The sequence below is a fragment of the Dromaius novaehollandiae genome, chromosome 28 (assembly GCF_036370855.1).
Source record: "Dromaius novaehollandiae isolate bDroNov1 chromosome 28, bDroNov1.hap1, whole genome shotgun sequence".
Taxonomy (NCBI): domain Eukaryota; kingdom Metazoa; phylum Chordata; class Aves; order Casuariiformes; family Dromaiidae; genus Dromaius; species Dromaius novaehollandiae.
Genome location: NC_088125.1, coordinates 2,963,164 through 3,086,704, shown reverse-complemented (window position 1 = coordinate 3,086,704; position 123,541 = coordinate 2,963,164). Strand labels below are relative to the sequence as shown.

The following is a 123,541-nucleotide window of genomic DNA, read 5'->3' as shown; positions in this document are numbered from 1 at the left end:
ATGCAAGTTTAAAAAAGGGAAAGGAAAGGGGGGGAAAGGGAGAAACTCATTCACGATACTGTAAATTAATATTTGAACAGCGACGATGTTGATTACTGCTACTTTTAACCGTAATTATTTGATATTAGTGCTGTGATAATTGAATGATCTAAGGGATTCATTATAAATATGATCAATTTGCCTTCTCTGTATTAACTATCTGCAGATTTCTTTCCCTTTCTTCTAACAGCATGTGTAAGACAAAACAATATCTGCTCTGTGTATATTAAGATTGATTTTATTTCTAAGCGACCACCCCCCTGGAGAGAAAGCGAAGAATCTAAAGTTAATATATGTTTAGCAGCCCAACTCCAGAAACGCAATAAAAGTTAAAATCTCCCCTACTGTTTTTTAATTATGATATTAGATCGGGAAGAAGGACGGTGGGAATTTATTGCTTTAAGTATTTTGTATATGTATGTGCCTGCTTCTTATGTAAAAACATGGGTAGTCAAAAAGACACCATGCTGTTCGCCTGCATCTTCCTCCGCATAATATTGCTGGCTTTGTTGCTCGTGTTCACGCATTTTCTGATGCTGCTCTCAGAGTAAAATATTAGCGATATTACGCTACGCTGGATTGCATAATTTTTCCTTGCGGCTGTTCGTATAATGCTCCTCTCCCAGCAGGTGTAATTTAAAAACCTGGAGGCTTTTGCCTGTGTGTGCGAGCGCATTGCTTGGGTCTGAACTTTATCCTCTGCTTCTAGCAGGGATTTGGGGGCTGTTTCGTAACTCCCCCCCCCCCAGCAAAATAAATGGGGCTGAGGAGCTGAGTGGGAGGCTGTGGGAAGATGGGGCTGATAAACTCTCCCATTTCGTGGCGTGGGAAGGGCTCTGCTTCAGTCTGTGGGGTGCTTTTTGTTGCTGCTGTTGCTCCTTAGCTGGGTTCACGCAGACTTGCTCTTCGCTTGACTTTGGGGAAGGCTCCCGGCGCCTTGGCTCGCCCCTCCGCGCACGTTGCCCGCTATAAGGCTGGAAAACAAACCGCCGGAGAGGGGTGTATGGACAGGCAGCCAGTGTCCCTGCCCAAGGTTGTTATCTTTAGGTGTCTGCCTGGGCGGCTGACTCAGGCACCAACTATTTCCATAGGTACCGGACTCCACAGATGATCTTTACAAATGACTCTTGGTGACGGGCGGGGGGGGGATGCAGGGAGATAAAGCCAGCGGAGGGGAATTTGCTGCAATATTCCCTACTTTCCGCCAGCTCCGCCGTAGCTCCAGGTTTTGGGCTGCTCTTGCAGGATCCGCTTGCACCAGGCCGGAGGCAGCGAGCTGGAGATGGGGCCGGAATCCCCCGCCCGCAGCAGCCCCCGGCCCCGCCGCCTCCCCGGGCATTTCGGGGGGGGGGGGTATCGCCTCCCTTGGAGGGCACCAGGCTCTTCCCAACACCTTGGGCTTGCTTGCAAGCAGCGGCAGCAGCCCAAACAATAGGCTTTGCAGACACAACTTGCAGCTCGCAACTGTAGTTATCTATGCTAATTACAGGGTGTCTGACAGAAACATAACAAATGTAAAGGCAGAAGTATAGAAATATGTTTCTCCAGGCGGTGTACAGCTCGCCGCTCTGGGTTCAGGCTTGTTTTCTCGCTCTGCTTTTAATTTGCTTCTCTGGGAAAGACATTTTTTGCTCCCCTGCTGCTGACCTGCGTTTCGCATCGCACCCCGAAGCGAGCCAACCTGGCTCGCCGCGGAGAAGGGCACCGAGCCGGGCTCGGCTCTGCTGCTTCCCCGGCTTGTTTCGGCCCAGCTGCTGCTCGCGAACATCTGCAGCAGCGGTTCGGCTGGTGGAGACCTGAAATTTTGGGACGGACACCATAACCCGCTCAAATAAATGGTTCTGCGCTTTAATTGCACCTCGGAATTTATTGTCTATTACCCGTACCTCCAACACTGGCGAGACAGGAATTCTTAGCAACAAGCAGAGGGGAAGGGGGGGGGGGGGAAAGCACTTAAGCAGGTAAAAAACTCCTGCAGGGTCATTTTTAACTAATGCTGATTTTTTTTGCCTTGGCTATCACTCGCATATTGGGTTGAATTTAAGTTTCACGTCGATACAAAGCAATGTGCGTGCCAGTTCCACCAGTCAGCTGGTGTCCAGGGCACCATTTTCTATATGAGAACTTTGAAGAAACCCAGAAGAAATATGATTTTCAGGTACCCAAAGAATTTAGCAAGGGGAAAAAATAAAAAGCCAAGTGTATAGGCTGCGATCGCCCTGCTGCCAGATTCGCGGATGGCGTTTGGCCTGAGATTAATCTTTCCCCATACTTATTGACTTTAAGAGATAATCCTGGACTAAATAGAGGCATCTGGGGGCATCAGGAAATATTTCCCGGCCTCGTCACAGAGTCTGCTTTAGATTCATTCAACCTATTGTGTGCAGTTTTCCCCCCTCTTTTTTTTTTTTTACTAATAGGAGGAGTGAAGAAAGAACAAAAGCACGAGAGAAAGAATTTGGGCAGGCGAAAAGAGGAGAGGAAGGGAAGGAGAAAGGGCAAAGAAAGAGGCGGTTTGGGGGGGGGAAGGCAACTTCATTCCCTTGCAGGGCTGCAGGGCGAGCGCTGCCGGGTGGGAGCGGGATCCGGCCGCGGCTTAGTTTCGTTTCGCTTATGGAGAGAGATGAACCAGCACCGCCCTTAATTGCTCCTCCACGGCGCGGGGTGGAGGTGTGCGAAGGAGCCGGGCTGCAGCCCGCTTCTTTTGCCTTTTTTTTTTTTTTTTTAATCCGAACTTGACAGTGTTGATTGAACCGAGGGGGAGGTGGGGGGGGGGGGAACAGTGCGGGGGGCTGCGGCGGGGGCAGAGGCTCCGCTCGGCCGTCTGTCAAGGGAGGCTGCCCGGGCGGCTCCGGGGTGCTCGGCGCTGCCCCTCCGGGGGTGGCGGGGGTGGGTGGGGGGGGGGGGAAGCATACAGGCCTGGTGCTGCAGCAGATCCCCCCTCCCTTTCCCCCCCAAAGGGACTGCGGGCTAGCTTCCTCTTTTTGCACTAAAAACAAAAAAAAAGGGGGGGGGGTCAGCAAAAAGCAGCGTCACCTAATCGCGCGGGGTCCCCCATAGATTCCCCCCCAACCATATATAAATTTTTATTATTATTGGGATTATTTTTATCTGCGCTCCTTCCAACCGAGGAAGCGCAAAGCGAAAGCAAAAGGCTGCGAAGCGAAGCGCGGGGCGCGCAGGGCAGCGGAGGGCTGCGCGGCCGAGCACACGCGGCCCCTGCGAGCAGCGGGGCACCCAGCACCCAGCTCCTAAAGGTGCCCGGAGTCGCCTGGCCAGGACAGGGCTCAGGCAATGCCGTTGTCTTTCCTAATTTACCAATCGACTTTTTTTTTCCCTCACCACAAAAAAAATTATATATATATATATATATTTTTTTCATATCGCTTGTGGGCTGCTCGTGTTAGTTCTGCTCCGTGCAATTAAGTTTCTTCCCCCTGCCGAGGGCGAAGGGGAGGTGAGGGGAGAAGATATTCGCCTGCCTGGAAGGGATGTGGTAGTTCCCCATCATTTCAGAAGAAATAATCTCCCATGGAGCAAGTCCCGGAGCTTTTGTGGAAGCCTTGGGCTCTGGCTGGAGCGGGCATAAAAGCTGCAAGATAACCTTGTAGCTGCTGACTTAACAGCAAGGCGTGCTTTAATTCCAGGGTGGATATTTGCTTGGAGACACTGCTGCTTAAAAGAAGAATAATTCAGGATATGGCTGTGTTTGCCCTGCACTCTGCCTGGACTTTATTCATCCAACTTTGCGTTCGTCCGTGGGGATGGTTTCACGTTGGGAGAAATGTGGAAGGACAATATTTTACGCGGGTTTATGTTGCATGGGAGAAGTGTGTGGCTAAATGTGGAGAAAATGTTGTCTTGAGCCATGCCTGTAGCTTGCTTTAAGGTGAACTGGCTCCATCTCTGCTTTGTGCTGCTTAATTCTCAGGGAGAAGCGAGCCCTGCGTGAAAGGGGCTCGTATTATCAACGCGATTATCTCTTTTTTTTGGTTGGTCCTACCACAATATGGAGAGTGAATAATTCTATGTGACGAAGGTTTCCGGGTGGAATAAAAGAAATCTTTGCGAGATATGTTTTCCTTTGTGTACCGCCAAAATGCACCATTCACGACTAATTTAGTGACCTTGTCTGCTTGCATTAAGGTTACAAAAACTGCTGCTACTTATTAAAACTGTGCTGGTTGGGTAATTTCTCCTCGTTTTGCATTTCATAAGTGGTGCATTTGGACACTTTTTCCCTTGCAAAACATCCCCACTGACTCTGCTTTTCAGGGTTTCTCCCTCTCTGCAGGCTCAGTCCTTCCTTTCTCTCTCTCTTTCTCTCCCTGCCTCTCTCTTTTTCTTTCTCTCTCCCCCCTTCTGCATATATGTCTGCAGACAACCACTCTTCTGTAAGGATCCTCTTTAAAATAGTCCATCAAAGTGTGTAAAAGCCAAGCTGCTTTTTCCCCTTCACATGTCACACCCCAGTATATTAGCAGCCTTGCACCGTAAGTATTTTTTAAATGGGAATAGATAAAAGAACGATGAGTATATCTATATATTTTTGCTCTCGTGCACATAAAAATAACCGTCATTGGAGACTTGTGATTGACAGATAAATTGGTCTCGATAAAGGCCAAAGAAGACATTCTGCTCCTGCAGGAATATTTCCCTTTAAGGGCTCACATAAAGCACAGGACTTAAACCGGAGCGAGAAATAAATTCTGTGGGTGAGCGAGTTGAGGACTTTTCTCTGCGATTTTGGAAAATCTCCGATCCCTCCACGGGCAGCCCCCACCACACATCTTTTTATTGTCGAGTCTTTTTCTGTTTTCCGAGAGGAAAATCCTATTTTTAAAAGGCAGACGTGCCCCTTTGCTAAAGCTCTGTGAATTAAGGTGCAGGCTTTCTCCCTGCTCAGCTGAGACACATAACTTTCTAGGGTCTGGGGGCTCCTTTCCCAGCATCAAATCTTCTCTCCTATTTACTCCCGGGTCCGTTTTTTCTCTCCTTTCTCCCCAGTGCTCGAATTTCCCATGCAACTTACTGCAAAAAAAATACACGGCTATTCTGTCATGTGTGTTGCTGGGACTTGCACACGCTGTCCCTAATGTCACTGGTGAATGCTGCATCACTGGAGACACACTGCCACCCCCCCTTTGCCTCCTTGGCTGCCTCTTTCCCTAGGAGGAACCACCACAGCTTTGCGAGCCCACACTTTTGCCCGGGCTTGCAAAATTTGTGACCAGCTCCCTCTCTCCCCTCCAAGTCACCGTAGCCCTGTAACACCCGAGGTGATGAACTGCCCTGCAGAGCCTAAAAAAAATCCATATTTTGGGGGGGGTTTTGCTGCTTGGAAAAAAAATAGGTTATTTTTGATTAGGTATCTTTTTTTCCCCCTTCTTCCGGAGAAATCGCCTAACTCCCTGCTTTCAGACTCCAATGGGCGTGAGCTATTTACCTACCTGTCTTTCCTTATAAAGGAAAGGTTATTCTTTCCAAAAAGCAGGCAGTATAGCAAAGATTTTTTTTTTAACACACCCAACTTCTTCCATCGGTTAAAAGAAAAGTTTCCGCACGTTCAAGGCAAAAAAAAAAAAAAAAAAAGAACAATAATGTGTCAAGCGCACAGTGTTGCTCGCTCCTAATACGCAAAATCTTGCTCCTTCCCAGCTACGCCTTATAGCTGAAACTCAGTCTTACAGTTTTATTTAATGAACGACACATTTATGAACAATCAAATGATCCTCGTAAAAATTTTATTGAAGGACATAAAAACATCCACGACTACTTGCCGAATAATGCAGCCTTTCACTGCAAAAGCTCGGAAAGCTCAGTCCTTTTTTTTTTTTTTTTTTTTTTTGTGGGTGGCGGCGGCGTTATTATTTTCCCCTCGTGTTTTATAAGGTGATCCTCTGATTTTTTTTTTTATTTTCCGCCAGAAGACACTAATTTCTAGAGCAGAAATAGAGGTGCCTGTGCCCCACGCGTTTCCTAGCTGCTGAGCAGGCTGACGATCAGACACCGCTGCAAAAGATGCCAAAAAGCTCCAGCTGTGCCCAGGCTCCGAGCCCCCAAACCCAGCTCCTTCGCCGAGGTGGGGTGGGAAGCGCAACTCTACTACACTTTGCGCCGCTGCCTTCCCCCCGATATTCCGCTTAATGTATCCATTATAGCCCACGAGCTGCAGAAGCGAAGGACAGAGACAAATTACGTCAAGAAATAGTTCCTGTGCTACCTTCCCCAATTACCTTCCACCTCCCTCGGCGGCGGGGAAAATCTCCCCCAGCCCGCAGAGCAGAGCAGCCCGGGGCTAATGAAATGCAAGCCTCCCGCCTCCCAACACCCGCATTATTTCCCCGAGTTTTAGCAAAAGCCAGGTCGCATAGGCGCTATTAAAAAAAGACCTGCGGATTGATCCACGCTATATTTTTGGGTAAATACAATCACGTGAGGGCGGGCAGCCAATGGCACACTGGGAAAGGCTGAAAAAATAATTACCTGCCCTGATTGTTCTATGAGAAGATAAAAAGTACACATACAGTTCATACAATAATCTTATGAATGTAAAAGAGGGGGAAACCATGTCGGCTTCGGGCCCCATAAGCAACTATTATGTTGACTCCTTGATAAGCCACGAGAACGAAGAGCTCTTGGCCTCCAGGTTCCCCAGCACTGCCTCCCACCCGGCTGCTGCCAGACCGTCAGGATTAGTGCCGGACTGTGCCGACTTTCCATCGTGCAGTTTCGCCCCCAAGCCGGCCGTGTTCACCGCCTCCTGGGCTCCCGTGCCCTCGCAGGCGGCCGTGGGCTACCACCACGCGTACGGCCCGCAGGCGCCCGTCGGGGCCGAGCCCAGGTACATGCGGACTTGGCTGGAGCCCCTCGCCGGGGCCGTCTCCTTCCCGGCCTTCGCGCCCGGCGGCCGCCCCTACGGCCTCAAACCCGACGCCTTCGGCGGGCGCCGCGCCGAGTGCGGCCCCGCGGACGGCCGCGGCTACGCGGATTACATGTACGCGGCTCCCGGGGAGCTGAGGGACAGAGCCGCGCAGACCCTGCCGTCCCCGGAGGCCGAAGCCATCGCTGCCAGCAAACACAAAGAAGAAAAGCACGAATTAGACCCTAGTAAGTCGAAGTCATTCTTGTTTACGACCGGGGAGGCATTACAGCTTTCCAGTACCGTACTCAATAAAATGGAATTACCTTTAGAGAGCCCCTGCCCTAAAACGCCAGATATGCAGGAAGATCGGTGTTGCTGTTGTTGGTTTTTATTTTTTGTTTTTGTCTTTAAATCCGCCCGGCAGGACCGCAGGACGAATATCTGTACTTTGTTTTGGGCTGTTTAGTCTATTTTTTTTTCTGAGGGGGTCTGTTGGCTTCTTTGATCAAATATTCACCACCTTCCTTAAAAACAAAAAGCAGACTGTGAGGCAGAGGGGGTTAGACAGAGCGAGGAGCCTCTTTGCTTTCAAATATTCCCACTTTCAAAGAACAAGGAAGAGTTGTAGTTATCTCCCTGCTGGCTGGAAGTGAGTGTGTTGATGTGGGTTTTTGGGGAGGGGAAGAGACTATCTCTGCATAAATACAGAGGTATCTCTTTATCTATTTAAAAAAAAAATCAATACAAGCTCCCCTGGTGTAATTATTGCTGAAATATCCCAGCACGTGGGAGTAAATGAAAAGGTGGGTGCCCTGGGGAGAAAAAGGGGGGGAAAGAAAAATCAGGATTGTAAAGGCATAAAGTGAGGGTGTGGAGGGAGCTGAAGGCAGCGAGCGCAGGACATTGGACCATACACTTGAAGAAACCCCTTCTTCAGCCCCAAGTGAGAGAGAGGGAGGGAAAAAGAAAGGGGAAAAGAAAAAAAAAAACAACCCCCAAAGCAACCACCACAAAACCTTGAACACTGCAGCCGAGGCAGCAGGTATCCACCAGCCTAACCGACCCCCCCGCAACCGCTGCAGCTCAGCTGAGCGCGCACCCCCAAACCCTGCAGGCAGCGAAAAGCCCCTCAGCGAGCAGAGAGCAGGGGGAAAAAAAAGAATAATTAAAAAAAAAAATGTCCGTGCAAGGCTCGGGGGGAGCTGGGGGGTGCGGGCTGCGGGTGCAGCCCCGCGCACAGGCGCGCACCCAGGCGCAGGGGGGGCCATGTGTTGATCGCACCCCCTTGGCCTAACTCGCTGCTGAAATGCCGATTTCCAAGCGATAAGCTCCGTGTCAGCAGATGCAACCACCTTCGTGCCTCTCTCTCTCTCGCTACCTAAAAATATATGTATATAAATATATATATATTATTCCACGGCGGCTGGTGCCAGGCACGCGTGCGAGCGAAACGAGTTTGAAGGAGCAGGGGCGGATGGGTGCTCGGCTGGCAGAGAGCTCCCTAAAACGCGGAAAAGGCAAATATTATTCCAAGGAGGAAAAAACACCCTATGTTATCCCGTGGCATTTTCGTCCTGGCCAAGTGGGGTAGTGGCAGTAACGTGAAAGGTCCTTTTAGGCTAGAAAAACCTATTTCTGGCAGCCAGTGGGACATCTTACGTGTCATCCTGAAGATATTGAAAAAATAAACTCCACTTTCCAGGTCTGTGAGAGCTTCTAGGGAAAGTATTGGAGAGCAGAGGTTGTAAAAAGAGTTTATGGGCCTATGAAATGGTGGGAATTTTGACTTTTTATGACTATGTTCTTAGATTACTGCTAGTAGCAGTCATGTGGATAATTATTATTTTAAACCCATTGCTACAGTTTTATTTACTGAAACTTTTATGTGAGAACAGCAGCAAAAGAAAAGGAAATGACCCCCTCCAAAATAAACATATTAAACTCTTCTGAAGGTCACTTAAAATATTTAGGTAAGATCTGCTAATTAAACAGGTTTCTTTCTAGAGATATATCTGGGCGTGGAGGGGGAAGGGAAAAAAGGCAGATGCATACATTGATTTTTTTTTTCCAACAAAAAAAAATCTTCTTTCCCAGACAATCCCGTCGCAAATTGGATTCATGCGCGCTCCACGAGGAAGAAAAGATGCCCTTACACAAAGTATCAGACCCTGGAACTGGAAAAAGAGTTTTTATTCAATATGTACCTTACACGGGACCGAAGGTACGAAGTAGCCAGAGTCCTTAATCTCACTGAACGCCAAGTCAAAATCTGGTTTCAGAACAGGCGAATGAAAATGAAGAAAATGAATAAAGAAAAAAACGATAAAGAACAGCAATAAAGTTGGCAAAGTCCAGTCAATGAGAAACGAGGGCGGAAAAAGCAAAGAGGCTGGTTCGGGGGTTTGAAATGTTTCTGACTTTGAATGTGCGGATGAATGTTTAGCATTATAGTCAAACACAGCAGGCGTTTTGGAACACGAGTCTTTTCTAAAATGCAACTAAATAAAATAAAGATGTTTGGGGGGTTTGTTTTCTTTTCCTTTCTTCTTCCTTTTTTTTTTCCTGTGTTGTCCTCCTCAGAAAACAAACACGCAAAGTACTTGAATTTTGGTTTTTTTAGTATTTTATTTCCTAAGTTAAACTTCTCCAGTATTTTTATTTTTGAATTTCGTGAGCTCGTGAGTTGACTATTTTGTAAAAAAAAAAAAAAAGAAAAAGCGAGGCAAAAAAAAAAGATAAAAAAGACAGAAGGGAATATGGCTCCATGATGTCCTGTCATAGTGTTGAACGTTTCTGCTGTACCGATTTCGTGTATTTTATTCTTGTCTCAGAACCGTTCTGTAATATTGTTATGTTCGCTATTGTAGAGCAGCTCTGTGTAAATATACCTAACGTCACGGGGAAGGAAAAAAAAATAAGAAAAGAAAGAGAAAAAGAACAAAACTCTCAGCATGTAGGTGTGTTTTTCTTTGCAGCGGAGGAGCAGCCCCGGCTGCGGCGGCGCGGGGAGCCCGGGGCCGGTGGCCGCAGCCCGGGCAGAGGCGGCACCGGGCACCGGCGCAGCGGAGCTTTCCGCTTCCTCCCCGGCGCTTCTCTATTCCGCATAATAAAAGGCGCTGAGATAAGGGTTTTATACGTGCCATCCTTTTTTTTTTTTTTTTTAAGGTTGGGATAATTAATTGTACTAATTTATGGCCCCGGGCGATCGAAGTATATGTAAAAAGGCTAAATATGGATGCTGGGAATAGAGGAGTTGGCAAAGGCAGCGCTGCCTGCCAGCCACTCCCGGGTAGCTCCTGCCTCATCGATGGCTTGCCAAAAACTGGGAGCGTGGCTGGAAGTGCTGCTTCTCGCCAGACAGGCTGAGCTGCCCAGGAAAAAAAAAAAAAAAAAGGCATCGGGGGGAGAAAAGGCTGGGGGAAAAAAAGAGCAGGGGGCTAAACGTGTGCTGGCGGTGCAAATTTGGGGGTAAAAAGCAGGTTTCCCCCCACCTCCACCTCCCTTTCGCCCTCCATGGGGTAAAAAATAATAAAAAAAGGCAGTTTTGCTGCGGAAAGGTCAAACCCCACCATCCTGCCAGGGCGAAATGGGGGTTTCTGGCGCTCCAGCGGTTTGTGCAGAGGCGAGAAAACACGCTGCCCCCAGCGCGTTTGAGCCGGGATTTATCAATGGCTTCTTCTCTGGGCGCTTTCCAGGCTGCTGAATGAGGAACCAGAGGCAGGAGATTGTATAAAAAATGAGCAGCGAGGGATGTTTAATCATAAAAACTTGTTATAGGGCCCTTTCTTTAATGAAATGAGCGGAGCGGCGTTTTAATCTTTCTAATCAAAACCAGATCAGGCGAGCGAGATACGTTTGTCGCCCTCGTCCCGGTTCCTCCGAAATCAAAAAATCTGGAAGCGATTACTTCTGCTGATCTCATAAAATATTGCTCTTTAATATTTCTTGCTTGAACATTTGGAGGGTTTCTTTCCCGTGCCTGATTTGTATCCTCGCTTTTCAAGCGCAGGGTCTATTTTTGTCGCTGGAGAGGGACACGGTCTATCAGTGGAAACATCCCTGGAGCAGGGGAAGCTAAAAGCCTTTTTACAATCCCAGTTTTGTGCCGGCTCTGTTTGGAAAACCTTAACAAGCGCAATGAAATGGTTAGGTTAGAAAACATTTTAGCAGAGCGAAGATTTATGGATCCAAAAAAAAAAAAAAAAAAAAGCCCGGAGAGAGAGAAAGGGAAATCTTTCTGCCTCAGTCATGTCAATTCATTTATTTATTTTTATCTTTGCCCCCTCCCTTCCCTCTATCAGCTTATCCCGACTTTATTAAAAAATATATATATATAACCTGCAGGGTTGGAAAAAGGCTCGCCCACGTCTCCTCTGTGCAAGGGCGGAGGGAAATGGACCCGTTTTCTTATTAATTAAGAGCGACTCATAGCCGTCATTTGGACAGGGCTTTGGGAAGGCACTTTGGGGCGGCGGGGGGGGGGGGGGGGAGCCGGGGGGAGCTGTCAGGCGATGTTTAGCGATGTTGAAAAGCCATGATGTATGGAAGTTCATTTTGGCCCCCTTCCATTCAGGCGGATCCCATTTCCAGTGCGACCACGGGCTGCTCCCTCCCCCCCCCCCCCTTAACCCCCCCCCCGCAGCCGTCGCTCAGGCGAGCGGCCCATTAGAGCCGACGCGCAGCCCGGAGATGCCCCTTTGTCTCCATAGAGCCCGGAGCGGGGGGGGGGGGGGGGGATTTTTTTGTGTTTTTTCCCTTTTTCTTTTGTTGCTGGTGGGTCGGGGGGGGGCGTTAAAAATCCTGCCGCAGTTTTAGTTCATGTGCAAGGCTCCCGGGATCCTCGGGGCAGGGTTACACCCGTTATAAAACGCCATTTGGCCCTGCTGGGAGGCTGCTCGGCCATTGAATTTCTCGCTTTTCCGGCGGGGGGACAGACACAGCGTGGCGAAAAAAAAAAGAAATAAATAACAATAATAAAAAAAAAGCGGCCAGCGCAGAGCAGCACGCCCTGTGGCCAGCCTTTCTGGGGGATTAATGTATCAAAATGCTCCAATTTCGGCATCCTTTGACATATGGCGCGTGTGTGCGTGTGCATACTGATACAGCTATTGTGTGTCGGCGCGGCTGGACACGCACATGGGGTTTCTGGCTGCCGAGCTGCCCCTATAGCTCGGCGTGTGCTCACGTACGTGGCAATATATATATATTTTGGGGGTATATATGGGAATAACCTTTGTGCGTGTTTATGCCACCGCGCCTCTGCGCGCATCGCCGCCGCGTTGAAAATCCCTTTTGTGCAGCGCACAAAACCTACAGCTGTCCATAGGTGCATTTCCGCAGCGGCAAAAAAAGGGGAAAAAAAAGGGAAAAGAAAAAAAAAAAAGCGCCGGTTTTACAGCTCTGTTTGTCTCCCTGCTATGCGGCGCTGAATAGGGCCGAACAAAACAGGACCCTCGCTCTGGCTAGACGTCTGGCTTTAATTGTTTTATGGTTTAAATAAGGTGGGTGCTCTTCCCTTTGAAACGGCCTGAGTGGAATGTTTTGTCTACAAGCTACAAACAACAGACCCCCTCGGCCGAGGGGAGGTTGGGGGGGAGGGAAAAAAAAGGGAAGAAGAAAAAAAAGGAAGGAAAAAAAGAAAAAAAAAAAAAGAAAAGAAGAAAATCAACCCCCCGACTCGGAGTGAAAACTGATAAAAGCGCTGGAGTTGCGAGGAGAGGTGGCACAGCTGGCGGGGGGGTGTTTGTCTCCGTGTATACACATTCTGCTGGCTTTTTTTTTTTAATTTATGTGGTTTTTTTAATTTATGTCTTTTTTTCCGCGTAGGAGGAGGGGGGATAAAAAAAAAAGGGGGGGGGGGAAACAGTGTTTTTCCCCCAAAATGCTGCTCCCCTATTTATTGTGGATGTATTAGCGGCCGCGGGGCAGCGCGGACGCTCCGCGGGGCGGCGGCACGGGGGGGCCGGGGCTGCGCGGCCCCCCGCGGGTCCCCACGCGCGGCTCCGCGCCGCGGCCGCGAGATGGCGCCCTTGCCCAATGTTGGCGCCGCGCGCGGCCCGCAGCGCTCGCGGCTCCCCCGCGCCCGCGCAGCCCCGCGCAGCGCCCCTCCGCCCCCCCCCGTGCCAAAAAACAACCCCCCCAAAAAAATCCCTTTTTATCCCGTTACAAATTTTGCAGATCAACTCGCTGCTTGGATTTCTTTTTTTTTTTTTTTGCTTTATTTCTGAAAATTTCCTCCATGCTGCGAGGGTGCGGAAATGTGTCGTCCCCCCCCCCCCCCCCCCGGGAAGGTCACGAAAAGGAGAAGAATAAAATCACGCACCGCCTCGAAGTGCAATGCGGGGGTAAAGCCGCGCTCACGAAACGCCCCCGAAAAACCCAGCGACCCACACCCAGAAACACAGCCGAAACAGGGCAGACAAAGGACAGCAGTTTCCCCAGGCAGCAAATGTCAAGATACTTTCCTTAAGGAAAAAAAATAGAGAATTGCATATATCCTATTTAATGAAAATGGTGAGTGGGCTTTCTTTCTTCCATCGACACTGACAGCAAATATTGATTTTTCCGCCGAGGTACAATTCCGGTTATTCTGCTGAAATACTCCCTGCACCTTCGGCTATTGCGTACAGGGACAATAATTCGAAAAATGCGGCAGCTATGCCCCATCTTCGCCCCACTGCCCAGATTTGACAACTTTTTTTTTTTTTTTTTTTTTTTGCAATCCCACAGCAGCATTTATTGGATTGGCAAGCAATTTAAGGCGCTGCGATTTTAAAAATAGGAGTGCTATTGATTAGACCGGGAAAATGGTCATCTCGCCTATTAGCTGTTAATTAAAGAGCCTCTCCCCTAGCTGCTCTTTTCTTCATTTTTTTTTGGCTGGGTTTCTTTAGGGATGGGGTTACCTGGGCAGGGGGGGATCGGAGTGGTGATTTCTGCTGTAAAAATGAATATATTCACTGTGCTGCGCTGGGAATTATTCGCAAATCGTGCAGGCTGTTTCTTCAGAGCACATGTGGCTTTATTTTTTAATATTTTCACAATAGGCGGTGCGAAAATTGCCATTCTTCTGCACAGTTCATTGTCTGCTTACGGGGGGGGGGGGACACTAACATCTGTAGCCTTTCTGAAAGGAATAACACATCCTCCGCTTTTATTTGTGAAAATCTAATAAAGATGGGCTGGAAGGCTACTGTGTCTTTTTTTGTTTCTCTTATTGGGAAAGTGTCTACGAAAAATACAGTCGCAATCTCACGAGAGGTCGGAGTCGCTCCGTGCCTAAAAAATCAAGAATGTGACCTTTGCTGGGGAGAAAAACACACCTAAAAACCATCGTCGCGAATGTAGCCGAGACCGCATTTTCGCCCTGCACACTGCAAATCAATCAGAGCTACCTAGGTCTCTTCTGAAAATAATGAGGCTGCTTTTTTGGGGGGGGGTGTGTGTGAAGGAACATGAGGGAAACATCTGAAGCTCTGTAGACTTTTGAGGGAAACACGCTGACTGTTAATAACACTATGTAATTTATAGCAGTGGGTTTGGGGGTTTGTTTGCTTTTTTTTTCGGTGCAGCACTCTACAGAACAGCAGGGAAAATATGAACACGACAAGTTCCCCCCCCCCCCCCGAAAAATTAACACGAATCGTGGTGATTTTATGCTATGTTTTAATGAGCTGAGTTCCTTAATGCAGTCGTAAAATGAAGTGTCCGAAGTGAAGGGTTTCAGTGAGCGGTCACATAAGGTACAAAAAGTCTGCGAGAGGGAAGGGGCGCGCTGATATCGCGTAGCGGATTTAAAAAAATGGGAATAACTGTGCTTAATGGCGAAAAAAATGTCGATGGCTATTTTTTACAGGCAAAGCCGCATGCTACCCGCACAAAAGGGAGTACATACTTTCTGCCTCACTTTTCCTCTCTTTCTTCCAAAGTAGCTCTCTTGAAGCCATCGTCTACTTTATCCCCCTTGGAAGGACGCTTTGCCTGCGATTTTCAGCCGTGGGTTTCCAGTGGCTGCTTCGAAAGGAAGCAAGACAAAAAAGAGAGAAATAAATAATGATAATTTTTAAAAAAACGCAGTTTTCTCCCTTTATTTTCTTACAAGAAGGACAGCAAGGAGCGACCAAGAGGCTCCCCCCGGCTCGCTCGCTTTTTGCTTTTGTTTGCTTGTCTGGTCCCAATCTGCCCCCCACCATCCCCACCACAACAACACACACGCAGAGAAACACCCCCAAAACACCCCCCCAGGAAAAAAAAGAAATCTGGGCTCCCAAAAAGCCACCACACCCCCCCCATCCTTTCCGAGGTGGGACCAGCCCCCCCCCACCCCCCCCACCAAGGGGGATCCCTCCCTCCTGCCCCCCCCAAGCCCCAACACAATGACAACAACAACAACAACAACAACAACACTGGAGGAGGGGGGGGTGTTTTGCCTCTCTGGCTGCAAAAAGGGGCAAAACCCCCCAAAATGGGTTTGGGGGGGGGAGCGGGGGCTCCCTTTACCTGTTGAGGTTACCTAGGCTGACCTCCCAGCGCATGTATTTGCTGCCAGCAGTGAAGAGGCTGGGAAAAGAGGAGGAGGAGGAGGAGGAAGGCGGGGGGGGGGGTTGGGTATTAATGCGCACCTTTCTCCCCCTCCTCCCCTCGGTAGGTGCGGGTGTCCCCCCCCCCCGGAGGGTGCTGCCCCCCCTCCCCATGCCCGCACCCCCTCGCCTTCACCCCCTTTGCCCAGCGCCCCCCAAATCGCTGTCATTTCCCTCGCAGCCTGGCTCGGGGTGGCGGAGTGATGTGTACACATCGCGTGTGAGCGAGAGAGAGAGCGAGCGAGAGGGGAGGAAGGAGGAAAGGAGAAGAAAAAAAAAAAAAAAAAAAAAAAAAAGGAGCCACACCGCCGGGATTTTGAGGAATTTGCCTGTGGTGTTAAAGGGAAGGAGCAGAGTTACAGAGAAATTGCGAGAGAGAGCTCTACCTACCGACAGATTACAAGAGAAGTCAAGAGCACCGAGGACCAACCGTGCGGGCACACAGAGGCACCATGAAACGCCTTTGAGATCGCCTTTTAAAAAAAAAACCCAAACAAACAAACAAAAAAAAAAGCCAAAAAAAAAGGCCACTCCAAAAAAAAGCAGGACTCGAGACAGTCCAGGGACACTAATCTAGAATTAAAGCTTGTTTTTTTAAATTTTTTTTTAATTTTTTTTTTTTTTGCATGCGAGGGTCATGAGCTCCTACTTTGTAAATCCGCTCTTTTCCAAGTACAAAGGCGGGGAAGCGCTGGAACCAACTTACTACGACTGCCGATTTCCACAAAGTGTCAGCAGGAGCCATGCTCTCGTGTATGGTCCGGGCACTACCGCTCCCACCTTCCAGCACCCTTCACACCACGTCCAAGAGTTTTTCCACCACGGAACCTCCAGCATCTCCAACTCGGGATACCAGCAAAACCCGTGCGCCTTGGCGTGCCACGGAGATGCTTCTAAATTCTATGGATATGAAGCTCTGCCGAGGCAATCGCTTTATGGTGCTCAGCAAGAGACGACTGTTGTACAATATCCTGACTGTAAATCGTCTTCCAACAGTAACTCTAGCGAGGGACAAGGGCATTTAAATCAAAATTCGTCTCCCAGTCTCATGTTCCCATGGATGAGACCTCACGGTTAGGACCTTTTTTTTTCCTCCTCCTTAAATGTTTTCCTTTGTTTTTTTTTTTCTCGCTTTTTCTCGCTCTCTATGCTCTCTCTGTCTATCTCTCTATCTCTATATATGTATGTATGCATATACAGGCACACACATATGTATATACACACACGTAAACATATATGCATACATAGATATATACAAATATAAGAGGCGTAGCTGTAAAATATGCAAGGAATGGGCAGTTTTGTGTTAATGTTTCTTCTTTTTAGGAAGACCTTTGAAAGCAAACAAGGCAGCAGTTACTAGAGAGCCAGCAAGGTGATTCCCTGCAAAAGGCTTAAATCACAATAAAGTAAAACTTGTTTTTTATTGCTTGCCTTGAGGATAGGCAATAAGATACAGCTCCCACGAGGTTATTTGCATGTTGATAATACACTGCTCTTTAAAATGTCATATAGCCTTTCATAACCGCTGGGAGACGAAGTCTGAAAGGTGGGAACTTGTATAAGTATTACTAATACTTTACATCTGTTTCTTAAAGCCTAGAGATAAAAGTTTAAGCAGAAAGGGAAACTTAGCTCAGAGCTACGGGGTGGGGTGGCAGGCAACATTATGCTGTCCTGGGTTAAAAAAATATAAAGAGGGGTGGGTGGGAAATTCAAAATAATTTGGGCTGAACGGAACTTTGCTCGTGTGAAGTGCAGATAATCGCACAGAAACCGAAATACTTCAAAGTACAAGTTTCCCCCACCGAAGTCCCAAGGTTGTCTAGAAGCCTTGCTAATGCAAAACATGTGAAGGTTAGTGCTAATTTTTAAGGACAATCCGAGCAACAAAGTTCCCCCCCTTCCACCCACCCCCATCAAAAATTAAAAAGAAAAAAAAGGAATAGAAAGAAGCTGTGGTGAGGTAGAGAGGATGTGGCCCAGAGAGGCTGGGAGATAGACGCAAAGGAAAACACGTTATTTATCTAAGCTTTGACCTAGAGGTAGTCTCAAGGATGCAATCATTTCGAGCTGGAGGATATTTTAGCAAATACATTGTTTTTTTCTCATTGAGAAAGTACTGTGCAGAAGGAAGGGCTCAGCTGCACATTCCTACGTCCTCTTTCTTTCTTTTTTTTTGGCTATTGCTGCAAATGTCCATCTCTCTGCTGCTTTCAATTGCAATCTCTGTGTTTGCACAGGCACATCTCCATCTCTCTGGATGCGTGGGCTTTGCACACCTCCATCCCTACCCGAAAGGACGGGCAGGGGGAATTCCGTGGCAAATTCAAATGCTCAGGCTTTCAATATTAAATATAAATATAAATAATACCCTGAGCCTGGGTTTGGGGAGCCACGCTTGGAAAAGGGAAGCAGAGCTGGGCATTTTGCAAAAACAAACAAACAGAGAAACACGGAAAAAGGCTGGGGAGGGGAAGGAGAAAAGCTGGAGAGGATTTAATGAGGGCTGATGCAGCTCTCGTCAAAAAAGGGGAGAAATAACTTGAAAATCTCTGAATTGCCCTGCGCTCCTTCAGCATCTCCGCACCTTGGAGCAGCCTGGGCACCTCTGGTGCAGGAGCTTGCCACACATCCGTGCCCCTCTACGAAAGGGCTCAGAGCTGCCTCTTTTCCAAAAAAATTCCCCCTTAAGGCATCATGCCATTGCTAATAATCGCCCTATCAGGGCTATGATTATTATTAATAACACCCCTTCCAGCCAGGCTTTTATTATAAGGGGCGAGGGGGGTTTGGGGGGGGGGGCACCACTTTCTCCAGGAAAACGAGGCAAAAGGGAGGCAAGAGCCTGCAAGGAGGGAGAGCGAGGAAGGCATTGCTATTAGATATATATATTTTTGTGGTTGTTTGTGTCCCACAGCTCCCGGAAGACGCAGTGGCAGGCAAACTTACAGCCGGTACCAGACCCTGGAGTTAGAAAAGGAGTTCCTCTTCAACCCGTATTTGACACGGAAGCGGCGGATTGAGGTCTCTCACGCCCTGGGACTGACCGAGAGACAAGTGAAGATCTGGTTCCAGAACCGGCGAATGAAGTGGAAAAAAGAAAACAACAAAGATAAGCTGCCGGGGGCCAGGGACGAGGAGAAAACGGAAGAAGAAGGGAACGAAGAAGAGGAAAAAGAAGAGGAGGAAAAAGAAGAAAGCAAGGACTGAGCTCTCAGCCCCTTGAAGTCTCGTTTTATGGCAGATGATAAATCGAGATGTTTACGACGGTCATTTGCTTTTATAGAGTATAGAATGGAGAGGCTCACACAGCAGTAACTACCTGTCAAACAGTTGTAGCCTTTTTTATTGTAATAGAAACTTCCCCTAGTTTTTTTTTTTCCTTTTTTGATAGCTGCGTTTTTAGTTCCATAAATACATAGCTGGCTTGGCTGCAACAGCAAGGGGGGAAAATAATAATAATAATAATAATTAATAAAGAGCCAGCAAAAGCAGAACCACCACCATCACCACCCCAGCACAAACCCAAGCCTGGCAGCAAATGCTCCTCCACCACCTCTGCGCCCATGCACATGTGGATGGTTGCAGAATATATCTGAATTTTCCCTGGCTGGACTTTGCTCCTTGGCTTGGTGGTGTTTGGGGGTTTTTTGGGTTTTTTTTCCCTCTCCTGGGGGGGAGCGGGGTGTTGCTCGCAGCCCCCTTAGCTGGTTGGGGCAGCATCTCCCTTGCTACGAGCCATTTATCAGCCCCCGGGTAGGGGCCACTCTGCGAGAGAAGAGGCGCTGGGAGGGTGAACATACCTGCTAGAGCCGGCCAACCCCCCCCCCCTCGCCCCCCCATTTCCATAGGACTGTGGCTGTATGTAGAAAATACCTATTTGCCTGAGACTTGATAGGCCAAAAGCAGGGAGGCTGGCAGCCTCCTCTCCATAGGCGCTGTTTACCATTTGACTGTGTGAGCACTCGAAATTCTTCATGTACTACCTAAAGGGAAAACCTGCAATAATTATCCAGTGTATTGTCAGCAAGGGGCTTACATATCCTAAATTTTACTTGGAATTTATTTAAGCGAGAGCGAGCTGCGTTGTTGCCCTGATGCAAGCTACTAAGTAGCAGAATAAAAAAAAATCAATAATAAAAATGAAATAAACCACCAACCTTGTATTGTACTTTATCACTACCTATAGAAGGAGTCATGCTTTGAAAGTATTTGTAATGCGGTTTTATTGTCGTTTGTTGCTGCTTATTTTCTTGGAAAAAAAATAAAAAAAAAAAATCCCAACAACTGAAACTGCCTAGTTGAGAACGCACAGTATTGTATTATTTTATTGTGCTTATAAAGTAGTGTAGAACTAAATTGCACTGAATGTATAGTTATCTATTTGTCTTGACTTATCTGTTAATGCAACATGCTCGAAACGAAAAAAAAATCGTCATTTGTTTTATGTAAAAGCATAGTTCTGCGTGTTCAAACTCTGAATGTAGCAATTTCCGCCAGAAAATAATAAAAAAAAAATTCTGGGCACCGTGGATTTGTATTGTATACGTGAGACATTACGTAAATAATAATATTAATAATAATAATAAAAAATAAAAGATTTTAAAAGGACTGCGTTGCCTGAAGTGCTCTGTCTTTATTTAAAAGCACCCACACGTACGCATCCCGGCTGTCGGGCCAGGAGTGGGCTCTGACTAATATTTCATACTTCAAATCCTCTTGGCACACTGCGAAACCAAGACTCATCTTTAATTTGCAAGGAAATCAGGAAAATCTTGGCTCTGCCGCAAGAAGTGGAGGTGAATAACGCGGAGGGGGGGGAGTGGGGGGAAATTCAACCTCCTGCCACCTTGGCCAAAGCAGTTTCGTCTGAACGTGGGTATTTCACTGCTGGCTTCATTTCAAAAAAATAAAGAAAAATTAAAGAAAAAAAAGAAAAAGGCAATTTTTCTAATGATGACAAGCTCGTGGAAGCTGCAGATCTGCAAAAAAAAAAAAAAATGTTGCAATGCCTCGACCACTGCTAAGAGCCTTCTCTTGCCCTGGGAAACGCTCCTGGCTCCTCTTCATCCTAGGGCGAGAAGGGGAAAAGTGCATAAAACATATGCAGCTGGATTTGACTTCCCCCAGCTGGGAAGGGCTATTCGAAACAGCTCGAAAGTGCAATATCCTGGTCTTCCCTGGCTATAAGGTACTATATGTATATTAAAAAAAATATATAAAGATATATAAGCTTTTTTCCTTCCTCTCTTCGCCCAGGCTGGGGTGACAAGACCCCCGAAGCCGCATTTTTGCTCCCCTACTCGTGTGCAACTCGGGGGCTGCCGGCGGTGCTGGAAAGCCATGGAGGGGCTGCAAAGAGATGAGGGGTGCGTTAAAATGGGCTTTAGCCCCCTGGTAGAGCTCTGATCCCCAGGCACGGAAGGGATGGCAACGCGTCTCCCTGCGTGAAAAGCTCACGAAACACATAAAAATGCAGGAAGCAATAGGTGAATAATGATTTTTTTATTGTTTGGAGATGCAAAATCCGAGTCCCTTTCACCCCCCCCCCCCAATATCACATCTTCTTATCCACCAACTAACTTAACACATGACCTTTTTTAAGCTTTTTTTGCAGCAAAACCTGTCGGTGAGGTCTCCAGGTCTCCCTGACAGTTCTTTGGTAGGGGGTGAACTTTATAAATATTTCTCTTGCCACCATCCTCATTTCATTGAACGGGGTCTATTGATCTGTAGGAAGAAAACCATGGGGCTATCTGCTTTTTTTTTCCCTGTTGATAAATGGGCTCCATCATATAGAGCCCAGGGATGCAGAAGTAGACGGGATGTTTACGCAGATAGCGCAGATAAGGCAGCACAAGGCTCCTCGGATACAGCCTGCTTCCCCGAGCTATGTCTGGAGGATCGTCTATGGGCTTGAGACATTCTTCCCCCAAACCCACCCAGCTTAAAGGATTTAAATGCCTCCGTGGCTGGAATCGCTGGACTCTGCCCAGGAGGGCTGGGAAAAAAAAGCGAAAAAAAAAAAAAGGAGATATAACGCAGTCGTGCAGCTCGGACCCAAGAAGGACACGACTTTCGTGGGTGTTCCCACAGCCAATTTATTCTTTTTTGGTTTTTTCCTCCCTTTCTGCCCCCAATTTCCCCTCCTTGGCCGCCCCCGGCGAATCGGGGCGCGGATCGAGGCGGGAGCGGCCGGATCCTGCCGCAGCCCCCGCGGGCGACTGTGAGTGTGAGTGTGAGTGTGAGTGTGAGTGTGAGTGTGAGTGCGAGTGTGAGTGCGAGGCACTGCCTCCCCCGTGGGTACCCACGCCCGAACCGCACCAAACACCAATATACCCCATTTCCCCGTCCCTGGCAGAGCCCCTAATAGCCTCGTTAACGGGCGTTAATCTCCCCAAAATACATAAAAACCACCAATAAGGTTTATTTTATTCTAGACTTTTCCGCGGCGAGGGTAGGCGCGGAAGGTAAGCTGTTTTATTAGTCATCAGAGCGGTTTATTCTAGCAGAGCTTTTTTTTCTTGGGGATATTTATCCATTTTTTACGACGAGGGATTTTTCCTCCGCTTGCTGTCACAGGAGGGATGCGGGCTCATTCCTCCTCGGCTCAAACTGCGCAAAAAAAATCAGTTAATACATATTTTCTGCTATGATACCTGAAAAAAATCGCCATAAAGCCGTTGCATAGAAAATTATCCACATGGTTTCCGAAGAGGGGGAAAGAAGGGAGAACTTATCCAAGTGTCGTGCTTAAAAGGAATAATAATTTTTAAAAAAAGGAGCTGCATTCGCACCCTATCCATCATATTTAAACCCGCAAATCTAAGTAGTTTTACACGAACGAAAACTGCAGAATGACATTTATGTATCAAAAGGGTCTGGAGTTAAATTATGGAAACTACAACCGCAGCAGTTACTTTGGGGGTAAATGTTTATGCTCCGTAGTCAACACAACAGCGTCGCGTCTTCAGATGACATCCAGTTATTTCTGTAATCACTCCATCATTTCGGGAGAAAAAAAGAGAAGAGACCATTTTATGGGGGAAAGTAATTTGAGAGAAGATTCGCTCTCCACAAAGTGGCTTATTCGGAAATGATCATAGCTTCGGTATTACTGAAATTAGACTCATCTACCCGCCTGAAGTAAGAAATATCGTCCTATTCCACGCTTTTTATTAGCCAATCAAATTTCCTTCGGATCTCCATTTGTGATTTGTGAAAAATATAATTCCTCGAAAAGCCGAGTTTGAGCATATTGCTTATTTTGCCTTAATTTATTATTCTAATCACAGCCGCCGCTGTGTGATAATGCATCCATTAGGCGAAAAAATTCGTTTAGGTTTTATACTCCAAAATGGGCAGAGATTCTATTTTAGAGGCAACGAATTTCTCGGGCATTAAATTTTTTTTTGCGCCGAGCGCAGGGAGGAAGGCGGGCGGCGAGGGGGGGAGCGGGGGCGGAGGTGGGCGAAAGTTTGAGAGCCAGACCTGCAAAAAAAAAAGGGATTTCTAGCCCATTTTGAGCCTTTTTTCTTTTTTTTTTTTTTTTTTGGCCTCTCACATTTTCTCCCCCCCCAAATCGGTAGCTCTTTTATCCTCCACCCCCCCCCTCCGAAAATAGCCTCGGTAATATTGAACTCAAGAAAAGGAGGCGGTTTTATAGACAGCCCAGATGCAAACAGCCGCCCCGACGGTCCGAAATGCTCCTTCAGCAAATGTCTGCGCACAGGTTACTTCTTGCCTGCCAGGATAAAATTTCCTGCTCCCTTTATGGATTCTTATTATCTTGTCTACCCGCTGGAAAATGGGATCTCCATTGTGCTCTGGAAGCTGTTGTGCCAGTAGTTTCCCCCCTCGTAACTTTTAACTACCTGTTATAAAATTTATTGGTGGTTTGTAAAGTGAATAAAGTAATTTCCCTTCCATCCGGTTGTATTGCAACCTTTGTGCTGTTTGGGCAGACAGACACGCATCCAGCCAGGAAAAAAATAAATAAAAGGGGGAAAGGGAGACGGAGAGGGCGCACCCCCCCCCCCCCGCAAAACACACACACATAGACACCCTTAAAATTAAAGAAAAATACATCAATTAAGGAGAAATACCTGAAGATTGGAGGAAATCTGGAAATGGGCGAGCACAGAGGGGAGGAAAGGCTGGATAAAATGTGTTTTACCTTCCTAAAAGGTTTGTGGTCATGGGAGTCCCGTACCAGAGCGGTGTGTGCACGGCCCAGATTTGGGACTGGGATTTTTTGGGGGGCTTTTTTGCCCCCCTGGGACCAACAGCAGCGTGAAGCCCTCGCAGGATTTCATGGGGGGGGAAGGGGGGGGGCACAGCTGAGCTTTGCAGTTGCCGCTTTGCACAACTTGTGGTTCGCGTCCTGCCTCCGGAGCAGGCCTCGACACGACCCAAAAATGCCGCTCGCCCTTTCCGGATGGATATTTCCAGGCCGTTACGCCGACCCCCTTCAAAATCAAAGGCAAAATATATTAATAATTGCGCCTTTTTTAAAAGCGTCGCCTCGCCGGGCACCGTGGCGTGATAAAACAAAAGGCTGCAGAGCTGCCTGGGGGCGAAACATGGGCAAAGATTTCCAGGCGCATATTTAAATATATATATATTGACATATATATATGTATCCCTTCAGGAAATCAGAAAACTGGGTGGTTTTGGTAAATTTAGGAAAAGAGCAGCCAAGAACTGTGATGTCCATACCGCACCCGGGGCTCAATTTTGGGGCGAATTCGGGCAGCTCCGGGGTTTTCCCTAGGTCTCAGGGTCCCCGACGTGGCTGCGCGGGGTGCCTGGGGCAGAGAGGCAAAACGAGGAGGTTGAGGAAGGAAGAAGGTGGGGAAGGACATTTTTTTTTGTCCTGTGGAGGTTTCTTTTCCAGCGGACACACCCTTTGCTGAAAGAGCAGGGCTGGTTCTGCAGGGAAAGCCGTGGGAATGTCAGGAATATGATTTTATTTATTTATTTATTTTTTACTTGAGCCTTTAAAACATATTGCTCTTGATTATTTAATCCATGCCCTTAAAATAAACACGCCCTTATAATTTAATTTTATTTTTTTGAGTTCAGTCCGCTCCATTTCCATGGCCAGTGCCCTTCTTCCTCGTTTTTTTCCTATCAAGAACCCCCATTAATTACCAAAATTAAGGGTAATACCGCTTTATGTTGAAGGCCAAATCCCCTTAGCTAAAAAAGCCTGAGAAATAACCCGAGCGGCTAATAATCAGGAAATAAAACCGAGTCTATGTTTAAAATTAAAAAAAACCCTCCCCGATATTAACGCGGTTGCTTAAAAAAAAAAGGGGGGGGGCGCAGTGAGGGAGGGGGCCGAAGAGCAACAAAAATTACTAATATTAAGGCAAGAATTGTATAAACATGGCGACAGACGAGCGCATTTGCACTCGTCACAAAAATGCAACGCATTCCTGGTTGTTTGCAGAAAATTTACAGCTAAGCAATAAAAGTTTACGACTGAATCACAAGTTGGATTGGCCACAGGAAGTCATGTGGACTCCATCCATGAACGTGAACTTTTTATTGTGGTTTCTCTTATGACTCTTTCGCAGTAGTCTTTCCTTTAACAGTCCAAGCAGTGCCAGGGGTAGGATGGTATTTTTCCCCCCCTTAATTATTAGCGTGATGATGGGGCTTTTTAAACAAAGCAAACAAAAAATAGATCGCCCGATTTTTTTTTCTTCCGCCCCCCCTCCGCTCCTTGGGGTTGGAATTCGCGGTTGCTTTGGGCATTTTGGCATTAATGAGTTTACTGCTGCGTCTGGTTGCCGCCTCCTCTTCCCCACCCCTAGGGGCAAAACGCAATGCATTTCCTTTGCAGCATGCGATGCTGAGGGGGCACGAGGAGTTGTAAATACCTTTTTTTTTTTTTTTTTAGGCAAAAAAAAAAAAAGAGGGAGAGAGGGAGAGAGAGAGAGAGAGGGATTCCTTCTTAAGCTTCCCCCCATCCCTTGTCCAACCAGAGAAGAACTGTTTTGCTTTTGTTTCCATCTTTTTTTTTTCTTCTTCTTCTTTTTTTTTTTTTAATGTTTCTGTGGAGCTGAGCTGCAGCGTCAGTGGAACAGAAAGAGAGACAGAGAAAGAGAAAGAGAGAGAGAGAGAGAGAGGGAGAGGGGGAGACAGGAGCCTCTGGTAAGTGTTCCCTTATTGGTTAAAATGTGTAACTAATGATCCATAGCCTGGGTGTTAAGGATAATGATGCATCGTTGTGCGAGCGAGGGGTGTAGCTTGGAGATGGAGGGAAATCTGCCGCGGCTCGGCAGAAATGCGGTTAATTCGGGCAAAAAAGGGTTTGCTGATGTCATATCGGTGCCGCGCCGGGGTGCGGAGGCAGGTCGGGGCTGCGGGGCTGGGGGCGGCTGGGGGGGGGGGGGGGGGGATGTGTGCGCGGGTACCCGCGGATGCCGGTGCGCAGCGTTGCAGCGAGGGGGGGGGTGTCGCTATGAGTGTTCAAAAAATAATAATCCTCCCAACTTTTTTTTTTCTTTTCCTTAAAAAAAAACAAAAAAAAAGAGGGGGGCGCATGCGCAGAGCGGCGGGCCCGGCGCATCCCGGGTGGGTAGTCCAAGGCTGCGCTCTCCGTGCCAGATTTAATGAGCTGCGCTCCTAATTGCGTGCGCAAGGCCTGGGCTTTGCACGCCCATTTCCCCCCCCCGGGGTGCATTTCCCCCCCCCGCCATCCCCTCCCCGAGTCCCGGGCCTGAGCTGGGCCGCCGGGGCCTGCTCCGCTGCGAGGGGGCTGCGCTGCTAATTGCTATAATGAACGCGCAGCGCACGGCTTGGGGCGGGGGGGGGGGGGGGGGGCTGATAATTAAGAATAAAATCTCTGCCAGCCGAAGCTTCTCCTTTTTGGCCGCTCTTTGCAAAACTGGCGACTTGCGGGGGTGAAAACGCCGCGGCGGGATTTATTTCATTGCGTTTTGGGCCCTGCGGAAGGAGGGGTGGAAACGCGCTCGCCCTCTCCCCGGGGCGAGAAGGGCTGCGAGGAGCCCTGTCCTGCTACGTGCTACCCACAGCCATTCCTTAAACCGCTTTCAGCTCGGATTGGCGTGGAAATCCCTGCCTTCTTCCTCATATTTTGCCGTTTTCCTGTTTTTTCCCCCCACCCCACAACCTGAATCCAGGTTTAACGTGCGCTATTTAAAGGACCCTTCCCCCTTCCCTGCTACCTATCCGCCCACCTATCTGCCCACCTCCCCATCCATCACCTAATCTTATCTATCTGCGTGTATATATCGGTTCCGTGTAAGAAGATATATAACGTAGTGACTTCATTTCCTCTCAAGGTTGTAGCTTTTTTTTTTTCTCCCCCCGGATAATTTTTTTCGTGGAAAAAAAAAAAAAAAAAAAGGAGCGGGTGTGTTAGCAGAGATTGGTGGTGAACTCAGCGTTGTCTGTGCGGATATACAGGGCTAGAAGAACAGATAGACACATATATATATATATATATTTATGGATGAACATCACATAAACCAGACATTGCTGTGGCCCCGGCGTGGGGGAGGGGTGACAAAGCGAATCGCATTTTCCTTCCTTATTATAGGCGATTTTGGGGTTTCCCTGCTCTTAATGTGGCCAGCGGGCCCGAGGCAGACAGGGTGATTTCTGGAGCTGATGAGAGGAATGGGGAAATGGTGACACTGGAGGAATCTGGAGTTCCTCACTTGCCTGGATGTTGTTGTTGTGTGTGTGGGTTTTTTTCCTACTTTCTGGTGTTTTTTAAGTAAAAAAATGGCCTGCTCTGATTTAATTTCCAGCTAGCGTTCTCAGAGGGAAAGTGGTTTTTGCTCTTTGTGAAGTTCTCGGGCGGTTTCTGGTGGTGGTGCGAGGAACCATTATTAAAAAAAAATTATTAAAAAAAATAAAGTGGGGGCGGAAGGGAAAAAAAAGCACAACTTGCAAAGGTTCTGGATCAGCCTTGCTGGTTTTCTGCCCTTTCTTGGGAGAAATCCGGGGAATCCGCTCTGCCTTTGGGCTGGAAATTATCGGCTTCTCTCGCTCGGTCTAAACAAAACGGCCAAACTGCAGCGATTCTGCTCCCTCCGTGCAGAAGGGCAGAGCTGTGGTTCAGCTCTGCAGCGAGAAAACCTCCATTTCTCCATTTTATTTTTATTTTTTAAAGGGGGGAAACAAATAAACGGTTTGGGGATGCGACTCTTAAAAAAAAAATAAGGGAGATTTCTGATCCGGAGAGTCGTAAAGACGTTTTGCGAGCAAACCGCGCGTGTTCATTGGAAGCACACGATTACAGAAATGGGATCTTGTATTGTTTTGAGGCGAAACCCGGCTGCCTGCTCTCGGGAATGCCCCTGTCCTGCATCCTCGGTCTGGCTCGCATTAGCGGGCCGGTTGCTTAAACGCAGCGCTTAAACGATCCTCGCGGCTTCCGCGGGGCCTGGCAGCCTCTTTACAAACCGATTTTTTTACCGCATCGATTTTCGACTTGCCCCCCGTCCTGTCATCCCTCACACCCCCGCGATGCTGAGCAGCATTTCAGGACGCAGGGCTGGAATAACGCGATGATTTATATGCTCCGATTTTTTTTTTCTCTCCCCCCCCCCCGCTTTCTCTCCAGACTAAACCAGAGGAAATAAATCGCTTCTTGTATCTACAACATCAGGGCTCGGGAGGGATTCTAGTAAAATTGCCACGTGTTTTTGACATGGGCTTCCAGGGAAATACTAGCTTTTCGGCAGATGTAGACGGCGGGGGGAACGAGGGAGCCTCCAGAAATTTGAAAATGTAAATTCTGCTGTCCCGAACGCTTCCTAATTTATATATATATTTATATTTAAAAATTTACTTATCAAAAAAATATTGAATACGGACCTATTCGCGCACTGAGTATACAAATATATTCCACGTAGCAACGGGAATTTACGCTTTCTTTGAAAGAATCAACATTTCGCACTCTCTGGTAGATATAAGCGATCAGAAACCTATTTGATATAATCTCACCAGCGCCTGGGCGTTTATCTAAGGTTGTATAAAAGAGGGATCAAATATATAAATGAAGAGCGTGAGCGAGCGGGTGTTTTTTCACGCCAAATCCGCGCTCGGCTAAAGAGGCTCGACGACATGTAGCTACAAAGAGACCACGATAACGCGGCGATTCCCCAAATTTGCCGCGCGAAGGAGTTCGCTTTGGGGAACGAATCCAAGAAATGATGTGTGATACAGTGTTAAAGCTGTAGGTGTGAGCGGTGAACGTGGCAATGTCCGCATCGATTTTCAATGGGCTCCGTCTCCCGGTCGCTATTGTAGGAAGAAATGTTATTTTTGGCTGTCTTTCTGCCCGAAGCTTTGCGCGGCAGAGGTCTGCGAGATTTGTGGAGCTCGTCGGCTGAATTCTCTTAAAAAGGGATAAAAAAAAAAAAAAGTGAGGCCGGGTCAGGGTAGGGAGATAAAAAATTAGTCATAGAGGGGAAAAGAGACTTTGGGAACAGATCAGGCGTAACATTGGGGATCAAGGATTTGCTTTTTCGGGGATAGTTGGAGATCTTGTTACTATTGTTAGTCGCGTCGTAATCCCGGCAGCTCGCCGTCTCCGAAAAAAAAAAGAGGGTGAAAAAGGAGAAAAAAAAGAGAGAGAGAAAAAGGAAAAAAAAACACTCGCAAATCTGAATACGTTTCTAATGTTTGAGGTCAGGGCTATAAAAAATAAATAAAAATAAAATAAAGGGGCCTTTCCCGCTCGCATTTGGGCTGGCAGCGTGGGCCGCAGCGGGCTGGCCCGGCGCTGGGGCGAAAAGGGAGGAAATCGGGGCAGGACGCCCCAAAGTTGCTGCGCAGGAATGGAGATTTTTGGCAGAAGGGCGCTGTGACCTCCAGCCTGAATCGCGTCTGGGGCGAAATTAGGCGGGGGGGAGGAAGGAGATCGCGGAAGGGGACAAATAAGTTGTCAGCCGAAAATCAGCCGGGCTTTTCCCTCCCCCTGGCCAGACACAAACACAATAAAAGCCAGAAGTCCCCGAAATTGCGGGTGTCTGGCCGCAGTCTGCCCAGGCCCCGCTGCCTTTGTCGCATGGGGACACACCTTGCTGTAAAAACCTTTGTCCCCGCACTTAAAAAAAGACCCAGCGTTTCAATAAGGGGGGCGGGGAGGAAACCCAGAACACCAGAAAAAAAAAAGGGGGGGGGGAACCCGACCAAAAGCAATGCAAGAAAAAAAATATTAAAAATAATAATAAATAAAATAAACGGCACCGCGGGCCCTCGGCGGTGCGGACGGCGGCACCGCGCTATTGTTGCACAGGTAGCGCCCCCCCCTCGTCCCCCCCCCTTTTTTTTTTAATTTCCTCACGTTTTTGTTTACTTGTTTTGTATACTGCCACCAAGTGACAGAAACTTGCAATCCAGCAATTTTGCAATTTGGTGCCTTTTTTTTTTCCCCCCCTTCTGCTCCGTGTGTCTTAAGGGGGGGGGGGACACGGTGGGGGGTGGGCGACTAGGGGGTCGCATGGGGAGGAAGGAGGAAAAAAATAACCTTCCTCGACTCGGAGAATGGGGCAAATAAGCGCAAAAAAAAAGAAGAAAAAAAGGGGAAAAAAGTTGGCCCGCCGCAAAACCCCAATTCGCAAAGTTTTTGGATCGGTAACATTGAGACGTGTGTGTGTCCCCCCCCTGCAGCCCCCTCCCGCCGGCAGCTCTTCCTAAAACCCTCTTATTAAAGCGCCAAGCGAACAAAACTTCCCAAAGTTTCTCAAAGCCGTTTGAAACTCCTTGGTTGTACTTGATACTACTTCAGGAGAAGGGATATTTATTTTTTTTCCTCTCTTTTTTTTTTCCTAAGCGCCTTTCGTTCCGTGTTACCGTGTTTTAAATCATTCCAATGTACGTGAACTCATAAAAATAGATAAGGCATGTCAACTCGGGAACGGTATTTTCCCCCTGAAAATATGAGTGTATTTAAGCAAATCCTGAAATACTAAATTGTTGCTCGATTAAAGACGATGTAAATGTATAAATTCAACAAAGTGCACAAGAGGTTGTCTCCAAATATATAGTTTAATTCTGTCTAAGTGATCGCCTCTAAAAAAACCCGTCATTAAGGCAACTATTATTGTTTCCTGAATTATTATTTTTTTTCTTGCGACCTATGATTAAATTTCTGCCTTCGTATCTGCAAATAATAAAGTAGAAAAGTGCCTATAGTTAATGACAACAATTCTTCACTGCTGAGTTATCCTTGCAGAACGTAATAACACAATCCTCCTTTTTATTTTTAATCTACACACCGAGCATAAGTAATGGTATTTATACATATATACACACATATATACATATAGATACGCACATGGATGTATGAAAATATCGCCTTTACTAATTTTACGCCGGTGGCCCTTCTCCGTGACGCATGTGACGTCATGAATGTGACTGTCCTTTTTTGGGCCTTTTTGTCTTTTTTTTTTTAGACAGATTTGGGGGAATCGTCCCATTCCATCATAGAGGGGACCCAAAATAAAAGCAAAGCCAAGGGTTTTGCGCTGCCTCCGTATCCTGCTCCGGGACGTCGCTACCTGCTCCCCTGGGCAGGACCTGAGGCGCACGCACATATATTCCCCTTTTGCACCCCAGACGGGGGGGATTAAAAAAAAAAACCAACATTTTCCTGCCTCTGGCCGGATAGAAAACACCGGTCCCCACTTTTCGCGAAGGAGAGGCGAGGGATGTTTCCGCAGCGGCCAGACACTTCCCATGTAAACAATGCAACACTCAGCGAGCTCACATTTCCTAAAACATTGGCTTTTCGCGCTGGTTTTGGCTCCGCTTCCCAGCGCCGAAGATGTTTATTCATAAGTGCATTTAATTAGCAAAGGCTGGACGTGGAGTTGCGTTGAGCTGGGGGTTTCTGCCCCGGCCCTAGTGCTGCACCGCGGTTTGCAGCGTGGGTGCTTGGTGCTCTAAGACACAGCGAAGCCCCGTTTTTTGGGGGGAGAGATTTCGATGCTGGCTTCTTTTGTTGGGCTGCGATCCGCCAATAAATCTGGGAAGGAGACAAAAAAAAAATAATGAAGTAAATCAATCCCACATATTGGAGTATTTCAGAAAGAAGAGCCTCCTCCTCCTCCAGTTGCAAAACCAAGGCAGAGAAAATATAAATAAACGCTTTAGAGTGTCAGAAAACGCTTTAGACCTCGGCAGAAAAAAGAGGGATGGATACATTTCCAAAGGAGGACTAGATTAATTTCTCTTCGCCACACACCTCCCAGCTTCCTGTTGAGCAGACATGTGTTTAGACAATTTCCAGAATTCTGCCTTTTTTTTCCCCACCCCCTGTCCCCTTCCCTGCAAATATGTGCAGCGCCCGAGTCTTTGCGAGAGAGGAGAAAAGCGAGTTTGCAGCGGTTTACCACGATTATGATGATTTTATTATTATTATTTTTATTTCTTTGCTCGCTCTGAGCGTTGCAACTTGAGCGGAGTCGCCCTGAACTTTGGTGCGCGCCCGAAGGGCACGTTGGCTCAAACAACTCTAGGCATAAAATAAAGACGGCAATCATGCTTTTAAGGCCATTTCCCTCAGACCCGCAGCAGAAATCAATAGGAAAGGGCCAAGGCAAAGAAATGCCTCGCCTGGGCAACTCTGCGTGCAATGCACGGTATGGGAAATACTGTCTGCATCAGCTACCTAGGGCGAAAAAAGGGGTGTTGCGGTTTGCATAAAGATTGCAGAAATGGCGCTTTGCTTTTGGTTTGTTTTCTTTTTTTTAAGTCCGTCTTCTTGGAAAGAGATGGGGGACCAAAAAAAAAAAAAAAAAGTGGGGTGTTTTCGCTAATTAGGGCTTGCCGCATCTTTGTCAAGAAGATGCCTTTAATTGACAAATAAACCTCGCAAACAGGCCGCCCTATTCAAAGCGCGGCGTCTGCAGCGCCGGAATAAAGTTTAACCAGTCTATCAAGCGCTGAATGGAAGTATTCAGAGGAAGCAGAGATTTCATCTTCCTCCTTTACCCCCCCCCCCTTTTTTTTTTTTAATCGAGAGCTGCCCAGCCCCTGACTCCGAGGTTGTAATTACAGGGAGCAGAGAATAGACACGGCTTCAAAACAATGCGAGCCGTTTCAGGCTGCGGGAGAGGTAGCCCGTGGCGAATATGCTCCACATAAACCTCCAAGAGTTTGTTGTTGCTGTCGCTTTCCTTCCCCCCCCCGCCCTTTTTTGTTCTTTTCCCTTTTTGTCTTTTGAGCGTTATTTACAGCAAAAGCAATATTTGACTAGGAAAGCCCTTGTTGCGAAAGAGCGGAGATAAATTCCCGGCGAAAAGCCCCAAATAAATAATTAGGGCTCACGTGCGCCATAAATGTCAAGTTAAAAAAAAAAAAAAAAGAAAAAGGCGAGGGGGAAAAAAAGACAGAAAAAAAGGCAGAGAGAACATACCCAAGGTGAAATCGCTTTCAATAAAATGGCTTTTAATGGCCTCGCTTGTATTTACCTCGAGCAGCTCCGGGTATTTAATCAGATGGGCGCACGCAGCCCCTATGGCCATATGTCAGTGGGGTGCGCGCGCGTGGGAATTTCGCCTATGCAGCTCGGCCCCTCGCGGCCCCCCCCTCGGCTCCCCCCAGAAACGAGGCTTTAGGGGAAAATTCATTCGCCCCCCCAGGAAGATAGTATTAATTTTTTATTATTATTTTTTTCCGGGGGGGGAAGCGGGGCCCGGCGCTTCCCCCGAGCGCGGCCCGGGCCGGGGGCGAGCAGGTCCCGGGCGCGGCCCCCTCCGCACCGGGCTCCCCCCGCACCCCCGTGGGCACCGGGGGGGGCCCCCCAAATCCAGCCCCTTTGCAAACAAACCGCCCCCGCCTTGGAGGGCTGAGCAGCATGCGAGCCTGACAGTAGCGGTTTATGAAGGCTGTGGGCTGTTTAAGGAAGGCGAGGGGGGGGGACACGCACACCCACCGATTTGGATTTGTTTCCTTTCAGTAATTACTGAGGGATAGAAAACACATGTGTTGCGATTGCTTTTCTTATTCTTTATTTTTTTGAAGCCTCTTTTTTTTTCCTAAATCAGTTCATCAATTCGCTAATTAGCGCTGGGAGGGGGGAGGAAATCACCCGACACATTTTTTTTTCTTTTTTTTTTTCCTCTCCCCTGCCTCTGTGTGAACATCAGAGTGGGGAGTAGGGGGGAGAAAAAAAAAGGGAATATGGCTTATGAGTGGTGAATGTTATTTCAGATTTCTATGGGCGCTTTTCTTTTCTGGGAACAAAGAGCAACTCCTATTAAAGAGCTACTCGAAGACTTGTACATATTTCTACTGCTGTGTAGCACTTTTAATAAAACATCTGTTCTTGCTTCTGCTGATGAGTTTACATAATTGTTTGCAGACCAATTTAACGAGAAAGCGCCCCACATATTCCCTGTACATGCTTTCAGGGGGTGAAAAAAAATAAATACCTTTTTGCTAGTGACATAGCTTGATGAAACACTTTCGAGAAATCCCCAAACTGATAAAAAATATCAATGGGAAAAAAATATATATATATCCAGGGCATGCACAATGTTAGGCTGAAGGATTGCAACGAGTAACACGTACTTTGATGATGCCTCATTTGTATCTGCAGGAGCTTTTGGGGTTGTTGTGGGCGGTTTTGTTCCTGCCTTTTCTCCCCAGAAACCTGATTTTTAAGATGGGGAGAGCACTCTACGCTAAGTTTCTTTACGGCAGCTGGTTTCTGTTCACTATAAATCGACCAGACTTTTAAGACTTGCCCTCTGTTTAGAGAAGTAATAAAACACTTAACTTTCTCGACTCCTAGTCACACGGTTATCACACAGGTCTCCCCTACAACAGCCCCCGAGCACCTATACACACACACAAAAAAAGGGAAAGGGGGGAAGCAAACGCCAAAAAAAAAGGGGCGACACAAAATCAGACAAAAACCCGAGGGAGTCCTTCCAGCACTGGACTTTCCTCCCAAACTTTGGCAAGGTTGGCACGGTTATAAATGCCCTTGCCTAGGTGAAACGCGAATATGTCCTGGGAAAGGTCCAATCCATATCGCTGGAGCTACTTTTAATTCACTCGCCAAATTGCATTGGGCTGCGAGCAATACATAAGGCAAGACAACACGCCAATAACTAAAAAGCCCCCATCCATCCATCCATCCGTCCCATTTGTTGGACCTTGCAACAATTTAATATCTGGAGGCAGCTTTTCCTGGCTGGGGTTGGTTTCCAGAGGAACCAGGCTCTGGAAGGAGTTGGGTGCTTGGGAGATGCAGCCCCAGCTCGTACTATTTGCCCCCCATCCCTGGATTTGCAGCTGAGGGTGCCTGTGGCGGGGGGGCAACGTGTCAGCAGAAGGCGGAAAAAAAAAGGCCAAAGGAATTGCATTTATTTCCTTAATTCTGGTCTTCTTATTTTCTCCTGCTGGTTTGGTTCCCTGAATCCCCGGCTAGACTCTGTCAGATGGTTGAGGGGGGGGAAGGGGGGGATGGAGAAAAAGGAAACGAAACCAAACCAAAGTTGGCTGTTTTTTTTGGAAAATGTCAGTAAATCTGTCCCCTGTACATCAGTCTTATACCTGTACTGGGCTGGGTGCAAGTTGGGCAGCCTGGGGTGGGAGTCAGGCTGCTTCGCTGCAAGGTACACGCGCTAAATAACACGGTGCACCCTTCCAGCTAGCTTCTTTTTTGGGGTTAGAAACTTTATTTTTCCCCCTAGTGACACTCAAGAGAAGCCTTAGCGTTATAGAAGATGAATACACGAGGGTTTTTTTTTCACTTGTAGTCTCGTTTATGGTTTTATTGCTACCATTGATGACTTTGCTTTGTTACCCAGAGGAAAAAGAGCATAAAATCCGTTGGCATCCGGGTTCCTGTTATAGCTGGGGAAAAAATATAGAGCCCCCCCCCAGCCCTTCTTTGTCAGCCAAAATCTCTTAGAGATACATCGCTAAAAATAAAAGGGAATTAAGTCTATTGATTAAGAGCAAGACAAGCAAATACCCTCAGTTTCGTATTTGAGTGTGCACCTATAAACCTTGCTCTCACCAGCCCTTACACACCCTCACATTTAAAGTAAAAATGTGGACACGAAGGAAGGGGGGGAGGGAAAAAAAAAGGGAGGCCAGGGTTTCCCTGCCATAACTGAATTTTTAAACAGCAAACCACCAGAATGATAGAGATACCTCGCAATATTTACAGATCAGCAGGTATGTTTTACATTTAAGGGGCAATTTATGGCTCTAGATTGAAATTAAAATTAGATTAGCTGTCTTCATTTCAATTAGGTCTAGGTGCAAGCTACCCAGAGAAGATCTAATATAATCCCCTCTTTCGTCTAACTAAATATTTGCCATGGAAGTTTCCCAATCAGCTGCAAATATCTGAAACTATAAATTGCTGCAAACCCAAACACGAGGGAGCGTCCCCAGCCCAGGCTCCCAATTGCCCTCAATCACAGATAGAAGTGCTCTTTTGGGGGGGTTGTAGTTGCTGTTGAAAATGTAAATATCCCCTAGCATCGCCACACATCGCAAAAAATTAGGAGGGGGAAACGTGCAGGAGAGAAATGTCAAACTGCCCTGAAGGAGAAATGCAACTTCCCAGCTAACGTGAGTTCGCAGTGTTACGCTTCTTTGAATTCTTCCTCTATTTTTTCTCTCTTTCTCACAGACACACTTTAGGAATGCTCTAAAACACGTTATCAATTCAGAAGTCGCCATGTTTCCCCCCCCTCTCTTTAGGCAATATTTTCTCATCAGGAGCCCAACCATTTGATTCCATAATATTGACCAATGCTACAGGAGAACAAGAAAAAAAGGGAAAAAAAATCGGGATAATTTATGGCTTAATATTCTGTGGACATCTGAGATTTATGGCTGTGAATTCTGAGCTATTTTATTACAAGATATTAAGCAAACATTTCTTAAGGAAAAAGGAAATAATAATAAAAAAAAATCACTGGGCTTCCAAACCTCGGTGTGCATTAGCAGAGTGGGGAAAGGCGGAGGAAAGAGGCGGGGGGGGGAGAAAAAAAGTTGAGGTTGGCTGGGGAAATTTGTGAAATTTCCAGTCCCCTCCAGCTGCTCCTGCAAAGAAATGAAGCCCAGCGACGGCTCCGCGGCTGCTGCCTCCCCCCGGCCTGCGCCCCCCCGACCCTCTTTCAAGCTTTGGGGCTGCTTGGGGGGGTTTTGGGGGTGCGGGACTCACTTTGCATGCCCACTTAGTTGCAACTGGGGAATCAACAGAAGCAAAAGCAATTTTTTCCCTTTTTGACACCCGCCTCGCCATTGGCTCCCCCCGGGTCAGCTGACTTTGTCATTTTGTCTGTCCTGGAGCAGAGCCTTCCCTATAACAATCTAGTTCAGACTACAAACTGGAGACAGAAATAAATATTAAAGAAATCCCACAGCCAGGTGTAGAGGACGCTATGAATTCCTATTTTACAAACCCGTCTCTATCCTGCCATCTCACCGGTGGCCAAGAGGTGCTTCCCAACGTAGCCCTCAATTCCACTGCCTATGACCCTGTCAGGCATTTTTCTACTTATGGAGCAGCCGTTGCTCAAAACCGGATTTATTCTTCTCCGTTTTATTCACCGCAAGATAATGTTGTGTTTAGCTCCAGCCGAGGACCTTATGACTATGGATCTAATGCTTTTTACCAAGAAAAAGACATGCTTTCTAGCTGCAGGCAAAATTCTATGGGACATAATACACAGACATCAATCGCACAGGATTTTACCAGTGACCAAAACAGGAACACTTCGCAAGAACAAAAAACTAGCATTCAAATATACCCATGGATGCAGCGTATGAACTCCCACAGTGGTAAGTTTTACGGCTTGGAGATATAAATTAAATAAACTGAACCATCTTTACGACCTTCTCCCTAGCAGAACAGGCTGAGCGACTTTTTATGGCCCCATAAAAACAATAATATAGCTCCTTCACAGTTGCAGCTACAGGCCTTTTATTTGTTAAGTTGTTGCAAGCAAATATGGCTTGTTATGCTCTTTCTAATTAAAAGACTTCGAGAGTGTAAAATATCGATAATAAAGTGCAGCGAGCTCTGCTCGGGAGTTAAGCACCAAAATATTGCTGGGGGTGAGATAAGTTTCGAGGCTAGGGGAGAAAGTGCGGTTGCATGGGGTCGGGTTCCTCGCCCCCCCCCCCCAAAAAAAAAAAAAAAAAAGGAAATAAATTAATTAATTAAATGAAGCGGGGGGAGGACCCCCCCCTGCTTTTCCACGAGGGCTCCGATTGTGAGGTTGGGTTAGCCTGGAAAACCAGTGCTGATGGGAAAGGGGGATTTTTGCAAAGAAACGGCGGGGAAAGGGTGTAAAGGAGCGGGGGGAGGCGGGGGGGGGGTCGGCGGGGGGGTGTCAGGGTGGTGGGCTTTCTCTTGCCGTGGGGGGGTGGCGGCGGGGGGGCAGCGGGGCGGGGGCGGAGGGGGCGCGGGCGCTCGCCGCCGCTCCATCCCCCCCCCGCCGCCCCCCTCCCCTTCCTGCCGGGTGCCAGGCCGTTCCGTCTCGCCCTCCCCAGGAGTGGGCTACGGGGCCGACCGCCGGCGGGGCCGCCAGATCTACTCCCGCTACCAGACGCTGGAGCTGGAGAAGGAGTTCCACTTCAACCGCTACCTGACGCGCCGGCGCCGCATCGAGATCGCCAACGCGCTCTGCCTCACCGAGCGCCAGATCAAGATCTGGTTCCAGAACCGGCGCATGAAGTGGAAAAAAGAGAGTAACTTGAGCTCCACCCTGGCCGGAGCCGGCAGCGGGGCCGCGGCCGCCGCCGAGAGCTTGGCCAAGGAGGAGAAGCGGGAAGAGACAGAGGAGGAGAAGCAGAAGGAGTGAAAAGAAAACATCAATAAATAAATTATCCAAAAAAAAAAAAAAGTGACAGCTCCGCAACCCCCCCAAGTCATGTTTCTCTCACTGGCACAATTGAGATGTTTGGCTACGTTAAAAAAAAAAAATCAAATGTGGACCCCCCCCCCTCCCAGCCCCATCATAACTCTCCCCGTGCCCCCCCCCCCCCACGTTTCCCCCGGCCTATTTATCTAACTCGGAATAAGACTGTGTTTAAAGCCGCACGCTTCTCCTCCTATTACGAAAAAAATAACATAAAATAAGGGGGGGGGGGCTCGCCAGGGGTGCACCCACCCGCCCAGCGGTGCTGCCCCGACGGGTCGGGTCCCCCCCTTATCGTGGACTCTACCCCGGGGTTTCCCTCTTCCTCCAAGACGAGGGAGTTTTTCCTCCCCGTGGTGCAAATCTCATTCCCCGAGAAAAGCTCCTTCCACGTAAATATAGCATTTTGGGTTGTTTTTTTTAATTTTTATTTTATTTTTTTTTTCCTCGAGAGCATCCTCCTCGTATTTAAACCTGGGCTCATCGCTGCATACAACAAACTGTGACAGTTTCTGTGTGGATATTTTTAACTGTGTTCGTGGTACCTGTATTTATATTTATGTTTAGCACTGTAATGTTCCACGGTATAAAGTGAATGGAGTTCTATAGCAGTAGGAAAAAAGCAAAAAAATAAAAAAATCTTGTGTTACACCCTCTCATGTATAAAGGTCATGTCCAGAGGACTATGTTGAGTATTTAATAAAAACTGAATATTATTTTTAAAGTTTATAGAATGGCCTCTGAGCTTCAGTCGAAACCTTTCGTGTTGGTAACAGCCTGTTAGAAAAGTTCACTTAGCTTCTGTGTGTTGTTCCGAAAAAAAATCAGCTCCCTCTCGCCTTTTTCTCCCTGCTTCGTACCTCTCTCATTCGAGAGTACTCCAAAAAAAAAAAAAAAGGGGGGGGGGGAATACATTTTGCTTTGTCTCCTTGACTTAGTCTTGTTACTGTATTGTTCGGTGGCATCAGGAATCTATGCCATACCTCTCGCTTCGTGATTAAAATGGATTTCCAAAGTTCAAAACAGTATATATTTCTTATTGCAATCCTCCTCAGTCAAATACCAGGTCAAAGGTTCCGCATTTTTCCCCCCCCTTAATTCTGATTTAATTCGAGATGGCCAAAGCTGCGGAGCAGCCAGCTCTACGGAAGGACCCACTTCTCCCCAGACTTCTTCCAAGCTCGGAAACCTTTCCAGGGCGGGGGGAGCCTCTTCTCTCCAGAAAGCGAGACTCAGGAGGGCGGAAATTCTCGCTATAGCGCCCTGAAATCAGCGCTGCTCGGAGCATCTCTCCGCAAGGCTGGAGCAGAAACTGCGTTTTCTCGCCTCTTTGTCAGGGCTCTGATATCTGCTCGGCTCTTCAGGAGGTTGCGCTTAGGGCTGATGCTTCCCTGGAAGCAGCTCAGTCCCCTTAAAGTTCTTTTTACGAAACAAGCAGGATTCAGTGTTAAGTGGCCATAACCAGGAAAAAAAAAGAGGAAGGAACAAAAAAAACAACAACAAAAAAAAGCCTAGGGAGAATTTTTCAGACCATCCTTTGCTCCTTCCCAGCCTGGAATGTGCAGGCGATTTTTTGAAAGGCGCAGGAAAGACGACAAAAAAAAAAATCTGCCTTAAAACGAAACGACCCAAGCAAAAGCCACCAGCGACCCGAACCCAGGAGGGTTTTGCACGCAGCGAGACCTGGAGAGAAAGCAGGAGGCTTCCCGGGCAAAACGCTGTTTATCCGCGTTGAAATGAAGAAAAAAAAAGACGAAGAAGGAGGAAAAAACCGCCTACCCCCGCCGCCACACATGTATAATTCAGTGTACACATAGAGAGGATGAAGGCAGTCTGCAATGTGCGATGCGTTCAATATATTGCCTGGCTATTGAAGGAATATCGGCTCTAAAGAAACGGGCTCGAATCGGCGGTTTAAAGCCCCAAAGCGGAGCAGACCGGGGGGCTGCTCTCCCCCTGCTCCCCCCCCCCGCTCTAAAGCACCAGGGCGAAAGGGAGGGGTAAAAACCTCAGCGCGGGGGTGCGTTTATTTAATCCGCGATGCCCTTTGAAGGGAGAGGGCTGATTTCTCCGAAAGCAGCAGGCGAGGATCTCCGGGCTTCTCCGAGCAATAAATTGTGGTGGTAAAGGTAAAAAAAAAAAACACAAAAAAAGCAAAAAAATTTGGAAACTTGGGGGCCTTGGAGATGGAAACGGCCCGCGCAAAGCGCTCCGCGCTCCCCCACCGCCCCCCAGACCCGCGGGGGGACAACGCGGCGCTGCGCTTCCCCCCTCGGCCCGGCGCTATGTTGGGGCGAGGCGACTGCGCAGGGTGCGCGGCGCTGCGCGGACCCGCCCCGCCCCCGCGCAGAAAACCGGGAAAGCCGGAGAAAATTGGGAAAGCTAGGAAAAAATGATAATAATAATAAAAAAAAAACCCTGCGCGCTTCCCCCCCCGCTCTTTCCGCCTTGCATTGCGGGGGGGGGGGGAACCGCGCAGCTTGCGCGGCGCTGCGCGGAGGGGAGCTGCTGGGGTGGCCGGGGGCTGCGCGCTGCGCTCGGCCCCCAAACCCCCTTTTGGAGGCGCGGGGCGGGGGGGGGGGGGGGGGGGAAGGGAGGGCGGTGCGCGGGGGCTGCGCGGGGGGGCGCGGAGCGGCGCTGCGGTGCCGCGGCGCGGCGCTAGGTGCCGCTGCCGTCCCGCGGCGCGGCGGGGCGGCGGCTGCGCGCTCCCCCGCGCCGGTGCGCGGCGCTTGGCGGGCGCCCGCCGAGAAAGCGGCGCGGGGTCGACGCAGCCCGCGGATCGACGACTGGCCGCCGCCGCCCACGTGACGCCCCCTCGAAGCGGCCCATATTTGGGCAGCGCGAATTGGGGGCAAAGCGAGCAGAATCCCCACCTATAAATTCTGCGCTTTCCGAGGGACAGAACGGCGCCCCCCCCCCCCCACCCCCCCCCGCCGCCGCCCTCCCCACGCCGAACTTCAAAGGGCCACAAATCAAGCGAATCAAAGAGGTGCCAAAAAAAAGAAAAAACCTAAAAAAAAAAAAAAAAAATAGGGGGGGGAGCGAGAGAAAGGAGCCCCCTCTAAAAAAAAAAAAAAAGAGAGAGAGAGAGAGAGAAAATATATTTTTTTGATGCCTTCCGACATGAGTTCTTACGTAGCCAATTCGTTTTATAAGCAAAATCCCACTGTTCCTGCGTATGCCATGCAAAGTTATGGAAATTATGGAAGTGTGGCGGAGGTGCCGTCCGCCAGGTACTGCTACGGGGGGCTGGACCTGAGCATCCCCTTCCCACCCGCGGGGGCTTCCAGCTCTCTGCACGCTCTGGACATGGCTTCAGCCCCCCGAGCGACCCCCGAGCGACCTGCTTGCACAGTCACGGGCTCTCCGGGGCATCCTGTAGCCCCAGACGACCAGGCACCTCTAAACGCAGGGATTTACACCCAGAAGAGCGGTAACACGGCGCTGGAGGAGCGATCTAAGAGCTCCGGCGAAATCAAAGCCGAGCCCGTGCAAACAGCACAGCCGGGAGGACCACAACTGCCGCGGCAACAACCTCCACAAATTTATCCGTGGATGACCAAACTACACATGAGCCATGGTAAAACTTTCACTTCTTGATTTTGTTTCACAGGATTTGCCTTGGTTTTATAGGCCATACGGGGCAAATAATAAAAAACCTGAGGTCGTAAATTTTACGACTAAGGCATCAATTGCTCGTAAAACTGTCCACTAAAAGGCTTAGAGGCTATATACGCCCAAATTTATGACAGCATAATTGGATCATAGAAACAAAACGTGTATAAAAGGCAATATTCCATTTTTTTGGGGAAGGGGGGGTTAAAAATAACTCGAAATACACATGTTCTTTTAGGGTGAGCTTTAAAAAAAATTACTCCAAAGGAGAAGGTGGAGGGAGAGAAGCGTGGGCATGGTTTTTCCCCCCTCCACCTTCCCAGGGCTGAGGGGGAAAAAAAATAAATGATCCCCCAGAAAAGATATTTCCCTCCTTTGTACAATTCCTTATTGTTTGAGGGGAAACAGGTTCACTTCTGGCTAAGCTGCCCGCGTTTGATCTTTTCTTTAAAAAGGAAAGGCGGGGTGGGGGGGAACTTTAATCTAAAGGTGTTTGGGAATGAAGGATTTCAGGCGAGCTCCCTCCCAACCTTCCTCTGCGGCCAAAAAAAAAAAAAAAAAAGCGGCTGCCCGGAGTGCCCAGCAAAACTTCTGCCTATTCTCTGCTCGCATCCCGATTTTATCATTTAAAAAAGACAAGCAAAAAAAAAGGAAAACCGCCCATCATTGCTTTGGCTTTTCATGTGGTGTCTCTCGTTTTCCAGAAACAGATGGCAAACGCTCCCGAACCAGCTACACTCGCTACCAAACTCTGGAACTCGAAAAAGAATTTCATTTTAACCGATATCTCACCCGGCGGAGGCGCATTGAGATAGCCAATAACCTGTGCTTAAATGAAAGACAGATCAAAATCTGGTTCCAAAACCGGAGGATGAAGTGGAAGAAAGATTCCAAATTGAAAAGCAAAGAGGCTCTTTAAAGAGGGGGGGCTGCCTCTAGATGAGGGTCGGATTATTTACACCGGTTCTGTTGTATCTACCTTGCGAAAACTTCTCCTTTTCTTTATTTTTTGGGGGTGGGGAGGGCGGGGGTTGCTGGAAGGACTGTGTTACCTACCCTCACACATGCAGCAGACAAAGGAGTTCTCTTATTAGTATGCAAAAGCAAAGAAAATCCCGCTGTTAGCTTCATGCAAAATTTAGTGTATCGCTCTTTAGATTGTTTCTAAGTGTCCTAACCCGTGCGCTCTTTTTTGGGGGGAAATCGCCGTGATATTGCTCAAAAACAAAACAAAAATATGCATATATATATATATATATATCCGCAGGGTGACTGGGTCATAGTCTATCAGCTCTAAAATGGCAATATTCGTAGCAAAGCTGAGCTGCCGAGGAGGAAGGGAAAGAAAGGGGGGAGAAACCCCCCCAAAAAACAAATGCCAAGCAAGTTGTCTGAAGTCACAGACTTTTTACTGTCTGCTGGCCCTGGTGGGAGAAGGAAATTGCTGGTGGCTTTTCCTGCGTGCGAGGCAACATCTGCCTGCCGGGATGGTCCAGGGAAGACGCTCCGACACCTCCGCTTCGCTCTCTGAAGTCGGAAGGAAAATGTTTACCCTCGCTGTGGGATTGGGAAGCCCACGGCTGCTTTCCCAAATGCACTTGTCCTCCGACCTAGCAAAACCTCCGAGAGGGCTTGAAAAGGGAGGGGGGGGGGTTCCGCGGTTCGTCCGCTCGTTTCCTCGGGGGGGCCAAGAGGGCATTATTTTTATTTTTTAATTGCGTATAAAAGCGGTGAATAGACCCCGGCTTGCGCGGATGCTCCGAAATCTCCGTGCAGGGGAGTTGCAGCATGGGAGGCGGGGGAGGGAGAAAGAGCCTCCGCACCTAATATTATTGTGTATTTATTGGTTGCGTCATTAATGTAGAGTCGCTAAATGCTAAAATCCATATTAAAAATAAGACAAAAAGCCAAGATGACCCCCAATCTGTACATCTGTGTTGAAATTCGGCCCCTTGCAGGGATACTTTGGGGTTTTTTCCCTGCACTATTGTACTTGGTATATTTATTGGTTGCCCTTTGCGTGTGCGAAAGGACCAGGCAACTTCTATTTTGTCATATTGAATAAACAGCGAATAATCCAAAAGTTTGCCCGCCGGGCAGATGGTTTTCTGTGCTCCTTCCCCGTCTCGGAGCAGCTTTCGGCTCCTCCTGCTACTTTGGCAAACTATTGATTTTTTTTTCTTTAAAAAAAGCAGCTCTGGGGAGAGAAGGGGGTGGAGGGGGGTCCTTTAGCTTAGAGCATCCCCCCCCCCCCCCCAGAAAAGGTGTGTGCTGCTCGTCCTGTTTCTCAGAGATGCGTTGGGCGGGGGGAGCTTTTTTGTTGTTTGTTTTTAATTTATTTATTAACTCCTGTCTGGGCCTTTTTTTGAGCGCTCCGGTGAGCGGCTCCTTCCAATAAGACTGGTCCTATCTCGGCTAGCGCTTAGGCTTTTCACTCGAGGCCGGGGGTCCTCGCCTGGCAGATGGCATTTTCATAGCAATATCGGGTTAAAATTACCCTCTCTCTCCCTCTTTCTCTCTCTCTTCCCCCCCTCCCTTTACCCCCCCTAAATGTATAGCCGGCAGGAACCGTTTTCTGCCCCAATTCGCAGCCGGAGCCTCTTTCGGCAGGTTGGGCAGCACCTGGACCCGGCCAAGGAGCTCCCGGTGCCGAGGTGACGGGGCTGGGCTGGGGGGGCCGGGGGGGGCCAAGCCCCCTTGCACCCCCCGGAGAGCCGGGGACACCCCGGGGGGGGGGGCTTGCTGCAGGAGGAGGAGGAGGAGGAGGAAGGCAGGGTCTTCCCTTCGGCCTGGGGCCGGTGCCTTGCTCCCTCCTCGCCTTTCTGCGGGGACAATGCCCCGAAACACTATTATTACTACTACTATTACTATTGCTATTACTATTATTATTACTATTACTATTACTATTACTATTGCTGTTGCTATTGCTATTACTATTGCTATTGCTATTGCGATTATTATTGCTATTATTATTATTATTTCTGTCTGTCTTATCATTATTCTCCCCCTTGTCTCCGCAACGCGGAGGGCCTAATTCGGACCCGCTCCGCTCCGGGCGTGCAAAACCGCGTGTGCCCCCCGCTCGCCGCCCCTTCCCGGGCCCTATAGGCGCTGCGCATCGCGGCTCGCGCTGGGGCACATATGGACTTTCCCACGGCTGCGGGCAGCGTGGCATCGGCGCGGGCGTGCAAAAACGTGGGCGTGTGGGCTATAGGCAGACGCACGCGCTGGCTGCAGTTATAGCCCCACTCGCACCCCCCTATAGAGGTGTGTGCCCACGTATATACGTGCGCGGGCATATTTGCATGCATATATATATGTATTTTTTTTCCAGGCGCATGCACACACCGCGGCTCAGCCCTCCTGCGCCTCGCGAGCTATTTACTGCGGAAACAAACTCCCGGCGAAAGCCGAAAAGCTCCATAAAACTTTATAGGATTTCCTTTACACACCGGGAACAAGGGAACAATTTCCTGGAGCGGGGGACAAAAGTTTCTGCTCGCAGCAGCTCCGGGCGTCTTTAGGGGCACAATTAGCCCAGCGTGCTCCAACGGGGGCTTCTCCCTGTTATCCGAGGCGTCCTGCTCTTGGAGGACACTTCTTTTATTTAGTTTTATTTTAGGATGTTGTGTTATGATTATTTAGCGAGCTGCGAGCCGCCAAGAGCGCTTTCGCCCAAACCCAGCGACTTTTAACCCCGCTGTCACTCCAGAGCCACTCGCAAATCCTCATTTCGTTCATTTTTTCCCTTTCCTTTCCGTCTCAGCTGCCAGTTTTGCATCTAGTTGGAGTGAAATACTGCAAAGCCAAGCCACGCTCGCCTTGTACATTTATTTTTTTCCGCTCACCGCTGGGGCTCCGCGACTATTGGGGCCTGGGGTGATTTCAGCGAGGCTCGTAGGACTCGCTAGCGATTCCAATCATCCTCTTTTAAGGGTTTTATTTTTTCCCCATGCTGTGTAAATCTATTGACTGGTTGTTCAGGCACAAAAACCTCTTGGCGTGTACTGGGAAATGCTCGTTATTCCGTTCTGTTTTCTCTTAAACAATGTATTACCCTCACTCTCGCTGTTATCACTGCACCGTCTCTTTATTATTATTATTATTTGCACGTTTTGCGCCTTAACAGCACCTTTGCTTTCCTTTTTAACCGGTAAGCTGTCAAGGCGTATTGGGGTTTATTTTTTTTGGTCCAGGCAAGGGTTAAGCAACTCCGAGACACTCGTGTTTTATCTGAGCGACCAGCAGCAAAACTAACACTTCACATCGCAAACTTTCGCCTTTCCATCGTGCGGAGGGGAGTGGACCTACTTATGATTAATTATTCGCTTATCCTGGGGGAGAGGGGGGTCGTGGGTCTCTTTGAACCCCTTATCCCAGTCTTCTTTAGAGGATATATATATTTTTTCGTCCTCGGGACTGGTTTATGCTTGGTGGGTGTTGGTGCTGGTGCTGTCTTGAAGGAGGTTTGCTTTTTTTTTATTTGATATCCCCTCTCGGCTGCTCAATCCCTTCCCAAAGAGCTCTGCAGAACAAGAAGGAAATAGAAAAGGACTTACCTTGCCCCGTCATCCGTGTCAACCCAGTGAAAACTTAAAATGGCCCAAAAACAACAAACAGACCAAAGTTCCATTTTTTATATAAATCCAGGCCCTTTTTTTTTTTTGTTTGTTAAAAAAAAAAAAACCAAGCAAGGCTCTTTTAGTTTCACCGAGAACATGAGAACATTAGCAGAAATACTCATGGCTTCTACGTGAATTTAGTAGTTTAAAACTTTTGAAGGTTATTTATGTGGATGGCCCGAAGCAGAAGCCCTGAGTGGCTCTCCGCGAGCACGTGATGTCATTAAACTAAGTTTTATGGTTTGGGGGAGCTGACAAACCCACAATATATTTACATCATATATAATCTTAACTGTCCGGCGTCGCAGCTGCTCGCGCTGGCGAGCGGCGGGGCAGCGGGACCGGGCGCGGAGCGCGGAGCGCGGCGGCATCGCGGCTCCCCGGCACCGGCCACCTCCGTAAGTCGGTCCGGCCCCCGCTCCCCCCCGGCTCCCTCCTTTGCTTTATTAACCTGGGACGCGGAACCATCTCTCTCTCTCTCTCTATCCCTCTACCTATAGAGCTATATGTATTTTTATATATGCGGCCCGGCTGTGGAGGCTGGTGGAGATAAGGCGCTGCTGGGTGCGGGAGGGGGGGTCCCAGGGTGCTTTTTTTGCTGGGATAGGAGCAGCTTTGCAAGGCCGGGGCGAGCTGCAGGCGAGCGGCTTATCCGGCACCGGTATCAGCTCCCCCCCTTTGCTTGTATTCCACCCCCCTTGCTTGTACCCCCCCTTGCTTGTACCCCCCCCCTTGCTTGCATCCCCCCCCCCCCGGCTAGCAGCAAAGCAGATAAGGCCAAGGCGGTCTAGATATTACCGGGGCAGCGGACACCCCCCTTCCCGCTGCCTCCGAGCCCCCCCCGTCCATCAGCATCCCCCCCCCCGGCTCTTTTCTCCGGGCAATGCCAACCTGCGCTGCAAGGCGGGCGGCTGCGCTGTGCCCCCCCCCCGCCCCCCCGGTTTTGCTAGGACGGTGGAGAGAAAGTTTCATCGCCTGCTGCAAAAGGGGGGGGGCTGTTTTTGTGTTGCATTTATTTATTTATTTATTTGGGGGGGGGGGGAAAGAGTTCTTCTTTGCAAAGAGAGGAGGGGAAAAAAGCGGCGGCCGCGGTCGGCGGTGCATGCGCGGAGCTGCGCGGAGGCGGAGGGGCGGGAGCGGCGGCAGGTGCGCGCGGCGAGGCGGCGGGACCCCCCCCCCGGACCTGCCCCCCCCCTTCGGGTGGTTTTTGGGGGGCTCCGAAGGGGAGGGCGGGACTGGATAAAGCGCCGCGCTGCAGAGCTGTAGGAAAGACCCCCTGCAAGGAAAGACGACCCCCCCCCAGGGGGGAGGAAGGTTGGGGAAGTAAAGTCTTGCCCCCCCTCCATGGTCGGCAAGGGGGGGGCATGGATGTGTCCCCCCCTCCTTCCAGGGTGACAGTAGGGCTCATCCCCTGCGAGGCATAAATTTGGGGCTGGGCCACCCCTCCTGGGCCTGTTTGGGGGGGGGGTCCTGGGCAGCATCCCCCCCCCAGCCTGTCCCCTAAAGTGACAGCGAGTGAGGGGGGGCCCCTATGGGGCTAAACCTGCGAGGGGACCCCGGGGGGGTGACAGAGAAAACATGCCCCCCCCCCATGCCCCCTACCCCGGGGGTCCCTTTTTCTGCAGAGCGGATCTCATGGAGAACAATGCCCCCCCCGCCCCCTCCCCCACCATGGCGAAGCCCCTATTGTTCTCCACGGGCGCCCTGGGTGCTCGCTCACCGCTTTGGGTGCTGGGGGGGGGGGCTACGCCTTGGGTTTACCTCCCCCCCCCTTTTCCAGGCCTAAATCTGGGTTAGTCCAGGCCTAATGGCCTGGTCCTGTTTAGAGGGGGGGCTAATGCTCCCGGGGGGGGGGGGGTGCAGCTGGGTCAGACATTTATTACCTTTTCTACAGAGGGAGAAAATAGCCCGGGGGGGGGTTGGGGGCCCAGGCTTCAAGGGTTTGGGGGGGGCACTGGAGGGGGGGGGATTGCCACCCTGTGTAGCTCTTGGGGGTACCGGGGTGTGGGGGTGCACAGGCGTGTGGACAGGCACAGGCGTACACACGTACACCCACAGGCACACGCACAGGCGTGCAAACACAGATGCACGCTCATGGGTGTGCACACCTGCACGCACGCAGGCGTGCACAGCCCTGCAAACACAAATGCGTGTGCATAGGCGTGCACAAACGCGGGCGCACAGGCGTGCACACCCGCACAAGCACAGACGCACACCCGCCCATGCACACCCGTGCTAACACACCCGCCCAAGTGCATGCACGTGCGTATTTGCACCCGCGCCGGCACCCACGCACTCACAAACGCGCGCACACACACACACACACACACACACATAGAGCCTCACGTGCAACCCCCCCCCATGTGCTCCCTGTGTCCGTGGCCCCCCCCGGCACGTGCCAAGCTGCTCCCAGCAGGACGAGGACCCTCCAGGCCTGGACCCCCCCCCCTTTCCCACCCCAGCGACCCCCGTTACCAACCTGGGATGTTTCCCCCACTTTCATGCAAGAGTTTGCAGGAGGGAACGGGCTTGTTTGCCCCCCCCCCCCACCTGGTCCCCTCTTGGCTAAGCGGGGGGGGCCCAGGGAAGCTCCGGGAGCAGGGCGACAGCCAGGCCGGACCTTACTTTAAAGCACAAAACTTTGGGAGAGGGGGGGCATGAGCGAGGCCGGGACATAGTGGGACGGCCAGGGACCCCCCAAACTTTCCCTTTTCTCTCTCTTCTGGGGGCTTAGCCCCCCCCCCAAAAAAAATCCGAGGGCTCCCCAGCAGGAGACATAGTGGCAGCCCCCTCGGAGCCTTTCGGGACACGCCGGTGGGCTTTGAGGCCTTCTTCTTGCCCCCAAACTGGGGGTGTCACGGTCGTATCCTGGGGGCTGAGCACCTCGGGGGGGGGCAGCATGGTCTTCCTGCTAAAGGGGGTCGGTGGGATCGTTTTGGGGAGGGGGCTTGCTGGAGAAGGGGGGGGTTGCTCTTTTGCATTGCCTAAATAGCAAGAGAGGCCTTGCAAAAATCCCCCCCCCCCATTCCGACCCCCCCCCCCCACTGCAGGCACCATTGCTTAGAGCAGCCCTGCGGGGGCAAAACGCGCTTTTGGGGCGGTTTGCGGCCATTTTGCTGGCGATTTTCAGAGGCGGCGGCGACGAGGGGGTGGGGGGGAAATGCACCCCCGTTTTTCTCGGCTTTCCACCCATTTCAGCGTCGCTCGGGGCGCGCCGGGGCGGGAAATCAATAAATCCACCGGATCTGGCCGCAGTCCGGAAATCTCCTTCATTACCCTCATTACCATCATTTTCGCTTCCCAAGTGCTCGGCAGGGAAAGCCTTACCCCCCCCGGTCCCCCCCCCCCCCCACAAAAAAAAGCGTCCAGCTCTGATTTCGCTTCCTCCGCAGCTCAATATTCCCGGGGTCTGGCGGTAAATAGCAGGCGGGGGCTGCCAGCTCGGGTCCTATCCTGCACCGGGCCCTTATTCACCCCCCGCACGGTGCCTTGGGGGGAAACCTGCCCCCCCCGTGCGATATCGGTGGCTATAGGGCAGGCTGTCTATAGGGCGGTCTATAGGTTTATATATAGCCCGGCTATAGGGCTGGGCGGCTGGGCACCGAATCTGGGCCGCTTCACCGAATCTGTCCCAAACGAGCAGGAAAAAAGATAAAAGGGGGGGAAAAGATAAATATTTCTGGGGTTATTTTTGCCCCCCCCCCTGCAGTGGGGTGTCCCCAAGGCCGCTGTCCGCAAGCCGGGCCGGGTGCTCGGCGCTGGTCCTGCTGCTGCCCCCCCCGGGGTGGGGGGTGCCCAGGGCTGGGGCAGGGTGCTGCGGGCATCGAACAGCTCCGGCGCTTGCAAAAAAAGGGGGAAAATGCTGAAAAAAACAGCTATTGCCGGCGGTTCCCTCCCGGCCGCTAACGCCAGGTATCCCGTGCTGGGAAAAAGCAACTTTGGGGCACGAATTGGGCAGCTCCCGGGGGGGTCGGGGCGGTGGGATCCCCCAGGAACACGCCTGGAAGATTTTCCCTTCTTCTTCTGGGATGAGCGAGTTCAAAGGTGCTTTTTAATTTGATTTTTTAATTTATTTTTTGCGCGCGGCGTGAAACTTGGCCGTTTCTTTCCATGCGAGCTTTCATTCCCTAACTCTTCCTGGCGGTGATGGATGCGAGAGGCATTAAAAATAAATGCAAGGTTGTAGCTGGCGAACTATTGGCATTTCTTCAGGATGTTTGGGGTTTCTAGCTGGACTATGATTTGATTTTCGGTGCTGCTTGCGTTTGCATACGCCTAGAAGAGCTTCTCCCGGGTCTATTTGTCTAGTCTGTGAATTACGAGATAAAAAATATACATATGGTTCGTATGAAACCCCCCTTAACGGTAACAACAAAAATAATTTTCTGCGTAATTGGACAGGAAAAAAGAAGTCCAAAGAATGACATTGGTGGATGTAATTTCCTCTCCTCTAGCTGGGTGCATGGCTGGCGCTGGAAAATTGGGTTATTGGAGAGGGAACCGGAGGACTGAGGACACCCAGCTGACATAGGTGCAGCCCAGGAGGGAGATCACTTTGTTCCCAGCTGATGATCTCGGGTTTTTTTCTCTCCCCGTGGTGGAGAAGAGAGTTTTTAAACATCACCTTCCATTTTCCCCCTTTCCATTCCCGAGGAGACAGGCTGCAGCGCCCGTCTGTCCATGCAGATTGTATTGATGGATTGATTTTATTGATTTATGATCCGGTTCTCAAAGAGCATCTCTATCAAATGATGTTTTGATCTGGGTTTTCCCGGTCAAGAGTTGAATTCCGAGTTATCGATTTTTTTTCCTCTCCCCCCCCCCCTTTTTTTTTTTTTTTGGTTTACTTGCGATTTTTCTCTCGCCTGGCAAACATGAATGCTGCGACCCTTTTTTTTTTCCCCGGGACTGGAAATATCCATCCTTTCCCTTCACTTTCTCCCCATTTAGGAAGGAAGGAAAGCGGGAAGGAGGGGAGCAAGGAAAATAAACAACTACACGCTACTTTCACTTCATTGTCCTACTGCTCGGACACATATTTCATCCCTTTTTACCCCGAAGCTCGTTTCCCCTCTTGACAAACCGAGGAAAAAAGCAACAAGGTTTGGCCAGAAATGAAGAACTCTCATTTCCCCCTGCAGATTTTTCGCAGAAATTGGTGGTCTTTTCCTTCTTGTTTCACATGCGCCTATGCACATATTCACATCACATGTGGATATATATATATATATGACCATACGCGCGGAGATTCTGCGCGCCTATAGGATATAGGTGACTGCGTGCACGGAGACACGTGCGTGCACGCACACTTGTGTAAACAGACACGGAGCTATTGAAATGTTTTCCCGGCACTTAGCGGATTCCTCTGATTCAGGCTCCGCAGTCAAACAAGCACAGGGGAAGGCGGCTACCGTTGACCCCTCGCAGTTCTCCGCGTTCCCGGCGGGGTTAGAGCGCGGGTAAGGCGCAGGGTGGTGTAAAGCTGCCAGGATCCGCGGAGGAGGCTGCGAGGGGCCGTCTTAGCATTTATGGGCGATCCTAGGGGAAGAGCCCCTGCGTCTTTCTTAAAAAATGGGGGGAAAAGGAGAAAAATATAAAAAAGGGGGAAAAAGACAAAAATGGAAAACACACAGAAAAAAACGCTTTTTTCCCCTGTAGGTTTGGACGTGGGAAAAAATAGAGGGGGTCAGCAGTAAGTCGTGTCATTTAGGGGTTTATTTGCAAGACACCGACTCCCCGCTTCCTCCTGCCCCCCCCCCCGAAATCAGCGCCCTCGCTCTGCCGCTCGGGGCTGGGGAGGCTCGGCGGCCGTTTCATCTCCCACCAAAGGGGCTGCCTGGCTAGACTTTTATTGCAGGAGGGGGTTTTCTTCTTTTTTTTCCTGCCAGGATGAGGGAGGGCCGGGCCGGGGGTCGTAAACGCAGCGAGGTGGCCGCTGTGATCGCAGGAAGTGGGCCGGGACCCGGCCGGGCCGCCGGGGCTGTAAATGGCCCCGCGCCGCCCCAAAAGTGTCTCCGAAGGAGGAAAAGGGGTGGGGGGGAACATAAACAAACCCCAGACCAAGAAACCAACAAAAAAACCCGACAAACAGCACCAAGAGAGCTCTTCTGCCCTGCCCTGGATATTGTCGAATACACCTCCTTCCTCCTTTCCTTCTTTCCTCCTTTCTTTCTTTCCTTCTTTCCCCCTTTCCGTCTTTCCTTCTTTCTTTCCTCCTTTCCTTCTTTCCTTCTTTCCTTCTTTCCTTCTTTCCTTCTCTTTCCTCCTTTCCTCCTTTCATTTCTTCTCTTTCTTTCTTTCTCTTTCTTTCTTTTTCTATCTTTCTTTCTCTCTTTCCCTCTTTCCTTCTTGATTCTTTTCTTTTCTTTTCATTTCATTTCGTTTCATTTCATTTATTTCATTTCATTTCGTTTCTCTCTTCCCCCTCTCTGTCTCTTTCCCCTCTCTTTCTCTCCCTTTCTTTCTCTCCCTCTCTTTCTCTCCCTTTCTTTTTTCCTCTCTCCCTCTTCCTCTCTTTCCGTCTGCCTTCTCTTTCTCCCTCTTTCTTACTCCCCGCCTTCCTTCACCCGGATTTGGGATCTGAGGAGGCTTCGCTGGAGCCAAAACCCAGAGAAAGTGGCCCAGCGCCGAGCCCCCGCGGCTGGGGGAAAGGGGCAACCAAGCAGGTTGCCCAAAAGAGCCGTTTTCCCCCCTTTCCCACTCAAAACCCCTGGGTGCGGGGACCCACGCGGGGAGGAGGCTCAGCCTTCCTCCCCGGCGCAGCCCAGCCCTCCTCCTCCTCGCTCTCCCTCTCCGCTGAAAGGTCTCTTCTCCAGCAGAGACCCTGGGCTCTGCAGGCCACGGGCCCGCAGAAAACGGGCGCTGTTTTGGGGGGAAAAGGCCACTTTTCGCGGGTGCCTCCGCGCCTATAGGCGCCTCTATAGGTGCCCTTTGCAGCGGGTGGCTATACGGCGTGCGACGACACGCGTGTGCGCGGCCCTGAAGTCCTCTGGCTGCAAGGCCGGGAATAAATCGTCTAGTAGCGATCCTGCAATTTAAAAGCAAGCAAACCAAAAATCCCTCTTTTTTTTTATTTTTTTGCCCCTTTCCTGGCACTTTGGAGAAGAAAAAAGCCCTTCGCGTGGTGCCGGGGGGGAAATATTTACCTGCGGACTCGAGCTGACACTTTACATCTGTGTCGGCTCCGCGGCGGTACCTGTCTCTGTCGGGATTAATTCCCTATAATACTGCGGAGAAATAGGAAGCTTTAAAAAATAGGCTCGGCTCAGCGGGTTTGGCGCAGGGGAGACGCGGCGGATGAGCGAGCCGGTGTTTTACCGGCGTTTTTCCACCCCTCGCAGGGTTAAGGCGAGTCTAAGCCAGAGCTGGGCAAAGATGCTGCTGCGACCTTCCTCCTGCCTTTCCTCCCCTCCCCAAAACCGCTCACCTTTCCCAGCTGCCCCAAGGTTTACCCGGCATCACCTTTTTTTTGGGGGGGGGGATATATTTCCCCCCTTAAGCATCCGCATCCCAGGCGAGGGGGCTTTTTGTTTTTATTTATTCCCCCCCCCAAGCAAGCAGCCGATTTCTTATCAGGCCGGGATTGATGCTGGCGGCCTGCTTCCCTCCATCATCCCCGCGGCTCCTCTTGCCCAAACCCGGCTCTTCTCGCTCCCGGCCCTTTGAGCGATGGCTCCGGCGGCTCCCCGTGTCTGCGGCATCCTAATGGCCCCGCCGAGGGGGGGGGACCCGCTCCCCGCTCCCCGCTCCCCGCCCGCGGCCCGGGGAGGACGCGGGAGCCCCGAACCGGGGGGCCGAGCCCCGCCGCAGCCCCCCGCGGGCGGGGGGGCAGCGCGGGCCCGCTTGATTAAAAGGGCTTGATGGATTCGCCTTGGGGATTAACTAAGATAATAGTTTATTGCGCTGCGAAAGATTAAACTGAAAGTACCCTGGTGGAAAAATATATAAAAATAAACGCGGAACCGGCGCAAGGAGCGGCGGGCGCCTTGGCTCGCCCTGCTCCCCCCCCCCCCCAAAAAAAAATGGGTCCCCGCGGTGCAAGGCACCGTTTTAGGGTTACGTGCTGCCTGTCCGGGCACGGTTATTGTCATTATTGCTATTACTCTTAAGGTTACAATACACGCTGATGCCTCGGCCAAGCGGCTCGGCCGGCTCCGGGTCGCCCCTTGCACCTGCATCCCCCTCCCGCCCCCCCAGCAGCACTAGCAAAATCCCTCCCCCCCCCAAATAACCCCAAATTTCCCCGGGTCCCTGCGAGCCGTCGGGGCTCCCCGGGCGGCAGCCGCACACGTGCGCGGCGCTGCATGGGTAATACCGGGTTTAAGAGCGTGTTTACACATCCCGGGGGGGCGGCACACGGCTTTAAGCTATATAATTGAAATCATCCCGGCGGGTTGCTATAGGGGCGGCTATAGGCGCCCGCACCTCGCCCTGCAGCCCGCCTCGCACTGGCTGTCTGTCCGCCCGGCCGCCTGTCCAGCCCCTGAGTTTTGAAGCCCCCAAATGCCCCCCCTTAACCCCCCCCATCCAAAACGAGGGGCACCTAAAGGTTTTAACAGCAGCCGCCTATGGATTTGAGCTCAGCAGCTATAGGGTGCGTGGACGCGGGCCGGGCATCTCCTCGGATAGATTTGCTAAGGGCAACGCGGCCCTTGGAGCAGGCGGGTGGGAAAGGGAGGGTTTGGGCTGCCCTTTGCTTAAAATAAAATAAATAGTTTAAAAAAAAAAGTGCTCGGCGAGGAGGATGCGTCCCCCGAGACGACCACGGCGAGGATTGAGTTTTAACGGCGAAGGGTGGCGAAAGGGACGGGCTCAGCCTGCTAAAGCCTGCTTTTAATTCGGGTTTTTTTCCCCCGCACCTCATTCCCGGGCCAGGGGATGGAGCAGGGCGCTGGAGCCTTCAGCCTCCCTACAGAGGAGGATGAGAAATGCCTGGCAGAGGTTTCCTCCGCAGCTAAAAGCTGGTCTTTTATTTTTTTTCCTTATTTTTTTTCTCGGATTCCCCGCTCTAAGCGCCCAGCTGGGCCTGGATTAACTTTCCGGCCAGCGTGAAAGTTGTTCATCCTTAAGTCCCTTGAGTGGCTTAAAGCAGAGAAACTTCTTTTTTTCTTCTTTTTATCCCCGCTTCGGTCCTAAACGAGCTTGCAAGAAGCGCTCGGGCGTTATCGAGGCTCCGCAGCGCGTTTGCAAACACGAGAGGGGTCTTGGGCGGGGGGGGGGGGCGTTAATTATTAATATTGTCCCCCCGGAGGGAGCTTTCCAAGGGGCCAGCAGCAAGCACCACTCGAGCGCAAGCCCTCCACAACAGCAGAGATCAGCCGAAAGTTTGTATATATTTCCAGCCCATACAATAACAGCTATAGAGCTGCTAATGGGCTGCCTTTACCCCCCCCGCGACCACTTTCCCCTGCAACTTTCACCCCCCCCCAAACACCCAATACCAGACCAATGTTTTCTTTTCAACTTAACCTATGGTTCAGCCGATGGGGCTGCTTTGTCTGGGGGGAAAAAAAAAAAAAAAGTCAAGGAGAAACCTTCGCTCCGGCATATATGTCACTTAAAAGGCTCCCGCGGCGGAGCCCTGCGCTGCCCCTGCCTCTGCTGCCCGGGCTGGGGAGGCCGGAGCCGCCGGGCTCGGAAACCCCCGTCAGCAGAAAGCCCTGACCTCGATGCAAATAAATGTTTTTCAAGCTAAAAATGCAGCTGAAGGAAGCAAAGGAGGCACCACCACAACCCCCCCCTCAAAAAAAAAAAAAAACCCAAAAAACAAAAAAGCAGTGCAGGAGTAGTTGCATTAAACTGTGCAAACAAATGAAAGGCCGAGCAGTGAGATTCCGGCCGAATTTATTGCTAAAATCCCGTTTCTAGCTGCTCTTGCAGGGTTTGGAGATGCAGCACAAAAGGGCCTTTCCCAGCGCCTCGAGGCCGCGCGAGGAGTTAACGCGACTCGAGCTCTGACTTGATTACGGCCTGCTCTGATTTATTTTAAACAGGCCTTAAAAAAAAAAAAAAAAGGGAAAAAGAGGTTAAAGTGTGTTTCCTGCCAAAAAGCAAGTTACACTTTTGCTGGGCTCCTCTTTGCGCCAAGTCCCAAGAGTTCACGGGCTGAAGCGCCAGCGCCCATTAAAATATAAATAAAATAGAAGATATTTAGAACAATATAACAATATACCGACAAATCTCGGCTCGGCTAAAAGGGGTCTTCGCTCAAGTCGGATACATATATATATATATATTTTTGGTGAGGGAGAGAGGGGCAGAGCGGGAGGTGAGGGGAACAAAAACCAACAATTTCTCCAGCATAAAAATGAAACATCAAATTAGTTTGCCTCTGGGCTTCATTTTTCCCCTTCTACATTATAACTAGTTATTGAACTCGCTAGAAGATCTAAAGGCCATTTGTGAGGAGAGAAATTTCAATGGAGTTCCCCCATCAATAACTCCTTGGCAGTGACCTATTGGATCAAGTCAAACAGTTGAGGTGAAATTCAGGTCACGCTGTCTAACCAATATTAAAATGCGCCCACTTTTTAAAAAGCCACTTTCAACGAGATTTGAAGAAAATTGAATTCCTGGGTGGGGTGAGGAGGGGAGGGGGGGAAGGAGGGGAGAGAGGGATTGAGAAACTGGTTTGCATCTCTCTCTCTCTCTCCCCCCCCCCTTTTTTTTTTTTTCAAACAAACAAGAGGAATTCGTCTTTAATATTTTAAAATGAAGGGATAAATATTTACATTATTAGTTTCTTTGAGCCGAAAGAGGCGCAAAAGAAAAATGTGAAGGCTAGGACTTTGGGTGACAGGCTTTGCTTATTAAAATCGTTTTAGGCCGATTCATTACTTTTACTGACAACAGATTTAAGAAAAAATCAATTAAACATTTGCATATTTCTTTGCATAAATTAGACCTGTCTATTTGCATTATGAAGGAACAAAAAGAAAAGGTCTCTTCGCACTTACTGCTTTCAAGTTGTTAGAAAAAATTAAAATTTAATTAATTACGTGTCATTGCGTATGGCAGAGAGAACCCAACTATTTTTTTTTTCCTGGAAAAAAAAAAAATATATATATATGTGTGTCTTTCCTCCCCCTACCACTCGTGCAACTTAGTGTGCCATAATCACCTCCAAACACTCGGAATAAAACTCCCCTCCAAAATTTATTTCCACCTTCCCAATCTCCAGTTCATACAGCGCGAGGTGCCTTTTTGTTGTTGTTGTTGTTTTGCTTTTTTTTTCCCCCCCGAAACCGCTGTTTTACCATTATTATGAAACCCTGAATAACAAAACCCCAGTAGATAGGTACTTCATTTTTTTCGAGCAAGCACAGATTGCTAATGGGCCGAGGTACAGGTTACCAAACGGTCAGTATGGTAATAGCGAACACAATGAATCCGGAGAGACAATGCATACTTATTTTTCTTCAGTACTGTCAGAAAGGCGCTTTGTACTTCAAAATGTTCCTGCAATGGGAACCAGATATATATTTTCGCAGCCTGCTTCCTGGGTAGTAAAAGGAAATAAAGCCTAGAAATGATTTTTTTTTCTCTTTTTCTTCTTTTCTGTTTTTTTTTTAATGTCGAGGTGCTGCGTTTCTCTTGGTGTTGTCGCTCCCAAAGTGTTTATCGACATCGCGGTGCTGGTGGGGGGACGAGGGATGGAGAGCGGTGGGAGGGCTGCTTTATAGACAAAAGAGCCAGATTCTTGTACAACTATTCTTCACACGTCCTTGCAGGCTTATTTTATGGAAAGCAAAAAAAAAAAAAAAGGGGGGGGAGAAGAGAGGAAAAATAAATAAATAAAATAAAATAAATCGCCCAAACACTTCAGGCAAAGGCACAGCTCCGCACTCGAGTTTAAAAGGAGGGGGAAAGGGGGGGGGATGCTGTTGCCCAGCCCAAGCAGAGGGGGGAAATGGGATTTTTTTTGTGCACTTGTGAGAATTTCGGGACAAGCCACACGCAGGGGCTGGACGCCGGGGAGAAGCGAGGTTTCCACTGAGCCCTCAAAAATAGATATTTGGGTTGGGACCAGGGGGTTGGAGAAGGGCAAACGGTGCAAATCCAGTTGCGTTTCCCCGGGCTCATCTGGAGCAGGGAGAGAGTTTGGAGACCAATCTGGGGGCTGCGAGGGGCAGCGATGTTTTGGGGTGACCTTCACGCCTTGCATTTCCCCCCCTTCCTTAAAGCTCTTGATTGTTTTGTTTTGCGTTTTGTTTTGCTTTTTTAAACCCAGCCTATTCTTAAGAGAACTACCTGTGGATATTTATTTATTCTGCTGGTGCTTATTGAAAACCATATATTCTAAAAGGGGGGGGAGGGTGCGCGTAGGTAAAAATTACTTTATTAACTCTCCATCTTTATTCAATATCCCCTCAGCCTTGGAATAAAGTTGTTGCATCAGTCTGAACTATGAATGTCAAAACCCCGCGTGAGGCTGAGGTGTTTGGGCAGGATGAAGCATTGCTGGGGAAAAGGAATTTATTGGATATATTTAAATCAATGTTTTGGGTTCCGGAATGCATTTCTATTCATGTCTTTTCCCTACCTTGCAGCTCCCATCCCCCTTCACTCCCCAGCTCTGAAAGTAGCCTGGAGCCAGCAGGGATTTTTACCTGCCAGGGCACAGGGACGCTGTTACATATAGACACTTAAGTGCTCGATGTATAACTTCAGGAAGGAACCAGCTTTGTCAGGGCGCGGGGGGAGCAATTAGTCAAGCCTAGAGAATCAGATGCCAATAAAAACAAGAAGTGCTAAGTAACAACCGAGCGAGCGAGCGAGTTATGCCCTGTCCAAGTGCCAACACACACACACATATATATATTTTTATATATATATATGGGGCTGGCTCTTCGCTTTCGGGGGGGACTCGGGTATAAATATGCAAAGCCTCCCCAGCCTGCGGCCAGCTAAAGCACCGGGGTGAAGCCGTGGCCTCTGCCTCCTCCTCGGCCGGGCGGGGGGGGGGGTTTGGGCAGCCCCTCGCCCCCTCGGCAGCCCCCGCCCCAGCCCTCCCGTCGCCTATATGTACCCTGTAGACTCGAATTTGTGTGAGCGTCGCAAAGTCGCAAATTCGTCTCTAGGGGAATATATGGACGATGCCAGAGCCTTGTAAAGTTCGCGCTCGCCTTTGATGCCCTTAATTGCGGCCGCCCTAATTAAGCCCGCCAAGCCGGGCTGTGTCAGTTTAAGGGGTAGTTACTCAAGTGCGGAGCGGCGTTTGCCCGGGCAGCGCCGGCGCGGGGGCGTTCAAAGGCAGAGCGAACCCCCCCATGGCTGGGGGTGTCCGAGGGGGGGGGGGGGGGAGAGAGGTGTGATAATAATCAAAATAAAATCCCATTATGACTTTTCATCTCCAGCAGAAGCAGCAGCCACCGCAAACACAACTCGCAGCCAAGAGCACAAAGAGCCCCGACCATTTCGCTGTGACTGATTTATGGCGTTTTACAACCCCATAAAAAGCTGTAACAACCAGCCAAAAGCCTTCGACACCGCTGGCACATTTAGTCTAATAAATAAAACATAAACAGTTAACTTTATGTGTCACTTTTATTGTTATCAAGTAAAATATGGCAATGCCCTGCGAGCTATGATTTTCGACTATAATTGTTATCAAGCCCGAGACGGGAATACCCCACCTCCCTCCTCGGCCCCTCTCTTTAGTGCTAGCGATAGATAAAAGCCCTAATTGAAGGAGCTCCCGCAAGTCCCCAAATATCGCCGGTCCTTTGCGGCTCCCTACGCGGCGCGGGGCGCATCGCCCGCGGGCGCGGGGAGCCCTGTTCAGCCGGGCGAAGCATCCCCATAAAGACAAAAATAATGAAAAAAAAATGCGTTAAAAAGCGGCCTCGGCAAAAAGCGGGTTAAAAGGCCGGGCGAAGGGCGAGCCGGCCCGCCGGTGCGCACACGCGTGTTGTGTGTTGTGTGTTGTGTGTTGTGTGTTGTGTGTTGTGTGTGTTGTGTTGTGTGTTGTGTGTGTGTTACCTGCAGCTCTAAACCACCCAGGGGAAAAGCAGGCGCAAATCCCCCCCCCCCTTTAGATCCTAAAACCAGAAAACAGCAGCTCGGGGGGGGGGGGGCAGAGGGGGGGTGCGGGGGTCCCCGCTGCCCCCCCCCCCCCCGAGCGTGGGAAAGTCGGCGCAGCCTCGCCCCGCCGTGCGGCCCCGCGGGAGCCGCTTGCGAGCTGGGGGTGGGGTGGGGGGGGGAAGCCCCCCCCGCGTGTCTCTGCGAGGGTTTGGAGCCGTGTAAATAACGCCAGTCTCCTCCGCAAACCTTCCAGGTAACTTATCCCCCCCCCCCGCACCCGAGGGATGCTGACAGCGTTTAACCCTCTCACCTCCGGCTTGGGGGGGGGCCTGGGCTGCTGGGGGGGGGGGGGACAAGCAGCCAGATGTCCTGGCAGTGCCTTGTGCCCCCCCTTCCTCCGTGGGCCCCCCCCATGGGTGGGGGGTGCTGGGGGAGAAGGAAGGGGGGGGGGAGGAGCTGGAGGCTCCCGGGCTGCGCAGGGCGGCTCGGCCCGGCCTGGGGGGAGCGATGCCCCGCTCACACTCACACTCACACTCACACTCACACTCACACTCGGGGGGGGCCCTCAGTGCCCCCAGCTCATCCCCTCGCTGGAGGCGGGGGGGGGGGGATGATGCCCGGCGCCCTCTCACCCCCCACTGACACCATGGGGGGGGGGGCGGGTGTTGCCCCTCATTGTTCCCGGCTGAAGCCCCGAGGCCACGGTGAGGGGCGTCGGGCGGCAACCCCCGCTGGGGGACGGACCCCCCCCCCGGGGGGGGGGGGGCCACACGGGGGTCCCTCGGCAGCACAATTCGGGTACGGTTTCCACGAGCTTTTGGTTCCTTATCCGGGGACTGGGCTGGCGGGTGTGATTGGCCGCGGGAGTCACATGGTGAAACTAACTTTACGGGGTCGCCAGCTAGTAGGAGGGCTTTATGGAGCAGAAAAACGACAAAGCGAGAAAAATTATTTTCCACTCCAGAAATTAATGATCATGAGCTCTTATTTGATGGACTCTAACTACATCGATCCGAAATTTCCTCCATGCGAGGAATATTCGCAAAATAATTACATCCCCGACCACAGTCCGGAATATTATAGCCGGACAAGGGAGTCCAGCTATCCGCACCACCATCAAGAGCTGTACCCCGTGCCACGACCCTCCTTCCCCGACCGCCAGTACAGCTGTGCCAGTATCCAAGCCGCCGGCAACGCGGCCGCGCACCAAAGGGGACCCGGGCCGGCTGCGGGCGGCCGACACCTCCCAGAGAAAGCGCAGCAGCTCTGCGAGCCGGCCGCGCTCTCCACCTCCGCCACCACTCCCGCCCCGGCCCCTGCAGCCTGCGGCCAGCCAGCCCCCGAGCATCCTCACGGCACGGCTGCCAAGCAGCCCGTAGTCTATCCCTGGATGAAAAAAATCCACGTCAGTACTGGTATGCAACTTTTATTTTCCTCTCCGTCGCGCTGCTCGCTGGTGTTTTTTTTTTTTTGCCTTCCACCCCGTGCTCTCTCTCTGCCTCTCCTCTCTCTCTCTCTTTTTTTTATTTCCTTCCCTTCCATGAGAGTCTTTGGGTTAGCACAATTGAACTGGATTTACGACTCCGAATGGGTAATTACACCCACCATAAATTTTATAGCCGAGCTACTGTGGGCAGCCTTAGCCATGTGGCTCGTTCTGTTATGTATGTGTGAAACTCCGAAAGCTTTGTAAGGGGTGCATAAATAATTCAGTCTTTTGAGCCAGGGAAACCCCTTCCTATTAGAATAGAAACTCTTGAGCTGCCCAAAGTTCTTTATTACCTATTTAGCCTATTACTTTTTCCTCTCAGCTGCTCCAGCTCTCTCTCTGCTGTCTCGCTCTCCCTCTTCTATTCATGCTAATTTTGGCTGGGTTTTTTCCTCCTTTTTTTTTTTTTTTTTTGTTTTTTTTCCCCCCAGTGAATCCCAATTACAATGGAGGCGAACCCAAGCGCTCCCGGACAGCTTACACGAGGCAGCAGGTTTTGGAATTGGAGAAGGAGTTTCACTATAACAGGTACCTGACCCGGCGGCGGCGCATCGAGATCGCCCACTCGCTCTGCCTCTCCGAGAGGCAGATCAAAATCTGGTTTCAGAACAGGCGCATGAAGTGGAAAAAAGACCACAGGCTGCCCAACACCAAAGTGCGCTCGGCCGCCGCCGCCGCGGCCCCCGCCGCCCCGTCGAGCGCGGCCGCGGGCGAGGAGCTGCCCTCCGCCGCCGCGCAGGACCCGCGCACGGAGGATATCACCAGGTTATAGACACCCGCACACCCGCACACGAATGACTCTGGATTATTTATAGAATCTAATATATATATATATATATTTTGGTTCTTTTCCCCCCTCCCTTCTCCTTCCCTCCTGTTTTTTTTTAATTATTATTATTATTATTATTATTATTATTATTTCCCGTGCGTATAAAAAACAATGGGTCTCCGCAAGACCGCAGGCTTTAGATGCATGTCAGATAGCATGAGGCCAGGTGTCTGTACCTGCAGGTTTTTTTACGCCATTTCAGGGTTTTATTTATTTTTTAAAGGGGGGGGAGGCAGGAGCGGGGGAGGGCAGGGTGGGGGGGGCGGAAGAGGTGACTGTTCTGTTCGATGAATTTAATGAAGAAATGCTGATAATATTGGCAACCGAAGCAAAAAGCGAATGTAGGTATTTTTTTCCCCCCGCTGCATTACAAATGCACAATGATGGAAGGAGCTCGGAAGTTCTTTTGTAGAAACGCGAGAAAAAGCTAAAAAAATCACGGTTTAACCAGAAAAGAACAAAACCAGATACGAGACAGCACACAAGGGTGGACGAGTCTTTGCTGAAAAATTGAGAAGAAAAGAGAGAGAGAGAGAGAGAGAAAGAGTGGCATATTTAAAAAAAAAAAGCAGAAGAAGGTTTAAAAAAAGTCAGTAGCTAGGTTTTTTTGTCGTGGTTATTTGTGTTTTTGGACTGATTTTACATGATCATTGTAAACTTGCAATAAAGAGTTTTAGTGTGTATGTGAAAGTCCCAGTGTTCAATAAACCAGTCAGTGTGAATTAGTTTTACTTTCATGTCTGGTGACTTATTTGATCCTCACCTTCCCCTCCGAACCCGCCCCAAATAATAGCAATAAGGATAAGGATAAAATCCTGGGACGATGCGTAGTGAACCCCATGCGCACGAGCTTTAAGTTAAGTTTAAACAAACATAAAGATAACTCTGAACTCCAGATTTTATGACATCACGACGTGGCCAGTGACTTTAAATCTCAGACCCTCCCAACCCTGTAAATACTGGGGGGGAAGGAGGGAAAAAATAGGGAAGAAATCCGGTTTTCGGACAAGAGCAGTGCTGTGGATTGGGATTAGCGTCTTTCGTGCCTCTTTATTATTTTTATTTATTTTTTTTGCTTTCCGTGCGGCGGGAAATTGCCTGTTTTAACCCCTTCTCCCCCCGCTGAACTTTCCTGGTGTTTATTATTATTTGTGTTTTGCTGTCGTGGCGCGGGTCAGGGTTGCCCATAAAAGCCAAGAGGGCGTGTGTAATTTCGCAGAGGCTGTTAAAGAATAATAATCACAATAATGATAATAATGGTAGCGATAATGCTGATAACAGTAATTCACCGCGCTTGGCCTTCGGGGGAAGCATGCAAATTGGCAGCGGTGGGGGGATTTGGGGAAGGAAGCTGCCCCCCCCCCCCCCCCAGGCTCGGTGCAGGGGGGTGTGGGGTTGCCTGGGGGTGCAGGGAAGGGGAGCAGCTCCGGGTGCCTGGGGGGGTTGTGCACCCCCTTTTTTTTTCCTCGTAGGCCTTGGGTTTTGGGGAACTTTGCTGCAGGTCTCTTGCTCCAAAGCCCTGGCGCAGGCGAGGCAGAGCTGGGCCTGCTTCAAGGCATCCCAAACCCTGGTGCTTTTGCTAGGTGAGAGCAGAGTCCTTAAAAAAAAACCCCAAAAAAGCAAAAAAAAAGCAGTTAGGGAAGAAGAGGCTTTTCACTCATATGTATTTTTATTTATTTCTCCCCCCCTTCTCTCGCTCAAAAATCGATTTAAGCTGCCATTAACCAAATCACGGTCTCCAACCCCTTTGTGAGCGCTGGGGACGCGGATCTTTAAAAGGGAGAAGGGGGTATAATTTATCCCGGGGAGTTTGTGTAGAGCTCATGGGCTTTTTTTCCCCCACATCCTGCTTCGTGATACTAATATAAGGGCGAGGCTGGCGAGATCAAACGTATAGACGGGGCCTATAGGCATCAGTCCTCTTTAAGCGTTTCCTCCGCCGAGCTGTGTGTTAGGAGCCAGTTGGGATTTTTTTGCCTTTTCCAGTCGCCTCCCAGCCCGCACGTCTCGGCCAGGGGAAGCCAAATCGCACGCAGCCCTGGGGAAAAAAAAATAAAAATAAATAAAATGAAATAAAAAGGCATTCAGCAGCCACCACCCAAGGCTCGGCCCATCCCGTGGCTTTCGGGCTGGTTTTAATATCCTCCCTTATAGGCAGGGAAGCGGAGCAGAAAGCCAGGCTGGCCTGGGAAGGCGGAGAGGGAGGTTTAAAGCGGCAGAAAGTAGGAAAACAGCCGAGAAAATACTGAAAAAAAATCAAATTTTCCCCCAGCCCAGAGGCCACAGCAGCCCCAAAAAGTTGAGCTGGGGCCTCCGAGCCACGCAAGCTCCTGAATATCCAAAATATCCTCCCGGGGGGGGGCTGGGCATTTGCACTTCTGCAGGCTGCAGGAGGAGGAGGAGGATGGGGAGGAAGCAACACCGCCTAAAGTTGGATTTTTTTCCCCCTTCTTTTGGCGGGTCTCGAAGGGTTTTTTTTGAGGAGGGGGTGGAAATGCATTTTTTGGTGTGTGTGTGTGTGCTGGGGGGGACACAAAGTGGGTGCACCCCCCGCCTCGGGGTGGGGGGTGGCAGGGGATGGGACCCGTGTCGGTGGCGGCTCCCTTGGGTGTCGCGCAGAGGGGGGACGCGGGACCGAGCGCCCCCCCGGGGGGGGGCAACTTTTTTCCCCCTTTTTCCCCCCAATTCTCCCCACCTCTCCGCTACTTTATGATCATTCCCGAGCCTTATTCTCGCTCAGCCTTTAGACTTGGCCATGACACAAGTCCGGTTTAGGGACGGCGGATTACGAAGGCGTTAGATAGGGAGGGGGAAGAAGAAGGGGGGAAAAAAGGAAAAAATAAATAATAATAATAATAATGATGATGATAATAATAATGACGATGATGATAACGGTAATAATAATAAATTTGGGCTGCTCCCAGCTCCGCGGGCTCTTTCCCAGCCTCTCGACGCCTCCGCGGAGCGCGGCTCCAAGCAACTTTTTTGAAGTTGGGGTAAAGGCAAAAGCGGGTTCATGCAGAGGCCAACTTTTCTCGGCCAGCAGCTCCTTTGGAGGCGAGCAAGCTGACCCCGGAGCCCTCCTGACCCGCCCGCTCTCCAGCGTGTACCCTCTGTGTCCGCCGACACAGATTTAGAGGCACCATCGCTGTTTCGCCTCTTTGTAGGTTTTGACCATAGTCATAAAAGGGACGAGGAAAAAAAAAAAAGGGGGGGGGGAGATGGGGGCAGATGCGTGTTATCGCCTTGTGCTCGCCCACCAAAAATAAGCCGGGGAGGAAAAAAAGGGGAAAAAAAAAAAAAAGGAGAGAAGGGCGAAGTGGAGGCCAAACTTCTCTCCCTCTTTTTCCTCCGGAGCTTCTCGCCCTCCCGGCCGGCCCCAGCATCGCCCCCAGCGCTCCCAGCCACGTAAGTAACCCGCACTGCCCAAAAAAACCCCAAAACCCCCCAAATCAACGCAAACCGAGCCCCCTTCCAAAAAAAGTTTGCAGCCCGGGGATTAAAACCAGGATGCAAATACGAGCGGGAGGCAGAAAACCAGGAGAGCAGGACGCCGGAGGCGGGGGCGAGGGGCGAGGGGGGGGCTTTGGCTGCGGGCAACGATGCAAAACAGCCCAGATTTTCTCTAGCGAAAGGTAGAAAGGCAGATAAGGTGGGTGGGCTGCTAGGTAGGTAGGTATATACATAGGTGGGTAGATATATAGGTAGATAAGTAGGTGGATAAATAGGCAGGTAGGTGGATGGGTGGATGGAGGGATGGATGGAGGGATGGAGGGATGGATGGAGGGATAAACGAGTGTTTTAACGATCAAATAGTCCCCCCGAGGGCTGAGGGCTTGCTCATCCCTGGGCTATATGCCCCAGCTCTCGCCCTGGCACCTATAGCTCTGGCTCCGGGGCCAGGCTGCTCCCCCCCCTCGCTGGGCGCCGCATTGTTCGCTGCTCGGATAATTCGCTCGACTTTGATTATTGGGCTATAAAACCCCCAGCAACAACATGTTTCTCGAGGCTCAGATTAACAGCCGAGGTCAGTTTTGGTGTGCGTGATTTTCTTTTTGTTGCTTTTATGTTTTTCGAGTCCGATTTGTTTGGAAGTTGCCTGATAAAGTTTTCCCGGTTGCTTTGGCAGTTGGGTTTTTTTTCTCTTTTTTTTTTTTTTTTTTTAAGCCAACTTCGCTAGGGACTCGGTCTTTAAGAGGGCTGGAGAGTCGCTTTAGGAAGGGTTTAACCAGCAATAAAAAAGCGTGAGGAAGTCTTTGTATACAGAGCCTGCGAGGGAGGGTAACCCCTCTTAAATTTAGAGCAGGAGACGGAGAAAATGAGCTTCCTGTATTGCCTGTTAAAAAAAAAAAACAACAGCTCCAGAGATGCTTTGAGGAGATAACTCCAGCCGGACAAGGGCCCTCAACAGCTTCAACTAAGTGGCTTTCAGTTTTATGAGAACTTTTTTTTTGTTCTTTTCTTTTTTTCTTTTTTTTTTCGGTGTAGATACATTATTCTCACCCCTTTTTGCCCCCGGGCTCTCCTGCATAAGTGGCGTGGCTTAGCTTGCAGTTCAAATAGCATTACAGGGCTTTCCAGCAATCTCGTCCAGCCCCTCGGAGTTGGGGGGGGGGTAAAAAAAAAAAAAAAAGAAATCATCCGCCGCGTTAATTGTAATTAAAAGGCAAACACGCACTCGGGGTTAAATGAGTGAGTTACTGGTTCGCCACAGCCCTGACAGCACCTCCAACGTGTAACTTTTATTTATTGTGGTCGCGTATATCATTAGCCAGAGATATACTTTTATGCACTTCCTAATCTGTCGCTGTGATTAATTTTGATGGGCAAGGTACCAAACTAAACATTTCGGGTTTTTAGGGGAAGACTCGTGTTTCCTCCCGAAGCAGCCAGCAGCCGGTATGCTGATGCTGTTCGCAGTTTTCACATATCACCTCTTCCTGCTTGTTTGTGGGTTTGTTTCAGTGCAGCCGGATTCTTTTCTTTTTCGAGGGGGAAAAAAAAAGGGTGGTGTTATTTTTTTATTTTCCTGAATGTTTTTTTTTTCCTTCTGGAAAATAGATGTGCATGGGACAAGCTCCAGGCTTCTGGAGTGAGCAAAATAAGTAAGAGGTAAATAAATAAATCATCCCTTTCTGTGGAGGGAATTAAATACTGCTTTGTAAATGATTAACTTTTCCTCCCATGTCGTAATTAACATTTTCCTTGCTCTCCAGTCCAACATATGTATCGTATAATTTCCCCAGCCATGTAATGGATTTGCTGGGATGCAGCGAAGGGGAGAGGTGGGACTGCTTCAGCACCAATATTTAGCTTTCTACCCCCAAAGGAAAGTTGTTTTTTCCTCCCTCTCTCGCTTAAACCTTTGGTCCAGATCCTTTAGCAGATATTGGAACTGTTGCACTAAAAATACTCCAGTAGCTTCACCCTTCCCCCGTCCTGCGGATCTCTTGAGGTTTATACATGTAAATATATATAAAAATATTATATACGTATTTTTGCCCTCTTTTCGAGGAGGTTGTCGCCGCGCTGCCCCGATGACACCGTTGGATATTTCGCCCTTCCTCCGAGGAAGAGGAAGCGGCTCCCGCAGCCCGGGAGCAGCCCGGGAAAAGCGCAAGGCGCCGGGCTGCGAGGAGGCTTTTGGCCAAGGGCTCCCTGCAAACTTCAGCTGGTTTTGTCTCTTCCCCCGGCAAATTTGGGGGGCTGGTGGCCTTTTTTGACAGCTGTCACTCAGGAAGGAGCCCCAGTTTCTCCGGGGGCTCCTCCCGGCCCGGGCTGCTCCGGGCGCTGCCTCCCTGCAAGGAGCAGACGAAGGGCAAAACGCAGCAGAAAGAGGCAAATGAACCTTTTCCTTGGCAAAACCCGTCATTTTTTAATTGAATTTTATTTTATTTCGGTGAGAAACAGAGCGGAATACCCCGACAGGCAGCGAGCGGAGTTTCAAATAATAATAATAAAAAAGCAGCCCATAACAAATACCCCCCTGCGACCATAAAATACCGATTTTAGCACCGAAAAGGCGCATACTCCAACGTGGGAAACGAGAGCTAATTTATTGCAGGGCATCCCCAGCAGCTCCTTCCGCGAGGCTTTTCCTCGGGAAGGATGAGGTTGCTGCAACCCACCTTCACCCCCGAGCCAGCTGCAGCCCTCTCCGTCCTCTCCTTAGGAGCTGCTCTGCATTTACTTCCAATTAATTCCCTGATTATGCAATCAGGAACTTAAACAAGCTGGAAGTGGTTTGCGATTCGGGAATTCAGGTCGCTTCTCTTGTGTTTTTTCCCCCCATTTTTTTTCTTTTTTTTTTTTTTTATGGATAAACTGGCAGATGAAATGTGCGTGCGCCCAACTGTCCCCTCCCTGGGAAGAAAACTAGGAGAGTCGGGAATGCTCGGATGCGTTTGCTTGCGGGTTTAGATGGGCGCAGCTTCCCAAAATACATATATTCCTCTTTAAGTGGGTACTTTTGCCTTAAATATATATGTGCGAGGGCACATTTAGCCATGCCCAGCCATCCGCCCGCCCGGCTTTATTTATAGGCACCGTCGAGCGAACAGGGCACAAAAAAAACCCCGACGAGACACGTTGCTAATTACGATTTGCAATTATCCCCCGTTTTCATAGGGGCAATTGCAGCCACGCGCAGCCCCAAACGCAGGCAGCTCCCCGCCGCCAGAAAGAAAAACGGGGGTGTCCACGCGTGTCCGTGTGCACGGCGCAGGTACGCACCGGCACACGCGGGTATCCAGGCAGCATTAACACCCACAACGCCTTTTTTAATTTATTTTTTTAATTAAGTGCCTCCAAGCTGGTTTATTTTCGCCTAAAGCCCCCCCAGACCTCCAGCGTGGAAATAACCCCCCGTTTGTAGCCATCCCTGAACGCTCCCTATTTTATTTTCCGTGCTCGGATTCATTTTTGGAGGGCGAGCGAAGGTGCTGGGGGGGGGAATGTGGGTGTTTTTGCAAAGGGGGAGGCAAGATAATAATAAAAAAAGACAAGTCTGGACTCTCTGCAGCCCTCCCACCCCCAAACCCCGTGGCAGGTTCCTCCAAGTGCCTCTAAATATTTAAAGAAGAGCCCACAAAGTGTTTACGTCCAGGTTGGCTCTGCATTAGCTGGGTCACGACCCCGGCTTTGGACAGCAGGACAAAAGGGGCTTTTGCAAGGCCGGACTCCGAGTCTGGGCTTGGGGTGGCCAAAAAAAAGCTGCCGGCAGGTTCATTTGCTGGTTGGGCACCAGCCCTGGAGTCGGGGGGGGGGGTGGGTGGGTGGGTTGTGCGGCCGAGTCCTGGGCCGGGGAGCGGGAGGGCGATGCTCAGCCGGGGGCGATGCAGGGGGGGGTCGAAGCGTGATTTAATCCCGCGTTTTATTTTTTTTTATTATAGCTGAGCTAGACCTAAAAACGTGCAATGCTGGAAAGACGGGTTTAATCTGCCGCAGAATAAATAAACCCCTTAAAACACGGCTCCTGCGCGCGTTGCAGCCTGGCGCGGAGAGATTTAATGAACGCGCGGATTTCTCCCCCCTCCAAGGCAAATTTGGGAGGACGAAGCCAGGTCTTCAGGGTGTTTCAGGAGCTGAATTTCGGGAGGGGAGCAAATAGGTGGGAATTTCTTCGCGGGTCGCCGCCAAGCCCCGGGCTCCGCGGGAGAGGGAGCGGCTCAGCCTCCGCATTTCCCGTTTCTGGCCCCAAAATGGGCTCGGGCTTGCAGGAGTGCTCGCCGCAGACGAGCAGGGATGTTACCGGTGTCGGGGGGAATTTTAATTGCAGCCGGGGAATGGGTTTATTACCCCCGCTCTCAAAGGCGCTTTGACTCGCTGGCCTCTTTCTTCTCCTTTTATTTTTTTTCCTTCTCTTTTAACTTTTTTTCCACCCCGCCGTCTTGAAACTTATCTTCCTAAGGGACAGATGCTACATTTCAGCAGGGAAAAAAAAAAAAAAGCTTTATTTAGCTGGAAAAAAAGCCGGGACGGGCCTTTATCTGCGCTGTATCTAGCAAGTTTGCTCCTGATAACAATATTTATATGTTCGCTTTAAAGCCTGGCCGGGGTGTGTGTGCGGAGGGAGATACCTTCGAGGCTGCCACGTGCTTAAATATTTTACGCGTTGGGGTTAAAAGACACTTCAGCACTTCAACGAGCATCTTTAATTATTAGAAATATTTATTAGCGATCTGCGGGGCATTTATCACTAATGGCTACCGGCGTTTGCGGAGACTTAATTGCCCAGCGATGTAATTATACGTACAGCTGGGTATATATGTGTCTATGTAAATATGTTTTTATATATATATGTGTGTGTGTATATACGCACGTATATGCACGTAGAGCAAACTTTTCCTTGCGTCCTCGACTCCGAGCCCAGCCGTCCCCGCACGGCTGCCGTGAAGGAGAAGGCGAACGCCAATTCCCAACCCATTTCCCCTCCTCCCAGCGCAATTTATTAGCTTATTGCAGAATTTTCTCCTTGCATTTTTTTTCCTCTCACCCAAAGGAAAAAAAAAAAACCCTTCCTCCCTACCTTCAAAGAAAAACAAACCGAGGAGGTTTTAGCGAGAAAGAAAAGCAGGGAGGAAGCAAGGAGAAAGGCAGGGAGACAGGAGGGAGACCAAGCAGGTCTCACCTCGCCTCTGCACATTTTGGGGCGAGACTTTGCAGCCCGATCTGGGGGGCAGAAACGGGGCAGAGCCCTGGAAACCCCCTCGCTTTTCTCGGCGTTTCGGGTTTTTTCGCCTCGCCGCGCACGTCGGGGCGGTTCGTGCCGGCAGCCCCCAGGTTTGGGGGTGGCGGTGGTTAATCTAAACACCTCCGCTATCTGGAAAGCATCTTCCCGAGCGGCCAGGAACATTTTTTCTCCTAATATGGGTAGATAAGAGTGGAAAGGTCTCCTGCAAAGGTCACGGCCGGAGGGAAAACCCGGCCGCGCCGTGTGGCTGGGCGCACGCGTGGAAAGGGGGGGGCGAGGGGTGGGTGCCACCTGGGGAGGTGGCCAGATGTGGGTGCCACCATGCTGGGGTGGCCAGATGTAGGGTGCCGATGTGCGGGGGGTGTCCAGATGTGGGGGGCTACGGTGCTGCGGTGTCCAGGTGTGCGGTGCCACCTCGGCAGTGGCCAGATGTGGGCGCTACCACGCCGGGGTGCCCGATGTGGGAAGCTGTGCAGATGTGGGTGCCACCATGATGGGGAGGCCAGATGTGGGGTGCTGGTGTGGGAGGGTGGCCAGGGGTAGGGTGCCACCTCGGGAGGGTCCAGATGTGGGTGCTACCATGCCGGGGTGGCCGGGTGCCGCGTGCCAATGTGGGAAGGTGTCCAGATGTGCGGTGCCACCACGCTGCCGTGTTCAGGTGCGGGGTGCCGAATCATGCGGGTGGCCAGATGTGGGGCACCACTGCGCAGAGGGGTCCGGCGGTTGGGTGCCACCTCAGGAGGTGTCCAGATGTGGTCACTCCCATGCAGGGTTGGCCAGGCGCGGGGATGCCCATGTGGGAAGGTGTCCAGATGTGGGGTGACAACATGCCGTAGTGGCCAGATGTGGGGTGCCGATGCAGGAGGGTGTCCAGATGTGCCGCCTCAGGAGGTGCCCAGCGGTGGGTTGCCAACCAGGGTGGTGGCCAGATGTGGGGCACCACCATGATGGGCCATACAGATGTGGGGCATCGTTGATGCGGTTGTGGCCAGATGTGGGGTGCCCCTGCAGTGGGGCTGCCCAGGTTTGGGGGCACCGCCGTGGCTGCTGCCCAGATGTGGAGGTGCCACCTCGATGGGGGGAACAGCCGGCTGCTCCGGACTCGTGGGATCCGGGTTGTGGGAGACGCGGTGGTGGGACCTCACGCGCACGTCACCGAGAAGCGGCTGTGCATCCGGCTGTGCGCGGCCGGGGGTGCTTGCCAGGCACCGGGTGTGCGCACGCTGCCGGCCTTCTCCCCTTGCAAAGAGGGAATTCCTGGAAAAGCCGGCGCCCGGGCGGCTGGCAGAAGCGAGCTGTAAATCCGGCCACTTTATCACCCCGGCAGCAGATGTTGCCGAGCCGGTGGCCCTCCCGCTGCGGCCTGGCTCGCTCCGCAGCCCGTAGCCTTTTCCTCCCTCACTCTTCCCATTTTTTTTCCTGGGTCTCCAGCATTTATCCCGTGCAATCCCATCAGATCTCCGCTCCATCCCAGGCCGCCTCAAAGCAGCTGAAAGCTGCCTTTCGCCTTCCCGGCGGAGCCGCTCCGCTTTGCAAGGAGACCTGGAAAAAAATCCCACCTCTCCGATGCCCCCCCAACGCTTCTTTGGGATCAACCTTTTTGGGATCAGCCTGTTTTGGGGAGATCAGCTTTTTGGGGGATCAGCCTTTTTCAGGATCAGCCTTTTTAGGGGGATGACGCTTTTTTGGGATCAGCCCTTTTTGGAGGACCAGCTTTTTTGGGAGATCAGCCTTTTTGGAGGAGCACAGCCGGGGTGGAAAAACACCGAAGGAGAAAATAAAAGAAAATTGTCGCCTTTTTCCGCCGGCTCGGCAGGAAGCGCCGCGTGCGGGGCAGACACCTCCAAACCCTCATTTTTTTTTTAGCGGAGCAGCATGTGCCGGGCATATTCCCAGCGCGCAAGGCTGGAGACAATTAGGCCGAATGGAATCCATTGTTTCCGATGGTAGCTGCCAAAAACAAATAAATAAAAAAAAGCTGTTTCTGCTTGGAATACCCTAGAAAACATCCCAAAGCAAATAAAAAAAAATGCTGATTTTTTTTCCCCCTGCATTTCCCCCCCAGTTGCTTTGCAGGAGGCCGGGCCCGGAGCGAGGCTCTGGCCCTGCATCCAGCATCCCGAGCGACTTTTGGGCGACCCAGCGAGCCCGAAACGCGGCTCGGATAAACATTAAACTCCCAGCGCCGGGTAACCATGGTGATGCGGCTCCGGAGCCTCGCAAACCCGGGGCTGCCTCCCCGCCGCCTCTCGCCTCCCCTCGTTAGCAGGGCCCGCCGCGCTCCCGCGGTGCATGCAATATTTATCTTGATTAGCCAAACACAGTTACCGACCATATTGCGCTCCCGCTCGAGAAGAGCAGCCCGTTTTTTTTTTTCCCTCCCATTCCCGCCCTCCCCTATGCGATGCCGGAGGGGGAAAAGCCAATTGGAGTCGCTTTGGGTTTGCCTCGCCCGGGGCCAACGCGTTGCCCCGATCCCCCGGCCGGGGAAGCGCTGGGACACTGAGGAGGGACGCTCTGGATTAAGGATGGCTTTTCCCCCCTCCAAGAAAGGCAGTTTGCCATGTTTCATGTTTTCCCACGGATCAGCGCAAGATGCGACAGATCCCGGCTGATCCTTGCACGTAAAATCTTGGGAGACGCCGCGTTTCGTTAAAACACCCTTTTTGCCCTTGCAAAGAAAAGGGGGCAAAGGGGGCCGATGCCTCCTCCGTCCCCTGGATCTCCGGTGCAAACGGCCGCGTGCCTCGGATGAGGGTGATGCCAATGCACGTCTATGCCTGGTGCACGTGCGCGTTTGCAAATCCACACGTGTGTGCAAGACCTGCGTGTGCTTCGCCAGTGCAAAGGGCCACGTGCATCGGATGGGGACGATGCCAATGCACATTTATGCCTGGTGCAGGCACGTTTGCAAACCCGTGTGCGTGTGCAAGACCTGCGTGTGCGTTGCTGGTGCAAAGGGCCACGTGCATCGGATGGGGCGATGCCAATGCACGCCTACGCCCGGCGCGACCCGTGTGCACGCCTGCAGTGCACGTGCCCCCGTGCCGGCGTACGCCTGCGCGTGCACGCTTATGTTGTGCAAATATATGCGTTCCAGTGCACACGAGCGTGCAAAAGCGGGGGCCGGTGCGGCCAAGGCGGCGGCGGGGGGGCTTTGCCTCCATCCTGGCCCTGGCTTGGATCCCGCCTTGAGCTGCAGCTGGAGAAGATGCGCTGCAGGCTGGGCGGCCGGGGGGGTTTCTTCCCGCGCCGGGGGGGCTGGTGACGGTGCCCCCCGCCCCGGTCGGGCCTGCGAGGGGCTGTGGGGGCTGCGGCGCTGCAGCTTTGTCTGCCTGCGTGTTAGCGAAGGGCAGGCGGAGGTCAGGCTTGCTTGAAAGCCCCACGATCGCCAGCAATGCTGCACGCATTTATACCGGGGGGGGGGCATGGATTTGGGGGGGGGAGCAGGGAAATAGGGGCTGGTGCTGCCCCCAACCCCCCCCCCCCAAGCTGGATTTGCTGAGGAGGGTCTGGGAGCTCCACGGGGTCCCAAGGATTTGGGGAGACCCCCGTGGGTCCCAGCTGGGGGGGGGGGATAGGGGCAATGAAGGCGTCGAGTTTCGCTGGGGGAAACGGCGCTGGGGGGGTTGTTGCTCCCCCCATATAAGGAGGAGTTGGGGGGGGTTTCTCGGGGGGGGGGTTGCACTGGGTTGGCACCTTGTGGGGTGTATGTGGGGGGGGATTGCACCGTGCATGCACTTTGGGGGGGGGGTCTGCACTGTGTGTGCACCTTTGGGGGGGGGTCTGCACTGTGTGTGCACCTTTGGGGGGGGTCTGTGCTGTATGTGTGCTTTGCGGGGGGGTCTGCACTATGTGTGCATTTGGGGGGGTCTGTGCTGTATGTGTGCTTTGGGGGGGGGTCTGCACTACGTGTGCATTTTGGGGGGGGTCTGCACTGTGCATGCACCTGTGCGTGGGGGTCTGCACCATGTGTGCACTTTAGGGGGGGGTCTGCACTGTGTGTGCACCTTTGGGGGGGTCTGTGCTGTATGTGTGCTTTGCGGGGGGGTCTGCACTATGTGTGCGTTTTGGGGGGGGTCTGCACAGTGTGTACACCCTGTGGGGCGGCTTGGGGGGGTCTGCATTGTAGGTGCACCTTTGGGGGGGGGTCTGCACCGTGCATCGACCTGGGGGGGGGTCTGCACTGCACGTGCAGTTTTGGGGGCTCTGCGCTGTGTGTGCCCCTTTGGGGGGGGGTCTGCATGGTGTGTGCAAGTGTGGGGGGGTGTGGGGGGGTCCACACCATGCATCCACCTTTTGGGGGGGGTCTGCACGGTGGGTGCATTTCGGAGGGGGGTCAGCGCTCCTGTGCAAGGGCTCGGGGACACCGCGGCACAGTTTGCACCTGCGACACAGAAAGACCCAATTTCCGACCTTTTCGCCCCAAAGCGCCGGGGGCATCATGCCCTGAGCGTTTTGGGGGCCCGGGAGCATTTTGGAAGGAGCAGCCAGGGGGCTGCAGAGCCCCCCCAGGCCTCGGAGCGGCTCGTGGCCACGGCGATGCTTTCGCAGCCCTATTTTTTTTGGATTCCCGCAGGGTTTTCCCCCCTCGTGCAAACCGCAGGTGACACTGCCGCAGCTTCGTGTCCCATCGCCACCTCTGAAGCCGTGCTGGTTGCCTATATCTCTTAAAAAAGCCCCATAAACCAGCGGCAGTGGCGCTTCTCCCCCCGGGAGCCACCAAAAAGGCCTTTGCGGCTCTTGATTAAAAGTAACTTTGGTGGAAAAACTGCTTCGCAATTTGGTCCCCGGTGTTGGAGGCGGATGGATGCAGAGCCCTGCGCACCAGGGTTGTGCGTGTGCACGGTGTGCTTGCACACGTGTCACGTGCTTGGAGGTGCGCGTGTGCACGGTGTGCTTGCGTGTGCCGCGTGCTTGGAGGTGCGCGTGCACGCTGCACTCGTGGGCCGTGCGCTCGCCGTGTGAGCACAGACACGCGCGCCTGCCCGCCGTGTGCAACCCCTGTGCCCGTTTTGCACGCGCGTGTGCATGCACGTGCACGTTGCGTTTGTGCGTTGGGGTGCATAGCTGCGCTTTTACATCAGCAGCCTCCTAAATAACACTATTTTTTGCCCTTGGGGGAGGCAGGGGGACAGGCGAGCGGGTGGGGGGGGGCAGCTCCCGCGCTGCTGCTCGTGGAAGCTGCGTTTGTGGTTTTGTCTTGTTTTCTTCCTTTCGTCTTCTTCCCTTCCTTTCTTTTCTCTTCTGTCACTCAGGGCCTTGTTTGGGTCCCCATCACCTTCACCTCCATCACTCCTCCGCGTCCCCGCCGTGGGGACCACAAGGATGCTCCTGGGGGGACACACACCCCTCCGCGTCCCTCCGTGGGGACAACCCGCTGCCCGGCCCCCATTTCCCCCTGGAAACCCCGCGATGTTCCCAAGAGCCGAAATTTCCCTCCGAAAAAATAGATATTAGAAGGAGAAGGAAAAATCAGCAGTGCTTGGCCGTGGGATTTTCCATGGCCCCCGGCGCCCTCCTACATCCCCCTCCCCAAAGATGCTCCCAAATTCCCAGGATTTTTGCTTTTAAGAGGACAAGCGTGGGAGCTGCTTTCCTCCAAAATTTAGCACCGAGCAGGGAAAAAATTTTAAAAAAAGGGTGACAGCGAGGACAAACAAAAAAAGAGAGAGGTTTTGGCTAAAAACATCACTTCTTTCCCCTTTCTGCCCCCTCCTGCCCTGCCCCCGCCGTCTCTCCACCCCCCCCGGGCCCCGCAGCCGGCGGAGCCGGGACTCGAACCGGGCACCGGGCGGGGGGGGGGGGGGGGTCACGTGGGAGCCCCGGGGCGGGGGGTGGGAGCTTGGGGGGGGGGGTCCGGAGTGTGGAAAAGGCAGGGAGATATTTAAGGCACTCCAGACAATTGCTCATTCGGCGGTGAGTTATTGCAGAGCCGAGCCAAAGGTTATTAGGAAGGATAAGGGCAGCCATAAAACCAGCACAACTAGCATGCTTTTCCTATAGAGATTATCATTATTGGCTTATTAATACACGATAATTTTGAATTATACACTGCAATAAATAGAAAAGGCTTGACTCGTGGCTTTAAATATTTTATGAATCTCCAAGCGAACGTTTTAAGCAGCGCCATGTGGCTCCGACCCGTCACACGGACTCGGCTTTCTTCCCCCCGTCCAAGTTTTTTTTTTTCCCTCTTGCTCCCCCCCTCCCTTAAATAATAAAAGAAAAGTGGCTTTAAAAGAGCGAGCGGATTAAATTGGCAGCGTGCGAGCGCGGAAGGAGGCGTGTTCGGCGCATCCCAAAATAAGCGGTTCGGGTCGGCAGTGGATGTTAAAATCACCGGAGTTTCTCCGCGTGCGGGGAAGGAGGAGGGAAAGTCGGAAAACTGCGACCTGCCTCCTGCCACCGCCGAGCAACTTCGGCTTTTTAGGTGCCTTTTCCCCCCAAAAACCACAACAACAAAAAATAAAACACGAAGAGAGGGAGGAGAGAAGAGGGTTTCTTGCGCTTTGCTCTAAAATCCCGGCTCAGACAGAAAGCTGTTTCCAAAGCGAGTAAAAAATTGCAAGTCCCCAGCTCTCCTCGGAGTATTTTGGTGAGTTTTTTTTTGGTTTTCCTCCGTGCAATGCGAGCGGCTCTCTGATTTTATATACATCTATATAACGGCGTGTATATATATATATATGTATACATAAAACATACGCTGGGATGGTGAAGAGCCTCGCTGATGAAACGCGCTTGCTGAAACGCCCCGAGAATCATCATTCTGCCAAAACAGCAAAGTTCGTTTCCTAAAGAGCCAACAAGCAGCACAATAAAAGTAAGTCGGGAACTTAAGCGCTGCTTAAATCCCGCTCCGCACACGGCGAGGCTCCGCTTCCTTCCACCGCGATGCGATTTTAGGGCCTTCCTGGATCCCGAAGTACCAACCAGGCTGGTTTTTTCCAGGACACCAAGAAACCCACGGGAATAAAATCGCCCCCGAGCCTCGGGGACGCGAAAGCGCCGTTCACCTACCAGCCCGCCGAGCGCAAGAAACGCGAGTTTAGCTAGGAAACGCTTCCCAAAGCTGCCGGATTTGCAGCCAAACTGCGGCGTCTTCGCCCAAATCCGGCGGCGGCTGCGAACATCGGCCGCTCCCGCTGCTCCTCCTGCTCCGCCGGCGACGCGGAGAAAGGCGAAGATTTCCCTGAAATCGCTCCTTTTCGCGGCGTTTTGCGGTTTTTTCCTTTCTTTTTTTTGCGGGGGGAGTGAGCTCCTCCGGGGGCGACGCCTGCAGAAGGGAAAAGAGCGGCGGAGCCGCGCGGAGCTTTTGCTTTTCGCGCTGTAAATATAGATTAAAAGAAAAAAAAAATCAAAGAGAGGGAAAAAAAAAAAAATCACGGCACCGCACTGAGCTGCGCTGACCCCGCCGGCGCCCACCCGCCCGCCGCCGCGCAGCCACCCCGGGCGCCTCCTCTTATTTGCCCCCCGCCCCGACCCCCAAATTACCCCCCCGGTATGAGGAGGGGGGGTTTCCCCCCCGCAGGATCCGACCCCCCCCCCCCCCCCCGCGGCGGCGGCGGGGCTGGAGCCGGCTCGGGGCCGCTGCGCTCCGCCGCGATCCCCCCCCCCCTCCAGACCCGGGGGGTGGAGGGTGGGTGGGGGGGACCCAAGGCCTCTTCCCCCCCCCCCCTTCCCCGCTGGAAACTCCCCTCCCTGGGCCTCCCCCCGGCCTCCCCCCGGCCCCCCCCGAGCCCCGGCTCTGCCCGGGGAGGTTCCCGGCGGCTCCAGCCCTGCTCGGCGCCGCGGATGCAAAAACAACAACAAAAAAAAACCCAAAACAACCCCCAAACCCCACCGCACACCCGCATTTTCAACCTTAAAAAGAACAACAAGCAAAAATAAAGTTGCCTGCTCGGAGATCGCCCTGCTACAACCTCCTTTTTTATTTTTAAGGCTCCTTCAGGTAGTAAGCGGTGCATAGACCGGCTTTTTCCCCCCCCCCCCCCCCTTCCTTGTTTACAGCTACAGAAGGCAAAAGAGCCATAAATCTTGGGGCAGCCTACAGAGACAAGTACATTTGTATGCATCGTTAGAAGCAGCTAATACCTCAACCCATTAGCGAAGCATGTAGAGCCGGAGTTTCCGGTGTACATTAACTTACAGTTAAATTCTGCAGGAAAGGGCATCGCGAATTACCATAAACCATATCCATCATATTGTTTGTCGGCGGAGATTAGCGGAGCGTGGGTGCCAGCGAGGGGAGCGGGGGCGCGGAAACTTTCCCGGGGAGGCCGGAGCCGGCGCCTCTTCGCTTCCCGCGTCCCTTCGTGGGGTTTCGGAGCGGTGGGAGAAGCCCGAGCGCTGCCCCGATCAGCTTCGGGGTTTATTGTTTTGGAGGGTGAAGAATTGGGGCGCGGAGGAGACGTAGGGGTAGAGCCAGCCTTAGGGCACGCGTGTGCATGGACACGTGTACGTGGATGGACACGCGTGTGCAAGGATGGACACGTGGGTGCATGGGCGGAAACGCGTGTGCATGGGCAGAAACGCGTGTGCAGGGACAGACACGTGCATGCACGGACGGACGTGTGTGCACGGATGGACCCGCGTGTGCATTGACGGCCACGCGTGTGCCTGGACAGACATGGATGGACACGCGTGTGCAAGGATGGACATGTGTGTGCATGGACAGACACACACGTGCGTGGACAGACGTGCATGTGCACAGACGGACATGCGTGTGCATGGATGGACACGTGTGTGCATGGATGGACATGCATGTGCGCAGACACGTGTCCTTGGACGGACATGTGCATGCGTGGACGGACATACATGTGCATGGGTGTACACACATGTGCATGGACGGACACGCGTGTGCATGGACAGACACGCGTGTGCATGGATGGACACACACATTCATGGACGGACATGCATGTGCATGGACAGACACACATATACATGGATGGACAGACACATGCATGGACGGACACGCGTATGCATGGACGGACACGCGTGTGCATGGACAGACACACATATACACGGACAGACACACATACGCATGGACTGACACGCATGTGCATGGACAGACACACGTGGGCATGGATGGATCTGCGTGTGCAAGGAAAGACACGCACGTGCATGGACGGACACACACGTGCACGGACAGACACACGCGTGCACAGACGGCCACGCGTGTGCACACAGGGGCAGCTGCCGCCGTTGGCAGCTCCGTCCGGGATGCCGCCCTGCCCGGGGCCGTCGCGCCGGCGGGGAAGGTCGCCGCGCCCTGCCCGTGTGCACGCAGCGCGCACGCCCCGTACTCCTTAACAGCCTTTTCATATATTTTTTCTCGCTCCCATTTGCTTTCGCCCATTAGCGGATCGATGTCCCCTGCGCGGAGCGGCCCCCTCCTCCAGCTCCATCACGCCAGCTAGTTCCTTCCACTGATCAATGCGTTTTCGCCTCCCTTTCTTCCTCCCCCCTCGACACCCTTGAGCTCTGCCCCTGCGGCAAAACCCCCGCGGCCCCCCTGCTTGGCCCCCCCACCCCAAAAACACCCAGCACCCCCCTCTTTGGGTGCCCAAGGGCTTCGCACGCCGCGGGAACGACCTCTCCATCCTCCCGCCCTCTTCTTCCTCGCGTCCCCCCTCCCTCGGCAGCACATGGATAAGCTGAACTTTTGTTGTCCGGGTTTTTTTTCCCTTTTTTTCCCCTTTTTTCCCCCCTCCCCGTCCTCCTCCTCCGCCCGTGAAAGCGTTAAAGGTAGGAGCCCGGCACCCGCAGCCAACAGCAGGCTTTTGTAGCGCTGATTTATGACTTCAATCTTGGTTCACCCAGAGTTCACGGGGATTTGCTGTTCCTGAGGGCTAAAAGATGGTCGCGCTTGACAAGTGTGACTGCTGGAAACGCCGCGCGCGCCCGCGCTCCCGCTCCCGCGCCGGCTGCGAGCCTAAAACCGGCCTTAACGGGGAGCCAAACGCGGGCGCTTCGTTCCTGGCATCCTCCTTTTTTTTAAGCGCTGCCCTAATCCAGCTCCCTGCTTTGCAAATCTGGGTGCAAAGGGTGCAAAAAGCACCCTGGGGTGTTGCAACACCCGCAAAATCACCCACAAAATCACCCGGCGGCGGTGGTTGCAGGGAGACGGCGCGGGGTTGCTACCCGGGGCTGCCGTGCCGAGCCGGGGTCCCGCTCGTCGGTGCCCGGCCCAAACCCGCCTAGCCGTATTTCCAAGGAAAAGGCAAATGATGCCATTTCCCTCCTTTTCTCCCCCAAATTCCTCCCCCCCGCCCCACACGGCGGGTTTTAACCAAGTGAAATAGTTTATGGAAGGCATCGAGGGCTTCGACTCCCGCAGAAGCATCATCCATAAATTACCCGACGTGATTCGCTTCCTAATGCGCCCGGCCCGGCGTCTCCCACCGCCGGGGGCCCCGTTCCCGCGTCCCCTCCCCGCTTCCCGTGTCCCCTCCCCGGTCCCCACATCCCCCGCCCGGTCCCCGCATCCCCTTTTCCTGCACCCGCTTTTTCCCGCGGTGCCCCCCCACCCCCGGCCTCCTCCTCCCGCCGCCGCCGCCGCGAAAACCGGCGTGCCGCCGCCCGCCCGCGTTTCGCCTGTGCAATAACCCCGGCGGGAATGTTAATGAGATGCAAATTCACGCGGCGGCTAATCGCTCGCGGGGCGAGAGCGGGGCGCGCGCTGCCTAATTTATGCTCCCGCTCGCCAAACGGGTGAAAAACCAAGGGCGAGCGGGTGCCGTCGCATCGACCCCCCCTTTCCCGGCCCTGCTTCCAGCCCAGCGCCCGGTGCAGGATGCGACCCGCTGCCCCGCGCTGCCGGATTGATGCCTCGCTCGATATTTATCCCTATTGCCCCAACAAGCAACGCGCAACAGCTGGATTTACGCGCGCGCTGACACCATCAATCCAGAGCCTATATACGTGCGGTTACACATATAGGCTCGTGTGTATGTGCATATGTGTCGATGCAGATTTCCCCGGGTTTGCACGCGGCAAGAGGCATCCAGGGCCGCTGCGCGCTTGCTCAAAGCCACCCACGCGTGTGCGGGGTGCCCAGCGTGTCCCCGTTTGGCGGAGACGGGTCTGTGTTGGCTCTTCCCAATGTACCTATAGAGCTGGCACTATATACGTGCAAGCCGTGGAGACGTATAGCAGTTTATTGCACGCGCACAGCGCACGGAAAGAGCTACGGAGGGATTAGAGCATGGCTTATTGGGACGGAGCTATAGCATGTCTCTAACTCCGTATTTCTACATGCCTATATGTCATCTGTGGCCTCCTCATGGGCCATATGGAGATACGCCTATGGAGTGGAGGTGGATGTGGGGCCCGGGACACCATGGGGCAGGGGTCACCCAGCACGGCCGGGCTCGAAGGACGTCACCCTGCCAAGGGGAGCAGCACCCGCCGCTCCTCGGTCCCAGCCGCTGGGGTGGTTCCCCCATGAGGTGTCCAGGTCACCTCCGAGGGAGAAGGACTCGCCCAAGGGTGGCCAGGAAAACCTAGGTTCCCCCTGAAACGCGGCTGTTGCAGCCAACGTGCGTGGCCCGGGGCTCAGCCCTTCTCCGGGCAAGTGGGACCACGTCTCCACCATCCCCAGCGACAGCTTGGTTCAGGTTGGACGTTGCAACACGCCTGGTCCTGGCTCCACCGCTCCCAAAATTGGGCCTGACCGTGGGGAGCGCAGGGAGCGTGTGAGGACCCCGTGAACGTGTGTACGCGTTCACACTCACACCTAGACACACTCGCGCTCGTCCTGTCCAGCCCCTGTGGTCTTTGCCCACCACGTTCCTCCCTCCCACGCACGCGGATGACCCCGAAGGCTTGCGACACCTTTGTGGCCGTCCCCGTGTCCCATTTTTCCCCACTTCCACTTTTCCTCACCGCTTTCTTCTCTGTCAGCAGGTCTGGAGTGTCTGTGTGCAGGATGGTCATGGTGGCCGGTGGCAAAGGTTGTTGGGTGGAGCGGGGTTTGCTTAGACTTCTTCCTCTCCCATAGCCCTGGAGGAACCCCCCCTGCAAGGAAAGTGCCCGCTGGGAGCTGGGAGGTGCCTTGTGGGTGCAGAGCTTGAGGTCACCTTTCCACGCCCATCTCCCACCAAGCCGTGGATGGTGCACGAGGCTCTCCCAGGAGATGACTTCTGGAGGCTCTTCATCCCAAGAGCTCGCGAGCAGGAGGCCTCCATCGTGTCCCAACGGATACCCGTGAATAGCTTCTGCCTGAAGCCCTCACGACGCCTTCCATCGCCCAGCATCTCCTGCGGGTCTTCTCGCTCTGCACTTTGGGAGCCCTCAGGATTTGCGACCGATGCCGCAGCAAAACCGCTATTCCCAGCGACGCCGGGAATGGGAACGTGACCCTGAGCGGAAAGTATCGGCACCCAAGGGGCATCACAATGCTGTTGATCCAGCACGTCCTTAGCAACTCCAACAAGCCCTGCTGCCACCAGACTTTCCCAGAGCTTGACGTTCCTGGAGAAACATCCGGGGCCCGTTCCAGCGAGGCGTGCGGTTGCTTGCACGAGTTAATTTTGTTGAAACGACGTTCTTTGGCTGGAAGTGAGCTCTAATGCAGTTACGGAATAGCCTGCATCCTGCTGCATCTCCATCCGTTGCGTGGTGGGCCTCACGTTTTGCTGCAGCTTTGGCCATCGACACAATAAAGAGTCGATAGGTGGATGGATAGATGGGGAGACGGAGAGATGTTGAAATGATCAGGGTGGGAGGGTGAAACGCTGAAGGTGCTGGCATCCAGCTCCCTCCTTGGTGACCTCTCAAGAGCTCCCCAAACGCTCAGGTTTAGGTCATCCGGCGAGTCCCGGGGGCCCTGCTTGCGTCCGTCGCAACCTGGGCTGCAGCTGTGCCGAGTCCCAGCTCCACCTTCGGGTTCGGGACCCCCCTCCCCGGCTCTGCCCCATCTTCCCCCCAGCCGAGCTGAGATTTAATCACACATCCTGCGCCGGGGGGACGTTCTCAGGGCTCTGCATCTGGGAAGGCCTCCTGCCATGGAAACCGGGCTGGGAAAATTGCTATGGTCCTATTATGTCATTAAAAAAAAAAAAGAGCGCAAAGTGCAACCAACGGTATCTCGCGTTTGCCTCCCCGTTGCCTCCCCTCTGGTCTCCAACGCGTTGAGTTAGGGAGGGACGTGGACATGGAGGGCAACCTCGGCTTCCCGCCTCGCTCCATCCTCTCCGGCGAGCGGCCAGGAGGACGGGCGACCTGATGCCGCGTCACACCTGGCCCATCCGTGGGGACATTTTGGGGGTCACCCTTGAGGCCCCTCAAGAAGGACCGCTGCCCATCAGCCACCCACCATTGGACCTTCAGCACTGAGCAGGCCACGGGTGGCTTGGCAGGAGCAACCAAAACCAGCATCCTTGCAAAGACACGAGCCCCAAAGCGGCTTCGGAGGTCTGCAGAGCCCCCAAAACCACTGCTTTTTTCGCCGCTTTGCAAAAAATCCCCCAAATTTTGGCTCTGCGGCCGGGGGGAGGAAAGCAGGGTCCCCCTTGCCCCGACGCCCGTGTCGCACCGGCTCCGCCGCCGCCTCCCTCCTTCCTCCCAGTGGGTTATTGTTTTCTAAGCAAATAGAGATGTAAATATACGGCGGCTCCCCGGCGGCTCCGACCCCGGCGGCGCGGCGCAATTCGCGCTGCCATTTGCACGTCCTCGTTGCACTTCTTTATTTTTATGAAAATAAATAAAGGGAGGGAAAAAAAAAAAAAAACAGGAGGAGGAAGAGGGCGAACCTTGGGCTCGCCGGGTTTTTCCAAGGCGCCGTTCGGCTGGAAGCGGGGGGGGATAAAGCGGCTTTTTCTTGCCGCTCTGGCGGCGAACACTGCTCTCTTGTTCTCCGGATGGCTTTGCCATCTTGCTGCGCTCGCAGAGGAGGGGCCTCACCCTCCGCTCACCCCCATTAATCACCCGGACAGCCCGCGCTTCCAGAAGGCCTCCGATGCCTTTTCATCTCCCCCTCCGCCTTTGCACGCCGCCGCCCTCGCACAAAGCCCCCCCCCTTCCCGGCTGCGGGGTCCCCGGGGCGGGGGGAAACCCCGGGGGGGCCCCGGAAAGCGCTGCCGGGCACCAAGCGCCCTTTTGTTGCCGCCGGGATCCCGAAAACGCCGCTTCCCCTTGCGTTGCCTCGTCCCCCAGGAAGAGTTTTCCCGGCATATTGCAATTAGCTGATTAATATTGCAGAAAGGGAGATGCCCCCCCTGCTTCCCGGCGCCTCTTCGGCACCAAACTTTAGGAAAAGAGCCATAAGAGCCTTTTTTCCCCTCTTTTTTTTTTTTTTTCTCCCGGCACGAGTTGCCGAGCGGCGCTTATGGCCCTTTTTTTATTCCCGGCGACATTCCTGGCGTTTACACGAGGGTCATTTAAACAGAACCGGACAAGCCGACCGCTGCAAAGGGGGCAAAAAAATGAGGGAAGACGGGATAAAAATCCCTCTAATTGCAGATAGGGTGGATTTTTCTCTCTTTTAGGACACGTATGTTTGTCTTCCCTCTCCCGTGCGTTTATGGAGGTGGTGTGATGCTGGATGCACGCGTTGGCATCGTGCACGGGGGTGTTTTTCCCACGTGCATGGGTTTCCCACGACTCCACGGGTGCCCGTGCAAGGCGAAGGGGCGCGAGGCGGTTTTATGCACAGACTTAATGCCATTTTGCAGAGATTTAATGCACGGATTTAACGCGGTCGGCAAATTTACCGCTGCAAGCTGCTGCAAAGCGGTCCGGGAGTGATGGAGGTGCATCGGGCAAAAGTATCGCCCCGGCTCGCCGGTCTGACCGGGCAGCTCCGGGGGTGGTTTTTTGGGTGCCTGCGTGTGCAAGTTCAAAGCCTGCGTGAAGCCCGGCCGGTTCACGGGGACCTTTTGCAGACTGCAGAGAGCAGAAGATGTTGGTCCCCACAGATTGCACCGACGCCTCTTTGCACCCTCCAGGGCTCGAAGATCCTCCGCGGGGAGGTTCCCATGGACCACGCGGGATCCAGCGCAGCCCGGCGCCCGTTCCGGCTCCATCCATGGGGTCTGGCTTCGCCGCCGCAACGAAATAACCCGATTCCACCTCAATTCCTCCTGATCCGGGCAGAGCTGACGCGGCCGCCGCAGGCAGGAGGGCTCCAGGGAGCTGAAGCTGGTGGAGGGTTTCCAGAGGAGGCTTCCTCACCCCACGGCCCGCGGGGAATCCGCACGATGTCCGCGGGGATAAACCTCCAGCTATATATCGGTGCATATAGATGGAGAGCTACGTTGTCCCGGCACAGCCGTGTGATTCCGCAGCGTGCAGGAGCCCGGCGTGAGCGTGCACCGGTCACCTTCGTTTTATTTGATTGCAAACGCTGCGGCAGGACGAGCGGAGCTGGGTTTGCAGCAGGTTTGGGCTCGGAAAGTTTGAGGAATCCTTGAAGAGAAACCCAGACTTTGCCAATCTGCCATTCTGCTTAGGACTGTTATTAAGGGTGGATTTAACAACGAACGTCTGCTTAAATTTGCTGGATTCCCAGAGGGCGACTCCAAACCCGGCGGTGGGTTTGGGCCCGTTAATTCGCCAGCGTATCGAAAGCTCTTGGCCGCCAAAGCCCTTTGCAGCGATGCCGAAATCCCGACTCCGGAAGCGTGCAAGTGGCTCCGCGCCGTGCAGCAGCAGGCATCTCGCGTGCTTCCAGAGCCGGGCGAAGGGAACAGAGCCCTCCGCCCCACCGAGACCAAAAAAACCCCCAAGAACGACAAAAAAAACGGTCTATTACCGCGTAATCAAATCGCCTTCGAGATGCTCCTGCATAAAGCAAGATGGATGTTGCATCCCTCTCCAGGGCTGATCGCAGAGGCGATCGCCCTCAATCCAGATATTAATTCTCCTATTAAATTAAATAACGCGCCGGGCTGTGTTGCTTTCATTAAGCGTCGTGGGCGAGACGAGCTCCCCGCGGTGCCCGGCTCTCCCTCGCCGCCATTCACCGAGCGCCGCACTAATTAGCGACAGGCAGCAGAAACGAGCTGCTTCGCTCCCTTATTAAGCGCTGCCGGTATTAAATAGACTCCCGGGGCCTCGCGGCGGGGACGTGGGTGCTCTCAGCGCTCGGGGGGATGACGCCCACGTCGGCATGGGAAAACCTCCCCGAAGAGCCGAGCTTCACGTCGAACCTGCCCGGGTTTAGGAGAGCTCAGCTGCTTCCCACCCTTCTGCTCCCCCTGGAAAACAGAGCGGGGTTTCAATTGCATTTCTTTGCTTTATTCTGCTTGCTCATCTTTTTTAAGCCGCGCTTTGCACGTGAGCGCCGGCTTTCCCAGGGCTTCACGTGAATTTGGGGAGTTAGCAGCTCACACCAGCAGCATTGCTGGCTTTGCCCTTAAAAAGGGCCAAATTTCCATTGGGAAATTCCTAGGAGAAGGGGAAAGTTGGCAGCTTTGCCTCGTCCTGCTCCAGAGGCAGGCCTGATCCAGGGGATGTCGATGCACTGAAATCCGTGAGGATGCTGCACGTTTTTCCAAGCCGGCACCTTGTTTATTTTGGGGCCGCAGAGAAGCGAGCGGTGTGGACGGAGCCTGGGAACCGGGGGGTATCTCCGGCCCGTCTCTCGGCAGCTCGTCTTCTCGCCTGCTTTGCGCCCGGGCACGTGGGTGAGGAGAGATGGGGACGCCGACCCTCACCGGGCTGCGCGGCGGGGCTCTGCTCCGGGGCTGGGGCGGACGGGAGGGTCCGAGCGGTACCTCCTGGCCGGCCGCGAGGGAGAAGTCTAATTTGGAAACGCCGTGGCCAAAACCAAGCTCGTTGCAATCCCGGCTGCTGCTCTTGCTTCCACGGCTCATGATTCAAGTTTGCCTCCCAAAGAGGCAGATCCTCACCCCGCCGTCAGCCTTGAGGTCCACCCGATTCGGCAGTGACTCACGACCTGTCCCGGGGTGCATTTCCACGGGGAAACCACGGATGGTCAGCCCGAGCGGTCACTACGAAGGTGGGATGCTCCACCAGCGTTGGACACCTCTTGGTTACTTCACCGCAACGAGGTGTCCAACCTCCTGCCAGCCCCAGCGGGGAATGCGAGGCAGCTCCAGGAAGCGATTTGCCGAGTACCGTAAGCTCAGGAGCCTGGCAGGGAATCGCCCCTGCCGAGGGAGATGCTCTTCTCTCTCCCGCAAGCCCGGAGGAGCTGAGACGACGAGCTCTTCCCAGCTAACCTGTGGGCATCTCCGGTAAAGAGAGATGGATCCTGACCGAAACGCCAGGGGACTGGAAATAAATTACGTTCCATTGACCGAGGAGCACGTTTGTTCTTACCGGAGTGCACTTGGCATGCATTTTACATGCACTTCAAACGCACTTGGATGCACTTTAAACTCAAACCCTTAGTTCATGCAGATTTGCCTTCCTCAGTGTTCCCTTGCAGGCAAGTCCCCAGTGCGGGACCCAATCCACAGCCCATCGAAGCTGGGAGAAGAGCTTTCAGGCTGGGCTAATCTCATGTCTCAAGTCTAAAAACTCAGTCTAATTTGGTCTCCCTCTCCTGGTCCTGGAGAGAGATGGGAGCTTACACGTTGCTCCTCCAAAGGGATGTGTAAGACAGGAGAGAGAACCCACCCCTGGAGTAGTCCATCTTTCACCATTGACTCTGGGGCTCAGATAACTGTTCCAGGCCAACATTTTCTGAGTATGTAAATCAGCAAAACCCGCCGGTGCTGGAAGAAACCATTCTGCTTTCCCCAGGCCTTCCTTCACTTCAACACCCTGCCTGGAGCTAGCCAACCTCCGTGAGACTGTGCAGAAGATAAGGACATGGTGCTGGACAGGCTCTGACAAACCCTTGGGGTTCTGGTGGGACAGAGATCTGCTGAGCTGGCTTTAATCTGAATTTTTTGCCTGATCCACTCGGTGCGTAGCCACATGAGCGATCACGGCAGCCCACAGCAAGAGGGAAGGAGCAAGGAGAGGACAAAAACATCCAACCAGCCTCCACCACCTGAAAGGCTGGTCTACGGACCAGCCTAGATGGAGAGGGAGGTGGTTCACCCTGACCTTTGCGATGGGGAAAAGCCCATCCCCGGGCTGCAGGGCGGCGAGGTGCTCTGCTCTCTGCTGTTTTCACGTTCCTACCCAGCGGGAAATCATTTTTTTGACGCTGTCCTACCAGCTTGCCCTCTATTGATCCATTGCCAATTGGCTGTTCTGCAAGAGAAATGAAGCCGACGGTCACAGGATTAGCTATTAACGTGCCGGCAGGCTCTGAAAGGACAAAGTCAAGGGGATATACTCCTCCCCTGCCACGGAGAAATGTCGCCAAGCTGTTTTTGGAAAGAGGAGAGGCTGCTTCGGGTTTGGATCCTCCAGGGTCTCGTGCGGGTGGTAGGACGCGTGTGCACGACTGTGTCAATGTGGGAATTTTTGCGCGTTCCCTCACCCCTGCCTTGCACAAACAGCTGCGGCGTTGCAGAGGCTGAGAGGGAGCAAGGGATCCCGGTTGCACCTGATCTCATTTGGGGCAGGGAGGGTGATTTTATGGTGTCAATTTGTTGTGGGGACACTTTTCATCTACATCACGTTAGTCATTCGATAGTCACCTCAATTTAGGAGTTTCATGCCCAAACTCTTCCATATGGTCAATGGAGAGAGACAAGCACCTCCAGGTCGTAAGGAAGTGCTAAATCCAGGGGTTCATTGAAAGTCCTCTGGGAATCCTTTACTGGGAACGAGAAATCTTCAAATCAGTGTCCAAAATACGCGTACCGAGTCCTCCAGATCCGCTCACCTCCTTCCATTGACTGAATGGGACCGAACACCTGGCCAAACCTGGTGCCGGTCAGTTGGCGAAGCCAGAGGACCCCATCCTTCGGGAAAGCAGCCAAATCCCAGGCTCAGCATCCCCTGGAAGGACGGGGCAGCCCATGCTCTTGGAGAGGGTCCACGTGGGAGATGGGTACGGGGGAGCTGGCGTGCTGTAAATCCTCGCCGCAGCTCGCCGCGTGGAGCGTTTGCAGAGCAGGCAAGCCCAGAAGCGCTGAGACATATCTGTATGGGGACATTCATCAGCATTAATCCAAATCAGCTTTTAAAGTGGATTAGTTAGAGCACATGAGGCCCTTTTCTGGACACTTATTCAAAATTAGAGTTGGTTTAATTCAGTTTAGTTTAATTCGCAAAGCTAAACCGAATTAAGGCTGGCTGGATTTTGAATGAGAAGGTCCATGCACAGGTTTAATGTAATTTAACTCGCCCACTTTAAATTCGCACCTTGAGTTGATCTATGTGCCACGGGGGAAGCCGCTTGGCCGGTAACCTCAAGGTAAGAATTACAGTGTCGTTTCTCCGTTCGGGTTTCGCTGTGATCCCTCGCAGCGGATCACCGTTTCTCTGCCAGAGCCATATGCTGAGCTGCCGTCCTGCCACCCCGGTGAGTTGTGGCCGCCCCGAGAGGTCTTTCATAACGCGTTCGGCGGCGAGAGGCGAGACCGAAGGGTAGGCAAGGACAGGGCTGTGAGTGATGCAGCTACGCTCCCGGCGGAGTGACCCAGGGAATCTCCCTCGGAGCATCTGCGCCTGGTGGTCCCCGAGACCGTCAGTGAACCCCATGGGTCCTCGACGGGAGAAGGTCCTTCCGCTGATTAATGTGTTCTCTGGGGGACTTTTCATCTGCTGGGGAAGGGCACAGCGGGACGCACAGCCTTTGGGGTGGGTTTTCCAGCCTGGGTCACAACTGGGAGCCGTCTGCAGAGGCTGGAGTCCAACGTGGGGTTGATGGGACGGCTGGTGACGGTCACCGTAGCTCTGCAGGGGTGATGCAAAGGCCCCAAAGATGGGTCTCCAGACACAGGCACCAGCCTTCCCCCAGGCCCCTCAGCCCAAACGCACTCGATGGCTCCACAGCCCCGTTCTGCTCCCCCATCGTGTCCAGAGCGAGACCTGGGAACCAGCCAGCCTTTTCCCTGCTTGACGTGGGAATTTCACCCCACTTTGGTCTCCCACTCCACAGACGATGCCATAACTGTCAAAACAGGAGTCTGGCGTAGGCAGTTACTCATTCTCGGCCGCTGTTTCTGTTAGGTGACTGTCTCTGGGGCCCTGGTTTCGGCAGAGTTCTTCTCAAGCCACGTCATTTCACCACCCTCCTTTACACCGTGATCCTCTGAATGTTTTACCAGGGCTGTCAAATTTTGGAGCAAGCTGGAGGGAAAAGACTTCTCCAGCCTCCTTTGCCGCAGCGACCAGTGTCTCATGCAGCTACAGCCATTGACTCAGTGACGAGATGTGGCCATCAACGGCGGGAGTCGAGCTGAACCCCTCCGGATACCGAGAGCAGGATGGGACCCTCCAACCCCCAGAGGAGCTGATATCTAGGGCTGAGATCACCCTGGAATTTGGCTGTAAATGACCCCATCAGATTGGGCACCAAGAGAGGAAATGCCTCCACAAAGGCTTTGTGGAGGTTTCTTGTCTTCTCTTTATTAATCACGGAAAGGAAAACAGGTCCTTTCCCCTTCCCATAAATCTTGCGGTGGCGTCAGCTCTGTTTGTAAAGCTCTTGGCTCACGCCGCTTCCCTGCTCCGCTCCTTCGGCAACGGAGAATTAGGGGAGGAAAAACCGTCCTTGCCCGCATTCCTGCTCGGCAGCACTAAGCTCATGTGAGGTGTTAAGCACATGCTTAAAGTTATGCAAATGTTTCCGTGCTTCATCAAGCCTGGACATTAAAATCATAAGATTTGCTTTAAATTCCGGAGGCGAATTACCTGGTGCCCCTGGAGGCTCTTTGCCTCCTTAGTTTTGAGGATTTAGAGATGGGTTTTCTCCAGCTACAAGGAGGAGAAACTTTATCTTTCCAGGGAAGATTGAGACTCCTGTCCTCCCTCCCCTGTGTCGAGGCAGGGTCTGGTGCCTCTATCGCAAGGTTCCTGATAACTTGTCAAGAAGCCCAAATTCCTGAACGTAGGATGGGTTATCAACATTTTTAAATTAATCTAAGCTAAGAGCGAACTCAATGTTTCCGTTAGCTTTGATGGACCATCTTTAGGTCTGTTTCATGGAAACCCAATAATCTCCAGTCTAACCTCTCTCTTTTTGTTGTTAGTGGTGGAGATGCAAAGCCCTCGCTGGACTCAGAGGCCGGTCAAATATTTCTGATCACCTTGTTGCTCTTTCTTATGACGCACATGGCTCTGATCTCCGTCCATCCAAGACCAAAAGAGATGGAGGAAAGTCTGGGCTTTGGAATTAGGGCTGGAGCTGGCACAGCTCCTTGCACAACCCGAGGTATCCTCCAAATACGGTCAAAATATTACTGCTGTCTTCACGTCTTCTAAATGTCTTCTTTCCATTAGTTGATGGACAGATATTGAAGTATCTCAGCAGAGGGATGTTAAATGCATCTAATATGAACCACTCTCAAGGTAACCATTACTATCTCTTAAAAACATTTTATTACAAAGGCAAATGCATGTTTTAGCAATGCTCAGATGGCTACTTAACGTCATGTTTACCCTGGGCCAGCCACTTCTCAAAATGAATGAGACTTCAAGTTCCACGTCCCCCCTTTGCTTAATGGATTTAAAGTTGTTTAAATCATCAGCTACCGTGGAAACATTTCACTTAGAACGGGGGGCCTATTTCTCTCCATTAAAAATTCATTCGTCACAAGCAGGGGACGAGTCTTTCCAGAAAGCCCCCATGGAGAACAAAAATGTCCGCTCTAGGTCACGGTTGCGATTTGGCCATTTCCATGCAGGAATGGGACACTTGTTGGCAGGACAGGCCCGAAATCTGCCGAGAGGCAAAGATGTGGGTCATAAAGTCCGTCCCCCCATCCGTCCTTGCCGGGATGAGTGCTGGGGTGCCCAAGGCACGTGGTTAAATCCTTGGTCCCTCTTCCTTCTCCCATGGCCCCTCTTCAGAGCTGGACACCCTGACCCCCAGCCCACGTCTCCCCACCTCCCTCCCAAGACACTCGGCCCCCACAGTCCCCCCCGGGCTGGGGAGACGGTGGAGAGCTGTTGGTGGGGGACGGGCTGGTGGGACAGGCCACTGCCCGGTGTCACCACGGAGCACGGAGAAGGACCACGTTGACCTTGGAGAACAGGCGGGCAGCGAGGAGCAAAGCCCGGCCGTGGGGTCAGCACCGCAGAGCCTGCGGCGGTGTCGGATCCTGCTCCTGTGGTTTTGCAGGTGCTGAGAATTGGGATACTAAGGTGGGACTGGAGAAGAATTCCCTGACAACACGTGCAACCAGCTGCCGCGAGGCCCAAGAGCTGCGATGGACTCGCCATCCCCAGCGACTACTGTATCTAAACACCTTGCTCTCAGATGTGTCCCCTGGCCCAGACAGGAGAAACCCTGCAGCAGAAATACCAACTTCACCCTCACAATTATCCCTCTGATTTCCTTTGAACCCATAAAATTAACAGCTGCCCCCCAGTAAGTCGCAGAGCCCACCCAGACCTGCTGACACAAACACACTGAAGCTCTCCTTAGCAAACCAGCTTTCAGTGACTTTGTGTTCTCCTTGCAATATTCATGCGTGCGCGGCACAAATGTAAATACATCCAGGCTGTCCCTCTTTGATTCATGCTTTGGCGTCCAGTCCCACGTGCTTCCCCTGTACGCAATAAATCTCTGCACGGTAACTCCACCTGAATTGTTCTTTGTGTTTCCCAGATCCAGAAGAGGAACTGCATCTCTGTGGCAACGGCAGACCCGCTCGCTGCTCGCCGGCACAGTGTTTCCAAACACGCGCACGGATCGGCGCCGTGCTCGGTGGGAACGCAGACGTCGCCAGGCTGGATCAGGTCCCTTCCTGGCTAGTCCGGCATATCCAGGGCAGGAGGTTCGGAAAAAGGAAAAAGCTCTTTCCAGGGGCCCCGTGTGAAATAAACTGCAGATCCTCCCATCCCACTTGGCTCGTGGAAGGGACGTGGTCAGGGCAGGGTTGGAGCAGGGTGAGACGTCGTCATCCCTTTGCCATCAGCCTGGCCGTCGTCTTGAGCCATTTTGGTTGTCCAGAAGACGAGGTCCCACCTAACCTCACCTCGGTGGGGCCATTGAGGAGCCAGGTCTTGGCCTAAGCTGGTCCTCAGGGCTTGCTTGGCTGCCGAGGGGGAGCATCTCAGAGGGGTTTGGCCCATCCTTGGGTGGGCACGGGAGAAAAATGGGTTGACTTGCTCCCCAGAGGCAGTGACCCCTCGGCACAAGGGTTGAAGTCCTCCCGTCCGGAGGGCAGGGAGATGAGCAGATCCCCCTGGAAGCTACCCCGCTCTCCCCAAAGCCCTGGAACGGGTTGCCCAGGGAGCTTGTGAAGGCTTTATCCTTGGAGATACTCAAAGGCCGTCTGGACACGGTCCTGGGCAACCCCTTCTAGGTGACCCTGTCTGAGCAGGGGCTTGGACTAGACGCTCTCCAGAGGTCCAACCTCAACCACTCCGCGATTCCCTAAAACGGGACAGCCAGGGGCGAGGGCGGCGCGATCCCAGCGCGGGGCCGGCTTGGCCCCTTGCCTTCCCCCGGAGCAGAGCAGGAGTCGGCGGAGCCGGCTGCCGCCCCTCGGCCGAGCTCTCAACGCCCGCCCCGAGCTGGACGGCCTCGCGTTCGGCTCCCCGGAGACCTGTTCGCTCCCTGACACGGGACGTTCCGCATACCAGAACCTTCCCTCTAATTCGCTGAGATAACACGGAGCAAAGCCTCGACGGAAACCGCTCCAGCTGGACCGGGCTGAGATCACAGTTCGGGCCGGATGCCAGCAGAAGGGTATTTTTTTCCCCGCTCGCCTTAATCTTGAAGAAAAGGAGAGAAACACATGTACTTCCAGGGAGAGCAAGACTCGCGCAGCAAGAAGGATTGGAGACAATTACAGAGCCCGGCGCGGAGCCTTCCACATCTTTCATTATATCCGCAAAATTAAAACACGCGGAGTGAACATCGAAAATTTGCTGGCTAATAACAGAAGTAAAAAGTTGTTAATCAGGCACGTGACCCTATAAAATAAAGGGAATAATTGAAAAGATATCTAATTTATCTATTGAATGCCTCCAACGCTCTCTTTATCACTTAGATGGACAGAATATAATTGGTACGGTGAAAGCCATCAATCTTAGGAAGTGGGCTTTCTGTACAAGATACAACTATTACTGTCATATTATGACACCATAATATCAAGATCAATGACATTTTAAATGCACTCCAGTTATGGGCAATTGGTGACAATAAAAACAGTGACAAATTGATGAAACAAGCGCCAAATGATCTGGTGTCTAAAATAAACCATAAATAATCTTCTTAAAAAATATATATCCGCCAAATTCGCAGTCATCAGGGGTGGGGGACGTATGACTCCTTCGACTGATCAATTTAGCCAGAGTGTGTTTTCCAGTGCTGAATTATCCGATGGACTGCGATTTTCTTGAAGGGGCAACTTTCTGATGTGATTTAGGGGTCATTCCCATGCAGTTTAATAATGTTATCGTTAGCATAATTGTTGCCATAAAAAGAAAGGTTATCATTTAGAAACGAAAGTTCCTCTCAGCTGAAGAGTCAACATGATTGCACAGTAAACACCAATGCATTTTTTAAATATTATGGCATGAGGACAGCGCTATTCCCCCGTGGTGGCCATGGCCCTTAAATAAAAATAATAACAGCAACAGCAATAATGTTTGGATCTTTATAGAGCTTTCCGCTTGCAAACCTGGCCGTGCTCCTCAACTAGCATCTTCTTGCTGCTAAGGGGGAAAACTGGGGGGTGAGAGTGTGCTGTTTTGGCCATCGCTTTGATTTGGCAATCTCTTGGGCCAAAACAGCTGAAATCCCGGCTTTCCCCCTCTTCCTGCTGTCTCCTATCAGGAATCAGGCTGCAAAATCCCTTCGGCAGCAGCCCCCCGGGTCCTGGGGCTCTTCCCAGCTGGAAAACCCGTCCCCGATCCGTGCCACCTCCATAAACCCGGCCCGATCCCCGTCAGCCGGTGCGTCCGCTTGAGCAGGAATAGAAGAGCCTGGAGGACAACCGTAGGAAGGGAGAACAGATCCTATAGAGATGGATCTTATAGAAGAAGATCCTGTAGAAATAGACCATATAGGAAGGGATCCTACAGGAAGAGAGAGTATAGGAAGAGCTCCCATAGGAATGGCTCTTCCAGGAACAGAACGTATAGGAATAGATCCCATAGGAAAGGATCCTATAGGAACAGATGGTATAGGAATGGATCCTGTAGAAATGGATCCCATAGGAATGGGTCCTGTTGGAACAGACCATGTAGGACTAGCTTATATAGGAACAGATTGTATAGGCATGGATCCTATAGGAACAGATTGTATAGGAACAGGTTGTGTAGGAATAGTTCCCATAGGAACGGATCCTATAGGAACAGATTGTATGGGAATAGATTATATAGGAATGGATCATATAGGAATGGATCCTGTAGGAATGGATCCTGTAGGAACGGGTCCTATTGGAACAGATTGTGTAGGACTAGCTTGTATAGGAACAGACTGTATAGGCATGGATCCTATAGGAACAGATTGTATAGGAACAGGTTGTGTAGGAATAGTTCCCATAGGAATGGATCCTATAGGAATAGACTGTATGGGAATAGATTATATAGGAATGGATCATATAGGAATGGATCCTGTAGGAATGGATCCTATAGGAACGGGTCCTGTTGGAACAGACCGTGTAGGACTAGCTTGTATAGGAACAGACTGTATAGGCATGGATCCTATGGGAACAGATTGTATAGGAACAGATTGTATAGGCATGGATCCTACAGGAACAGATTGTATAGGAACAGGTTGCGTAGGAATAGTTCCCATAGGAACGGATCCTATAGGAACAGATTGTATGGGAATAGATTGTATACGAATGGATCATATAGGAATGGATCCTATAGGACTTGCGCCTATAGGAAGAAGCTCTGCAGCCAGCTACCTCAGAGAGGGGTAAATGCAGGGGGGAGAGGAGCTCCTGACATCAGGGGACAAAGTTGGCTTGGGAAGGCGGAGGATGAGTTGGGACGTGGAAGAAATGGAGCCCGGAGCTCCCCGGCTGCAGGTCCCCCCCCGCCACCGTCCGGTCTGGCCCCGCAGCTGGTGGGAGACGATGGGCAGAAATCGCACCTCACTGGGCTGCACCATGTCTAAAGAAGACGTTGGTGCTCCTGCCGAAGGCGGTGGCAGGAGCTGGCCCCTCGTCTTGCCGCGCGAGCCGCTCTCATCTGGCACCGTGTCACCCGGTTGAGCTCAGCATCGTCCCAGTTTGAGCCCAGCAGCGTCACCAGCAGCTTTGGGACCGCGACGGTCACATGGAGCTGCCTCCGTTAGGGATGCGGATGTCAGAACGCCGTGGTCGTCCCCTCCCGGAATCAGTGGCAAGGTGGAAACAGCCCTAGTGTCCCCAGCCACCGCCTCCCTGCTCTGTCCTTGTCCCCATCCAGCCCTCGTCCCTCCCTGAGCCCTGCAAACCACCCACGAGATAACCAGCATCCCCCAAACATCTCAGAGGCTTTGGCATCCTCCAGCCGCTTGTCCGTCAGGGCTGGGAGGTGGCAGAAAGTCACTTGTCAGCGGGGGCGGACACCACCACCTAATTTCCCGAACTTCTCCGAACGAGCAATATTTTGCATCCTTCAAGGCTGTTTGAGCGGCACTTATTGAATTCGCCTCCAAACAGCTCCCGCTGACGCGCTTTCGAGTCCCCTCTTGCTCCATCTTCTTGACGAATATGAAACCTGAAGGGAAGCTGAGGAGGATGAAGGTTTGACAGATCCTTCGTGGGCCCAAAGTCGTTTGCTGGAAGGCAGCAGTGGATTTTCCTCGCTGGCCACAGCGCTGCCATGGAAAGGGCCAGGAACAGCGGCTTCTTGCAACTCGCTACCCGCTAATGAGGAAAGACTTTCGCAGAGAGCAACAGGGATTGCTTTGCTCTCGATAAGGAACAGGGATGCATGAGAAGCTCGCTTTATCTCCATGACTTCCCAGCTCCAGCCTCTTCCCCCAAAAAGGGCAAAGGACGGGTCCTTATGGTGCCACTCGGATCCAGCAGCACCTCTGCCCAGCACAGAACAGAATCAGGGATTCCTGCGCATGCAGGGACACGTGCAAATCTGACGGGACACGGAAAATTTTCGTCTTCAAGTCTTTTGGAAGTCCTAAACCCATTTTACGCATTGAAAGCACCTAAAATCCAGCCTGCAGCTGACACTGATCTTTTAAAGCCCCTATTCTGGGAGAGCTGCAGCTATTTTGGGAGCAGGTCAAGCCCAGAAGAAATCATGGGCATCTGGAGATGATGAACTGGGGTTTCACCACGGTCTGGGCGAGGTGTCAGCTGGGACAGGGCTGGGGCCAGGTGCTGCCGTCTGAAGATGGGACGTTGAGGGAGCAACTTGGGGACCAAGATGGGGCATCGCCAGCCAACTTGGGCACCTTGAGAGGAGACATGGATGCCTACAAGGAGGGTTCATCTCTTGCACATGAATGTTTCTCTGAAGGGAGAAGTCAGCCCCTGGAGCTGCTGGTCTCTCTCCAGGAGCTACACACCGTCTCCAGACTGACTCTCAGATACGGAGGATCCCGTATTTCTGCTCACAAGCTTTTTCCTCCTCTGGCTTTGCAAGGTGGCCCCGGGACAAGAAGCCACCACAACCGCCAGCATGGAAATAGCAATTCCCCCTCCCGGGTTTCTCCGTTTCGGGATGCCAGGCCAGGGCGGGCGGGTTGTTACCGCGAGGTCGGGCTGGGAGTTTGCTGGTCTCGCTGTTTTTTGGGAGATGCCGAGATGCTGAACTCACCAGGGAGCTTCGGGGGCTTAGTCACGGCTTCAGATGCCTTAATATGGCCTTGGAGCTGGGGAGCCGGCCTGGCGGGGAGCGCGGCTGGGCGGGAGCCAGGGAACAATCCGGCACCTCCCGTGTCCGGGCGATCTTGGAAAACGATGTCCAAGGGCCGGCAGCTCCTCGCGGACCCCCCGGCGGGCGATCCCGGGTCCGGCTGCAGCGCTCCTCTGCACGCTACGCCGGCTCCGGGGGATCCTCGAGGCGTGCCGAGCCTCCGAGCCGCGGCCAAGAGCTGCCCTCGGGGAAAAAAAAAGGCAAGAAAAGAAAGAAAAGGGGCCAGCGCAACATTCGCAACCCGTCGCGGACGTGTCGGGTCCTCCCACATCACAGGGCTGGCTCCCGGCCCGGAGAACCCCCGCTTCAACCCCGGCCCGGGGGGGCTGCAGGTCCCCGGGTCCCACGACCCACGGCTGCTGGAGACGGGACTTTCCCGCCGAGGAACTGAGTCACGGCCGAGCTTGGGGGCCGTAATGAAGAACAGCTGAGGGCACTGGAGAAAAGAGCACGGCGAGGCTGTTTTCTGAGGCCTCGAAGAAAGAAAGAGGGAGAGAAGGAGAGGAAGAAAGGGAAAAGGAGAGAAAAAGACAGACAGGGACACAAAGAGAGAAAAAAGAGAAATAGAGAGAGAGAAAGAAAAAGAAAAAAGAAAGAAAAAATGGAGAGAGAAAGACAGAAAGGAAGAAATAAAAGAAGGCAGGAAGAAAGGAAGAAAGAAAGAAGGAGAGAAAGAAGGAGAGAAAAAGAAAGGAAGAAAAAGGAATGAGGGAAAAGAAAGGAAGGAAGGAAGAAAAGGAAGGAAGAAATAAAAAGAAAGGAAGGAAGGAAAAGGAAGGAAGGAAGGAAAAGGAAGGAAGGAAAAGGAAGGAAGGAAAAGGAAGGAAGAAGGAAAGGAAGGAAGAAGGAAAGGAAGGAAGAAGGAAAGGAAGGAAGGAAAAGGAAAGAAGAAAGGAAAAGAAAGAAAGAGAAAAAAGCAAGCAAGCAAAGAGAAAGAAAGAAAAAAGAAAGAGAAGGAAGGAAGGTTCAATGTTTAGAAATAAGACAGAAAAATCTCCCTTTTGTGGTAATTTCAGGCAACTAAAAAAACCTCACTTTTTGTTTCCTCCCCTGCTTTTTTTGGGGGGGTGTCTTAGTTATGTGGGGTTTTCCCCCTCCGGGAACAACGGAGAAGAAGGAAAGGTGGTGCTGGAGGTTGCTCAGGGCTCTGGGGGCCGGGGGCATCGGGTGCCCGGGAGGGCCGGGGTGGGGGTCCCGCGCTGGGTGGGGGTCCCAACTGAGGGGGGGTATGCAGGGGGAGATAACTGCAAAGGTGCAGCCCCCCTGCAGCTGCATCTCCTCCAAAGCGTCGCCCAGACCCTCCCGCCCAGCAGCTGTGACCACCCCGTGGTGACCCGACCCAAAACCACGCGGGGCGGGAATTCATCTCCTGAGCAACCCCCCCCCCCGGATGGAGATGCCCCCACCAGCGCCGGGGTCCGTGCTGGTGCCGCACAGGGCGCCCGGCACCTTCCAAGATGCCGCCGGTACCTGCCTGGCCTCCGGGCCGGGCGCCCTGTCGGCGCACATCTGCCAGCTCTGTGCAGATGTTGGAAGCCCTGGGGCATCTCCGATGGTGCTGGGACCTTCTGGGCGCCCGTGGAGTCTGCGGTGTCGGCCAGGTCTCCGTTGGCTCCAAGAGGAGCCTGGCACCTGTGTGGGCATCTCCAGACACCTGCACCAAGCCGTCCATCCGGAGACCTCCACGAAGACCTGGTCAACGGAGGAGGGTGGCAGAAGCACGGCAGGACTCAATGGTTGCTTGGCCAAGCAAGAAAGGGAAGAAACTCAGTATTTCCCCAAAGAAAACGTCTCTTTTGTTTCACGCTGCACCCAAAGAAAGTCAGTTCTCCTCCAGCCGGCTCAGAAGACGCGTTGGGCAGCTCCCCCCGCCCTGCTGAGCCCCAAATTGAGCCCATCCTGGGGGCGACCTTGGGCAGGACAATTGCCACATCTTGGGGACAAGGGCCTGGAGAGCCGGGCTGGTGCCGTTCCTTTGGCCGTCTTAAAAAAATAAGTGGAGCAAACCCAAGAAAAGCGAGTCACTGGTTTGTGAACACAGCTCTGGAAAACAAGCCCGATGGGACGCGAACAGAGAGAGCAGCCTCCCAGCTGCGGGGCTTCCAGCAGATAAATGAACCCGTTCTGTCCGGACTTGAACTTGTTTCTCGTATTTTATATTTAATAATAGACTAAAAAAGAAAAATCCATCAGTGCAATGAAAAATCACCCAGAAATGGAAAACACTCCCGGGCCCAGCCGGTTGCTCCACTTCTAAGTGAATTTGCACCGGAACCGTTTGGGTTTTTCAACAAATTATTTCCCCGATGGCTCCACGCGTTGCCACCAACCGCGTGTGGTCCTCGGCCCCTCTGTCGCAGCCTGCGCTGATGTTAACGTGGCCACTGGGTTTCAGTTTACATGTTTTATGTGACAGCTGGAAAGAGGCCCCAGGACAAGGTCTGATGGCGCAGGGGAGGGTCCTCGGCTGTGGCAGGTGAGGAGGCATCTCTGGAGGCCTCCAAGGACCTTCTCCCCCATCCCCACCCTTCTCCCCTCGTCCTCCCTGCGGGCCCCAAAAAGCAGCCGCTGCCCCATGGGACGTCGCTGCAGGGCCCCGAGCCACGGGGGCACGCGGGCTCCCCTATTGGGGGGAATTCGGCTTATTTTGGGACAAAGCGGAGCAAAACCAGCAGCTGACTGGGAAACTGCGCTAAAGCAGGGCTAGTTCCCGGGCAATGCCGACTTTCTGACGACGCAGGCTCGGATCTGGTTCCCGAGGGAAACCGAGGCAGGAAAATCCCTGCTTGCAACCAGCTGGGAGGAGACGACACCTGCAAGGAGCCTTTTTCGCACCCTCCGCTTCCTCTCCCGCAGCCCCGAGCAGCAGCAGGAGAGCGGAGGCTCTTCAGCTCCGCTTGATTTGGAGGCCATCTCCCTCCGGAAAGCCCTTCCCTCGCCGGCATCCGCCACGGCCATCCGTAACGTACGACTCCGGGCCAGGCGAAACACCCACTTAATTAAACGCCGGGAGACAGAGTGCCTGGGCTGGAGACGCCCCGGCTCCACGCGCAGCCGCCTCTCCTCGGAGGCATCGCTCATGCCCGCGATGATAGCAAACGGCTTTAATATTGAAATATGCGCCATTTAGGAAAGCCGAGCCAGCCCGGTGCAAAAAATAAAACAACTTTTAGCTTGATGAAAGATACCCAGAGTAAATACATTAATAGGAGGTAATTGAAAACTCATGGGTAATCTTTAAGCAATCATGGACTTCATCCGTCGGGCTGTCGGGGCGTATATACTGCTCCGGCCGGCGCGCCGCGGCTCGCTACGGCTTTTACAAATCACAGCCCGGGTGTTTTATGGCGCCGGGTCTCCGAGTGGAACGGCGATGTCATATTTAGATTTCTAATTATATTTCGAGATGCTCCGCTGGCTCTTCCCGCCGCGCGGCCACGGCGGAGCGGGCTCTGAACAAAGGGGGAAATTGCGGCGAGGCGCAAACCGGTCGCGAGCCATAAAAGAGAGAGAGGACGAGGCAGCACCTAATGGAAAAGATAAAGATGTTCCCTTTCTTCTTCCCGGGCTGGCTGATATTAATATGACAGGAGTCTGTCTGCTCCCGTAAATGGACGGATGATAACACTGCGGTATATATATATTTTTTCCACTGCTGCTTTGCAATTTGCTTTCTGTCTCCCGGCAGATGCCGGCCCTAAGCAATGATCCGTGTGATAAAACATGTTCAGGTGTCCTCTTCTCCTCCGTCCGCAGTCAGCAAAACAGCCGAGCATCCCACACAGCCGTCCTTGGGGTGTATCCATGCGTGCGTCACCCCAGGGGGGCTTGTGGGGCAGGGGAGGGTGGTCCACGAGCATGGGCCGACCTCCAAGCTCTCCATCCATGGGGTTCCTCACCGGTGGATGCTGTGCGTGATGGTTCGTGGGGTGGTTGCACCAGTATTTAACTCGCCCTTGGGCTTCCTCTTCCTCGAGCTAATGGCTGTTGCTGGAGAAAGGGCGTCTCAGCCGGCGGGGCTTGATGCATCCATCCATCCATCCCCGTCTCCATCCATCTCTCCATCACCGCCTCAACCGACCGGGGGGGAAAAACTCACGCTGCTAATGGAGGCGGAAATCTCCTCCAAGAAACCTCCCCCAAGAGCGGAGCTGCCCCCCTCCGCCCCGCCGCGCCGCGGGGGCCGGCGAGCAGACCCGGGGGCCGGCCTCGCCCCCGGCAGCGATTCCCGGCAGCCGGAGGGGCCCCGGCTCGGCGGAGCCTCGCTCATCCCGCGGGAGCGGGCCATAAATCCGGAGGTCGCGGCCGGTGCCCGTTAACAAGCCGCGCTGCTTGTAGGCGATCGCTGGGAATTCTTTATAAGGCTTTCGCAGATAAATGGGCTGCCTGCGGCCGTAAATACCGCCAGCCACGGCCCGCCGCCTCCGGCGCGCTGCCTGCGCTCGGCTCCGGGTTTCCCACCGCCAGATCCCGGCTCCTGCAAATTGCCCCCGGCCGGAGGCCGACGCCTGCCCGGAGATGCCGGCGGTGCCCAAAATACGCCTCGAAAATGGGATGCGGGGCGGGTCCCGGCTCGCCAGCATCCCTTCAGGGCGGTACCGGCAGGACGGTGCCGGTGAGGGGGGGATGCAGCATCCGGACCGGCGCCGCCGCCTCCTCGATCCGGAATTTGAGACCGGATGGAGCAACGTGTCCGGATGCTGCGGCGCCCGGCTGCTGGCACCATCCAGCGAGCACCAAGCAGGGAATAATTTCAGCCTGGGCTTAATGTAATCCCGGCTCTGAGGGTACCAGCAGGCTGGATTTTCTCTTCCGATTGGGTTTTCCCATTTTTTCCCCGCATTTCCAAGGGGTTTTGGTTTTAAGGGCCGTGCGAGCGGCTCAGTCCGCTCTCTGCCGCCCCGAGCCTGGCGCTTCCCAGCGCCGGCACGGAGAGGAAAACTTTGATTTGTGCCTATTCCCCTGATTCCAGGACCTGGGGCTTGGGAATGGGAAAAAAACAGAGCAAAAAGGACCAGAAACAACCCCAAAACATCCCGTGGACGCTACGAGAGCTGCAACCCCCCCGAGCCGGCGCGGTTCTCGCGGCGAAGGGCGGAGGAAGAAGAGGAGGGATGCAAAAAGCCACCCGCCAACGGACGGATGCGGCCGATTTCCGACGCTGCCGGTCGCCCCTTTCCGACGGCAAACAAATAAATAAGCAAGCGAGAGCGAGCCGGAGCTGAGCGATGGCCCCGGAGGGAGCGCGGCCCGCGCCGATCAGCCGCCGGAGCACAAAGCGGAGACTCCCGCCCGCTGCAAAACGCAGTCCCGGGGCCGGCCCCGCGCTCCGGCTCCTTGGATAAATCCCGGGAATTTATGGCCGTTCCTCCCCGTGACCCCGCGGACGGTATTCGGCTGTGGGAGACGGGAGCAGGCCACGTCCCTGGCTGCTCCGGTGGGAGGGTGAAGCCGAGTTTACGGCGCTTTGCCCGGATGCACCGCTCCGGGAAATAAATAAAGAAGCTTTTTTGGGGGGGGATATAATAATTCTTCAATGGAGTTGGGAGCTGGCTGGCGTTTAGCCCCAGGGGTCGGCGGCCGGGCTTGTTCCGCCGGAGACGTTGCAAAAAGCTGCACGGGAAATAAAGGGAAAAGCCGCTCGAGGGAGCGCCGGGAAGGTGCGCGGGGGGGGGGGGGGTTTCCCCGTTATTTCGGCTGGGCGATGCCTTGTTGTGAAAAAAAAAGGTCCAATCCTGGGAAAAACGCCGAGCCGGCTCCATCTCTGGGCTGGAGGTCGTTCCGTCGAGCGGGAAGAGCTGCCCGGGAAAGCGGCTGCTGCTTTCGCTCCGGAAATGTGGTTTAGCTCCATGCTGATCCGGTGCGGAGCTGGGATTTTCCCCCTCTCCCGTCTAGGGGTTTTAAACCCCCCCGCATGTCCGGCCTACCTAGGACAGATGTACGGAAGCATAAAATCGGTGCAAGGCCCAGCCGGCCTCCGGCAGACGGGTTGTGCCTGCGAGGATGAGCCAAGCCAAATGCTTGAAATTGGGGAAAAAAGGCAGTTTCGGAAAGGGAGTTCCGTGCTCCGGAACGGCCCAAGCCGCTTGCACGCAGCCCCGGCGCTCGGAGGGACTTTCGGCTTTCCTCTCCGTGGTTCGGCTTTTTATTTCTGCTGCGGACGCGCTTCGGCACCCGGAAAGGCCGAGCAGAGGGAGCAGGAGGGCGCGGAGACGGCCCGTGGGAAAAACCCGCCGCCGGTTCCCACGCCTCCCGCCGCGGCGGCCCGGGGGGGACGCGGGGGCCCGAAACGCCGGTGCTCTCCGCACCACGCTGGCTGAAAACGCCTCAAAACGCAGCTTTTCACGTGGGAAAAAAAGACGCCAATATGGCAGTGGTTGTTGTAACAAGGCCGGCGGCTCGTTAGGCTCATTAACGAGCGGGAACGGCGAGAGGGAGCGGGATGATGCTGCAGCGGGGAGAAATCGAGGCAGCCGTTAGGGGCGACTTCAGCCCCGGAAGCACCGTTTCGGCCGGGGGAACAGGCGGCGGAGGGCTGTTCGGGGGTGCGGCGGGGGGAGATACACCCGCCCGGAGACCCGTTTGTCGAGGACGGTTTAGGACTAACGAAGCTGCCCGAAAGCGAGCGCAGCCCCGTGACGCTCCCCCCGGGACCCTGCCGCCTCTCGAAGGATGGGGAGACCGGCAATCCCGAGCTGCGGGATTTCCACCCGGAATTTCCCACGACGCTGGGAAAAAACATCCTTTATCGGGGGGGGGGGGGGGAGCAAACGCTTTGGGGCAGCTTGGTGCAAAAACAGAAATATTTTGGGGGGGAAAAGCCCGCTTTGCCTTTTCCCATTCTGCAAAATCTCTGCCGAGCGCATTTCCCTCCGGTTTTTGCAAATAAGCCCCATTTTTGGGGCTAATCACGGGTTTCCTTGCTGCAATTCGTGGCCTTTTGCCGTGCGCTGCCGGGCTTTCCCGAAACTGGACAAATCCCTCCCAAAAGCCTTGGCCGCACGGCAAAACAATGGGCCCTGATGTCATTTCTCCTTAAATTGCCCCAAAAACGGGACGCGGGTTGAGCCCCAAAATGCCGCTTTTCTTGCATCCGGGCTCCCGGCGGCAGCTGGAGCCTCTGCCGGTCTCCACTCCCTTCCATCGTGCCCGGGGAGGGGGTTATAGTGTAAAGCGAATTTTTCCAGGTGGAAAAACACCCGTTTCCTGCCGATTTTATTCCAGGGGTAGAGGCGGGGGAGCAATTATTGATTTTAGGACCTGCAGCCGCAAACGAGGAATTTCTCGGCACGAGTTTTGCAGCTGGAAGGCACCAAGTGGCATCGGGGCGGCATTTCAGGCCCCCCCCAAACTCCAATTTTTTTTAATGGAAGCACTTTTTTGGCATGTGTGTGCCCGGCACGGGATGAACCGGCGTCCCCATCGCCCCCCGCTCTGGGAATCGCACGTGCGGCTGGTTTTCTTTCCGATTTTTGATGCTCCTCCACCGAAAAAAAGCCCCCGCTGCTTGAGTGGAGCATTTTGGGGGGGGTTAAATCCATCCCAAAATGGGCATTTGGGGATGCGGTGGGAAAATCCGGCCGGAGCGAGGTCGGGGACCACCCGGCAAGGACGAGCATCCTCCCGGCACGGCGCTCGGGGCCCCGCGGAGCAGCCTGCGAGCTGCCGGGTGGGTTTTCACCTTTCTTTTTTAACCTATTTCTCCATTTCTTGAAGAACTGCAATAATTTTAACCTATTTCTCCATTTCTCATGAATTTCTTAAGAATTTCTTAAGAATTTTGAGCAATTCGATGCTTCTTCCCCCAGGATGCTTAGAAACACAAGTTGAGGCTGAAACGCTCTGACTTGGGAATGGTTTGGGGGGAAAAAAGGGGCTTTTGGGGGCAAAAGAATCCAACGAAACCGATACGAATCGGCAAAGCGCTTGGGCTAAGCTGGCGCTGCGGGAATTTTGGGAATTTTGGGAATTTTGGGAATTTTGCACCTTGCGCATCCCTTCGTTCCCAGGGAGGTGACAGCATCCAGGCCTGGAGCATCCGTCCATCCATCCGCGGCGATTTTAGGGGGAAAACCCCACCGTTACCTACCTATTTTTTGAGCATCGCGAGCGCTGGCCCAGCACCACGTTTTCCCGTGGGGAAAAAAAAAAACAGGGAGGAAAAAGGGAAGGAAAAAAAAGCCGAGAGGGTTTTTGGCCTGGAGCAGAGAGGCAGAGCGGGCGCTTTTAATCGGCGCAAATTGAGAGGAGTTATTTGAATGGCAATTAACTCGCGCCTGGCCCTTATTAATAGCGGCGTCGATTAATCGCCCTCGGCGCAGGCTGCCGCGTTCCCGCTTTTGTGGTCCCGGCGGAGCCGGGATGGGGGGATTTGCCCCTCTGCCCCGCACGGGAACGGGGTGATGCCCGGGGGCGGCCGGCCTGGAGGAACCGGGGGGGGGGTTGAAAAGCAGGGGGGCAAAAATCTGGGGAGGGGAGAGAAAGAGAGGAGGGGAGAAAAAGAAAAAGAGAGAAAGAGAAAGAGAAAGAGAAAGAGAAAGAGAGAAAGAGAAAGAGAAAGAGAAAGAGAAAGAGAAGGAGGGAAAGAGAAAGAAAGAGAAAAAGAAAGGGAAAGAGGGAAAGAGAAAGAGAAAGAAGGAGAAAGAAAGAGAAAGAAAGAGAAAGAGAAAGAGAAAGAGAAAGAGAAAGAGAAGGAGGGAAGGAGGGAAGGAGGGAAGGAGGGAAAGAGAAAGAAAGAGAAAGAGAAAGAGAAAGAGAAGGAGGGAAGGAGGGAAAGGGAAAGGGAAAGGGAAAGAAAGAGAAAGAGAAAGAAAGAGAAAGAGAAAGAAAGGGAAAGAGAGGGAAAGAGGGAGAAAGAGGGAGAGGGAGAAAGAGAGAGAGAAAGAGAGGAAGAGGAAGAGAAAGAAAGAGAAAGAGAGAAAAAGAGAAAGAGAGAAAAAGAAAGACAAAGAGGGGAAAAGGGAGAAAGAAGGAAAAAGAGAAAGAGAGAAAGAAAGAAAAAAGAAAGGGCCCCCCCACGTGACCACCACCCCCCCCGTCACTTTTTTTTTTTTTTGCCTTTTTGGGTTTTTTTTGCTTTTTTTCTCCCCCCCATCTGCCCTTGTGCCCCACTGGGATCCCCCGGGGGGGCGGGTCACCCCGAAAATGCCCCTGACGGAGCCCCCCGGGCGGGGGAGTCTGGGGGGATGAGAGGGGAACGGGGCTGAGCCCCCCCGGGATGGTGCTGAGCCCCCTGGAACCGGCTCTGAGCCCCCCCGGGACGGTGCTGAGCCCCCCCGGAACCAGGCTGAGCCCCCCACGATGGTGCTGAGCCCCCTGGAACCGGCTCTGAGCCCCCCCGGGATATTGCCGAGCCCCCCCGGGATATTGCCGAGCCCCCCCGGAACCAGGCTGAGCCCCCCAGGACCAGGTTGAACCCCCCCACCCCGGGGTGGTGCTGAGCTCCCAGGACCCCCGAGAACCGGGAGGCCACAGGGATAATTATTACTAATCATTAATTATCGTTAATAACGCTGCCCCCCCCATGATTTCTGAGCCGGGGGAACCCGGGGGGGGGTTGTGGGGGGGGGGCTGCACGTGGGGACGGGGCCTATAGGCACCTACGCAGGGACGCGCGGAGCTGGTGCGAGGCCAGTGCCGTGGTGGGCGGAGGGGCAAGCGGGGTGTACGGGTGCGTATAGACACCTGTACGGGGCTGTTCCTATAGCTGTGCGATGTACGGGGTGCATATAGACATGTATATGGTCCTGTTCCTATAGCCGTGCATGCAGATGGGATGTACGGGGTGCATATAGACAGATATATAGCCCTGTTCCTAGAGCCATGCATGCGGACGGGATGTATGGGGTGCGTATAGACACATATACGGTCCTGTTCCTATAGCCATGCAATGTAAGGGGTGCATATAGACAGGTATACAGTCCTGTTTGAATAGCTCTGCATGCAGAGGGGGTGTATGGGGTGCATATATATAGGTATACAGTCCTGTTCCTATAGCCGTGCATGCAGATGGGATGTATGGAGCACATACAGACAGGTATATGGTCCTGTTCCCATAGCTGTGCACACAGAGCGGGGTGTGCAGGTTGCATATAGACATGTATACAGTCCTGTTTGAATAGCCATGCACTCAGACAGGGTGTATGGGGTGCATATATATGGGTATACAGTCCTGTTCCTATAGCCGTGCATGCAGAGCAGAGTGTATGGCATTCATATAGACATGTATACAGTACTGTTCCTTCAACCATGCATGCAGATGGGACGTACTGGGTGCATATAGACACCTATACAGTGACCCACATGCAGCCGGGTGCACAGGCATGCAGGGGCGCATATAGCGCTATCACGACACAGGCAGAGCAAGGCGTATAGGGCCCATATAGACACACACACAGTGACACCCACAGAGCTGGCTGCATAGGTGGTGCATGTAGAGTTACATATGGTCCAGCTGCTATAATGACCCATCTAAAGCAGGGTATCCGTGGCACATATAGATATCTATATAGTCCTATAGCTAGTGATGCATAGAGCTGGGTGAGGGCCCTGCATGTAGCCATGTATACAGTGGTGTTAATGACACACAGGGCTAGGTCTATAGGGTGCATATAGACATATATGGTCTTAGTGCAGGGACAGCCCTGCAGACAGGTGCATACGCGTCCCATACGTGTCTGCCCCGTGCGAGCTGTACACAGGTTATACACATACCTATATATGGGGCAATATATAGGGCCGTGAGCAGTCTATACGTTCCTGCTGGTCTATATGGTGATGAGGGAGGGCTCATATATTTTTGGGGTGGGAGGTGGCTTTCGCCCCCGCTCCGCTGCCTGCGGCGACACGGCTAAGAATAGGATCATATAATATGGCCAAAAATGGTCATTTTGGGCAATAAGGTGGCCATAAAAAGAGAAAAATGGGGAATTTCCCCCCCAAAGCGGCACCAAAGGAAAAAAAAAGGAAAAATCCCAGGAAAATGGGGAAAATCCTGGGAAAACAGGAAAAATCCCGCGATTCCGGCGCCCGGAGCAGAAGGAGCCGGTTGGTACCCGCCAGGCTCATTCCCGCGCCGGGATGCAGGTGATGCTGAGGGTGGGGGACAAATTCCCGCTGCCGTCGGGATGGAGGGGCGGCAAATCCAGCCGGAGCCCCTCTTCCTTTGCCCCCTGCCCTTTTCACCCCGGCGCGGCCCCCGGCCGGGCCTGACCCGGTCACCGCCGGGCCCCGCGTCCCCGAGGCCGCCGGCATTAGCATGAGACGCGGAGCCGGTGGCACTTTGACAAATGACGGCTCGGAGGGGACGGGAGCTGCCGAGCGGCTCGCGCCGGCGCCGCCGATTTATCACCGCGCGCGGCGGATCGCGGGAATCCGGACGACTTAATTATTCCGATATATATATATACACCAAAATAAATAAATAAATAAATAAATAAATAAATAAATAAATAAATAAATGGCGGGGGGGAAGGAGGAAGGGGAAAATAAAAGGATGCCGGGTCCGGCCCCTCCGCGGGGTATTGAAGGATGCTGTTTTGTCCCCTCTTCTCCGCCCCGGCGCGGGAGAGCGGCGGAGGGTGGCATCTCCGCCTGGCCGGCCGGCTCTCTCCTCCTTTCCGCCTTCCTCGCTCCCTTCCTCGCCGCCGCCTCATTTTTCTTTGTCTCCTCCGCCGGCCGCGCTCCCTCCATCCCTCGCTTCTCCCTTTGTTCCGCCCGGCTCCGGCGCTTTGTCTCCCGCCAGCTGTCTCGCGCGCTCGCGCCCGTCATCCTTCTTGTCCCCATCCCTCCTTCCCCCCGACGGTGGCATCCGGATCCGTCCCCGTGTCCCCAGGGGGGGAGCCGAGACCCCCCCGGGCCGGCCGGCGGGAGAGGAGGGAGGTGCCGGAGTGAAGCGCCCTGATTGCGGCTTCGCCCGGGGCGGCCGGTGCAAACAGTGCCCGGCCCGAAACGGGTGGAAAATCCTAAAATCCAGGGCCAAAAATAGAAAAAAAATCCCTCTCTGGGTCTCATTTGCAAACGCGCGGCGAGATTTATGGGCCGGGATCTCTCTGATAAATCACGGCCACCTTTTTTCCGCCGGACCGTGCAGAAATGCAAACACCTGCACCTGATTATTTCTCTTTTAAAGGGAAAAAACAGGTGCCGCCATCGCCGGGCTCCCAAAATCGCCGGCGCTCGGCCCGGCGCGGTAAACCCGGGCGGCAGGATCAGGTCTAAAATACGAAGTTGGGCCCTGCCGGCTCCGGCCGCGCCGAGGAAGGTGAAGCCGCTCGATTTCCTCGCGCGCCGCGGTCGGATCCCGGGAGAAAGGTGGGTTTGGGCTGCTTTTCCCAGGTGATGCCCAGGTAAAAGGATGCCCGTGGGCCTCCGCGTGTGCGGAGCTGCCTGTGAGGTCGTGCAGGGCTTGCACGCGCGTGTGAGGTCGTGCAAGGCGTGCATGCAAGCGTGAGGTCGCGCAGGGCGTGCACACGCGTGGGAGCTCATGCGGGGTTTGATCATGCACGTGAGCTCGTGCAGGGCTTGCACACACACACACGAGCTCGTGCAAGGCTTGCATGCATGTGTGAGCTTGTGCAAGGCTTGCACGCACACAGGGGCTTGTGCAAGGCTTGCACGCATGTGTGGGCTCATGTAGGGTTTGATCATGAGTTGTGCGGGCCTTGCACATGTGTGTGAACTTGTGCAGGGCTTGCATGCAAGTGTGAGCTTGTGCAGGGTGTGCACACGTGTGTGAGCTTGTGCAGGGCTTGCACACACACAGGGGCTTGTGCAAGGCTTGCACGCATGTGTGAGCTCATGCAGGGTTTGATCATGAGTTGTGCGGGCCTTGCACACGTGTGTGAACTTGTGCAGGGCTTGCATGCAAGTGTGAGCTTGTGCAGGGTGTGCACACGTGTGTGAGCTTGTGCAGGGCTTGCACGCACACAGGGGCTTGTGCAAGGCTTGCACGCATGTGCGAGCTCATGCAGGGTTTGATCATGAGTTGTGCGGGCCTTGCACACGTGTGTGAACTTGTGCAGGGCTTGCATGCAAGTGTGAGCTTGTGCAGGGTGTGCACACACGTGTGAGCTTGTGCAGGGTGTGCACACGCGTGTGACCTCAGGCAGGGCTTGCATGTCTGTGCGAGGTTGTGACAGGCTTGCACGCGTGTGGGAGCTTATACAGAGCCTGCACGTGCACACGTGCTTGTGTAGGGCGTGCATGCTTGTGTGTGCTCGTGCAGGGCTTGCACACACACGTGAGCTCGTGCTGGTGTGGCAACCCCAGATTTGGGGCGTTTTCCCCCCCTTTCCCTAAATCCTCGCGCCCCAGCCCCAGCGGGGGAAAGCGAGCTGAGGGCTGTGCAAGCCCTTCACGCGCTCACGTGTGTGTGCAAGCCCTGCACGCCTTCCACGTGCTCACATGCGTGTGCAAGCCCTCCACAAGCTCACACATACATGCAAGCCCTCCATGTGCTCACACGCGTGTGCAAGCCCTGCACAAGCTCACACACTTGCATGCAAGCTCTGCATGAGCTCACACGCGTGTGCAAGCCCTGCACGAGCTCACGTGTGCGTACACACCCTGCACAGCCTCACACGTGCATGCAAGCCCTGCATGAGCTCACGTGCAAGCCCTGCATGACCTCACACAAGTGTGCAAGCCTTGCACGAGCACACGTGCAAGCCCTGCACGACCTCACACGCGCGTGCAAGCCTTGCACAAGCTCGGTGCTTTCACCCGGCCCGATTCACCCATCAGATCAGGGCGGCTTTTCCCCTAAAACAGCAGCTATCCGGGGAACAAAACCATCTCATGCAAAGCAGCAAGATTTGGGGGGGGGGGGGGGGAAGCGATGTTTTTTATTGCAAAAGATGACATTTTTATTGTCTCGTGCATCGCGCTATTTTCCTTTCTTTATTACCCCGGGCCCAGCTTTATTTTAGCCGGTAACAGAAGTGAAATGATTTTTCGAGGAGGCGGGTTTTCCTCCCCCCTCCCCGTATCCCCGTTCCCTTTTTCAACACCCTGTTAGAAAAATATTGCCCGGCAGCTGGGCCGCAGCCCCGGGCGGGGGGGGGACGCGGCGCGGGGGCGGGCGGGGAGCAGCGCGCCCTCAAAACTAAAAGGCCCCAATCGAGATTAATTATCTAATTAACAGGGGCGTAAAATGGAGAGGGGGATAAAGCTGAAATTTGGGGAGGGATTTTTGTTTTCCATGGAGGATTTTCTGCGCGAGGATGGAAATTGGGAATAAGGAGGTGGAGAAGGAGACGGGGTGTGATTTGGGGGGGGGATGGGATGAAGGAGGTGAGGAAGAGGAGGAGAGGGAAGGGAGATGCTCGTGATGGGGTGGCAAGGGAGGAAGAGCTCCAAAATGCCCCGAAATTGTCCCCACCGGGGAGACACGGGTGGTGGACGAGGTGGGACCGGCCGAACCGCAGAGCCGCAGGAACGAGCAGCACCCATGGGTGCACGCTGCTCCCGGGCTGAGCACCCAGGGATGGGGAGGGGGTCCCTGGACGGGCTCCAGTGCGAGGTCACCCCCAGCCGTCATGAGGCACCTGTGGCCACAGCAGGACCAACGGGCACCATCTCCAACCCGCACCATCTCCAACCACCACCAGCCCCGACCTCCACCAGCCCCGACCTCCACCATCTCCAACCTGCTCCATCACTGACCTCCACGAGCCCGACCTGCACCATCTCCAACCACCACCATCTCCAACCTGCACCATCTCCGACCTGCACCAGCCCCAACCTGCACCATCCTGGACCTCCACCATCTCCAACCTCCACCATCTCCAACCTGCACCAACCTTGATCTCCACCAGCCCCAACCTGCTCCAGCCCCAACCTGCTCCAGCCCCGACCTCCACCATCTCCAACCTCCACCAGCCTCGACCTCCATCAGCCCCAACCTGCTCCAGCCCCAACCTCCACCATCTCTCACCTCCACCAGCCCCAACCTGCTCCAGCCCCAAACTGCCCCAGCCCTGATCTGCTCCAGCCCCGATCTGCTCCAGCCCTGACCTCCATCAGTCCTGACCTGCTCCATCCCTGACCTCCACCAGCCCCAATCTCTGCCATCTCCAACCTGCCCCAGCCCCGACCTCCACTAGCCCCAACCTCCATCAGCCCCAACCTGCTCCAGCTCCAACCTCCACCATCTCCAATCTGCCCCATCCCTGACATCCACCAGCCCCAAACTGCCCCAGCCCCAAACTGCCCCTGCCCTGATCTGCTCCAGCCCTGACCTCCACCAGCCCCAACCTGCTCCATCTCCGACCTCCGCCATCTCCAACCTTCACCATCTCCGACCTCCGCCATCTCCAACCTTCACCATCTCCGACCTCCACCATCTCCGACCTCCACCATCTCCGACCTCCACCAGCCCCAACCTGCTCCATCCTTGACCTGCCCCAGCCCTGACCTCCACCAGCCTCAGCCTGCACCGTCTCAAGCCTCCACCACCCCCGACCTCCACCAGCCCCAACCTGCACCAGCCCCGTTCTGCTCCAGCCCTGACCTCCATCTCCAACCTCCACCATCTCCGACCTCCACCGTCCCCGTCCTGCCCCGGCCCCCGGCCCCGCACCCCCACCCGCACCCGCCTCCGCCGCGCTTCGTCCCGGGCCGGGGGCCGTGGGCAGCGGTGGCCTCGCCGCGGCTCTCTGTCACTCTCTAGTGGCTCCTGCCCGCAGAGCCGCCGGCCGTGCGGCACCGCACGCCGAGACGCCGGTGTCCGGGTGTCCGGGTGTCCGGGTGTCCAGGTGTCCGGGTGTCCGGGTGTCTGGGTGTCCGGGTGTTGGGGTGTCCAGGTGTCCAGGTGTCCAGGCCTCCGCCACGGCCCGTGGGCCGGTCCCGGTCCCCTGTGTGCCGCTTTTGCACGCTCCGAGCCCAATTCCTCCCTTTTTCACCCCTTTCCCAGCTCCTTTTTGGGGTGGGAACGGGCCCGTCGGCATTGCGACGTGTAGACGAGGGGAAGGAGGGATGGAGGAAAGCGAAGAAGAACGAAAGTGAGCGGAGGAAAGAAAGGGGGAGAGAGCCCCGAGCGCGGTGCGAGTGTTTTCTGCGGACTCGAAGAAAGGAGTGAGAGAAATACAGGGGGAAGGAAAGATAGAGACAGCGAGAGAAAGGGAGGAAAAGACAAAGGAAGAAAGGAAAAGGAAGGGAGAAAGGGAATGAAAGATGGAAGGAAGGAAAGAAGGAAAGAAAAGGAAGGAAAAGAAAGAAGGAAAGAGAAAGGAAGAAAGAAAGAAAAAAGGAAGGGAGGAAGGAAAAAGAGAAAGAGAAGGGAAAAAGCAAAAACAAAGAAAAGGAAGAAAGAAAGTGAATGAGAGAGGGCGAGAGAAAAAAGGAAGGAAGGTGAAAGAAAAGGAAGGAAGAGAAAGAAGGAAAGAGAAAGGAAGAAAGAAAGAAGGAAGGAAGGGAGGAAAGAAAGAGAAAGAAGGGAAAAAGCAAAAACAAAGAAAAGGAAGGAGGAAAGAGTGAGTGAGAGAGGGAGAGAGACAAAAGGAAGGAAAGAAGGAAGGAAGGAGAAAGAAAAGGAAGGAGGAGAAGGAAAGAGAAAGGAAGGGAGGGAGGAAGGAAGGAAAGAGAGAAAAGGAAGGAAGAGAAAGAAGGAAAGAGAGAAGAAGGAAGAAAGAAGGAAAGAAGGGAGGAAGGAAAAAGAGAAGGAAAAAAGCAAAAACAAAAAAAAGGAAGAAAGAGTGAGGGAGAGAGGGAGAGAGAAAAAAGGAAGGAAGGAAAGAAGGGAGGAAGGAGGGAAAGAGGGAGAGGAAGCAAAAGAAGGCAGGAAGGAAGGAGCGTGGCGGAAAGCACGGAGAGGTGGAGGCCAGCGGGAGGCAGACGGAGGACGCGGGTGGCAGGAGGCTCCCGCAGACCCTTCTCGCCCCGTTATCCCGCCCGGCTCCGGTGCCCATCCCCGGGGCCTCCCGGCTGCCCGGCGCACGGAGCCCGGCCGGGAAGCGCGGCGGGAGATTTAACGGAAGCCGCCGGGCCGTTAACCCGGCTGCCCTGGCCGGGCTCCAGCTGCAGTAATTACACTCGCCCTGATTAAAAATTTCCCCTTCGTTTTCAATTAGCCGCGCGCTGCTGCCTCGCTCGCCGCCCGCCGGCGTTGCGTTTCGGCCGGAGGCCGCGTTTCCCGGGAATATCCCGGCCCCGGGGCAGGATGCGCCCACCTGGGTATCTATAGGGTGTTGCACGATGCTCGCTGCACCCCGTATACGAGGGTGAGGGGGTCTTGGGTGTCCCACCCCCGGGCAGGGTCGCCCATGGGTGCCAGCGTCCCTCTGTGTCTCTCCTCGCCGCGTGCTGGGCCCCTCCCTGGCCCATTGGGTAGACCTGAGCTCCGCACGCTCCTCGGCGCGCGAGCAAGCTGTCAGTCTCGGGCAGAACGCTGCCAGACCCCCGTTTCTGGAGCCCCTTTGCACCCTCCCCGCTTGGAAATGAAGGTGAACTGCGGTGATGCCGCTTCGGAGGCCGAGACACCCCCCCAGCACGAGCCAACCCCCCCTGAAAAGCTCCATTGGGCAAAAATCCCGCCAACGGCTCCGGCACCGCCGCGATCCCCCCGCTCGCAGCCGCTCGCTCGGGCTGCGGGTGATTTAAACCCCGGCGGGTGATTTAGCGGCGGGGGGCAGCGGGGCGGCCCCGGGGAGGAGGGGGGGGGCGATGGGCCAGCACAACCCTTTGTCTCCCGTCACCGGGGCCTCGGGCTGCTCCGGCTCTGCGTATCCATCTAAATATCCAGGGAAAATACCCCCCTCCGCAAGCTTCCCGGGAAGGACCGTAAATCACCGGGCGCCTTCCACGCGGGCGCAGGCAGGGAGAAAGGAGGAGGAGGAAGAGGAAGGGCGAGCGATGCCGGTTTATCCGCAGAGGGATCCGGAGCTCCCTTCGCTTTCTTTTCCTCCTCTCCGTTTTTTTCACTCCTTATTTAATAAAAAACAAAAAAAAGCCACCGTAAGTCAGGGGCATAAATACCGGCGCTGTTAGTTTATCGTTACAAATCAGAGCGGGAGATGGATGGAGACGTATCGGCAGCTGCCGGGAATAAATACGGAGCCGCCTCGAAGCTCCGGGTGGAGAAAAGCCGGCAGGAGCCCGGCTGATTTCCGGAGCCCCTTTTCCGTCCCCGTTTTTCGGCGAGGGTCCCCCCGGCTCGTATCAAAGGGCGCCGCGGGCCGGGCTCGGGTTTCGGCGGGGGCCGGGGGGGCCGCTGATCCGCGGCAGGCTGTAAAGTCGTTTGCACATTCCTGCGGCGCCCACCTGGGAGACGGAGGCCGGAGGCGGCCGAGACGGCGCCGGCTGGGGATGCTCCCGGGGCGGCGGGGGGGGGAAGGGGGAAAGGAGCCCCAAATCCGCGGGTCGGAAGGGCCCCGGTGTCCGGGTAGGGTGCGATGGGGCAGGCGGGTCCCGGGAGCGGGTGGGAAGGCGGGGGGTGAGCGCCGGGGAGGTGGGTGCTGAGCGCCACGGGCGGGATGCAGGGCTCGGCGCCGGGGGGAGCGGGGAGGTGGGAGACGGGAGACGGGAGATGGTGGAGATGGGAGAGATGGGAGATGGGAGATGGGAGAAGGGAGACGGGAAATGGGAGATGGGGAAGATGGGAGATGGGAGATATGAGAGATGGGAGATGGGAGATATGAGAGATGGGAGATGGGAGATGGTGGAGATGGGAGATGGGAAACAGGAGATGGGAGACGGGAGATGGGGAAGATGGGAGATGGGAGATATGGGAGATGGAAGAGATGGGAGATGGGAGATGGGAGATGGGGAAGATGGGAGAGATGAGAGATGGGAGATGGAAGAGATGGGAGATGGGAGATGGTGGAGATGGGAGATGGGAGATGGAAGAGATGGGAGATGGGAGATGGGAGAGATGGGAGATGGGAGATGGTGGAGATGGGAGATGGAAGATGGGAGAGATGGGAGATGGGAGATGGTGGAGATGGGAGATGGGAGATGGTGGAGATGAGAGATGGGAGATGGGAGAGATGGGAGACAGGAGATGGGAGATGGGAGACGGGAGATGGGAGATGGTGGAGATGGGAGGTGAAAGACAGAGGAGGTGGGAGAAGGAGGACAGGGAGATGGAAGATGGGAGGTGGGAGAGATGGGACATGGGAGAGATGGGAGTCAGGAGATGGGAGAGATGGGAGTCAGGAGATGGGAGACAGGGGAGGTGGTAGACAGGAGACAGGAGACAGGGGATGGGAGACGGAAGATGGAAGATGGGAGATGGAGGAGATGAGATCGGAGAGATGGGAGACAGGAGATGGGAGATGGGAGATGGAAGATGGAAGATGGAGGAGATGAGATCGGAGAGATGGGAGACAGGAGATGGGAGAGGGAAGAGATGAGAGACGGGAGACAGGGGATGTGGGAGATGGTGGAGATGGGAGATGGAAGAGAGGAGGTGGGAGAGGAGGGAGAGGGAGGAGAAGGAGACAGAACATGGGAGGTGGGAGAGATGGGAGATGGGAGATGGGGAGATGGGAGTCAGGAAATGGGAGATGGGAGATGGGGGAGATGGAGACAGGAGATGGGAGACAGGGAGTTGGGAGAAGACGGAGACGGGGGAGAGGGAGACGGAAGATGGGAGATGGGAGAGATGGGAGTCAGGAGATGGGAGACAGGAGACAGATGGGAGCCAGGGAGCCGGGGAGCCGGCAGGTGCCAGGCAGCTCCGGGACGAGCCGCTCCGCCGGCCCAGCCGCCCTCGGCGGAGCCCCCGGACCCCCCGGCCGGGGCCCTTTGACACTGTGCAGGCGCCGGAGCAGCCGCCGGCGCCCGGCTTTGGGGGCTTAGGTGCTCCCAAATCCATCTCCTCTGTTTACTCCCCGGCAGCCGTTCCGGCGATTGCAGCCCCGGCTCCCTGCTGTTTATCCCAAAACCAGATCTCTGTCCGCGCTTCCGACCCCCTCCCGGGGCCGTAATTCCCCTCTCCCAGCTGTGCCAGGCCCGGCTCGGGTCCGCAGCCCCATTCCCAGGCTGCGGCAGCACGCGGCCGGTTCAGCTTTCAAGGAAAAATGTGCTTCTCCGCCCGTTCCGCGATTCCCACGGAAACCGGAGCGCTGGGAAGCCGGAGGTTTCCCAGCCCCGGGGCGGGGGCCGACGGAGGGGTCTTTCGCCCCTCCGCAGCTCACGTGTGGTCTCCATCCCCTCGCTCCCACGGTTCCCCCGCGCCGGGCGAAAACACTTCCCCGGGCACCGGGATGGGGAAAAATCCGGGATGGGGAAAAATCCGGGATGGGGAAAAATCCGGGATGGCAAAAATTCCCAGTAAAGGAGCAGCCGGAGGTGCTGCAAGAAAGTTGCTCCCCTGGCCAAATCCGTCCCGTCGCCGCGGTGGGTTGCGAGATAAAACCGAAGGGACAACATGGATTTGTAGCATCCGGCGGCATCTCCAGCGATTTTGGCCTCTGAGTCCCTTTTTCCTCCCTTTGAGACTTTTTTTTCCCACCGCACCCATGTTTCCCCCCCCTCACATCCCTGGAAAAACCCATCACAGAAGCCAAAATGCTGTTGTTTCACCCCAAACCAGGAGGAACCCCCTCCACCCAAATCCACCATGATGCTCTTGGCCTGGAATGAGGGAAAAGGGGATAAAAAGGGTTTTTTCCTGCACAGCCCCCCGTCCCACTTGCAAAACGCACGACGAAGGCATCAACGTCGGGAAAACGGCTTTTTTTTCCCCACCATCCCAGTGAAAAGGCTCGACCAGCCGAGACGGCGGCGGGATCTGCCCCCTCCCCGTCCGTCCGTCTTCCCAGCCGTCGGGCCGTCCCCCGGCTTCGCTGTCTCTCCCGCTGTTTATCTTGCCGTCTCGCTATCTCCCAGATTATCTCCGTCTGTCTTTCGGACTATCTGGTCCTTCTGCCTGTTCCCCCAACTGTTTATCTTTCCGTCTGTCCAGGCACCGATTTGTTTTGCTGTCTGTCTCACAGCCTATCTGTTCCGCTGTCTGTCCCAAATAAATGGGTCCCGCTTGACAGCTGAGGCGAAGGACAAAATCCGCTTGGGCTCGGCCCAAAACGAAGTGGCTCCAGCGAAAGCCACCCGCATTTCACCCCGGATCAGCTCCAAATTACCGCAATTAAACCCGCTTTCGAAGTTCCCCTTAGCAGAGGCCTCTTTGTCCCCTTTTCCGCTCTTTTACCCCTAAATCTGAGACGGAAACGCTGCTTGGGAATCGAAATGGAAGTGTTACCTCTCCAAAATGCCCGCGGGAGAGTCGGGGCGATGGAGCTCCTCTCCCCTCGCCCGGAGGAAGACGGCTGCTCTCCTTCGCACACGGCACGTGTGAACCCGGCCCAAATTCCCGGGGCTGCGGTGCTGGAAGACTCCCAGGTCATTTATTCCTTCTTTCTTTTCTTTCCTTCCCATATCGTAGCTTCCCTCCATCTATGTATGTCTTTCCTTCTATCTATCTACATATCTATCTACCAATTGATCTATCAATCTATTGATCTTATCTACCTATCTACCCAGGTATCCATCCATCCATCCACTTATCTATCTACCCATCCATCCATCCATCTATATATCTATGTATCTATGTGTCTATCAATGATCTATCAATCTCTTGGTCTTCTCTATCTATCTACCTAGGTATCCATCCATCCATCCATCCATCCATCCATCTATCTAAACATCCATCTACCTATCTATCCATCCATCCATCCATGTATCTATGCATCTATTGATTGATGTATCAATCTATTGGTCTTAGCTATCTATCTACCTAGGTATCCATCCATCCATCTATCTATCCACCATCCGTTCATCTATGTATCCATCTATCCATCCATCCATCCATGTATGTATGTATGTATCTATCTAAACATCCATCTACCTATCTATCCATCCATCCATCCATCCATCTATGTATCTATCCACTGATCTATCGATCTGTTGGTCTTATCTATCTATCTACCTAGGTATCCATCCATCCATCTATGTATCCATCTATCCATCCATGTACATATGTATCTACCTATCTATCCATCCATCCATCCATCCATCTATCCATCAATTGATCTATTGATCTATTGGTCTTCTCTATCTATCTACCTAGGTATCTATCCATCCATCCATCTTTCTATCCATTCATCTATGTATCCATCCATCCATCCATGTACGTATGTATCTACCTATCTATCCATCCATCCATCCATCCATGTATCTATCGATTGATCTATTGATCTGTTGGTCTTCTCTATCTATCTACCTAGGTATCTATTCATCCATCCATCCAGCTATCCATCCACGTACGGATGTACGTATCTCATTTCTGCAGCTCTGGATATCGCTAAGCTCCAGGACATCCATCCCTGCTGCACCCCCGGTCTCAGCGGGGCGATAACCCGGCGAGAGCCACGAACACGGCGCATCCCTCCATCCCTCCATCCCTCCATCCCTCCATCCCCGCATGTTTCTCTCCCGCCAGCCTCCCTCCGCAGCCGGTTCCCGGCTCCCGGCTCGCCGCTTAATAGAAGCGTCGGCGGCTCCGACAGCTTGACAGGAGGGATTAGGAGCCGCCCGCGCCGGCAGCGCCTGCCTCCGCCGGGAAAACCGCCGGAGCGCCGCGGTCCCTGCAAACGCCTGCGCGTCGCCAGTCAACCGTATTTAGCCGCCGGGAAATTAATGCTTCCCCGCTCCGAAAGGTCTCCGATATTTGAACAGCCGTTTGGCGGCGTGACAGCGGCGCGCGGAGCGCGAGGCAGTCAAATATGACAATTGCCTTGAAATATGGAGGCATCCGGCCCTCCGTAATATATGGACTGCATTCCCGGGAAAAATTATTTATTGGGAACTTTTAGTTACTAAGTGGCACCGTGATTTAGTGCCCTCGGCGCGAGCGCTGCTTTTGCCTCCGGGACCGCGGCGCCTGATGCAACTTGTGCCGCCGGACTTAAGCGACGCGGAAAACTTACGGAGGATGCGGCCGCTCACTCGAGGACGACCCATAAAACTGTCGTGACCGGCTTAAATCAGGCGTTCCCGGGGCTCCGCGAATTCCTCCGGACAGCTTTCGGCCAGATGCGCCGGCAGGCGGAAAGGCGATGGGATGGGAACGCGGGAAACACCGCCGCTGATGAACATTTTCGGGACTGAACGTGCTTTCCGGGGCTGATTCCTCTGGTTTTGGGGCTGGAATTCGGGTCCTTCCGCCGCGGGGCCGAGCTGGATGCGGCCGAAACCTTCGAGACGGGACCGGAGCCCCTTCGGATGCCGGCGTCTCCCGGAGCTCGTGCCGGGCTGCCGGCTTGTTAGGCACCATGCTAGGAATTGCATCGCTCTGCGGAAAGCGATGCTGCGGTTTCGTGTCGTTATGACCATTTTTCCGGTTGGGATTCACTAAAAACGCCGGGGTAACAGCCGGACCCACGGCACGGTGGTATTTACAGGGTCCGCGTGGCCCGGGGACACGTCAACGTCGGGTTTTGGCCATGTTTGGGCTGTTCTTGGTGTTGGGAGCCACCGGATGGAGAGCGAAGGGGGGTATTTGGGGGAAAAACCCGGGGAATTGCCACCGCCGGGAGCGAGCAGGGTCGCCCGGCTGGGAGCCCCTAGGACTACATCTCCCATGATGCACCACGGCTCCCCCGGCTGCCCCGCGGGCGGCGCTGCTGCAGGTGCATCATGGGAGATGTAGTCCCGGCGCGGACATCGCCCAGCGAGGGCGATGGGGAGTGTCCTCCCTGCGGGGATGTGGCCCCCCCTCCTTGTCCCCAGTGTTGTCCCCCCCCCCAGGGGGCCACGATGGGGGAGTCTCCCTTCCTCTCTCCCTGTATCCCTCCTTCTGCTCCCTCTCTCCATCCCTCCGTCTCTCCAGCCGTGCCTCCATCCCTCCTTCGCTGCCTCCATCCTTCCCTCCCTCTACCCACCCCTCTGCATCCTTCCCTCCCTCCGCCGCTTCCCTGACCCAGGGCGTACCGCAACCTGCACCCCCAAATTGGGGTGTAGCCCCCACCTGCACCCCCGAAACAGGGCAACACCCCCAATCACCTATCGCGCGCACACACACACACGGTGTGCATGGAT

At 53.2% G+C, this 123,541-nt stretch overlaps 6 protein-coding genes and 4 long non-coding RNA genes across 15 annotated transcripts in view; 7 read left to right on the top strand and 3 right to left on the bottom strand.

Annotated features, from left to right (window-relative positions):
• Positions 1-5,936: 5,936 nt before the first annotated feature.
• Positions 5,937-10,034, top strand: HOXC9 (homeobox C9). The gene is made up of 2 exons (XM_026115955.2): positions 5,937-7,149; positions 8,999-10,034. Exons 1-2 carry the CDS (start codon positions 6,585-6,587, stop codon positions 9,241-9,243), a joined length of 810 nt encoding a protein of 269 aa, XP_025971740.1. The 5' UTR covers positions 5,937-6,584; the 3' UTR covers positions 9,244-10,034.
• Positions 10,035-14,552: 4,518 nt separating this feature from the next.
• Positions 14,553-15,579, bottom strand: LOC112992724 (uncharacterized). The gene is made up of 2 exons (XR_010385355.1): positions 15,404-15,579; positions 14,553-14,917 (listed from the first exon to the last, which is right to left on the bottom strand). It is a non-coding gene; the product is annotated as an uncharacterized LOC112992724 (long non-coding RNA).
• Positions 15,580-15,634: 55 nt separating this feature from the next.
• Positions 15,635-20,097, top strand: HOXC8 (homeobox C8). The gene is made up of 2 exons (XM_026115954.2): positions 15,635-16,556; positions 18,404-20,097. The coding sequence occupies exons 1-2, from the start codon at positions 16,121-16,123 to the stop codon at positions 18,694-18,696; spliced, it is 729 nt and encodes a 242-aa protein (XP_025971739.1). The 5' UTR covers positions 15,635-16,120; the 3' UTR covers positions 18,697-20,097.
• Positions 20,098-25,035: 4,938 nt separating this feature from the next.
• HOXC6 (homeobox C6) lies at positions 25,036-39,395 on the top strand. 4 transcript variants are annotated; one of them, XM_064498430.1, is made up of 4 exons: positions 25,036-25,365; positions 25,556-25,647; positions 37,082-37,290; positions 38,005-39,395. In XM_064498430.1, exons 1-4 carry the CDS (start codon positions 25,108-25,110, stop codon positions 38,313-38,315), a joined length of 870 nt encoding a protein of 289 aa, XP_064354500.1. In that variant the 5' UTR covers positions 25,036-25,107; the 3' UTR covers positions 38,316-39,395. The 4 variants fall into 4 exon arrangements, with proteins under 4 accessions (XP_064354500.1, XP_064354501.1, XP_064354503.1 ...); XM_064498431.1 differs by having other exon boundaries at positions 25,043-25,365; positions 37,148-37,290; positions 38,005-39,106; XM_064498433.1 differs by having other exon boundaries at positions 25,043-25,647; positions 37,148-37,290; positions 38,005-39,106.
• A 1,722-nt stretch (positions 39,396-41,117) lies between these two features.
• HOXC5 (homeobox C5) lies at positions 41,118-44,070 on the top strand. The gene is made up of 2 exons (XM_026115947.2): positions 41,118-41,952; positions 42,692-44,070. The coding sequence occupies exons 1-2, from the start codon at positions 41,484-41,486 to the stop codon at positions 42,904-42,906; spliced, it is 684 nt and encodes a 227-aa protein (XP_025971732.1). The 5' UTR covers positions 41,118-41,483; the 3' UTR covers positions 42,907-44,070.
• A 2,651-nt stretch (positions 44,071-46,721) lies between these two features.
• Positions 46,722-60,139, top strand: LOC135323791 (uncharacterized). Its single transcript, XR_010385356.1, has 2 exons — positions 46,722-47,007; positions 59,965-60,139. It is a non-coding gene; the product is annotated as an uncharacterized LOC135323791 (long non-coding RNA).
• A 1,149-nt stretch (positions 60,140-61,288) lies between these two features.
• On the top strand, positions 61,289-63,680 carry HOXC4 (homeobox C4). The gene is made up of 2 exons (XM_064498481.1): positions 61,289-62,046; positions 62,552-63,680. Exons 1-2 carry the CDS (start codon positions 61,503-61,505, stop codon positions 62,890-62,892), a joined length of 885 nt encoding a protein of 294 aa, XP_064354551.1. The 5' UTR covers positions 61,289-61,502; the 3' UTR covers positions 62,893-63,680.
• Positions 63,681-66,235: 2,555 nt separating this feature from the next.
• LOC112995093 (uncharacterized) lies at positions 66,236-96,391 on the top strand. The gene is made up of 3 exons (XR_010385357.1): positions 66,236-66,357; positions 91,783-94,046; positions 94,287-96,391. It is a non-coding gene; the product is annotated as an uncharacterized LOC112995093 (long non-coding RNA).
• LOC112995095 (uncharacterized) lies at positions 77,723-80,447 on the bottom strand. Of its 2 annotated transcripts, none has more exons than XR_003262091.2 (2): positions 79,791-80,447; positions 77,723-78,968 (listed from the first exon to the last, which is right to left on the bottom strand). It is a non-coding gene; the product is annotated as an uncharacterized LOC112995095 (long non-coding RNA). The 2 variants fall into 2 exon arrangements; XR_010385360.1 differs by lacking the exon at positions 79,791-80,447 and adding an exon at positions 79,505-79,610.
• A 25,891-nt stretch (positions 96,392-122,282) lies between the features above and the next one.
• SMUG1 (single-strand-selective monofunctional uracil-DNA glycosylase 1) overlaps positions 122,283-123,541 on the bottom strand; it is a 10,644-nt gene continuing 9,385 nt past the window's right edge. The window contains exon 4 of one of the 2 annotated variants that reach the window (XM_064498412.1): positions 122,283-122,795. In XM_064498412.1, coding sequence (XP_064354482.1) covers positions 122,427-122,795 — 369 coding nt within the window. In that variant the 3' untranslated portion in view covers positions 122,283-122,426. The remainder of the gene's footprint in view (positions 122,796-123,541) is intronic. The other variant, XM_064498413.1, reaches the window with a different exon arrangement.

What these genes read in the sequence shown, in the direction of transcription:
- HOXC5 (XM_026115947.2), top strand. Translation starts at nt 41,484, where the DNA reads ATGCCTTCCGACATGAGTTCTTACGTAGCCAATTCGTTTTATAAGCAA. An exon ending in CAAACTACACATGAGCCATG is followed by an intron (nt 41,953 to 42,691) that starts GTAAAACTTTCA and finishes CTCGTTTTCCAG; the next exon opens with AAACAGATGGCAAACGCTCC.
- HOXC9 (XM_026115955.2), top strand. Translation starts at nt 6,585, where the DNA reads ATGAATGTAAAAGAGGGGGAAACCATGTCGGCTTCGGGCCCCATAAGC. An exon ending in AAAGCACGAATTAGACCCTA is followed by an intron (nt 7,150 to 8,998) that starts GTAAGTCGAAGT and finishes CTTCTTTCCCAG; the next exon opens with ACAATCCCGTCGCAAATTGG.
- HOXC4 (XM_064498481.1), top strand. Translation starts at nt 61,503, where the DNA reads ATGGTGAAACTAACTTTACGGGGTCGCCAGCTAGTAGGAGGGCTTTAT. An exon ending in AAAAATCCACGTCAGTACTG is followed by an intron (nt 62,047 to 62,551) that starts GTATGCAACTTT and finishes TTTTCCCCCCAG; the next exon opens with TGAATCCCAATTACAATGGA.
- HOXC8 (XM_026115954.2), top strand. Translation starts at nt 16,121, where the DNA reads ATGAGCTCCTACTTTGTAAATCCGCTCTTTTCCAAGTACAAAGGCGGG. An exon ending in CCCATGGATGAGACCTCACG is followed by an intron (nt 16,557 to 18,403) that starts GTTAGGACCTTT and finishes TGTGTCCCACAG; the next exon opens with CTCCCGGAAGACGCAGTGGC.
- HOXC6 (XM_064498430.1), top strand. Translation starts at nt 25,108, where the DNA reads ATGGTATTTTTCCCCCCCTTAATTATTAGCGTGATGATGGGGCTTTTT. An exon ending in GGGGGAGACAGGAGCCTCTG is followed by an intron (nt 25,648 to 37,081) that starts GTAAGTGTTCCC and finishes TGTTGTGTTTAG; the next exon opens with CTCCAGCCGAGGACCTTATG. An exon ending in GCGTATGAACTCCCACAGTG is followed by an intron (nt 37,291 to 38,004) that starts GTAAGTTTTACG and finishes CGCCCTCCCCAG; the next exon opens with GAGTGGGCTACGGGGCCGAC.